Source organism: Acartia tonsa, chromosome 9 (assembly GCF_053477335.1).
Source record: "Acartia tonsa isolate MP-2025a chromosome 9, ASM5347733v1, whole genome shotgun sequence".
Lineage (NCBI taxonomy): Eukaryota > Metazoa > Arthropoda > Copepoda > Calanoida > Acartiidae > Acartia > Acartia tonsa.
In genome coordinates, this window is record NC_137268.1 from 38,526,115 (window position 1) to 38,670,293 (window position 144,179).

At 32.8% G+C, this 144,179-nt stretch overlaps 5 protein-coding genes and 2 long non-coding RNA genes across 42 annotated transcripts; 5 read left to right on the top strand and 2 right to left on the bottom strand.

The window, feature by feature from the left end:
- Positions 1-3,544: 3,544 nt before the first annotated feature.
- On the bottom strand, positions 3,545-46,659 carry LOC145328887 (uncharacterized). Of its 36 annotated transcripts, none has more exons than XR_013882690.1 (31): positions 46,383-46,659; positions 42,551-42,601; positions 42,159-42,248; positions 41,128-41,214; positions 36,863-36,937; positions 36,580-36,729; positions 36,073-36,210; positions 35,503-35,606; positions 34,964-35,047; positions 34,523-34,631; positions 32,198-32,299; positions 31,229-31,290; positions 30,544-30,604; positions 29,541-29,707; positions 28,600-28,678; positions 28,155-28,235; positions 27,741-27,809; positions 27,066-27,146; positions 26,357-26,436; positions 25,700-25,778; positions 18,071-18,199; positions 17,672-17,746; positions 17,070-17,182; positions 14,740-14,812; positions 11,110-11,238; positions 9,225-9,260; positions 8,356-8,649; positions 5,398-5,534; positions 5,080-5,211; positions 4,009-4,664; positions 3,545-3,653 (listed from the first exon to the last, which is right to left on the bottom strand). XR_013882690.1 is itself a non-coding variant. In XM_080172824.1 (29 exons), exons 1-29 carry the CDS (start codon positions 46,464-46,466, stop codon positions 5,529-5,531), a joined length of 2,727 nt encoding a protein of 908 aa, XP_080028950.1. In that variant the 5' UTR covers positions 46,467-46,659; the 3' UTR covers positions 5,398-5,528. The 36 variants fall into 36 exon arrangements, 2 of the variants coding, with proteins under 2 accessions (XP_080028950.1, XP_080028949.1); XR_013882689.1 differs by having other exon boundaries at positions 3,545-3,682; XR_013882688.1 differs by having other exon boundaries at positions 3,987-4,664.
- Positions 46,660-51,351: 4,692 nt separating this feature from the next.
- Positions 51,352-73,392, top strand: LOC145328889 (uncharacterized). Its single transcript, XM_080172826.1, has 21 exons — positions 51,352-51,518; positions 51,820-51,954; positions 52,930-53,133; positions 53,622-53,723; positions 54,387-54,628; positions 55,162-55,330; positions 55,945-56,016; positions 56,364-56,535; positions 56,720-56,979; positions 57,097-57,790; positions 58,091-58,175; positions 64,686-64,745; positions 65,179-65,244; positions 66,105-66,172; positions 66,693-66,762; positions 67,459-67,548; positions 68,261-68,323; positions 68,815-68,925; positions 69,303-69,372; positions 69,620-69,702; positions 70,500-73,392. Exons 1-21 carry the CDS (start codon positions 51,452-51,454, stop codon positions 70,548-70,550), a joined length of 2,934 nt encoding a protein of 977 aa, XP_080028952.1. The 5' UTR covers positions 51,352-51,451; the 3' UTR covers positions 70,551-73,392.
- Positions 70,782-73,392, top strand: LOC145328890 (uncharacterized). The gene is made up of 2 exons (XM_080172827.1): positions 70,782-72,328; positions 72,436-73,392. The coding sequence occupies exon 1, from the start codon at positions 70,955-70,957 to the stop codon at positions 72,122-72,124; it is 1,170 nt and encodes a 389-aa protein (XP_080028953.1). The 5' UTR covers positions 70,782-70,954; the 3' UTR covers positions 72,125-72,328; positions 72,436-73,392.
- Positions 73,380-78,912, top strand: LOC145328891 (uncharacterized). The gene is made up of 10 exons (XM_080172828.1): positions 73,380-73,464; positions 74,333-74,379; positions 75,203-75,274; positions 75,553-75,624; positions 75,908-75,939; positions 76,392-76,445; positions 76,900-76,969; positions 77,421-77,492; positions 78,254-78,333; positions 78,698-78,912. Exons 1-10 carry the CDS (start codon positions 73,455-73,457, stop codon positions 78,729-78,731), a joined length of 543 nt encoding a protein of 180 aa, XP_080028954.1. The 5' UTR covers positions 73,380-73,454; the 3' UTR covers positions 78,732-78,912.
- A 4,009-nt stretch (positions 78,913-82,921) lies between these two features.
- On the top strand, positions 82,922-83,422 carry LOC145327869 (uncharacterized). Its single transcript, XR_013882266.1, has 2 exons — positions 82,922-83,049; positions 83,387-83,422. It is a non-coding gene; the product is annotated as an uncharacterized LOC145327869 (long non-coding RNA).
- Positions 83,423-98,822: 15,400 nt separating this feature from the next.
- Positions 98,823-102,371, top strand: LOC145327870 (uncharacterized). Its single transcript, XR_013882267.1, has 4 exons — positions 98,823-98,889; positions 99,674-99,727; positions 100,323-100,374; positions 101,315-102,371. It is a non-coding gene; the product is annotated as an uncharacterized LOC145327870 (long non-coding RNA).
- A 1,197-nt stretch (positions 102,372-103,568) lies between these two features.
- Positions 103,569-120,654, bottom strand: LOC145328892 (uncharacterized). The gene is made up of 12 exons (XM_080172829.1): positions 120,590-120,654; positions 119,493-119,582; positions 118,729-118,834; positions 117,162-117,236; positions 116,744-116,823; positions 116,309-116,357; positions 115,840-115,880; positions 114,917-114,987; positions 113,493-113,530; positions 113,003-113,072; positions 112,475-112,577; positions 103,569-104,276 (listed from the first exon to the last, which is right to left on the bottom strand). The coding sequence occupies exons 3-12, from the start codon at positions 118,804-118,806 to the stop codon at positions 104,201-104,203; spliced, it is 681 nt and encodes a 226-aa protein (XP_080028955.1). The 5' UTR covers positions 118,807-118,834; positions 119,493-119,582; positions 120,590-120,654; the 3' UTR covers positions 103,569-104,200.
- Between the last annotated feature and the right edge of the window lie 23,525 nt (positions 120,655-144,179).

Below are 144,179 nucleotides of genomic sequence, written 5' to 3' on the forward strand. Positions count from 1 at the left end.
TAAGTTGATCTATAAATTTTACAATTTTTTTACCTGTCCAGAAACCACCATTTATCCTGCAGCACCTGAACCTGGAAACTTATCCAAAAAAATTATTAAATATAAGTGAACTACTACCCAAAAGTAAACTTTTATCCCAAATAACCTTTAGTCCCACATTGATACCTAGCCTAATAATCACGGAGTAAGCAAAAGTGGTAAAATTTCCCCCTCACCCTTTAGTTAATTCTATGAAAAATAACTGATATTTAAATCATAATCAGAAACAAAAATATATTTTACAGGATTTTCTTCATCTCTTTTTTACTGTACCTAGAGCTTTATGCATTTTTGTCGTATCACAGTATCTTTTGAGCCCCCCGCAGGGGCTAGAAATAGGAGAAGAACTACTGTAAAAATAAACCAAAACACTCCTTAAGAGGAGTTGTCACAAAACTGACAATATTTGTTTTTGTTTTATAAATGTAATATTATATAGTATATATAGTAAATTTTGGTCAAGTAAAGGTAATAATATATAGTATATATAGTAAATTTTGGTCATATAGTATGATATAGTATCTAAATTCATCCTATATAGTATAAATAGTATATATAGTATGCAGTGGTCGCCCTGCTTATGTTGTTTAATAAACTTACCTCTAACTGTTCAAATAAGAAATTTTGATTTTTTACCTGTCCAGAGGCCACCTGGAGGCCTGCAGCACCTGAACCTGGAGGCGGATTGTAATTTTTTCTTCAAATATATAAAATGAAGCTTATGTTGTTTTATAAACTTACCTCTAACTGTTCAAATAAGAAATTTTGATTTTATACCTGTCCAGAGGCCACCCTGAGGCCTGGAGCTCCGGAACCTGGAGGCCGATTGTAATTTTTTCTTCTAATATATGAATGATATATTAAAATACGCTTATGTTATTTTATAAACTTACCTCTAACTGTTTAAATAAGAAATTTTGATTTTTTACCTGTCCAGAGGCCACCTGGAGGCCTGCAGCACCTGAACCTGGAGGCCGAATGTAAGTTTTTCTTCAAATATATTAATAATATATATTAAGAAGCTTATGTTGTTTTATAAACTTACCTCTAACTGTTCAAATAAGAAATTTTGATTTTTTACCTGTCCAGAGGCCACCTGAAGGCCTGCAGCACCTGAACCTGGAAGCCGATTGTAATTTTTTCTTCAAATATGTAAATAATATAGTAAAAGAAGCTTATGTTGTTTTATAAACTTACCTCTAACTGTTCAAATAAGAAATTTTGATTTTATACCTGTCCAGAGGCCACCCTGAGGCCTGGAGCTCCGGAACCTGGAGGCCGATTGTAATTTTTTCTTCTAATATATGAATGATATATTAAAATACGCTTATGTTATTTTATAAACTTACCTCTAACTGTTTAAATAAGAAATTTTGATTTTTTACCTGTCCAGAGGCCACCTGGAGGCCTGCAGCACCTGAACCTGGAGGCCGAATGTAATTTTTTCTTCAAATATATGAATAATATATATAAAGAAGCTTATGTTGTTTTATAAACTTACCTCTAACTGTTCAAATAAGAAATTATGAATTTATACCTGTCCAGAGGCCACCTTGAGGCCTGCAGCACCTGAACCTGGAGGCCGATTGTAATTTTTTCTGCAATATATATAAATAATATATAAAAAGAAGCTTATGTTGTTTTATAAACTTACCTCTAACTGTTCAAATAAGAAATTTTGATTTTATACCTGTCCAGAGGCCACCTGGAGGCCTGCAGCACCTGAACCTGGAGGCCGAATGTAATTTTTTCTTCAAACATATGAATAATATATATTATATAAAGAAGCTTATGTTGTTTTTATAAACTTACCTCAAACTGTTCAAATAAGAAATTTGGATTTTACACCTGACCAGAGGCCACCTGGAGGCCTGCAGCACCTGAACCTGGAGGCCGAATGTAATTTTTTCTTCAAATATATGAATAATATATATATAAAGAAGCTTATGTTGTTTTATAAACTTACCTCTAACTGTTCAAATAAGAAATTTGGATTTTATACCTGTCCAGAGGCCACCTGGTGGCCTGCAGCACCTAAACCTGGAGACCGATTGTAATTTTTTCTTCAAATATATAAATAATATATAAAAAGAAGCTTATGTTGTTTTATAAACTTACCTCTAACTGTTCAAATAAGAAATTTGGATTTTATACCTGTCCAGAGGCCACTTGGGGGCCTGCAGTACCTGAACCTGGAGGCCGATTGTAATTTTTTCTTCAAATATATAAATAATATATAAAAAGAAGCTTATGTTGTTTTATAAACTTACCTCTAACTGTTCAAATAAGAATTTTTTTTATTTTTTTACCTGTCCAGAGACCACCTGGAGGCCTGGAGCTCCGGAACCTGGATGCCTATCCAAAAAATCTTAAATCTGGGGGAAATTCATCATATAAGAATGATTTTATCCCTAATAACCTATCCTCTCAGTCCAAAGATAAAGCCAATAATCACCGTTTACGCAAATGTGTCAGAACTTCCCCCCCCCCTTATTCGTTCGTAATTTGTAAAGAAAAAACAAGGATGACAACATCCATAAAAGCGAAGCACTGAAACGGTAGGACATTAACACTTGTATAGTGTCAGTACTGAATAATCAGAATAATAATGTATAAGAGTCGAAGCAAAAATGTAAGTAAATTGAAAAAACTGCTTAATACAGGATAATGTTTATGGACATACTTAAAAATTTTTATTGGAGGGGGGATTTTTTGTAGGGGAGTTGGGGTTGTCCCAAACCCCAAATATATAGCCAAAACCACAACAAGACCAGTAGGTATATTACCTGAATTGTAGAACCCAATCGGTTCAACAATTGCCGAGATCTTAAGCTTAAGACAGACGGATATACAGACAGACATTGTTCTACTTTGTATTATAGAAAGTAGTATCTCATTCCTATAGGTACATGAAAACACAAAAATCAACTAAAAAATATCTCGCTAACTGATGAACAAGTATAATACTCCTTTAAAGTGTAACTTCTCAAGTTCTCATTTGTCCTGGTAAGGTTTGTAATTAGAGGAATTTTTTTTTATATTTACTGAAATGTTTGATTGGAGTATAGTTACTTTATGGAAGCTGCACAATGGCGTCATAAGATCCCAGGACAAATTTGTAAAATGGCGCGCGAAGCGCGCATAATTTTTTTATAATAGCTTTTAAGAAATACAAATATATTAATGATTTCTAATACTAATCATACATTATAGAAAAACGTACAATAACGTATGCTGGAATGTTCATATTGAACACAAAAACCAATAACGTACAAAAACGTACCAAAAAAAATAAAATGGTGTTCAATATGAACATAACGTACATGGTGGTCACCCTGATGATTATAGGTTACCATTAATATTTTGGCAACCTGATTTTACCTTAAAAAGGGTGTAGAATTAGTAGCTGTGGATTAGCAAGTAAACATCAGACGAGTAATAAGTAGGCAAGAATCAAACAGACCGGTTATAGAGTAGCTCAAATATTTAAGTAAAAAATACAGGATTCAGCACACCAATTCTATTATAATAGATAATAATAAATCACAACAAAATCATCACATTTACATTTTTAGATCATTGTAAGTTCATTATTTCAACACAATATGCAGTAACTTAAGATTCATCAACAATTTTAGATCAACTTTAAAATCATGGAGTTCTTAAAAATCTTGTAGAAAATTTAAAGGTGATCAAAAATTGATATTGGGGACGTTTAGAGGGGTTTAATTTCTTATTAGAGATGTTTATATTACATCTGTTAGGACATTTTTGCATCATAAAGACATTTAAAACACAACTTCAGAAGTTTAAGTCATTTTGATCCCAATTTTACGACATTAAACACAAAACTCAGACATCCGCATGAATAAGATGATAAAAATATAGAGTATCTTAACTTCATTAAATTAAACTTTTAGATAATCATTTTAAAATCTATTTGATACCATTATAATCTAGCATAGGAACCTATTTTTATGAATAAATCATGCATACATTATATTATATTATTTTTACAAAAATAAAACTATATTGAAAATATATAAAATGCAATATTAAAATAATGTCTCCGCCTTAGATGATATGTGCTAAAATTAGGGTTTTAACTTTACAAGTAAATTCTTATTGGTTGAAAAACAAACAATAATTTCAAGCTTCCTATTGGCTAAATCAACATTTGTTTAATTTCTATTGGTCAAAACAAACCTAATAAAAAAGCACAAATTACATTTTAAAAAAATCAGGATTTCTTAATGGCAGGTGCTGTAATCAAATTGGATTTTTTTCAAACTTTTAAAAGAGGAAATATTTCTAAAAACAAGGATGATCATAATCTATAGAGGGGTGCTTTATAAGCCAGAGTATAGAGCTTTTATATTTACATTGCTGCGCATAATATATACATAACATAATATTATACATAAATTACAGTGAACTTCTTTTTTACGTTGTACAATTTGTGTTACTTCGTTTCATTGATTTTTTTTATTTCTTCACTGGCATTGATGATTATTACAACATTTACAACTCGTTACTCTTTTTTTTCTTAGCAAATTAAGAAATGTACAATCTATTAGATAACTAAAATGATAACAATATAAAACAAATAACTATTAATCGGAAAACTGTATTAGATTGGTGATCAGTTAATAAGAATTTAGAAAAGTTAAAAATGTATACAATAAAATTTTTTTCATGTATGGCTACGAAACCGATTAATATCCTGTGGATAAGAACCGGTTCTGAGCCACACTGAAACATCATGTATCGTAATATATCCAGTTTCTACGAATATAAAATGTACAATCAGAATATTAAAACCAGTTTTATTAACTCGGGCCTTCGACCGGTCAGGGTTAACAAAACTGGTTTCAATCTTATCATTTCTCATTTTAATATCTGCGGAAAGCTGTATACCTATAATATAGTAAAATAAATAACTATTCCAATATTTTTTCCATTTGAAATACTTAAAAGCTTAGATACTTGTTTCAATTTTGTTATGTATTTTTTTAAACAAAATCCTCCAAACCTGATCACCAAAACAATAATAACTGATAAACAATAATAATAATAATAATAAGATTGATAATAAATGATAAAATATAAAACATAAGAATTTATATCTCCTAAAATGTTTGTATAAATGGTGTGGAGAGAGACTTTAATTTTCTGAGACAGGTTTTCAAGTGCTCTTTTATATAGTTATGTTCGTTTATGTTTTAAGATGAGAAATGCCGCGCCAATAAACTATTTCACGGCATTTTCGCATTGGAAGTTGAAATGCTGTGAAATAGTTTATTATCGCGACATTTCTCATCTTAAAACATAAACACAAATATATGAGCTTTTGAAAACCCGACTCTGGTATATAGAAATATTGGTGTGTTAATGTATGTGTGGTAGAGGCAATGGCGGGTTTTCAATTGGTAGAAATTTTCCTGTCATTTTAACAGGACGCGGTTTCATCTTGATTGATTGATTGCTTCTTATGCCTGAAAAAAAGGAGGGGTTATTAACTAAAGAAAAACAAGATAAAACATGTGGCATACAAAATATAAAAAATAAATTAAGTTAAGGGGGAAGAGGAGGAAATTTCTTTCCTATTTAATTATTTTACAAATATCAATTTATAACACTAATAAAAGAGTTAATAGGTCATTATATTAGAATATTAGAAGAATTTTGTTTATGTAAATTAAAATTGAAGTTTACTTCAGTTGAAAATAGGAATAGGAAAGTCTTATTCTACACAATTTAACTTCAATACTAATAGTTTAAAATAATTCAAAAATTATTCCTCTAAGTCGACTAAAAAAAAGTCAATTAAGTTTAAAATATAAAAAATGTTCTGTTTAAATCTTTGAAAGTAACCCTCCGTGTTTTCTTTAAGGTAAAAATAAAAAATAATTCAAGAAAATAGAAATAACCACCACCAAGACCTGGAAACTAAATATTACATACATATGATAAATAATTGCAAATAATATAATCCCATCACCATTTGTCATGCTAACTATCAGTACAAAACTACCCAATTTCAAACTAAAATTGAAATAAAGATAGCTTAAAGAAATTAATAAGCTGGTGTATCTTTTCAAACAAAGAGCAAAAAATCATGCAGTGCGAAAATAATTGCTGAAACATGCAAAAAAAAATACAGAGAATTTATAAGGAATTTAATTAAGATGTAAAGCTTTTCTTTATCGTCCTATTGAATAAACTAAATTGTTGCTTTATAAAAAGAATTATGAAAGTACAAATATCAAGATATAATGTATGATACTTTGATAGAATCCTTAAGAGAAAGGGATTCTGATAAACTTTGAAACAGAATGCGGACCTTATATAAAGTAGTATGAAAAATATGTTTAGGAATGGATGTAAGATATATTGACAGGAGAAAATATGTAGTCAATTTAGCTTTCTAATATAGACCTCATTTACTGGTCAGTTCGTTCATCCAGCTGGAGGAGAGGAGATGGGGTAAAGCGGATAGATGGGAGGGGGAAATCGTCAACTTGGCCAGCTACAAGTTTCACTTTATTAGAGTATAAGATAATCTGGTGTAAGATCCAAGTAATAATAAATCCAATGCTGCAGGCCTAACTACGTTTTACGGCTCCAGGTGTAGCCATAGGGGCAGCGGTTTTGACACTTTTGCGTAAACAGGGTGCATAGGCTTTGTCTTAGGAGTGAGAGGATAGGTTATTTGGGGGAAAAAGTTTACTTTTGGGATGTATTTTTCTTATATTTTTATTTAAAATTTTTTTTTGATAGGTCTTCAAGTCAAATTTTAATACAAAATATGCATATTTTTGAATGTTGTTTACATATTTGAAGATAAAAGATGCATATTTTGTTTTATAAGTTGAACTCTTACCACTCAAATTTTTTTTTTCATTTTTGCCTGTCCAGAGACAACATGGAGGCCTGCAATAGCCTGAACCTGGAGGCCAAATCCAATTTTTTTTAAATATAAAAAAATATATTCCAAAAGTAAACTTTTCCCCCAAATAATCTATCCTCTCACTCCTAAGCACCCTGTTTACGCAAAAGTGTCAGATCCGACCCCCCCCCCCTTGATAGCAAAATATATATATTTTGATAGGTACCATTCTTCGTTGACAATAATTAAAACGAAATAGAGTATTAGAAAAATCAAATTAACCAAGATGATATGATTTAGAAGATGTAAAAGTCTATCATATTTTTAGAAAGACCAAAAAAAAGGTAGATTATGTTTCTGCTACTAAAACTGGTTTCAACCTCCTAACAGAAGAACATTTAATTTTAGAAGACCTACCTATCCATGAAATAACAAGGATGACAACATCCATAAAAGCGAAGCACTGAAACGGTAGGACAAACGGACATTAACACTTGTATAGTGTCAGAACTGAATAATCATAATATAAATGTATAAGAGTCAAAGCAAATTTTTTTTAAAAACGCTTGATTCAGGATAATGTTTATGGACATACTTACAGTTTTAGGACTTGATTTTAGATTTGCTTCGCTCATTACATTATACTTTGTTGTCCCAGGAATCAATATACCAAAAATCAGACCAATAGGATGATTGGATCACATAAAAATTTGTTGTTAAAAAAGTAAAAAAAATCAACATGTTTAAAATGGACGTACGGACATTTTGGTCATGATTATAGAGTTACTACGCTTTTTAAATCGTACCTAACTATTAAAGGAATCACCATGCAAAATTTGAAATCGATAGGACAATTCTAACATGCCTAAATTAACGAAAAAAGCTATCCGTTACGGACGGACGGACCGACCCTAATTATAGAAAAGCTTCGCTTTTAAAAAATAAAACTGACAAACAAATAAAAGTTAAGTTTAATGTTTCTACATATGTTCAATAGTTTGGACTAGACAAAAATAAAAATAAAACATCACAAGACCCAAATAAAATAAAAAAAAACTTTTGTTCCCATTTCAAACCTTTGATTTATCTCCTTTACTTGTCTTAAATAGACCCAGAAGCTAGATAAAATAAAAGAATGAAGATCAATAATTTCGATAAATTAAAAATTATAACATAAATGAAAGTAATACCCTAATTAAAATGTTTTAAGTTATGTATCTTAATTTAACAGAGCAAATCATGAATCAGAATACTTTTAAACAATCACTTTCTTAATTACACTAAAGTATTTTGATATTTTAAAACAAATTAGAAAATTCTCTTTTTACTACCTATGAAAACTTAAAACACCTATTTAAAATAAAGACTTTTAGCCCTTTTAAATCTTATAATTAGTAAATAAAAGTAAGAGGTAAAGCATGTTATACCTTTGTCTTTTTAGACTTTTTCTTTTTCAATTGAGTATGCTCAGACGTGGAATCATTGACAGATGAATCACCATCAACACAAATTGAAGAGTCAAGATTTTGAGATGCTAGAGAAACAGCGTCGGAAGGCGCTTCGGAGGTAGCCGTCAATGACAGCTGCTCCGCGCTGCTGTCATCACAACTGCTGCTTTTCAGCTCTGGCGAGCTGTTGTCTGAAGACGCGGCTGTCTTAGCAGCTGCTGCCGATGTTAGTTTGGTTGTTGGGTTAGTTTGTGGTGTGTTATTAGTTGAGTCCTGAGGGCAAATATAAGAACGATATTACACAAAGCAGAAAATTAGTAAAATATATATCAAGCTTGAGTTGGGTAAGTAGGTAAATGTTTCATATCAACGCAGTTTTAGGTATTTCGAAGCAACTATAATATAATCTAGATTAGAAAAAATATATTATAATTGTTTAGCATTTTAAATACTTCAAAATAGCATTCATGCAAAACATGTAATGTATAAAACTATAATAATATTAACAAGCATTTCACATTTTATTGGTTGTTTTATTGGAATATAATATTAGATAAAGTAGCAAAGCATAAGAGGTTAGGAAGCCTTTCCCCAAGTCTACATTAATAGGTACTGTAGAAATATAACTAGAATGGACATTTTTCATCAAATGAGCCAGATTTAATGACATGTTTTGATAATATTGTAGGTTTACTTAAATATTTGGTAACTGCTTAAGTATATTTATATCTAACAAAGGGTAAATGTTCTTTATTTTGAGAAAATTTATCATTTTTTTGGCACTTAGGATAAAAAATGGCCACCACCATTACTTAATTAGAATTGGTGCATGCTATTTTATTTTTTACCTCTGTTTCACCTCCTCCATTGGTCAGAACTTCCTCCTAAAAAATTAAATATAATTGAAGGGATAGTTGCACGAAATACATCTTAACTTGAATTTAGTGAACTGCATATTTTTTATGTTTAATAGTTTAAACCACATCTATTGGACATGTATTTAATTTCAATTTTGTACCAAACAGTTTTAAAAATATTAAGACAATCGTATTATTGTGATATAGGTAGGTATGCAATTAATATAGCGGTCTTGTTTTCACAAAAACAGCAGGACACTTAATTTAGTTATGTCCAATTGTTTGTTATTTATTGCAATACAAAATTATACATGTTTGAGGGAATACTTATAACTTAAATTTAAAATGATTTTTCTAAAATGCACTACATGCAACTATCCCTTTTATCAAACAAATCTTAGTTTAAATCAGAGGTGACAGAAGGGGTGTGCACTGCCCTCGAAGCCCCCCTAATACAGCCAAGGGGTATGTAAAAAGTTTTTTTGTGCTTATTTACATAGCAGACACTAACTACAGCTTCTTAAAAATAATATCTTAATGAAGAAAAAATGTTTATTTTTAATATTGTATTTTATTTCATGTCTTACAAAAGTTTATTTTGAAAATTCTTTAGTCATAAAAAAAACTTTTATATTAAACTACATAAAAAGAAAATTAATACTTCAATATGAATACATCCAACATGAAATAATAAAGTCACATTATAAAATAAATGTGTAAATTCTGAAAATCACAAGCACTGAATAGAATAATAATGTTTTAACTGTGCTTTATAAACATTAAATTAATTCTTGCATGAAAATAAACTGATTAAAATAGATTTTATAATTAAATATTCAATTGAAAATTAGACTAAAATTAACAGGGGCGTTAGGGGGGGGGGGGTAAAAATTGAAAATCCTAAAATCCCCCCCCCCCCCCTTGGACGTCTATGAAAATTAAAATTCAACATATGACAAAAAGTAAAATAAGTTAAAATAAACTATTTTCTTTTCTCTCTCATACCCGCAGGGAAATTGAGTTTTTCCTTATCTTGAATTTAAACATTAAGTGACATTGGAAAATGTACCTTTAATTGAATTATCTTATGTAATTAAACTTTAGTGACATTTTCATTTATCAAGGTATCTTTCTTGTGTAAACTACTATTATATAGAACGGTAGCCTTTAAAAAATAAACTATTTACTACAACCATTAATTTATAAAAAATAGAATCTTTTAAATTAATACTAAATGTAGGTAGGTAAACATTTAAACTCAAACAATGACCATTTTCAAAAATGGCTAAAAACCCCAAACATATCCTTTAATAGATACATGTGTAATGCATTTCAGAAAGTGTGAGGGATCCTAAGCATTTTAATACACGCTTTACTTTTTTAGAACGACTAGAAATTATTTTTTGATGGTTTAAGCCAATAACTTAAAATCTGATGAAAAATGACCAATATAATCAAAAGGGGTAGTTTCACGAAATGTATTTGAACTTAATTTAGTGAACCGCATAATTTTTGCTATTTAATGGGTCAAACTATATTTATATGGCATATTTTTGAAAGAATTCCAGTTTTCTACCACGTAGTTTTAAAAATATCAAGACTTGAAAATTAAATCGTCTTTTTGTGATATATTTTCAAGTCTTGATATTTTAAAAACTACGTGGTAGAAAATTGAAATTCTTTCAATTTTATGCCATATAAATGCAGTTTAACCAATTAACCAGGAAATAATATGCGGTTTACTAAAGTGGGTTCAAATGCATTTCGTGAAACTACCCCTTTTATATAGTCAGAACCACAAACATCCAATTTATGAATAAAACTACAGAAAATGAACTAAATATTTTTTTCTCTTAAAACACTCCTAAATATGTACCTGTGAGTTGGAAAGCTGGAGCTGTTTCTCTCCGAGGGCAAGCAGTTGCTGCAGCTCAGAACATTTTTTAGCCAGCTGGTCCTTGCTAGACTTCTCAGCGGTCAGCTGCTCAGATAGACTTGAGGTATCCTAAATATAGATTTACAATTACTTGGATCTTACACCAGATTATCATGTACTTAAATAAAGTGAAACTTGCAGCTTTCTAATCCCCATCCACCCCTTTAACCCATTCTTCCCGGCCTTCCTACTAGGTAAACGAAATGACTAATATATGATGTCCATGTTTGCAGCACAAATAGACAATTTTTGCCCCGTCATAATATCCACGTATACTCTATATCATATGCATTTGTAGAATAGCAATCTAGCAATGAGAATATATCTAAATTAACTCCATACAAAATGCAATCTAAATTCATTACTTTCAAAATTGTTTTCAGTTGTAGAAGCAATATTTTACAGCTTAAATATTTCAACGTTTTTCCTTGTTTTTATTTTAAATTTAAGTAAAACAAAACTGAATTATCTAGTAACTAGCGGCTACGCCCCTAGAGACACTTGAGTCGACCCTCAACTTTCCCTTTAGTCAAAAAAAAAGAGAAAATATTTTTTGGGGGTTAGGTAGAATATTTAGCGAGGTTGATGGTGCCCTCCCTCAAAATAGTTATACAGGGTGCGCCACATATCTAGGGACTTTTTCTAAATTGTAAACAAATGAACATAAAATCGTCAATTTTAAAGATTTTATTAAATTTTAAAAACTGGGAAGCAAACTAGGTATAGGACTATTAGATCATTGAATAAAATCGCCGGCAGCATCAATCACCGCCTCTACCCGCCTCCTCAACCGCCGGCAGGCCAAGGTCAGAATGTAACTGTCCAAGCTGGCGAAGTTCTCCTTGATAGTGGCAATGATGGAGGTCTTTATGGTATGGGTACGTCTATTGGTGCATGCTTCAAAGTAGCCCAAGGTCCAAAAGTCCATTGAATTAAGATCGGGCTGCTGGGAGGCCCCGTTTCCTTAGGAATGTGAGTAACCGCACGATCCAAATTCACCCAACTTTCAAGCTACCCTTTGACACGGAGGCTCTTATTTGGACCACAGTTGAGCTAGAACGACGTTCTATACCTTTTTGGAAATGGCAGGAAGATTCATCTAGGGTTGTCAGCGCAATTTATAGTCTAAAATGATTTTTAAGTTCCATTTGGGTCTCTGACGTCAAGAAACGAGAAATTTTCACGATTTTACACGATTTTTGACGTGTTTGACATCTCTAAATCTGCCACGTTTCACTTTGTCGGAGTACTAAAGCCAAGCCATTTTAGATAAAGAGCTGTAGTCTTTTCTAGTGTCTTACTTCTGTATCTAACAGTATCCCCAGCAAGTTGCATAACTCTAGCTCATCTACAGATGGGCTGAGGTCTGATTTAGTGGGCCCTAGTTAAGAGTCCAGATTATACCACCGGAGCACTTCGAATTTGCCTTGTTGAATATAAGCGCGGGCAGCTCGGAGTACGAGCCCATCTTCGCCCAAAGATTTTTTTGTGCTAAAAGGTCATTACCTAAGCTTTTTATAGTGGGGTCAAACGTCCTGATTGGTCAAGTAGTTTTGACGCTATGTCCGTTTTAAAAAAGTCCCTAGATATGTGGCGCACCCTGTAAATCTTCACTGGACCTATAACAATTTTCACTGTAAAGAAGATCAATGTCAGTCCCGTGGTTAGTGAAATCTTGAAATATGGACAAAAACTGGTACATGGTATAAAAACACGGATATACTTACAATACTTATTTATAATTATATTTAGATTTACTCTTATGAAACAATATTGACAAAAAATAGAAAAAGTCTGCATACACTATTGGGGCCAAATTTGTGGATATCCAACAAACCATGGAATAAAGAAAATTTAGGAGCTTAAATGAAGACAAAGCTTTCTGAAAAAATGCATAAAGAGGAACATCACTGAATTAAAATTGCAGGGATCCTAAAGAATAAGACAATGAATACCTAATTAATACTAATTTCTAATGATTAAAAAGAAAATTAATTTTATTAACATTGAAGTCATTGGTTGAAAAGTTTGGACATTATTACTTTCAGACCCACCAATAAAAATTAAATAAAGTGGTTATACACTTTCGGTAACAGTGTAAATTACATTCCAATGTTCCCTTTCATTTAAGCCTAAAAAAACTACTTCAATCAAGCTATATTTGTATTGTCTACTTTCAAAACTTTTTTTTAGTGTTTTTAGCACCTTGATTACGAGATTCATAAAAAATGTAGTCATTCCCCGCTTTCTCATAAATAGAAATAGACAATTTATTTGTGTATACTGTGCATTATTTTTTGTCTATAGGTATATACATTTAATAATTATAATGCAATGGAAAACATAATCGTCAGTTGTATCGGGAATAAATCTATAAATTCTAGATGGATCCAGTGTTTGGGACCTTTTTCGTCTGTTAGAAAATTGCTTTCTACTCTTTTGCAGCGACTTAGACGTGTCAATAATATTGTTTGATATTAAAACTTCAAAGACCAAATTGAAAGTCGGCATAGGGTCCACGGGGTTAAGACATTTAGTTATTTAACTCATTCTCCCTCTATTGTTTTGTTCAAATGTATTAGAAACGATGCCATTTTTACAACCGGCAGAAATACAACTCGAAAATTTTTTTGCCAAAATGTATTAACCTCCACCAAAAAAATCAACTATAAATACGTTTATCACTGGCATTTGTACAAGATACATCCGTTGATTTTATATCTAGTGACAATACCTAATATATCCAATAATATCCAAAATAATAAAAATATTGTCGATTTAAATGAAAAATAAGACTATTATGAAGAGAAGATAGGTAATAATTTCAAATAAATTTGAAATTTTAAAAGGGTATGTCAGGTACTGTAACCATTAAACTAATTCACAAAACAAATAAAATAAAGTAAGGACGTGAAATCAAAGGGTAGGTTGCCTGTAAAATATTTGTCAAATGATAATACACTTCATTTAGTAGGATCTGGTTATTTCCACCAAGACAAAAAAAAAAAAAAAAAAGACTATGGTGTAACTTATAAGGGGCGGGGGGGAAGTTTTGACACATTTGCGTAAACCTGGCACCTAGGCTTTATCTTTGGACTGAGAGGATAGGTTATTAATGATAAAATCATTCTTATATGATGAATTTCACGAAGTTTTAAGATTTTTTGGATAGGCCTCCAGGTTCTGGAGCTCCAGACCTCCAGGTGGTCTCTGTACAGGTAAAAATGAAAAATGAAATTTTTTTTTTAAAGTTACTGGTCAACTTATAAAACAAAATATGCATCTTTTTTAATATTATTCACATATTTGAAGAAAAAAGAGGCATATTTTGTTTTATAAGTTGATTTGTAACTTAAATTTTTTTTTTTTTCATTTTACCTGTACAGAGAAATTCATCATATAAGAATGATTTTATCATTAATAACCTATCCTCTCAGTCCAAAGATAAAGCCTAGGTGCCAGGTTTACGCAAATGTGTCAAAACTCCCCCCCCCCCCCTTACCGTTTTAGATCATAAAAACGTGTCGTAGTTATAGAATAGCTGCGCTACATGAGCGATGATTTATTTACCTTCAACTTAGCCAGAAGTTCATTATTTTTAGATTCCATCTCTCCCACCTTCTTCTTTAGATCACTGCATTCACTGAAATTTTAATTATTATTTATTTAAATATCCTGAATTGAATAGGTATAGACAAAGTTTGAAGGCTATGCAACTCAGGGACTGAAAGGGATAAGACAATGGTCGATAAATTGATGTACATCCCCAATGGTGATGCATAAATTACCCCCCCCCCCCCTATGTAGATTAAAATTAGTGGTTGAAACGTTTGGACACTCAACTTAATGAATCAACCAATCAAAATTCTCCAAAGTTGTTGAATCAACGAATTAGAAAACGTTATTATAAAAACTTTGGGACTAGTCAATAGGGATGGCAATCCGGATCCGGAATCCGCCCAATTTTTGGGCAAATTTTGGAATCCGAATCCGGAATCCGTTATTTAATAGCGGATTCCGGATTCTTAATTGGTAGACTAAAATTACAAATACAAATAACATTTTTTTTCAGACAAAACTTATTTAAAATGTGGCAGACATATACCTAAAAAGTATTTTATTGTTTCTTCTTAACTACAGGTATAATGGTTGGTAGCTAGCATCCAAAGTTGCGTTTTTTTTGTAAGTATTTATTTTCATTTCGAAGCTTTTCATGCTTCATTTTTTTTTTGAAAAGGCTTTTAAAATACTGCTAGAATCCGAAATCCGCCACTTTTTTGACGGATTCTTTTAAGAATCCGGAATCCGAATCCGGCCCAAAAATTCGACGGATTGCCATCACTACTAGTCAAATAAACAGCCTAATGTTTCCTCCCTGCATTAATGCAACTACTAGTATTCCTAAAGAAAGTACGCAAGTCTTAAAACCAATGTAGCATATTAACTTAAAGAATGTAATTTCGAAATCTAGACAACCACTGGATCATTCTTTCCACGTTTTTTTTATGTATTTTAATCAATATCTGGGGTTAGGTCAAGTACTCCTGCAAAAGGAAATATTACCCCCCCCCCCCCCCTTCACACACACACACACAAACTTTCCAACTTATATATTTATATCTTATTCTTTCAACAATTTCATGTCTTGAATATGATTTATAAAGAAAAAAGTTAAGGAATGTTTTAGTGTTCCTTTGTTTAAAAATTAATTTCGCTTTTATTTTCGCTGCGAGATTGATGCATGTTGTCATTCTTGTTACATTATACTATGGTTAATTAACAATGATGATATGAGAGGAAAATTAAGTGTACTATGTTGTGAGCTAAGATAATTAATATTCAAAATAAGATGAATTTCAAAATTTAAATATTTTTAATTATAAAAAATCATTATCTAAGTACAAATGAATAAAAACCTTAGCATAAATATGCTAATCCATATAAAGTAACATGATGTCTGTCTGTTTGTACCGAAGGATCTCGCTAGCCGCGGCACTGAACCGATATGGTTCTCATAGGTCCTGGGAAGGTTTATAGCTTTCTGTTGGGAGGGTATAACCACCATCTCAAAAAAATCGCCAAAAATAAAATGTCGCCTAGCGGATATTTTTGGTCAACACCTGGTCTTAATATATATTGAAAAGTTGAAAACATTTTAAGAGGACTCTAGGGGCGTAGCCGCTAGCAGGGGGGGGGGGGGGGTTAATGCAACCATATCGTAATCAATGTATAAATGGCACTTAGAATTCGAATTTAGATCTGAAATGTTGCATAAGTAATCCTTGGTAGGTCTATTTTCCCTAAATTGAACAAAAAGTTGGAAAAGTCGCGGCTAACGGCTCAGCCGTTTAGCCGGTTTTTTTTTTGGCTATTTTTAGGGCAAATCTGTCATCAATTACGTAGGAATCAACTTTTGAAACATATTTTTGCTTTAAATCATATGAAATGATACAAAAAAATATTTTTTAGATTTCTAGATGTCTTGAAAATACCCAAAAAATGGCTAAACGGCTGAGCCTCCAGCCGTTAGACGATACTTTTCCAACTTTTTGTTCGATTTAGGGAAAATAGACCTACTAAGGATTACTCATGCAAAATTTCAGAACGAAATTCGAGTAAGTGTCATTTATACATTGATTACGAGATGGTTGCATTACCCCCCCCCCCCTTTATATTTTGCTAAAAACTAGTGGTTTTATTCCAGAGCTTCGCACAAGATATAGAAGGGGTGGTGATCACTTATTCATCTTTATAGGAATGTAAGAGTACCTAGTGTTAGTTCTTTAAAATTTAAGTTTACCTAACGTTCTGCTAATAGACTGGTAGTTGTAAATACTAGAAATCATGGGAGTAACATATTGTATTTAGCTGCCACTGTCCTCCAACATGTTATTTTTTACCTTTGAGAAGTTTCCAATTTCTTCTTCCATTCTAGTTCAGCTCCCTCGACACTTGACTGCAGGGTGGTCAACATGTTCTCTGTTTGAGATAGGATGGTCTTGTAGCTAACACTCTGCAACAAAAAATGGACTTATTATTACTTGGATCTAACCCCAGATTATGTTGTACTCTAATAAAGTGAAAGTTGAAGCTGGTAAAACTAACGACCCCCAACCTCATTCACCTTTCCTCCCCTCCTATTGGATGAATGAACTAACCAATAAATGATGTCCATTCATCATGAGTTTTTTTTCGGAGCAAAATATTAAGGAATTAGTGGAAATATATTGTTGTGGTTTTAGGCTATTTTCTGTGCCGTCCTTCATGAATCAGGAGTACGATAGCTACTTTGAGATCAGCTTGAAATAAATTAAGTAAAATATAAAAGGTTTCGTGATTATCACCTGGATGTTTTCCTGTCCAATTTTTAAATATATTGCAAATTCCATCATAAACTTTTGTATAACAAAAGGATCAAAATAATATTTATAAACCCTACTATAGGGGTGAATTAGTCAGTATCTATCTTATATTGTGATATCTATCTATCTTATTTATCTACCTGTGTTTCTAGTTTCTGAATGTCCTCTAGAAGAGACTCAACTCTGGAAGCATCTCCAGCCTTCTTCTCAAGATCCTGAACAAGATCAAAATATCCTTTACTGTTCAGTAGTGAGTGTAAAAATGCAAGAGTTATCCTCAAATTAAAATCTATATGTAGCGAAGGATCTTACTAACCGCTATTGTTGTATTTACAGTATAGTAAAGTAACTTAAAGGTTCAGAGAAGGTTTATAACTATAATATCACGGATCTTGAGATAAGAGTGCCGATAAGGATTTAGATAGTAAATTGACTGATAACCACACCTCCTACAAACTACAACAAAATTACAAACTATTTTCCTATTAAGATTGACAGACATGACCTTGTAAATGGAAAGCGTTGCTGTCAATTAATACCTGAATGAATTGTGATGCCTTGGACTGAATGGTGGCAAGACTCTCGGATGCGGTACAATCTGCGGGGAACAAGTTTCCTAACATGCTCATACATTCAGCCTTGTACTGCTCATAGGCCGCAGATACCTCCTGCAATAATGTCAAGGTTAAATGTGTCAAAATCTACAGGGAATAAGTTTTCTAACGTACAGTAACATTCAGCCTTATACTGCTCATAGGCCGCAGATACCATCTAAAATTATCATGGTTAAATGGGTCTGCGGGGAAAAAGTTTCCTAACATGCGTGTACTGTTCATAGGCCGCAGATACCTCCTGCACAAATGTCAAGGTTAAATGGGTCTGCGGGGAACAAGTTTTCTAACATGCGTGTACTGTTCATAGGCCGCAGATACCTCCTGCAAAAATGTCAAGGTTAAATGGGTCAAAATATGCAGGGTACAAGGTTCATAACATGCATGTACTGCTCAAAGGCCGCAGACACCCTAAAAAATTTCTATGTTTAACGTTTTTGTATATCCTGATAAAATGTTTCTCCCAGCTGGCTGATATAACTATAGTCTATAACCCTCCATCCACTCCCCTAACCATGGACGAACATATTTACCAATATCTGAGGACTATATTAGCAACCAAAATTGACGATAAAAATTTCCCTGTCACAATATCTACGTATTACATATAATATATCACAGGTCTCCTTAGCAAAACCTTAGATTAAAAAAAATCTCGAAAGAAACGGACAACAGGGCCTTCAAATAGGGTACAGTGGTGGTCAGAATCCGATGAAGATTAAATCTTAGCTGCTCCTTCTTGCCAGATATTGCAATTTAAAGTTTTGTGGTAAAAATGCCTAAAATTACAAGAATTCCAAGGTTATATTCATAAGTGAACGCCCTAATTCATCAAGTAAAAAGGGTGAGTTTAACATTTGAGGAGTTTAGATATCTTTTCATATGTAAACTACAAACTTTATCCCCATTTGGAACAATTTTTACTACTATAAGTGATGTTTTTAACTTCAATAAGAGTAATAAATAAGCTTAAAGAGGTTTGTCCAATTTACAACTTTATCCTAAAGGCTGTTACCCTGGAACCAGTAGAAAAAAACTTCAGTTTAAGTTTACATATGGCCCTAGTTACTTTTATTAATTCTGCTCCACAACCCCCATACTCTCACAACCTACAAACATTAGGGTGGAGGGGGGGGGGGGAGCATAGTAATACTAATATATGTTTCTCAAAAACTAATTGACGTATAGAGGGAAAAAAATTAATGTAAGGTTTTTAGACCAAAATTTTGTAGAAATTATGTTGACCACCTTCTCTAACCCTCCCCCTTATCCTAATCTAAATGAGGGGGGGGGGGGGGGGTAGCAGAAGATCATTCCAATGTGTATTAAAAAACTATTGGAGATATATATAAGCTTTTGGATTTGTATTGTTGTAGGACCCAAAGCACTTTTACATATATTGCTGACCTCTTCCCCTCCTCTCATAAAAAAAAAACATTTTGTAAAGAGAGAAAGGGGGGGGGGGGGGTGGGTTACAGTAGAAAGGGTACTGCTATAGTGTGTTACTAAGAAACTACTAGAATTATAGCAGCAAAGCAAACCTTTAAGATATGCTTTGTTAGGTCAAAAGCAACTTTTACAAATTTAGCTGAAACTTTCCTCCAGACCCCCTTTCCCTTCCTATTGCTTTACATTCTCCCCCCCCCCCCTCCCTCAAATTAAGTAATAGAAGGGAGTATAGCAATACCCTTGTGATTTACTTTGAGAATACTCAAGATGTATAGGGCTTTTGGATTTAAACTTTAGTAGGTACATTATTACTTCATACTTAAACAAATATTGTAAATCAAAACTCAGAGCAAAGCCACTAGTTACACAAAAGCGCCATAATATGCAGAAAGAACAAATAGAATAAAGTTTTTACGTACGGACAAATTCCCCATTCTGTACTTAAAAAAACTACAGCCTGCTTTAAGAGCTTTGCTTTTAAGGATGTTGTTATTCTTGTCATCACTGAATTTTTTGATATTTAATCAATAAAGGCATTACTAAAATGCTGTAAATAGCAGCCAAAAAAGTTTTTAAAAGCTTAAATATACCTCATACCTTGGCTATAAAAGTTTATGATATCTTAAATGGCAGCTAAGTAAATACGATTTTTTTATCGAAGTTATTGGTAAAACAGCAAGTATATTGCAATTAACACTGTTCTGATTAGGTTCTCCATTTTAAATATTCTTAATATAGGTCCCGGGGTGGTTCTAGGCTATTATATTCTTACACTTAAATCTTGTGTGAAAAGATAAATTTTTATCATAAGCAGATCGAATAGCACAATCTACATGTATATTATATTGAAATTATATCAGGGAAAAGGGACCAAGATTATGATTTTTAGTGACAATTTCCCCCCAACCTATTACCTTTAATTGTATCCGGATCAACTGCAGTTCATGGTAAAATATTCATGGTAATGAATATTTCCAAAAATCTATGAATTCTAAAGGCTGCTAGCTACCACACGGCTGAACGTACAGATCATGCCCGCACTCTGTTTTAAGCGACATAAGAAGGCTTACAAATAATCTGGAATAGCCATAAATCAAAAATGCATAATTATCTCGCAGTGCCGAGAAATGCATGAATTTACGCATTTTTTCTTAAGTGAAGCTTTCCCTGTGCAACATTGGATCTTGGCTATTCCAGATTATTTGTAGGCCTTCTTATGCCGCTTAAAATGATGTGCGGGTATGATCTGTACGTTCAGCCGTTTGGCAGCTAACAGCCTTTAAAATTCTTAGATTTTTAGAAATATTCGTTCCCAGGAATATTTTACCGTAAACTGCAGTTACTCCTTTTATCCTTCTAACCAACTCCTCTTTATTTACATCACAAAATAAGTTTCCCCTAAAAATTACCCAAAAAAACATCTATTTTAAAATGGAAAGAATTTGCTAAATCACTGCCCCTTGGAAACAGTAAGATACTGACAGACAAATGGTATCATTTTTAGAATTTAGAATTAACAGGCGGACAAAAAGCATTGGTAATAGATTAGCTTGTAGTATTTATCTGTTTAGAGGCTCAAAAACTCCTCCCTATCTACGCCTATGGATTCCCCCCTCTGGCTAGAGGCGAAGACTAAAACCTGCTACTTTCTTCAACGAGGAACAAAGAAACCTAGTTGTAGTTTATATTATTAAATTAGCTTAATTTTCCTTTGAAATTTGTTTCTTCTTAAATTTAAAAAGACCAATTTATTTAAGTATCAGACTAGAAAATTGTTATTTATGTATTTGGCCACGTTAAAAATTAATTTAAGATAATTAAAGCAAAACTCCATCTTTTTCACACTGCGTGGTCAATCCTTAAATAAGGTAGATTCAATAAAAAGATTTGTTTGTTAACAATTTATATGTAAGAATCTTGTAATGTTAAATTGTAAATCCATTTGAATTTTAACAGTGAAAATGAAAGGCATATTATAATTTCAGAAGTCAAGCAAACCTATTAAAATGAAACTCCAAGTACTATGAGCTTATTGCAAGGTAAAAACATTTAATATTCTACAATTAGATGAGAGAAAGACAGCCCATAAAATAATGAAAAGAAAACGGGGATAGGTATAAATAGAAATTTGAAATTCAGATGTTAACAAATTTCCAATCTCATGTGAGCTAATTTAAGGATTGACGGGAAACGGTTCTGTTGATATTGCAACCTGGGACAGCCGGGAAGCTGGACTTGTGGACTTGGACCTTCGTGGGCCTCAACTAGCCATTGAGGAGCTGCTTTAACCCACAGAATACTAGGTAACTAATTTGTTGTTGGAACAAATAAGAAAAATTAATAATCATGAAGAAAAGAAACTTGTACAAGGCATATTTCTCCTCCATGCTAATGATACTTTTCTTTTTAAGGATTGGACCCAGTATTCAAGACAAACTGGTGTAGCTAGAAACGGCTCCTGCTACAATTAAAGAACACTCTGTGGTGAAGAAAACTTGAACGCCGGCTTTGTTTGAAGAGGCTGGTTGAGGATCTCTGGTGTAACATCTGGGCCAAGTTGAACGTGGAGATAAAAACCTTGCGAAGAAGTTATATTTAAATAAGCTCAATTCTTAAAAAGTACTTGTTGACAATTCAAAATGACTCTTATATTCAAGTGATAAATGCCTAAGAATTTCAAAGTAGAAAGCCCAAACCTTAAGAAATTAAACATATTTATTGTAACTTTTAAAAATAAAGAAACTGTTGTGTTTTTTACTTATTGGTTTATTTTTCTTTCAGGTTTGTTTTAAACCGTTGTAAACGTGTATCAACAACTTCAGACTAAATCTAAAATGGGTCTGCCAGTTTTGGGCCAACAGAACAGACCCCACTGCCTACAATAACCTGGGTAGGACATAGCTATGCTAATACGAAAAACGAATATTAGTTCAAAGAAGTAAAGTATTGCATTACAGGGTTCTAGGGATCTAAAGGGATAATAAGACGATGACTGATAAATTGATATACAACCCCAATTATGATACACAAAATTACCCATTCTTAACAATTAGTGGTCAAAACGTTTAGTCGCTCTAATAAATAAACCAACCAATCAAAATTCAGTACAAGTCCCCAAGGTTGTTGATTCAACGAATAAGAAAACTTTATTTTCAGATTTTGGGTTAAGTATATTAAACATCCCAATATCCCCTTCCTCCCCGATTTCATTAGCCTGTAAAATATTTGTTTAATATTTTTATTAGATACAATTTCGGAAATAAAAAACCATTAAATAGGAAAATATTTTATTATCACTGGACTTATATATAACTGGTTAAATAAAAAATTAATTCTTAATAAAAAAATACAAATATTTTTTACAAATACAAAAAAATACCAATATAGTAATAATATAATACAATTTCGTAATAAAATAATAAATGCAATTTAAACAGAAATACATAACATAAATTCATAAAACGAATAGTTTAAAAAATGCATATTTTATCTAAAGCATTGATATTAAAGCAATTTCTATGTATACTTCAAAAACCATAATATATAATAATCGCTTAGTATTTTAAGAATACTACCTAATACATTCGATATTTTCTGTATTTTTTTTTTGAGTAGGTAGTTATAAACAAAAAAAAGTTCCAGGCTTAAAAAACAAATTAAAAAAGATGATTTGACACAGCTTTTTTTGTGTGTAGAAGATTAGGATCATTGAAAGAACCCGAAGTAGCGGGTTTTGTCGTATTTTCACAGTAGCTTTTCTACTATCTAGCTCCTGCTGAGGCTCTTATCTACAGGGCCTTTTTCCAAACCCTGCAGGACAATCATTGATATTTACATAACCTAATCTTTAATAACCTATCATAAGATACTGTAAAAATACAACGTAACCCGATACTTCGTTTTCCTTTCATGATCCGAATTTATTTCTTTGAGGAAGATTAATTATATTTATTGAGAGGATTTGAGAAGTTTTGAATATTTAGCTTCAACGGTGTTCAGTGCTTCCATGGCTTTCCAATTTTTCTGGCGCAAATCCTAGACAGAAAAATTACAAATAATTTTTTATCCAAAATTTGCAAGCATATTTTTTGGAAAGCCATGATTTATCTGATTTACAGGGGTGTATATTTCGTGTTGGATTGACTGCTAAGACAAGGGGTTGGAGAGATGATAAAAAATGTACTGACTAATATCTACAATTTTGAATTTCTGATCAAAAACACCAAAGATATGGGAAAATATTTGAAAATCAGGAAAAAATCTACTTATTTTCTCATCTAAATCACTTAGAATGATGAAATAAAAAAAATTTTGCAGCAAGAAAAAAAAGGATCTTGTATAGAATATACACCCCTGCTGATTTATTTATTAAAAATTTAAAAGCATATTGTACATTATGCTCTGTAAAGTAAATTTATCATAGAAAATAAATCAATAGAATTATGTCAAGTTAATGAGAACTTGACTTTAAAATACATCCTTAGTATATTTAGGTAGAATAAATTTTACTCCAAGTCAGAGATAATTTTTTCTTAATGTTTTTTTGCTAAGGTTTTCTAGTACATATAAACTACCTCAAAACCTGCATATTGTAGTCTTTGGATTATTAAATTTCGTTTATACAGAAAAGCAATTTATGTTCCTTTTAGTAAGTTAATAAATGCAAATGATAAGCTATTAATTTTAAGCCCTTTCTTAATGTAGATGGTTATGGTAAATGACAGGCCCTTAACTAATGTTATTAAATGCTAAAAGTGATTAATACTTATTTAGAATATTCTAACTGCTATACAAAATATAATGTTTAAGCTTATTATTTTTTAGGATTATAACTGGGTTTTTTCCCCAAAAGTAGTTTAGGGTGAATGACACCCCCCCCCACCCCCTCTACCTTATAGTGAAATAAATTGAAAATAAGGGAGAGGGTAGATTTGTTTATTACTTTAGGTCAGGTAAGGTTATTTCAATTTAAAAGAAGGGGAGGGGGGTTTAAATGCTCAATCGGCACTTTATAGAACATCCTCCAATAACTATTACTAATAATTTCTTAAGTAATGTTGAAAAATAAGAAATAAGAAATACAGGGGTGTATATTCTACATGGGATCTCCTGCTCAAGAGGGGGGAAAAAAAATAAAAAATAAGTGGTTGGAGGGGAAAAAAATGTAAAAATTAAGAAAACTGAAAACATTTTTTCCATTTCCCCCCCTCCTTCGTGAAAAAAAACTTTAAAAAATGTGTGGTAAGAGGGATAAAATAAATAAAATATAGCGTTCTTTGAATATTTTTCCATTTTCCCCCCTACTTGGTGAGAAAAAACTAGGGGGGGAAAGAAAATAAAAAATTTTGTAGCCGGGGAAAAAAAATAAATCTTGTGCAGAATATACACCCCTGAAGAAATAAATTACGTGCTTTATAAATTAAGGTTTCATGTAAAGTTAAAAATTCTCGTCAATAACTTTTAGCATGTTAAAGTTTAGTAAATCAGAAAAAAATATAAAATACATAGGTATATTTCTAGTAATTACCATATAAATAGACTTTAATATTATATAAACATAATCAAATTATAAAATAAATATTTAGTATTTATACCTAGTACATACACAGTAAAATACATCTTAAGACACCAAAGAAAAGAATATTAATATAAATATGATATCTAATAACTTTTAGTTTTTATCTACAATTTCGATTCATATTTGTTAGCCATTTATTTCAGGGAGGAAGGGGACATTGGGCTTTTTATTGTACTAGGCCCAAAAATTTTAGAAGATCGTGTTCTTATTCGTTGACTAATCAACTTTGGAGATATTTATTGAATTTCAATTGGTTGGTGCATAAAGTTAGGTGTCCAAACATTTAAACAACTAATTGTAATCTACAGAAGGGATAATTTAATATACCAACATAAAATAATCTGTCATCTTATCCCTTTAGATCCCTGCATTTTCATACCATGATTTTTGGGAACTTCTCGTACTTATTTTGAGCCGAGCCTCGATACCATAACCTCCACGTCGAGGAGCGGATGCGCTAAGTTTTAAGCCACAGTCGCGGGTGCACAGTACATTACACAAATACATAAATATTATGAAAAATCACTTACGTCATTCTTTGACTGTAATTTTTGAAGCTCTAATTTGTTATCAGATAACTCGGTCTCCAATTCTTCACATCTAGACTCCCTAAAATTAAAATTGTGTTAAAAAATTCGAATAACCATTGAGATTGAGCATTTGTATTCAAACTTAAGATTGCGTCCGTCAAAATAGTAGTTATTTATAGCATCGTATTATATACAGCTTTCTGCGTATATTACAATGGAAGATTTTAGGATTAAAACTAGTTTTGTTAACCCCGAAGAGCCGAAGGCCCGGTTTAACAAAACTGATTATCTTGGGATTTTTATATATAAAATTCATGGAAAATAATCTATAATACGATGCTGTACATAATTTTTTAATGTAGCTGAGAATCAGTTCAAATCCAGCTGATATTAATCGGTTTCTAAGAGATGCTGAAATATCTTTTTCTCGTATTCATTCGAATCCGGTGGATAGGAACCGGTTCTCATCCATACGAAAAAACCATGTCTAGCATCGTATTATACGAATACAGAAATGTACAATCATAAGATTAAAACCTGTGCCTTCGGAAAGCCGTTTATAATACGATAAAAGAAATAACTTATTTAATTCTTTCCATCTGTAACGGCTGCCTTTTAGATGTCTCTAAATAAAAGGAATAATAAAACTACACGCACCTTTGTTTAAGTTGAATAGTAAGCTTGCTGTACTGTTCTTCTAAGTCTGAGGAGGCAGAAACCTCTTTAGCTACAACCTTCTAAATATAAAAATATATGACGGGAAAAATCGCGTCTATTTAGATAGTTAGAATGGACATCATATATTGGTCAATTCGTTCATCCAGTAGCATGGGAGGGGATAGGGTAATGGAGTGAATGGTTGAATCGTTATATTTGTCTTATACAAATTTCACTTTATTAGAGTACAGGACTTTTAAACCAAGGTAAGATAGTTCATCTTAAAGAAACTATTTTCCACCTTGTTTCCTGTGATACTGGATTTCTCCCTTTATTCGCCATTCCAAAAATCCCCCCCCCCCCCACCCTCTGGAAAAAAAACTCTGTGCACACCACAGAAATTTTAAAAATAATTCATCATTCTTTATAGAATGTGGAAACAAATTGGATTTTTAAAAATATAAAAGTACGGACCATGGATGGAAAGGAAATAAAGTACCTAGCGGGTTTCACAGTAGCTTTTACATTATTTTAAGTTAGGTTATGTAAATATGTTAATGATTGCCCTGCAGGGTAGGAAATAGGCCCCGTAAGGTTGAGGCCTAGCGACGAAAACCCGCTACTTCGTTTTCTTTCCCCAAATCCAAAAGTAATAATTAAACCTCATTAAAATTGCATCACGCAACGAATTCAGATTGATTGTTAATACCTGTTGTGTGTGGTTAACTTCAGAGTGGCCGTTGACCGCCTCCTCACCCTCAGCTGCAGGTCTCTCGACACTGCTAGCAACCTAGCCAGATAATATTAATATTAAATTCATATTTAATCATTTTTATCACAATCCTTATATTTAAAGTATCAGGATGTCTTATGAGTTTGTCTCTGTTTGTACCGAAGGATATCGCTAACTGTAGGTCCTGGGAAGCTATTAAACTATTTTGGGGGAGGGTATCACCACACACCATCCCAAGGAAAAATCACCCATAGAAAAGAAATGCCCCATTTTTTATATATATTTTCTTTAAGAGTGAAGAGGGGCGTACACGCTAGTATACTTTGAAATAGTTTTTTTTTTGTATAATTGGTTTTAATTTCTAAGGAAGCTTTATAAATGTAAGCTTATTTCTTTAACTTTCCAGCCTTCCCCTTAAAGCTAATGGCGAAGCAACTACTTTAATATAAAGCCCATAACTAAGTTTTTTCTCCTTCTTAATATGAAGTAGGATATTAAACCCAAAAACTATAAAATAAGTTTGCTTCTTAATCCTATAGGTAGGTAATTCTTGTTATAATATTTTTCGTGGATTTAAAAAAAATCAGATTCTGAGCTACACAGCGAAGTTTAATAACTAAATTCCATTATTTAATAATTTAATCAAAATACCTGTTCTGACAAACGTTCATTCTCCTCCATAAGTCTTGATGTCTCAACTTCCTTATCTGATAATTTCTCCTAAAACAAGTTTTAATAAAAATCTGGCGGATTTTTTATTGGTTTATTATCCAACCCACTGGCCCCTGGCGTCTATTAGCTTCAAACAACAACAACAAAAAACCTTACTTCTTTATATTATAGGATTATAAATGTAAAGATTTAAGGTTTATTTTTTGTCTGTTAAGATCACATTAGTCATTAAATCAATGACTCTTCAATTTTATGAAAGATTTACAAAAAACAAAAAATGCATTCAGGCGAAGGCAGGAATCTGTGCTTGACGAGGTACTCTTAGGGAGACTTTCAAAGTTTCTGCTTGTATCCTTAGAGTTCTCTATCAAACAAATTATCTTTAATTTTCACCTTTAGTGTCGTAAGCTCTGATTGAAGCTGAACCTTGGCGGCTGTGATGGCTGACAATTGACTCTCTAATTGTGAAGTAACCTGAAATTAACATTAATTTTAAAAGGTCATATTGGACTCTATAATGTAAAACCGTACCCATGAAGACGTTGTTAATTTGAACAGTTAGGCTTGAAAACCAAAGAGAGTCTTGGACTTTAGGAAAGTGATAATCGCAGCTGGTTAAAATAATCCACAATCAATTCCTACCCCATTAACTCCCCTTCTACTGGATGAACGAACTTTTCAATAAATGAGTTACATGTAAACATATATGATGACAATTTCCCCCCCATCATAATATCCACGTATATTTTACATCCATTTATGAATATCTATGATACAGGATTATAAAATGTTCCCGAGATGTTTATCCCGCCATTAATAGTATAAATTGTTTAGGTACCTGTGAGCTGGTATCTGGTGTTGATTGAGATTTAGTCTGCTCCAGCAGTCCCTGCAATTTTGTGTTCTCCTCACTCAAACTGAAGAAAATCAATCCTTATACATATAAAAGTAACAGGATCTCGCTAACCAATAATTACAATGTAACTTCTCTTAGTTCTATAGATAGTTTTTAACTTGAATTAAGGGTGCAACCACCTTCCAAAGAAAATTTGGCCCTATTCTGCTTTTTATTTAAAATTCAAAATGGACGGGGGGGGGGGGTTACTAGGGGCGTATCTGCTCAGGGAGTAAGGTAGGGGACAATGGGCAATTAATTCAATATAAGAGTTATCAAAGAAAGGGCATGAAATCCAGTTTAATCCAATAAATTTGCAGGAAATTATAAAGGGATTGTTAATTGAATAATTGATTTCCATAGCGTCATGTAAAGTGAAATCACAACTTGTTTTTGATGAGGTTTTTTGGTGTGATTTTTATATTACAAGATTATTGGACCCGGCCAGCTGCTAGCAAAAATATGACTGCCCCTTTTTATTCTGTTTATTTCCCTTGCCCCCACCTCCCTTATCCCTTCTCCCCGTCTGCTACATTCCAAACTAACACAACGAGTGTTTATTTCCCTTGCCCCCACTTCCCTTATCCCTTCTCCCCGTCTGCAATATTCAAAACATACATAACGAGTAGCTGCATTTCATGCGCAAGTACCCAAACTCAGTCAGAAACTGCTAAATTCTTGCACATTCCATTTAAGCCAGTACCCAAAGTCTGAGACTCCTAAAAATTGAATATTCGATCCATTGTCCCCTCCCTTACTCCCTGGTATCTGCTATTAAAGCATATAGACTACTGACTACCACGACAGCTGTAAAAGTTACAAAACACATATTATCCATTTTAATATGACAATCTAGCAAAAATGTGATTAACAAATAGCAATACCTGGTTTGGGATTTGTTAGCTGTCTCGAGCTGTGCCTCCAGCTGTTCGCGGGCTTTTTGTGCAACAGTCAGCTGTTCGGTCAGCTGTGATGCTTCATCAGCAGTCTTGGCTTGGAATTCTTTCATCTGTTTCAACTGTGTCTGTAGAGATACGGCCATAGTTTCAGCCTGCAATTTTAATATTAAAATCTTGCAAATCACCATGATAGACAAAATTATCCCTTCTGTAGATTACGATCAAAGTTTTAAACGTTTGGACATTCAACTTAATCAACCAACCAATTAAATTCATTAAAATACCAAAGTTGTTCATCTGACGAATAGGAAAACGGTATTATAAAACACCCCTCTCCTTGTGTCAGACTTCTACTATTAATCAAAAAGTATTCTTTGTGCAGTGGCAAACTAGTTTCTTTCACTATACTTCTATTCATAAAAAATTAAAACCATCGTTTCTTTCACCTAATTATCGTAACAGCAACAACGTGTGCAAAAACCACGTCAAATAATTAAAACATTATCTTTATCATAGAAAAAAATGACAATGAAATTGACGTCCAAGAAAAAAACGCACGTTATTGTATTTAAATGTGAAATTTCTGTAGGATTAATTTGGATTTCTCTCAAAACTAATTTGATCTTTTGTTAAAACATAAATGGTTCTTGTAACTAAACAGGAACTTAATTTACATGAGCTAGAGTCATGAAAAATTTTAAAGATTTTAAAATTATAAGAGGGTTGTTTGTATGCTTTGCTAATAAAGTTATCATATTTGTTGGCTTAGTACTTTGGAGAATATATTGAATTTTGATTGGTTGGTTCATGAAGGGGGGGGGGGGGGAGGTCCTCATTTTAACCAGGCCTAAATTGGCACATTATGAAACTCATTAAAAACCCCTGCAATGTTAAACCCAAATGCTGTAACTCTTTTTGACAGAGTAGTACCTTAATATTTTAGGTCTTTATTAGAATGTGGCACATCCGTTAAAAAAATAAAACTTACCATAGACATTTTTTCAGCGTGTGAACCACGCAGATCTGAGTTGGTCTGTGTAAGCTGGGCACTGAAAAAAACAACAAAATATTCGAAAAATTGTAAAAAAAATGTAATATTATATCATTAAATAAATGTTACAGGATGTTAATCTGTTTGTATCTGACTGTTCTTTTTAGTGTAGTCTAGCTCTATACCGCCGCGTTTTTAGAGATTCACCTTTATGGAAAAGTTAATCAAGTTAAAACTGTCTTTTTCAAAGAAAAATATAATGGGGGGGGGGGGGGGGGGTGTTTACTTTCATTCCCCCTTTTCTAAAAGAGTAAGCCACTTTTGTTAAATATGGCAACGGTTCATTTATACAGGGGTGTATCACTGTATATTCTGCACAAGATTTATTTTTTTCCCCGGCTACAAATTTTTTATTTTTTTTCCTCCCCTACCTAGTTTTTTCTCACCAAGAAGGGGGGAAAATGGAAAAATATTTAAAGAACTCTATATTTTATTTATTTTCTCCCTCCTACCACATATTTTTTTAGTTTTTTTTTCACCAAAGAGGAGGAAGGGGGAAATGGAAAAAATGTTTTCAGTTTTCTTAATTTTTACATTTTATCCCCCCCCCCCCCCCTGAGCAGGGGATCCCATGTAGAATATACACCACTGCTGATAAATACTAAATAGTTTTTAATCTTACCATTCAGATTTAACCTTCTCTAGTTCAGCAACAAGATTGGAGTCTGTGGGCGCAGCATTTTGCTAAAAAGATATATTTACATCAATTGACTATTGTAATAGATTATAATATGAACAAGGATGATAACATCTATTAAAGCGAAGCTCAGCATAATAAAACGTCAGACAAACAAATCTAGGGAGAAGACATAAAAAAATTCCTAGCAAAGCTTTGATTGACCGTTAACATATTAAGATGCAACTATAGAGAGGCTTTGCTTCTTATATTGTGTCTTACCTTCATAGAGATTTGAAAATATTAGGATGATTTTTATTAGGTTATTATTAAAAGGCAAAAACTAAAATGAAATAAAATAGAATAAGAGGCTTTCTTCTTAATGCTTCTAAAAAGCTATTAAAGCTTTCAAAATTTTACCGAACATGAATGATCCAAGTAGGTTTTAAGTCGATAGGGCGATTTTAATTTTCAGAACTAATTTTAACGGAAAAACGTATGGGCTCTAATATTATAGAAAAGCTTCGCTATTTTGGTACATCAATAGAGAACAATTATAATAGGCATTATAAAACTAAGAATACCATTTTTGCAAATTATCTTTTATTATTGAGAACAATAACACTAATTCACTGAATTAGCCTTATTTCAGGGGTGTTATATTCTGCAGAAGATTTATTTATTTTCCCCGACTACAAAATTTTTTTTTTCTCCCAAGTTTTTTCTCGCGAAGTAGGGGGGAAGATGGAAAAATATTTTAAAAACTCTATTTTTTATTTATTTTATCCCTCCTACCACACATTTTTTTAGTTTTTTTTCACCAAAGAGGGGGGAAAATAGAAAAAAAATTCAGTTTTCTTAATTTTTACATTATTTTCCCTCCAACCACTTATTTTTTATTCCCCCCCCCCCCCTGAGCAGGTGATCCCATGTAGAATATACAACCCTGCCGTATTTTCTATTTTTTTTCTTTACCTGAGAGCTGGCTAACTGTTCCTTGATGGTTCTGATCTCCTGTTGATATTTAGCCTCCATCTGGATGTGATACGTCTGTGATGTGTTCAACTCAACCTTCAACTAAACAGGAAATTTCGTTACGCCTTGAGTAAACAAGGATGACTGACAACATCCATTATTATGAGACCAATGAAACATGGATGGACAAACGGACAAAGTGAAATACATATATTTGTACCATGAACGACAGACTGACAGACCAAATATATTATTTTCTGAATGAATTTGGGTAAGGTGTATCATTACAAAAACTTTTAGTTCATCCTTCACAGTTATAGAATCTCAACGACAATGATTTTTTTATCCAATCTTGACAAGTGAGGTATTTTTGGAAAGAGGAATATATATAGAAAACGCCTATGAAAATTAGAAAATCCGCAGAAATCATATTTGCAAGTTATTTGCAAAAATCTGCAATGCTAATTTGCAAAATTAATTTCATGCCTTAAATGACTTATTTAGAAAAAATCTTTTTATGAAATGTGTTTATTTATAAGTTTAGAACATACTTAGGGCAAAAAAAATATCTTTAGTGTTACTTTTTTCACCTTATATATGAAAAAAGCAGTTTCTCACATTTTATGATAAAAAAAGGTACAGAAACAAAAAATAAGATTTTTCTTGATGTAAACACAATAATTGGCATAAAATCTATCATCCTAAATGTAAAAATCAGATATAGAATCCTTTTTAGAGCTAATATAGTGCAAAAAGTAACCAAGACATTTTTGCAAAGTATGAAAATCTGAAGAAAATAGTTCTTTTTGCTTTTGATATACATATCAGATAAATGTATATAAAATTAGTGATTAAAAACTATAAAACATGTTATAAGTTTTTTCAACACTGTCATTGATTAAATTGCACTTTTAGGTTTAAGAATTACTGAAGTAGTGCATAAAAACTCTTTTAATGATGTAATTAAACAAAATAAATGCCAAAAAACCAACTACAAAATGGTCTACTGCATTATAAAAAAACACCTAATTGTTGATTTGAATTTATTTTGTTTAATAACTTAATAAAAAGAGTTTTTATGTGCTACTTTGGTAATAAGTAAACCTAAAAGTGCATTTTAATTAATGATAGGGTTGAAAAAGTTATAACTTGTTTTATAGTTTTTGATCACTAATTTTATATACATTTATCTGATATGTATATCAAAATCAAAAAGAACTATTTTCTTCAGATTTTCATACTTTGCAAAAATGTCTTGGTTACTTTTTGCACTATATTAGCTCTAAAAAGGATTCTATATCTGATTCTTACATTTAGGATGATAGATTTTATGCCAATTATTGTGTTTACATCAAGAAAAAACATATTTTTTGTTCCTGTACCTTTTTTTTATCATAAAATGTGAGAAACTGCTTTTTTCATATATAAGGTGAAAAAAGTAACACTAAAGAAATTTTTTTTGCCTTAAGTATGTTCTAAACTTATAGATAAACACATTTCATAAAAAGATTTCTTTTTAAATGAGTCATTTAAGGCATGAAATTAATTTTGCAAACTAATATTGCAGATTTTTGCAAATAACTTGCAAATATGATTTCTGCGGATTTTCTAATTTTCATAGGCGTTTTCTATATATATTCCTCTTTCCAAAAATACCTCACTTGTCAAGATTGGATAAAAAAATCTTTGTCGTCGAGATTCCATAACTGTGCCTTATTTATAGCAGCTAAGATAGTCACTTTCCCTACAAAGCGTTATAAACAGCCAGACAACGTAAATTACAGAGTAGCTTCGTTACTTAAGGGCACATTTTATCTAAGAAATTTAAAAGTCAATATTAGATATTTCAGAACTTTAAATACTACTGAACCTAACGAAGACCTCGACGACATATTAAAGATTTTATATTCATTGCAATATTAGGACATTTAGAATTTAGATAAAAGAGATCGAAAAAAAGAAAAAGATAATTATGAAGTAGCAACTCTTCTCAGGGGTGTTTATTCTGCACAAGATTCATTTATTCCCCATGCTACAAATTTTTGTATTTTTCCCCCACTAGTTTTTTTCAACAAAGAAGGGGGGAGAAAAGGAAAATTATTTAAAGAACTCTATATTTTATTCATTTGAACCCCCTCCAACATATCTTTTTCTTATTTTTACCAAGGAGGGGAGGAAAATGGAAAACATGTTTTAATTTCTCGCAATTTTTACATTAACCCAAAACACATATTTTTTTTTTCGCCCCCCCCCCCCACCCTCCCTTTAGCAGGGTCAATTTTGCAGAATATACACCCCTGACTCTTCTCTACAAAAAAGTCATACCTGTTGTAGAGTTGTGTTGTAGTTATTGGTTTCCAGAGTCTTCTTTCTGTTAACCTCTTCCAGTTCTCTCTTGACAACAGTCAGCTGGCTCTTGTTGTCGGTCATCTCCCTGTATAGGTAGTAAGTCTTAAGATTGGTAATAAATTCGTGCTGGGGTTTTCGTGACAAGTTGAATTTCTCCACCCTCCCTCTGTCTATTAATTTCTTTATCCAATTTAGAAAATATCTTAATCTTGAATAACAACCCCTCCAGGACGGCGAGTTAAATTACCGCTTGAATTAAGTAAAACCAACAGATTTTTTTTGATACCTACCCCCAAACCATCCAAAAATTTCTCCTTGGTGGAATAAATTCTAATTCCACCAATAAAATTAAGTACTAATTGATAAGAGCAGCTCAATAGTCTAATACAAGTTTCTAAGATTTTCTTTCAAACTTACTTTCTGAGGGTAGCCATTTTCTTTTCTAGTCCTGAGGATTTGTTCTTTTCTTCCTCTAGCTGTTCGGTCAGTTCAGCAAGTTGTCTAAACGAAAAGAATGTATTATTACTTGGATTTTACAATAGATTATTATGAACTTAAAAAATTGAAACTTAAATTGTAGCTGGCTAAAATATCGAAACACCCCATCCAAACCATTTTCCCCTACACATTAAAGATCATTTTTTTAAATTTTCAGTTTTAAAGATTTTGGAAGTTTCAATATCTTGAGGTTAGATTGTTTTTAACCTATTTTCTAAACAAGTACAATATTTTTAGACTATATTTGATTCTACCAATAATTTTCAAATCATTTTATCGTGGTAGGTAACTCTTAATTTTTGTTCAAGTATGCGTTAAGTCAAACTCAGTTTAAGTAAGCAAAATAGTAGGTAAATAGTATGAGTTTTAGCTTTCAAGTGTTTTTACCCTGATTAGAAGAATTTTAAAACAATCTATGATCCATTTCCATGAGCCCAAAAAACGTCATTTTTTTTTACCTGGCACTCTTTTTAGCCTCAGTTTCCTTGCCCTGTTCTTCCCAATCACCGTCGTCCTCACCATCAGCGCCAGTCTGTTTCAACAGCAGAACATCAACAATACCCTGCAAATAAAAGGGTTATAGAAAGGTATTTTAAAGGTTTCCTATCAATTACATCATACGGGCGTGGCTGCTGTCCATGACACTCTAACGTCAGGTCTAACAACTAAGGATAACTAAGGTTAGCATCCTTTTCTGTCCAAAAAAACCGGGGTAATAGGTTAAGTATTGTTCAACAAAAAAACATTTCTTTGATTGCAAGAAGACCTTTTTCTGGAAGTCCCAACTTAAATGCTTGGTAATAAAATGCGCCTGTTTTGTGCTAAGGCATTCCCCCTGCTCTAACTTTGAATGTCGTGCACCTGACATTAACGTCTTTAGTTATGATGAGGTGATAAGCCGAGATTCGAACCAAACATCTCCCAGACGACGAGCGGGTGCGTTATTCAATGTGATCTGCTTAATGAAAAGTAGACTTTAATTTATACTTATAATGGAAGGAAATTGCGAAAACCTCAAAATATGCTACCTGAACTTCAGAGCTGGAAAGTTGAACTTTGCGAACAGTTTCCAAAACTTCATCGTAGTTGGATTTCTTTGACTGCTTGGTCGCCTTTGCGGATTTCTTGGGTTTCTTCTCCTCAACAGCAACTACTTCCTGGATCTCCTACAATTTAAATATGGTTCTAGGGCGCTTTATTACAGTTCAAGGGGTAGAGGGTTCTACTCAACCCATAGAATTTCAAACAAGTTATGGTTATAATTTGGGTTAATAAAATAGTTAATCTTATTTCTATACACTTACTTTACAATCCCCTTCCCTTTTAAATTCATATTAACCCCCTTCGATTTAATTCAACTTAACCCCCTTCCCCTCCATCAGCATTTATAAAAGTCAAAAAGTACATCTTTAAAGTAACATAACCTTTATAATCCCCCCCCCCTTTCCTTATGAGTTCAACTTAACCCCCTTCCCCATCAACGTTATTGAGGGTCAAAAAGTACATTTTTCAACAACACAGTGTAAAACACTTACAATCTTTTTCTTCTCGGGCTTGGGTTGTTCCTTGGGCACAACAGGAGCAGGTTCTTGTACAGGGGCAGCAATCACAGGTTCCACGGCAACAGGAGCAGCCTTAACAGGAACAACTTCTTCCACGATAGGCGCAGGAGGTGGGACAACAGCCTATACATAAAATATTGAATATTATCTACTTTAAAATAAAGAATTTTTTTTTCGTTATGAAACTTTGCATGAGTGCAAGATGGTTGAATTATCCCCCTTGGGGTTTTAGGCTAGGAAAGAGATTTTGTTTTACCTTTGCTACATCTTTCTCTTCCTTCTTTTCTTTCTTCTCCTCTTTCTTAGGCTTTTCAATCTTGACCTCTTCCACCTTAAAACATATAAGTTGTACATATCAAAATAATCCGCGGCTGTGACATAACACTTAGCGCATCCGCTCGTACTCGGGAAGATGATAGGTTAGAATCTCGGACCAAAACCGCGTCATAACCAAAAACTTTTAAAATTGGCTCCTACTGCTGTAATGTTAGGTGCACGACCAGATCTGGCAGTTAGCTTTATCCTTAGCTACAGACAAACAGGCATCCTAATACTTTTATACAAAGACAGAGGGGTGTTTATTTTGAAGACTATTCCTTTTTAAACGTGGTAAAAAATATATAAATTATTTTCCCCCTCCCTCTAGTTTTATCCCCAAGGAGGGGGAAAATAACAAAATGAAATAGTTAATAAATGAAATAGCCTTCCCTTCCTTATCGGCATTCAGATAAATAACTTAAAATAAAATTCTATAAAAATAAGTAAATGTAGTGACGTGTACAAACGCTGTATTTAAAGTACAACGTGTTTATTCTAAAAACAATTATGAAAGCATTTTTTTCATACATGTTATACATTAAGCTCTTTGTTCTAAAAATAAGATAAACATCAGCTTAGAGCCAAGTGAAAAAAAGATTGAGATTTTTATTCTCAATCAAACAAGAAAAATTTTCTCTAATAATGGGGGCATTAACAATAAGTTTTTGTCGAGAGAGAGAGAGAGGGGACAATGGACTGTTTATTTTACTAGTCTCCAAAGTTTTATAATAAAGTTTTCTTATTCGTTGATTTAACAACTTTGGGGACTTCAGTGAATATTGATTGGTTAATTCATTTAGTTGAGTGTTCAATCTAATTACCTATAATCTTCAGAAGAGGTAATTTTGTGTATCATTGGGGATGTACATCAATTTATCGGCCATTGTTTTATCCCTTTGATCCCCGAGTTTTAGTCTTAAGTTTTAAATAATAGTAAAATAAAAATAAGTACCTAAGAACTTTTTTCCTGAAATATTATTTCTGTCATTAAATAAAGCACATTTGAGATATTATGTCTTGTCAGCAATTTAAAAATGATAAATGAATTTCTAAAAATCACGTTTGGATTTTTTATTTTCAGAAATACAGACAATAAAGAAAAAACTGATGATGGGCGAACATTTGGTGGTTAGGTTCTATAATAAATAATTCTAATAATAAAACCCCTTTAATTGTAAATAGGTAAATTATGCTTCTCTTCGTAGCAATACAACGTAATTTTCTTTTAATATTTGAAAAATCCGCCCGTCTTAATTCATGAAGGCCTTGAGGATTTATTTTTTTATTTTTGTCATCATTTTTGTCTCTGGAATTTTTAAGGCCCAGATTAGGGGGAGATTAAAGAGGTTCTTAAAAATCCACAAATTTTATTTTTAGCTACATTACATATATAAATAAATTCCTTGAACCTTTAAAAACTAAATTTATACCTAACAAATACAAAATTCTGTGTTTTAGAGAGGTTATATTGGGTGCAAGTATTCCATTGTAATATTGGGTGTAAGGATTTCATTGTAATATTTGGTAGAAATGTCTGAACACTTCTTGTACTGTATCTACGTACTAGGAAAGAGAAAACAATCAAGATGAACAAATTCATAGAAGCCAGTTTTTGAATAGAATTTAGAGCAAAAGTGGTAGTAGGTAGTACAGTTGAGATTCTAAGTAGGGATCTTAAGGGATAAGACAATGAACATTAGCTTAACATATGCAATCATGACAAACAAAACAATTTCTTAGCTTAGGTTGAAAATTTTAGACACTAGTATTTTGGCAACAACAAATCAAAATTGAATAACAGTACCCTTAGTTTTGAGCCAAAGATTAAGTTAACGTGGTTATGTTATAATTTTCAATTACAATGTACCCCCACTCTCAGTAAAGGTATACATTCAAAATTTGTTAATATTTAATTTGAAGCTAACCAAAATAAAATACTAAAACTAGCTTCTGCTAGTTTACATATCATTCGTTTCCCTGAGGCAATACAAATAAGAAGCAGAGTACTATATCAGGGAGAGGACAATGGGCTATTTAATACACTAGTCCCCAAAGTTTTAAATAAGGTTTATTTCTAGTTAACATAACAACTTTGGTGACTGTAAATGAATTTTAATTGGCTGGTTCATTAAGTTAAGTGTTTAAACCAATAATTTCAATCTACAGAAGGGGTAAATTTGTGTATCATCATTAGGGATGTACATAAATTTATTGGCCATTGTCTTATCCCTTTTATCCCTGGTAGTCAAGGGTAGTAAACAGGTTGTAAAAAGTAATTTGATAACACTTGGGTCGTCGTGTCATGTGTTTAGCTTATTTTTGGGAGTGCATTTTAAACTTAGGTTGTACTTTTAAAGTAACTAAAGTCAAATAAAATGTTAACAAATGTAACCACGAAAATCATGTTCATGGTACCTAAATCATTAAGAAAAAAAAGTTTTGCTTTAGGCTTTTAAAAGAATCATGAAAACGTTTGCATCTGTTTTATAAAATGGGGGGAGGCAGATGTGCCACTGTGACTTTTTAAAACCAAAATTAAAAAGTGCATGATCTCAGCCCATAAAAGAGGTACAGCTCTAAACATCGGCACAGCAGATGCTTTTGTGGAGAATAATATGGAAATGTGAAGAAACGGCAGCGGAACCGCCGCTCCCACCAAAAACAAATGGGGTGGTTGTGAAGTAGTGCTTCTCCTTTAATTTTTAAGATAATTGAGTTAAACCGTTTTAAATAAATCAGTTGTGACCCCAAATAGCCCTCTTGTATAAATGCGCCCGTTGGACCGCCGCGCCGTTGACCGTTGCTTTTCACCGCCCACAAATTGTTATATCATCATTTCTCGCCGAATTAGACAGTTCCATTGTTATATTTTTCAAAAACACATTTCCTTACAAAATAAAAGAAACTGAAGTTTGTATATTCCTGATACTAAAGCGGCAAATAAAATAAATCATTGTAACTTGACACTAAGGTTGATTATAAAATAGAATATGTAATTTAATTCCGTTCTTTATTGTTCTCTACTTGCATCAAGGATATAAAATATTAAACAAAGGGGGGGGGGGGGGGGGGTTAATGCAACCATCTCGTAATCAGTGAGCAAATGGCACTTAGAATTCGAATTTCCATCTATAATTTTGCATGAGTAATCCTTGGTAGATCTATTTTCCCTAAATCGAACAAAAAGTTGGAAAAGTAACGGCTAACGGCTCATCTGTTTTGCCATTTGTTTGATATCTATATTGCAAATTAGTCACGAAACCTCTCTCAACATAATACTCTTTTCTACTCCAAAACGCTATCAAACGGTTCTAGACGGTAGCTGTTGGTACTAGAAGTTTTAAAATTGGTTATTGCTATCACAGGGGTGTATATTCTGCATGGGATCCCCTGCTCAGGGGGGGGGAAAAAAAATAAAAAATAAGTGGTTGGAGGGAAAAAAAATGTAAAAATTAAGAAAACTGAAAACATCTTTTCCATTTCGCCCCCCTCCTTGGTTAAAAAAACTAAAAAATGTGTGGTAGGAGGGATAAAATATAGAGTTCTTTAAATATTTTTCTAATTTCCCCCCTACTTTTTAAGAAAAATCTAGGGGGGAAAAAAAATAAAAAATTTTGTAGCAGGGGAAAAAAAATAAATCTTGTGCAGAATATACACCCCTGTGCTATCATTTAACATGAAATAAACCAAAAATATGTTTTAAAAAGTTGATTCCTACGTAATTGATGATGGATTTACCCTGAAAATAGGCAAAAAACGGCTGAACGGCTGAGCCGCTAGCCGTTACTTTTACAACTTTTTGTTCGATTTAGGGAAAATAGACCTACCAAGGATTACTCATGCAAAAGTTCAGATCGAAATTCGAATTCTAAGTGTCATTTGCTCACTGATTACGAGATGGTTGCATTAAACCCCCCCCCCCTTATTATCTTTGTACTTTATCTTAGTGTTAGTAATTCTTTTTAATTTCGAATCGTATAAGCTACATCTTACATGAAACAATGTGACAGGGGTATATATTCTGCACGGGATCCCCTGCTAAAGATATAATAGAATAAAATGAGAAAAGAAAAGTAAAATATTTTGCTGACGAGGAAAAAATGAATCTTGTGCAATATATACACCACTGCATGTGAAATGCTTTTTATCTTCTTATGACCAATCCCTATACCCATGTTTTGCTTCCCTATTAAAATAATCTACCTTCGGTTCCACCTTGACAGGTTCGATGAAGACAGGTTCTACAACCTCGCCAGCAGGGTCAACCAAAACAGCCTCCTCTTCGAAATCCTAACACCATTGGAATAATATGAAAGTGAAATGAGAAATTAAGGCAGATTCAGCAGAATAGGGTCAAACAGCGAATTCGAATATTAAGCTTAACAACATCTATAAGTAGCGAAGCACAAAAAATTTGCGCAAATAGGGGAATGTAATATACAATAAAAAAAAACATCCAACATAAAGCAGTCGAGAATATCAAAAATCCAACAAAACGCAGTAAAACTTATCTGACAAGACATTTTAAATTGTGAAGTAGCTTCATCAATACAAATAAAATATGTTATTTAATCAACAAGTACTTTTAAGTGAATCATAATTTTTGAAAACTATTACTCATAGATAAATCAGAAATTCCATTTTGATAACAAGGCACGTGTTAGCAGATCATCTGGATTAACAGGGTGTATGTGTGCGAAGCAGTGTTTCGGATCCGCATTGATTTTTTGCGGATCCGGATCCGGATCCTACCGGATCCGATTCCGGATCCTTGACAATAAAAATAAAAACACCAAATTTTTCAAAAATATTTATTCTTTAATTCGAAGTCAAAAATACTTTTAATTTTCAAGTCTGACCCTAAACCTTAAAGATTGGCTCTCATCAAGAGAATGTCTGAGATTTTATATAAATTTAGGTAGATTTTTCCATTTTCCGCATTTTTTTAAGTCCAAGGATCCGGATCCGCATTTTTTTGCGGATCCGGATCCTTGGACTCAAAAATATACGGATCCTTGCAGATCCGAAACCCTGGTGCGAAGGATCTCGCTATCCACTAAATCGATATGGTTTTCCTGTACAAGGTAGCTTCTCTTAGGTCCTGGGAAGGTTATCAAAAACATTACTTTTTTTACTTTTTCTATCGAATTCAACACTCCTCAAGTGCCCTTAGAGGCCTCTAGGGGGCGTAACCGATAGTCTTAAATATTACAGAATTAAAAATCAAGTATTACCGTAACATTGTTATTTTTAGCTTCTTTTCCTTTCTTGGGCTTTTTCTTCTTATCGGCGGCGGGCTTACTCTTTTTCTCTTTTTCCTTCTTCTAAATTAGAGATATATTAAATATCAACGGTTGTAGAATATACTTGCGTACGTGGATAATGGATATTATGATACGTTTGAAAAATCATATTAAATTTTGCAGGTACAGTTGAAAAATCGTTAGGTATGTAATTTTACAATTTATCTCTTATTTATGTAAAGTCTCAAATATCTAAAAATGTTTAATTTTCATGTTTATGTACTTAGGCAATAAACGAACACTTGTTTGTAAGTGTTAAAACATGTTTGTTGAACAATAAACCCTTTTAACAAAACAAAACAAGAATTTATAATAAGTTTCACCTGTTGACTTCTTTGTTTTTCTAAAGCTTCTTCGAATGTTTCAGATTGGGTCTAAAAAAAACAAATATATAAAGTTAGTACATTTATAGGTATTATTTATTATTTTAAGTTAAATTCATAAAGCAAACATAAAGAGTAGGATATTTTTATTTGCTTGTTTACCATAAGAAAACAGTCTTATCTACCATATAACAAGGGGGGGGGGAAGTTTGTACACTTATAGGAAATGAAATTCAGTATCAAATTTTGGGAGGGACGTGTGGGCTTGTGTTTATAGTTATCGACCTAATTCTTTTTGTAAAAGCTCTTGTATGACTGGATGTACACGGAAAACTTTTAAAAATGAATTTCGGGACTTTCCTTCTAGGGGCTAGTGGAGCAAAAGACCCCCCAAAACACTAAAAATATGAATTCTGAGCTTATTTTTAGAGATATCAACCTGATTTTTTAAATGAAAACTTTTTGAAAATAACTGAACTTAGTAACCATTACACATTTCATTTTGAGACTTTCCTTCTATGGGCTTGTGGAGCAAGAGACCCCCCAAAACTAAGAATAGGAGTTCTGAGCTTATTTTTGAAGATATCAACCTGATTTTTTTAAAAGAAAACTTTATTAAAATAACTGAACTAAGTAACCATTACACATTTCATTTTGGGACTTTCCTTCTAGGGGCTTGTGGAGCAAGAGACCCCCCAAAACTAAGAATAGGAGTTCTGAGCTTATTTTTGAAGATATCAACCTGATTTTTTAAAAGTAAACTTTATTAAAATAACTGAACTAAGTAACCATTACACATTTCATTTTGGGACTTTCCTTCTAGGGTCTTGTGGAGCAAGAGACCCCCCAAAACTAAGAACAGGAATTCTGAGCTTATTTTTGAAGATATCAACCTGATTTTTTTTAAAGAAATCTTTTTTAAAACAACTGAACTAAGTAACCATTACACATTTCATTTTGGGACTTTCCTTCTAGGGGCTTGTGGAGCAAGAGACCCCTCAAAACTAAAAATACGAGTTCTGAGCTTGTTTTTTAAGATATCAACCTGATTTTTTTAATGTAAACTTTTTAAAAATAACTGAACTAAGTAATCATTACACATTTCATTTTGGGACTTTCCTTCTAGGGGCTTGTGGAGCAAAAGACCCCCCAAAACTAAAAATAGAATTTCTGAGGTTATTTTTGAAGACATCAACCTGAATTTTAAAGAAATCTTTTTAAAAATAACTGAACTAAGTAACCATTACACATTTCATTTTGTAACTTTCCTTCTAGGGGCTTGTGGAGTAAAAGACCCCACAAAACTATAAAAAGGAGTTTTGAGCTTATTATTAAAGATATCAACCTGATTTTTTCAAAGAACTTTTTAAAATTAACGAACTAAGTAACCTTTACAGATTTATTTTTGGGACTTTCTTTCTAGGGGCTAGTGGGGCAAAAGACCCCCTAAACACTAAAAATATTAGTTCTGACCTTATTTTAAAAGATATTTATCAACCTGATTTTATGAGGAAAACTTTTTTCACATAACTAAACTACGTAGCCACAACAGATTTTTTTAAAAATCAGGTTGATATCTTTAAAAATAAGCTCTTACAAATATTTTAAGTGTTTAGGGAGGTCTTTTGCTCCACAAGCCGCTAGAAGGAAAGTCCCAAAATGAAATGTGTAATGGTTACTTAGTACAGTTATGTTAAATAAGTTTTCTTTAAAAAAAATCAGGTTTCATTTTGGGTCTTTCCTTCTGGGGGCTGGTTGGGCAAAAGACCTCCAAAACGCTGAAAATATGAGTTCTGAACTTATTTTTAAAGATATCAATAATGTGTAATGGTTACTTAGTTCAGTTATTTTAAAAAGTTATTTTTTTTTTAAATCAGGTTGATATCTTTAAAAATAAGCTCAGAAATAATATTTTTAGTTTTGGGGGTTATTTGCTCCACAAGCCCCTAGAAGGAAAGTTACAAAATGAAATGTGTAATGGTTACTTAGTTCGGTTATGTCAAAAAAGTTTTCTTAAAAAAATCAGGCTGATATTTTAAAAATAAGCTCATAACTTCTTTTTTTAGTTTTTGGGGGTCTTTTGCTCCACAAGCCGCTAGAAGGAAAGTCCCAAAATTAAATATTTAATGGTTACTTATATCAGTTATTTTAATAAAGTTTTCTTTAAAGAATCTAGTTGATATCTTAATAAATAAGCTCAGAACTAATATTTTTAGTTTTGGGGGTCTTTTGCTCCACATGCCCCTAAAAGTAAAGCCCAAAAATAAAATGTGTAATGGTTACTAAGTTCAATTATGTTAAAAAAGTTTTCTTTGAAAAAAATCAGGTTAATATCTTTAAAAATAAGCTCAGAACTCATATCTTTAGTGTTTTGGGGGGTCTTTTGCTCCACAAGCCCCTAAAAGGTAAGTTCCAAAATGAAATGTGTTATGGTCACTTAGATCAGTTATTTTGATAAAGTTTTCTATAAAAAATTAGGTTGATATCTTTAAAAATAAGCTCAGAACTCCTATTCTTAGTTTTGAGGGTCTTATGCTCCACAAGCCCCTACAAGGAAAGTCCCAAAATGAAATGTGTAATAATTACTTAGTTCAGTTATTTTTAAAAAGTTTTCTTTAAAAAAAATCAGGTTGATATCTTAAAAAACAAGCTCAGAACTCGTATTTTTAGTTTTGAGGGGTCTCTTGCTCCACAAGCCCCTAGAAGGAAAGTCCCAAAATGAAATGTGTAATGGTTACTTAGTTCAGTTGTTTTAAAAAAGATTTCTTTTAAAAAAATCAGGTTGATATCTTCAAAAATAAGCTCAGAATTCCTGTTCTTAGTTTTGGGGGGTCTCTTGCTCCACAAGCCCCTATAAGGAAAGTCCCAAAATGAAATGTGTAATGGTTACTGAGTTCAGTTATTTTAATAAAGTTTTCTTTAAAAAAATCAGGTTGATATCTTCAAAAATAAGCTCAGAACTCCTATTCTTAGTTTTGGGGGGTCTCTTGCTCCACAAGCCCCTATAAGGAAAGTCCCAAAATGAAATGTGTAATGGTTACTAAGTTCAGTTATTTTTAAAAAGTTTTCATTAAAAAAATTAGGTTGATATCTCTAAAAATAAGCTCAGAACTCATATTTTTAGTGTTTTGGGGGGTCTTTTGCTCCACTAGCCCCTAGAAGGAAAGTCCCGAAATTCAATTTTAAAAGTTTTCCGTGTACATCCAGTCATATAAGAGCTTTTACAAAAAGAATTAGGTCGATAACTATAAACACAAGCCCACACGTCCCTCCCAAAATTTGATACTGAATTTCATTTCCTATAAGTGTACAAACTTCCCCCCCCCTTATTTTAGTGTTTTACAAGATGTAAATTGTCAAATTCCTTATCTTATATACTTTTGTTACCAAGTAATTTAATTATCTAAATAACTTAATTGCATAAAGATAAAGGTTTTGAACTCGTAGGTTTAAATAGGCAGATAAACAGCACAATATTAAGGACACTAAATGGAATTTGAAAATTGTATTATGCCTGTAACTTTTCCATCAGATATAAATAACAATTTTAACAGAGCTTTGCTATATACTTTATTAACCAATCAGGCAGTTTTATCTCTTGCCTAACCCTTCTAGAGGAGACTAAACAGGCGAGCACCCAATTCCCAATATAAGCTAACCTTAATAGCAAGTAACAGAAAAACTAACCCCCCCCCCCCCCCAATTTCCCCGTATTTTCAAATAATTTTAAAACGATGGATGGTTAAATTTATCAGTGCTGCACAACTGGGGGAAATGGATTTAATTCATGTGCCACATCTATGTCTACAATTTAAAGGGGGATAATACTTACCCCAAAGAATGAAACCGCAAAGACAACAACTCCGCAGCCGGCAAAAACTGCCAGGAAGACGATCAAAGCTCCCAGCTCCATCATAAACTCGCTTTCTCTCCTTCCCTTATTTCAAACACAGATAAGCCTCAGGTATATGAAGCTATATATATGAGAATGAGACTAAACGATAACTCTAGCAAGATGTAGTGGAAGGGTGTATCAAAGTTATCTGTACCCCCGGAATAATTCTCACCACTGCAAAAGAGTTTTTATTCACTTCAGATCTGAAAATAAACATTAGAAATATTGATATAAAAAAACATGTATTAATAGTTTAGAAACCTAGGTAACTTTTTTACTGACTGAATGAAAGAAAAAAATGTGTACATAAAAAAGCTATGAAATAGAAATAAAGAACAGGAAGTCGGTCTTTATTATAAAGGTTTTACATCATGAAAGGAGTAGCTACACAAACTTGAATTAATGATAAAATACTTTTTTTTCTACATTATCAGGGATCTTCGGGGATAAGAGTTAAGACAAAGAAGATCACAAAAAAATTTATGTATATATAAATATATATATCCCCACTAGTAAGGATAATCAAAATTACCCAGTTAAAAGAAACAGTTGGATGAAAACTTTGGACGTATAATACAAGTCAGGAAATAACAAATACAAAAATTCAATATATAAGTAAGTACCCAACGTTTTGAGATAACCAATAGGGTTATGTGCGCGCTTATAAAACATTGGATACCAGTATTCAAATTTAAGTAATATAATTAAATATATAAATCTTTATCGAACTAATTAAACATATGTTGTGAAGAAAAAAAGGTTTATGATTAAAAAAAACTATATATTCAAGCTTCTACAAATAATTAAAAGTTATAATTAGAGACAAAAAGTGAGCATATTGACCTTTTCAACCAATAAATATTCATAAATAGAGAGGTATGCGCCGGCCGGTTAAAGAAACAAAATACATTACCCCGTTTTCATAAAATAAATTGACATCGGTTAGCAGCTTAGAGATAAGTTAAGGGTGCTGTTAAGTGTTTCATAGACCAAACTGAAGTAAATTTAACTGATCATGATAACCGATGTGTGACGTCATAACATAAGTTAAAGCTAAACCAATGTTCACATCAGTTAAGACTTAACCAAAGGTGATAAAAACAGCTTAACCAAAGCCAGCTGTCGAAATTCGTACGGGGCATTTGTACTTCAGAAGAAAAAAATAAAAACAAATACGAAATGGGGTGGCTTTAATTTCGTAAATTAGCAAACAGCTACGATGATTTTGTAGATTTAAAAATAAAAATTTTTAAGGAAGAAAATTTTTTTTCTCACATTACAAACCATACCATAACAAAGCTATCCAATAAATATAATTAATTCTAAACATTAAAAATTACTTATTAAAAGACTGCGGTCGCGCCCAGCCCCCTGCCCCCACACAAAAAAAATAAATTTTGAAAAATTCAGCATTTGCCTATTTTGAGGATCTTAATTGACAAGGGATTTTTAAAAAATTGTTTTATCATACTAATATTATAGGTATGTATTTAACCTAAATTAAAAATTTCTTCTTTGTACTTTTTCTTCATTTTCTATGCTCTTTGCATCTTTTCATTACTTATACCATTAATAAAATAAACACCAAGATGTATTAGGTTTTTTTATAAGACGACATTTGTCACAAATAGGCCTTTTATGCTAATTTAAATGAATTTTAGTACGGCAACCCTGCCTTTCATCGGTTAACTGCGACACCTTATAACCTATGTTAAAAATGACGCATTTTCCACATCAGTTTATGTATGAAACCATTGTAAAACTTTTGCGTACTTTATGATTGGTAACTGAACTGAGAACAGTAACCTAACCACACTTATTTTAGATCAGTTAGCTGCTTGTTTAAGAAAACGGGCTATTAACTAAGCTCAAAACTTTTATTTGTAATGTGTTAAATACAAAAATGTATAAACAAAATAAGTTTGAAACTGCATGAAAATTAAAATTGAAATAAGTATTTAATTATGATTAATAGGTAAATTAGGTAATAATTACAGTTAAACTAATATTACAATTAACTTTAAAAAACTAATATTTATAATCTATTTCAAAATCTAGGCAAATTTTATCATTAAATATTTAAGATTATAACAAGAAGATGATAACAACGTGGTAAAAACACATTATAATCACGTAATAAACTAGATTTAATATAAAATATGTTATCATAACCCTTTCAGATTTTGTACAGACAACTTCAAGTCAACACAAACACACACTCCCACACACACACATGCATTATTAACATGAGACAAGCAGGGATGCCAAGCTATGTGGAAAATCCCCTTTTTCCTTTTTTTAAAATTATTTCGTCTGTTAAATGTCCATCATTGTTTAGGTTTGCTTTGATATTTTTTTAGAGTTTGTAAAAGTGAAGTTTTTGTATCAAGTTCATATATTTAAGTACTAACTGAATTTTTGTTTAACACTTGCAATTACATTTAATAATTTATGAATAAATATTTGGAGTCCTAGAAAAATATTTTCAATGGCATTTCCTGTTCACTTTATTTTTGTAACTTTGATTCATACGACTATTAAGCATATTTCATAGGACATATTTTGGAATATTTTTATTAGAGAATGTTTTATATGAAATTATGTCGGGGATTTTTTAGATGGTAAAGTTGACAGCCCTGACTTTAGAATGAATTTGACAGGAGCTCTGATTGGCCAGAATACGTGTCGTATCCAAATTTTGACCAATCAGATAACAGTTCACATTCTTCTATGGCGTGAATGGCAGGCTGGGATTGGTTCGCAGGAAAATGGGCATTTTAAGATCCGGCTATTGGCAGATTAGTTTGAGATGCCACAACAGGTGTTTTAAGGGATAAATAAGTTAATTTAAACTTGAATTTTACGCCTTGAAAAGTATCCTTTTTCTTTTAAACTTGACAAAAATAAATTCTGAACGTCTTAAACACAAATTAACAAATTATTTTAATTTTAATCTACTATAAAGAGTAAAATAATGAACATTTAGAAGTCCCAACCAATATGTGTTTTTAGAGACAACACAACCTCGAAGTCTGACCACAACTATTATAATCATTTGATATGATAAATGAAAAATATAAGTTATCAATTATTAAAACATGAACTCAATACTTATTAATAACTTACCAAAACCACATTTAAAAAGCCAAAACTTAAAAAAAAATCAAATAATTTTGAATTCAAATAAAGATGAGGCGAGACGTCCAAGCAGATTTTAAAGATATTTTGAATGTAAAAATATTTATTTGGGCAAGAATTATATTTGATAGGGTGGTAGCTTTGATAAAAATCAAGAACTTACTTTTTGGGATAATACAATGAAAGCTAGCTTTTTTACTTTTCACAAAAATCTTTAATTTGCTTAGAAATTAGTATTGTTAATATTTTTAAAAGTTTTAAATAATAAGAAAATTGAAAGTCAGCTTTTAAAAAGTAAATATTTAAAAAGCGAAAAAAATCGTCAATGTTCCAATCTACCTTCCAATTATACTGTTGCCAGAACAATATATTGGGGGCTTTATATTTAAATTAATATAATTTGAAATTTTCTGTAAATAGTAAAGTAGAACTTCAATTTTAAAGTGAAGCTTACAATTTTATAATTTAAAAATGATGAAAAAGAAAATATTTTTACAGACATTTCACGGTAACGGCCGTATTTTGAGTTGTTTGTATGGCAACATGATTACCTGATGAAAACAAAAACCAGTTTGGTTGTAATTTTACACTCAACTCAACAAGCAATCAAAGCAATTGCATGGCTTCTTCTTATATTTATAAATGTTATTGTTAATAATGCCCGTTTAATTGCTTGTTTGGACATATTCATTCAATTTAAGATGAAAAATGAAGCATCATTTGAGGTTTACCTATATATTTGTTGCTATTTGTAACTGTAAAATTGTCCGTTTTCAGTGAAAACATTTAATTATGTGAAAAATATTATTAACAGTTAATTATTTTAAAACTTTAATTGTTTGATTGTCAAAATTTTATTTATTGAATTGATTTTCATTTATAGATAAGTTTGTGACATTGTCACTAATAATTAACAAAGTTTATTTCTTCTTGTAAGTTTTAAATTAATTATTTTCAAAAAAATTGCTTTTACAATGTTTAATTTGGAGCAGAATAGATCATTTTTATTGTAAATGATACAAAAAGAATTTATAATTTGGCGTCTTTTGGAGTAATCTTAGATTATTTCACGTTATAAACCTAATATCCTTCTTGGATACTATTTTAAAAAATTTAGGTAGAAATAGCTGTAAATTTATGTTTCTAATACTTAGAAACAATTTAAGTTGGTTTACGCCCTAAAATATTTGAAATATTGTCATATTTGTTATGATGTGTTGGTTTTGCAATATTAGTCCACACAAATACAAGATTAATGATGTTTTTAAGTGTATTTAATATGCGTACGTGTGACAGTAAACTTTGAATCTATTTACACAGTAGCTAGGTATATATACGGAAATTTTTATATATGTCTATATATATGCAGTTTTTTGATTTCATGTAAACACTTAAAAATAATTTAATAATATATATCTTCCTGTTTATTTTATGATTTTTAAGGAGTAGTTCTGTTTTCTTTTTCTAAATAGGGCTAGAGGATGCATGATCGATAAAAGGTAGTGCATGCTATATGAATCATATGAATGGCTTGTAATTAGATGGAAAAAATAATAGTTTAGTTAACTTAACTACTTAATTATAGTTTAAGAAAGTTTTACATGTCCGTGATAACTGCTCAAAGGCCTGAAAGAATTGTCATATGTGATTAACCGTTGATACTTTGATTTAATCTTGATTGCTTAGTTCAAACTAGCAGTGTATCATCATTAGGGTGTTCATTGATTTCTTATACCCTAAGATCCTTGGGTTGATTACAAAGCTAATACATATTTTTGTTTCAGAAACTTTCAAAATGTAATTTTCACAAAAAGATCTTCCAAATGTAAAGAGACAATAAAATCAGAAGTGTAGAAGTGAATCACAAAATGTTTGCAAAAAAGAAGAAAAAGCCAGTTATTTCTGCACCAACAAATTTTCAACACAGAGTTCATACAGGAATGTGTCATTTAAGTCTAATAGTTTTGCCTTTTCCCACTAAGGAGACAAAAAACGGTTTTGAAAATTGTATTCTTAGGCTAGGCAGGTTTTAAAAAGTTCAAAAAATTAGGAAAGCCCAGTTGGATGGATAGGTCATGGATTGGATACAAATTCAAGCAGGGACTAAAAACTAGTCGATAGTATAAAGAATGTGCATTAAAAGGTCTATTAGCAGTTACAAGGAATTCTGGTTCTGTTAAAAGTATACCTAATAATTTAAGAAAATTTATGAATTTAATGACATAAATGACACGTCCAGGTTTTGACACTTCGAGCAATAAGTTTGTTGGCTTGCCGTTACAATGGGCCAGTATTGTGAAAGACGAGGCGGGGGCCAACTCGCCTCACCGCCCCCATCCTGTGGTAGACCCAAACTCATTTACCCCGACAGGTAGGTTTAATAAATATATCTAAAATAGCCCATTATTGAAAAATCATTGAGTGTTATTTCTCTTACTTTTGTAATGAATTATATATATTACATGCAGAGTGTCGGAGCCGTTTAATTTTGATCTGGAAATACGGCTCCAGCTCCGGCTCCGGCTCCTACCTTAAAATTAATATATCAATTTTTTTTCATTATTGAATTGGATAAAATAAAATAAATAATATAAAATATTTTGCTTTTATTTGATTAAAGCTATATAAAAGTAGAAGGATGTGTGTATTTGTTAAGTAACAATAGTTTTTCAGTTTATTATATGGAAATAGACCGTTGCCAAATTATAATATTACTTTAAAAAATCATTTTTAGCTAATCCGGAGCCGAACCGTTTTTAACAAAAAATACAGCTCCGGATCCGGCTCCACCAAAAATGTTGCTGCTCCCGGCTCTGGCTCCGAAACACTGATTACATGTTAATTATTAATGTAATGCAGAATTATTTGTATAAAGAAAATGCATATTGATATCAAGTTACATACATTTATTTCAACACTTGAGATTAAGTGAAAACAATAGAAATTTGTTTATATATTCTATGTACCTATACATTTTCATTACATTTACCATTCAAATTCCTATACAAATCATTGATTTTTGTAAACAAACCCAAAACACAAATAAACTATAACATAAAAGAGTTACAGAACTAAAAGTAAGTATGACAATTGCTTAACTGAGATGATAAGTGGATCTAAGAAGAAATGGTGTTGGAACTGCTGAAAACTGCTATTATCTGACGATTTTTGTAATTTTTATCCAAATTACCTAGACACATTGAAATTTCCAAGACAAACTTAATTATATTTTTAGCAATTGCCTCAATTTTATTTTTTGTTGAGAAAATAAATATTAGGAATGTTACAATTGTCAAGTGCAAATATAAATTGTATATTCTAAATCTAGTATAAAAATTGTATTTAGATATGTTGGATATAAAACTTGGACAGAGGGATGGTGGTTCAAGAGCTGGTAGTGTTGTCAGATCAAATTCTCTCAGATCCTCGAGTCCCGGTCAACCCGTGAGACAATTACGGCGGGAGTTCAACAATCTTCCACCTGTAGATGAATATAATGGCAACGGCGAACATGAAGGACATCCGCCGCCACCACCACCTAACGGCCCAGGTAAAGAAACAAATGATTTTTGAATTCTCAATGATATTTTTTTAAGAATAAAAGTATATAGAAAATAATTTAAAACTTCTAAAAGCACGCCTGTTTAAGTACCAATGTACTTCTGATAGCTACCTTAAAGAGATAATATTATAGTCATCTCAACGATATTAATGAAACAGGTTGCGTACATACGGATCTAAGTTCTGATGTAGCTGTACTCTTAATTTTGACTTTAGTCTATGATTAAAGTAAAAGAATAGTGGGGGCACGATCTATATAAAACTCTACCCATGGGGTCTTTGAATATAAGCCAATAGCGTCAGAAATATTATTAGAGCCAAGTCGCTACAAAAGAGCAGAAAACTATTTACTAGCAGACGAAAAAGGCCCCCACCTAGTAGTTGACTGTGTTATACATCTATACTTTTTCATTTATTAGTTTATGTTTGAATAGGAAATTTGAGCTTTCCCTTAAGCTTTAACCAATATTATTGTAGGTTACCGACCAGGAAGCCAATATCCACCCAACCACCAACAACACAATAACAATAATAATGAGATGAAGACGGGACACATATACAATAGTCATGAACAAATTCAGGAATGCTTATTTATATCTCATTTGAATTTAATCTACTTTGTATTTTTACTAGGGATGGGAATCCGTCGAATTTTTGGGCCGGATTCGGATTCCGGATTCTAGCAGTATTTTAAAAGGCCGTCCGTCACAGAGGGATAGCTTTTTTCATTAATTTAACACTATGTTACTTGGTTGAAGCCTTGATTTGTTTAAAGTGTTAAACATTTACATAACATTAGTAATTATTAAAATTTGTAATGTACAAAAAAATTTTAGAGGAAGTTGTAAGAAAAAACTCAAGACGGTAATTTTAGCCTACCAATTTAGAATCCGGAATCCGCTATAAAAAACGGATTCCGGATTCGGATTCCAAAATAGGCCGAAAATTGGGCGGATTCCGGATCCGGATTCCCACCACTAATTTTTACTATAATATAAAGTTGACGAGATATAGAAGATCTCTCGCTAATGAATGATTCGATTGATCTCTATTTTAAGGAAGCTTCTCGTAAATCTTGAGATGTTAAAGAGATTTTTTTATTTTATTAAAATTCAATGTCTGCATGGCTATTTCAGTTCAAAAATAAATGATATATTATAATCCTAGAAAATCTTGGTCTTTTAAGTTTGTATTTATTCATCAATTCATTGAAAAACTAAATAAACAAGCAAATTTAAAAATAGATGGGTTACCCTGGTGGCCCCCCTCAGCAAAACAGACTTGGGCCTCCACCTCCTCACCAACAACAACTACAGCCCCCGCCCCTACACAGTCGCCCCAACTCTGTAGCCTCACAAAGGTTTCCTAACCAGCAACATCAGGGCCCGCCTTACCCACCCCACGGAGCACCTCCCACAAATAATATTTATGGGAGTGGTCCTCAACAGAATAGACATTATTCTCCTCAATATGGCAATATCCAGGTAATTCATATTTGTTTATATCTGATAACTACCTAAAGTGTTTGGACGTTCAAGATTTCAAGAACTACCATGTAACATTTACTACATAAACCATACTTAAACATTTCTGCCAATCAAAAATAATACTTGTTATCTTCTTATGTTATTACAATCACATTTAAATATTGTAGTCTAAAGATTTTTTAGAAGTCGGAATATTACCTACTTATATTTTATACAGAAAAAAAATCAAAAGCACTAGGTATGTTTTATAAAGTATTTGAATTAACAACTTGATTAGATAAGAATTTATATTAATACTATTAAATAAAAGTTACAGAATAAATATCTGTCTGTCTGTAACGAAGGATCTCTGACCCTACTTAACCGATATTGTTCTCCTTTACAGTGAAGCTTTCCATAGGTCCTGGAAAGGTTTATAACTTATATTTTGGAGAAGGATATCACCTTCACCTCTCAAGAGAAATCACCCTAGAAAAAAAATTAACGCAATTAATATTCAAATTACATACAAACTACCTAATATTTTTCAGTATAACAATTCGCATCAAATTCCTCCTGGTCCACATTCGAACCTGACAACCCCGGCAGGACCTCACTCTAACATGACAACCCCAGCTGGCCCACATTCCAACAGGTCCCACGGCTCCAGTTCTGATGGTTCTAGTCAGAGAGGCCGCAACAATATTCCCAATGGCCCAGGTAAAATAAATCCAGACATATGGATATTTAATAAAAGAAAAAAAATTTCTTCTACTTTTTTTTACCTACCTAACAACTTTTGATTTTTTACTACATAAAGATTATGTACAATTACCAGGGTGCCGGAGCCGTATAATTTTGATGCGGCTCCGGCTCCGGCTCCGGCTCCAGCTCCGGCTCCGGCTCCTACCTTAAAATTAATATATCAATTTTTTTTCATTATTGAATTTGATAAAATAAAATAAATAATATAAAATATTTTGCTTTTATTTGATTAAAGCTATATAAAAGTAGAAGGATGTGTGTCTATTTGTTAAGTAACAATAGTTTTTCAGTTTATTATATGGAAATAGACCGTTGCCAAATTATAATATTACTTTAAAAAATCATTTTTAGCTAGTCCGGAGCCGGAGCCGTTTTTAACGAAAAATACGGCTCCGGCTCCACCAAAAATGTTGCTGCTCCCGGCTCCCGGCTCCGGCTCCAGAACACTGACAATTACATACCTAGTTGTGTAATAGGATGTAAACAAACTAATGGGACAATTATCTTTCTATTTAAACAAGGAATAGACCAATAAAGGGGACAGTTATCTATTTATCTAAATATTATAGGTTCTAAACCAGGAATGGACCAATACAGGGGACAGTTATCACCTGGACAACAAGATGAACATGGTGTTCCAGGTAGTAACGTAAAAAAATAAATGTATTGTTGACTACAATTTTCTTATGTTTACTAATGAGATTAACCAATTAGTATGTAGGAACTTTTATTATTGCAGTCGTAAGTTGGATATTATAATCATCATCTTACTTTAAACCACTAATGAATGTAACTAACTCCAAAGCATAGAATGACAGAAAATCATCAAGTATTGTCTTTCATTTTTTTTATGGATAGACTCTACTCTAAGAAATTTAAGTTAAGTAGTTTACTTACTAAACCATTACCAATGAATGAAAACAGTTATTTATTTAATTTACCAAGGTAAATATTTTTAATTTTAGAAATATAATAATTTTAAATTAAGGCGGTGTTCCTGGTTATGATCCAGTCGCCGTAAGAGCCGCAAACATGGCGCGGGCAGAGGCTCTAGCTGCGCAACAAAGAGAACAACAGCGGGAAGGTGCGGGTCCCGCAGATTATGCCGCACAACAAAGGGAAGAAGCGGCGCAAAGAGAAAGGGAAGAAATGATGAATAGGTAAGAATCAAAGACTGAAATATTGCGTAATTTTGTTTAATTTGTATTTTTTTTCATGAATATTACAATTTGCAATGCTTGAAAGATTTAGTTGTTCAGTAATGAATTTGTGACTATTTCTTAAAGATTTGTTCTTTTTTATTTATTTGATATAAATCTATCAATGATTACAATATTAATTTAGGATGCACCGAATGAATATGGATCCCCGCATCCCCACCTCTTCCGCACCCCACTCCCGACCCCAGGGGCCACCACCTGGAGTAGGTCCCAACCCCCGAATGTCACGGCATCCCTCGAATATGCCACCACCTCCTCCACCCGGAGGAAACCGTTACCCACCACAACAAAATGAATTCCCGCCCTTTTCGCAGCAACAACCGTTACCGCCACATCCTGGTGTGCAACAGCCGCCCGGCGGTGGATATCAAAAACACCCTCAAGGTATTCTAGAATGATATAGTTTTTAGAATATTTTTAATTTTAGTAAGAAAATTTATTTTTCTTTTATGTTTAACAAGTATTCTTTCATGTTTAATGATATAAAATTTAATTGTCAAGGTTATATTAGTCCACATGAAGAAATGATGAACCAACATCAATTTAACAACCATCAGCAACCAGAGCCTATGACTAACGGCCCTAGATATCCTGGCGGTCAACCGCAGCATAGGCCGGACGGCATGGGTCATCCACAGCAGCACAGACTGCAGGATGGCATGACACATTCACAGCAGCTTAGGCCACAGGAAGGCATGGGACACCCACAACAACATAGACAGCAGGATGGCATGGGACACCCTCAGCACGGTATGGGTCATCCCCAGCAGCTGAGGCAGGAAGGCATGGGTCATCCACAACAGCAAAGAGAATATATGGACCACCATCAAGGAGGTCATCATAGAGAATTTGTTGACGGGCCAGGAATGGCTCCGCCCATTGCCCCAAAACCTAATCATGTCAACAACTTTCAAAACAATCATTTACCTGGTGGACAAAATCATTTGGGTGGCCACAATCAACTTGATGATGATTCAGGAGATCAAACAGGGGATGATGATGACCAACCCCTACCTTCGCCCCCAGCTCCACCCCCCAAAGTTTCCCCACCTAAATCCTCAATGAGTCCTACGTCTGAGAAGGGGATGGAGGATGATGGGCGTGGCTTAGTAAATCCTCAGCAGCAACCAACTAGTCTATCCCATGAACAGTTCAGAGCAGCTCTGCAAATGGTCGTGTCAGCGGGGGATCCTAGGTAAGGGTTTAGATGTTAGGTACCTGGGAAACATATACTTGCATAATGGGAGTGTTACCACTCCCCTTAAGATTAAAATTGGAAAGATCCCTTTTTTTACCAAATATAGACGCCCACCGAAAAAACCTTGTGCACACGTCACTGGTAGTAACATTAAAACTATTTAACCGAATGTAAAATTTATCATGGGATGTGGATTTAGACTATTAACTGAATTTACATCAGTTTAATTGCTTGTAGCATTATCCTTTTATTATGATTCTCGTTTTAAATATAGTCACTAATAAATATTTTTTATAGGAATAACCTTGAGAATTTTATAAAAATTGGAGAGGGTTCAACTGGTATAGTCTGCATAGCTAATGAACATTCTACTAGAAATCAGGTTAGAAATTGTCACGCAATTTATACATTATTTATTATGGAATAATTGATAGGTAATAAATATATAATAGATTTATTATTACCTAACCTAGATGGACAATCTACAATTCAATCCGTACATCTTTATAGAAATTCTAATCAGACGAAGAGTTTTGTTTGTATTAAGTTACATATGCACAGTGCAGCAAAGCTGGACATTTCAAAATTTTTAGCTATCGAATTTGAACTCTATCTTTTAATTAATATATAATATGAGCATAATGATGAAACTAGCAATTGAAATTTTTAGAAAATATTTAAAATTGACTGAGTACCAGCTCGTTGAAGTTGGCTACCTAAACAATAAATTATCTAAATTCAAGGAATTTGAAGATTTTGACCGTATGTCAATTGAGCAATGTTTTAACATATAAATAATTTTTCTAGTCGCCTTTTATTGTTAAAATCAGTAATGGCAATGTTAATACTAGATAAAAAACCTAAAAAAGATATATTTTTTATATCATTATGTTGAATTAAAGGCATTTTTTCTAAAATGATTGTTTTTTCATACGTTTCATTTTTACATTTATTTTATGTTGTTTAGGTTATTTCTCAAAAAAAGCCGCTTGGGTAACCTTCCCACATACATTTATAATTTAGCAAGGTTATAATAATGATAAAAAAGTGGGTCTAATATTTACCCAAGAGGCTTTTTTTCGTATATTCACATTTTTATACAGTCCCTACTTAGCAGGGTGGGCATACAAAAAACCCACCCAAAAAAACCCACCCAGGGTTTTTAAAAAAAAACCATTGAAAAAAAACCCAAGGTTTTTTGGGTTTTTGAAAAAACATTGAAATTTCACGTTAAAATTTATAAATTAAACCTCTATTTACTCAAAGACTAGGATCTAATAACATTTTAAAGCAAATTTTACCTAAAAAACGTAAAAAAAATATGAAGTAAGGGGGGGGGGGGTAATGCAACCATCTCGTAATCAATGATTAAATGGCACTTAGAATTCGAATTTTGATCTGAAATTTTGCATGAATAATCCTTGGTAAGTCTATTTTTTTCCTCACAAAACAGTCCATAAATATACATGGACATCACCTGGTGACAGAGTTAGGAACCAAATTGACCATATCTGTATTTCCAAGAAATTCAGAAGATCTCTTTTAGATGTAAGAACTAAGAGAGGTGCTGATTGTAACTCAGACCATAACCTAGTCATAGCAAAAATACAGCTAAAACTTAAATTTATGAGAAATGAAAATTCCTACAGAGAGAAGTACAATTTAAATAAACTAGTCAATCCTGAAGTCAACCATGAATTTACATTGAAACTTACAAATAAATTTGCAATTCTGACAAATAACATAGATACAGATGACGAAGATGATGAAAACTCTACCAACAACTTAGATACTGTTGAAACAACATGGGAGTACATCAAAAAATCCTACAATGAAGTATGCATAGATGTTTTGGGTAAGAAAAAAAGAGAGGAGGAAGAATGGCTTTCAGTTAATAGTCTGAATCTTATTGAACAGAGAAAAGAGTTAAAGTTAAAACTCTGCAACTCTGACAGCTTGGAGCTCAAAGAATCCTACAGAATCCTGTCAAAAAGAATCAAAAAAAGTGTCAGAAGTGATAAACGGGACTACATTGATGCACTTGCTACCAAGGCTGAAAGTGCCGCAGCAAGAAATGATTCAAAAGAAGTCTACAAGATCACTAAAAAGCTTATCAATAAGAAAGCATCCTCCACCCCTCTCATAAAGGATAAAGAAGGAAATACTCTCTCATCCTTTGAAGAACAGCAAGCCAGATGGGTTGAACATTTTAATAATGTTCTGAATCGGCCCACTCCAGTAGGTAATATCAATATCCCTGATATCGATGAAGACCTTGCTGTGAATGTGGCTGCACCTACAAAAGAAGAAATCCTTAAATCAATTAGCTCTCAAAAAAATGGTAAAGCAGCTGGTCCTGATGATATACCAGCAGAAGCCATGAAAGCCAGCCAAGAGGTTTCTGCAGATGCAATAGAAGTACTTCTCAAGAAAATTTGGGAGAAAAACGAGATCCCTCAAGACTGGAAAGATGGACATCTTACTGTCCTTCCTAAAAAAGGTGATCTATCCATCTGCGATAATCACAGAGGCATAATGCTTCTGTCAGCTCCTGGCAAAGTGCTTAGCAAAATACTGCTAGAAAGATTAAAATCTGCTATTGACCAAAAACTAAGGAAAAACCAAGCAGGATTCAGGTCAGGAAGATCTTGCTCAGACCAAATAGTAACACTAAGAGTTATTATTGAACAATGCTTAGAAATGAGAAAACCCTGTATTATTAACTTTGTTGACTACCAAAAGGCGTTTGATAGCTTGGACAGGAACACCTTATGGAAAATACTGGCCTTCTATGGTGTCCCCAGAAAGATTATTGATATAATTAAATGCATGTATGATAATCAAAATGTTAAAGTTCTCTTCAAAGGCAAGCTCTCTAACTCTTTTATTGTACTAACAGGAGTTAGACAAGGCTGTCTATTGTCACCATTTCTATTCCTCCTTGCAATAGATTTCATTCTAAAATATTGCAATACTGGAAATGGCTTTCCTTGGGCTGGAGATGAAGAACTGGATGACCTAGATTTTGCCGATGATCTAGCAGTAATCTCTGACTCAGTTAACAAGATTCAAGACAAAACCAACGAAATCAAAGATAGATCAGAAGCAGTAGGATTACTAATCAATGCAGCTAAAACTAAGATTTTAAGAATTAACATTGACGACAACACACCTGTTCTGTTGGATAATGAGGAAATTGAAGCTGTAAACAGCTTCACATATCTAGGAAGCATTGTCAACAAAGAAGGTGGAACTGAAGAAGATGTAAACAGCAGACTAAAGAAAGCCAGAAATGCATTTGGAATGCTTACTAAAATATGGAGATCAACACACATCAGAACAAATACAAAAATCAAAATATTTAACTCAAATGTTAAGTCTATTCTATTATATGGATCCGAAAGCTGGAGTCTTACTAAGAAACTAGAATCAAAAATACAAGTTTTTATAAATACCTGTCTCAGAAGAATATTAAAGATATTTTATCCACAAATTATTTCTAATACTGACCTCTGGAACCTTACCAAACAACCCCCCGTACATATGCAAATTAAGAAAAGAAAATATAGATGGATAGGACATACTCTGCGGCGACCTATAACCGAGGTACAAAGAGAAGCTTTGACCTGGGAACTAGAAGGCTCCAGGCGGCGTGGTGCACCAAAGCTTACCTGGAGACGCAAGCTCACATCTGAACTCAGAGAGCTAGACAAAACCTGGGAGGAGATTGAAGCCTTGGCACAAGTCAGAACATCTTGGCGAAGATTCGTGAACAGCCTAAGTCCCCCTGTTGGATAATATGGCTGTAAGTAAGTAAGTAAGTAAGTCTATTTTTCCTAAATCGAACAAAAAGTTGGAAAAGTAATGGCTAACGGCTGGCAGCTCAGATGTTTTGCAATTTTTCGACTATCTTAAGAGCAAATTAGTCACAAAACATATCTCCACATAATACTTTTTGTCGCTCAAAAACGGTTCTAGCTAGTTGCTGTAGGTACTAGAAATTTTAAAAATGGTTATTGCTATCATTTAACATGAATTAAACCAAAATATGTTTTAAAAAGTTCCTACGTAATTAATGATGAATTTGCCCTCAAAATAGGCAAAAAACGGCTAAACGGCTGAGCCACCAGCCGTTACTTTTTCCAACTTTATGTTCGATTTAGGGAAAATAGACCTACCAAGGATTACTCATGAAAAATTTCAGATCGAAATTCGAATTCTAAGTGCTATTTAATCATTGATTACGAGATGGTTGCATTAACCCCCCCCCCCCCCTTATAAAAATGATGCTCTACTTATTGTTCAAATGTTTATGAAATTACTTTCTCTCAAAACTTAATTTCAGAAAATGCTTTGCTACTAAATTGATGATATATAAATTGTGTAAATTACATAATCATAATTGATTTTTAAACTAAAACATAACAATTTATGAAAGGAAATAGTTACAGTGGCGTGCAGAGGGTTTTATTAAGGGGATGTAAAAAGGGGAATACCTTAATAATTTCTGGGAGGGGAAGGGGGGTGTTGACAGCTTAGGAATAGAGGAGGAGGTTCCATGTTTTGAAGCTTTTAACCTCCCTTCCCCCTTAATAGAATGTTTATAATTGATCGAAATGCCAGTTTTTATCATTATCTATCTTGTTTATTGTGAAATCTTGCTTACCTTTTACCTACAACAACATAAACATTAATATTTCATCAATATATCAAATGTATTTGACTCCTAAATGAAAAAAACCAATAAAACCCGAAAAAACCCAATAAAACCCAGGGTTTTAAGGGTTTTTACGGGTTGGGTTGGGCTTTTTTAAAAAACCCTGGGTTTTTCCCCACCCTGCTACTTAGTGAGAAAGTGTGTAATATTTGACCTTTTCAAAGCATTCGTTAATTTATATTAACTGTTATATATAGCGTAGCAAAGAAAAACAAACATATATAACCATATTTCTTTATACAAGAACAATGAAAATACAAAAGGAAATTTTTTAGGCCCCTCTATTGAAGGGGAAGGGTGATTATCCCCGCAAAGATTTGAAGAAAAAGTTTTGTTTTCAATATACCTAATATACTTATTAACATTCGTAGTAGCGAAGATAATCTTATAATTTCAAATGTCAAATATTTTTCTTAGGTGCTATTTAAGATAGAAAATTGATCTTTGTTTGAACATTTCCCATAACAATTATATAAGCATCATTTATATAACTCACTTTGTTCGTCAAGAATGCTAAGAGAGTCATGGAAATTCTCTGTAAAAAATACTATTTCTTTGCTTCTTTAGATTTAATGTTATATCATGGACATAATGGTAAAATTAATCTCTTTAGTTGTGTATGTGTATAGATCGTAGATTTTTAAGGCTCATCTACACTGTAACTCACTTGTTCGTCTGTTTGTCCAATTCTTTAATATTTTTATTGCTTTCTACATATGGATATTCTCAGTTATGTTTTATCATTCAAGTCACGACTTCTCCTTAGATTTTGTTTTAAATTTAAAACTTGCATTGGGGTAAAAGGTTTTTTTTTCAAGGGGGTTTATCTTGGTAGGGTGAAGCAGTATACATAAATTATTTTAAAACTTTCGCCTGACATTAAGAAGCTGCATGAGCATTTGGCAATATATCTTTATACAGCCAGGCAAACAATTTCTTGGCTTATTTATAAAGGGTTGTTAACATTTAATTTTAGGTTTATAAATATATTTAATGTATTGCATATTAATTAGCAAGAATGATAAAGTCTATAAGTACCAGACAGTAAAAGAAATTCATTCCCTGGGAAGTTTATTAATAAATCCCTTTTATTAATAAACTTTGACACTTCTATATAGAGACTCATAAGATAATTTTAAGTTAATAAGCTTAAGCATTTAAAGTTTTAAAATCTGTCATCAAACAACGAAGTATAATTGTTTTACTGCTAATATTTTAGGGATAGATAGACCTACTGACAATCCCCTGTTGAAGAACAGTTGTGGTTCAAACCACTAGACTAGACTACAATGTTTCTTAGACAACCATTCTGTTATATTTATAACTAGTATAGCGGCTACGCCCCATGGAGGCCTCTAGTGGCACTTAAGATAGTGGGGGGGGGGGGGGAATGAATTAAACCAATCCCATTTTTATTTTAGTTTTTAAAAATAAAATCTGAAGAAAAAAAATTCGTTTGGGTTGATGAGTATTTTTTTTCTAGGGGCGATTTCTCTTGTGAGGGTGTTTCCTCCCCCCCCCCCCCCCCCCCCAAATAGTTATAAACCTTCCCAGGATCTATGAGAAGCTACATTGTAAAGGATGATAATATCAGTTCAGTGATTAGAGAGATCAGACAGTACACACTGACGTACACAGATCCTGTTATTTTATTAAAAGGGTAACCTTAAACAAAAGTTTATTATTAATTTAAGGCTATGTTTTGACGTTGAAAAAATAATAAAATTCATAATTAACTAAGCCAAAAAAGGGATCTACTGTTTTCTCAATGCGTTGGCGAATCTAAATTGGTATTATGCATTGATTTATCCCAAGAATTGATCGATTTATAAAGCTTTTAGTAAACATAGTTAAAATGTCCAAAAAAACATACATTTGCTGCACTGTGATATGATTCATTACCATAATACAAGGGACGGAATGTTTGGATAATATAATTTCCCCATCAAAGTTTTTTCTTTGAAATTCTGCTCAATAGAGCTGACTTTATGAATGTAATGATTTTAAAAATTTCCCCTTTTTACCAAGATATGAACACTATAATAATTTGGTAAGATTGTTTCTTTACTGTGTTACTATTGATCCAATCAAGGGATTGTTCATAAAAATCTTTAAATCATTCTTAAAGTACATTTTAAATTCTTGAAAAAGATTAAAATAAAAATTATTTTTAAGGTTGCTGTAAAAAGAATGGATCTAAGAAAACAGCAGAGACGAGAATTGTTATTTAATGAGGTAAAAATTATTTACTACTGCTAGGAAAATTTTTATATAAAAAATGTAACAGAATACCTAACATTATATGCATGCTTTTAAAAACCTCTTTCCCTTTTCAAGCTTGTCATATCTAAAATAATTCTTGTACTCTTTAGACGTCATCTTCCCAGTTAAATTAAAAAGGAGTTTGTTTTAAACATTGGATGTAGAATATACGTGGATATTATGACAGGGGAAAAATTGTCAATTCAGGTTGCTAAGCAATGCGGAGATGGAACTTATTTATTGGTCAGTTTGGTCATCCAATAGGAGGGGATGGGATTTGGAAAATTAGTCGATAGGGGGTTATCGTTATTTTAGCCTGTTGTGTGAGTTTCACTTTGTTAGAGAGAACATGGAAATCTGATGTAAGATCCAAATAATATTTTTATTTAAGATTAATCTTGTTTAGGTTGTGATTATGAGAGATTACCATCATCCGAATATTGTAGAAATGTACGACAGCTATTTAGTTGAGGTCAGTGCATTCTTTTTTTTTATAAAGTAGTAGCAAAGAAGACATTAAAAAGATATAATAACTGGGCTATTAGTGTTTTTTTTACCGTGTCTGCTTCAATACAATATTTCGGCATTTCTAAAAGTAACACACAGAAATCTTAAGGATGAAACATTTCTATTGACTATTAGGTTATCCATGCTTTAGATTAATATTATTGGTTGAAAAGTTTGCAAATTGCTACTTTACACCAACTAATCAAAATCTTATTAAACTACCTACCGAAAGTTTTAAAACCAATAAAGGAAATAATGTTTTTATAAAAAAAACTTTACCTAAGTAGCAGTAATATTTACATTCCTATTTTCTTTCGCTTTTAAAAATATGTCTTAACAGACTATTTTTGTTAATTATTAATGGCTATATGTAAATTGATTTTTAACATAAAAGGGGTAGTTTCACGAAATGCATTTGAACTTAATTTAGTGAACCACATATTTTATCCTGGTTAAATGGTTAATCTACATTTTTATGGCATATATTTGAAAAAATTTCAATTTTCTACCACATAGTTTTTGAAATATCAAGACTTGAAAATCGTCTTTTTAAATTGCATATATCACAAAAAGACAATTTTCAGGTCTTGATATTTTAAAAGCTACGTGGTAGAAAATTGAATTTATTTCAAATATATGCTATTTAAATGTAGTTTACCCCATTAACTAAGAAAAAATATGCGGTTCACTAAATTAAGTTCAAATGCATTTCGTGAAACTACCCCTTTCATTTTTTAAATTGTTAGGTAGGTATTCTAAATAAATATCCCAGTTTAAAACTGAAAAATTTCAGAATCTTTTGGTGTAAGTTAATATTTGATTTAGGATGAACTGTGGGTTGTAATGGAATACTTGGAAGGAGGAGCACTCACAGATATTGTCACTAATGTTAGGTATGTATTAGTCCTCTGTGGGTAACAACATTCATAAGTAGCATTATTTCTGTACAAAATTTTTTGTTATTGACTTGCTTTAAAAAGTTACTCGAAAATTGCAAGGTTAGTTTTATAAAAAAAAATCTGCATAAGATTATTTTTTTCCCTGCTACATAAAATGTTTCTTCCCCCTCCCCCCTAGTTTAAATTAAATTTTCAATCATTCTAAAGGATTTTAGGATCTGTATATTTTTGCGGATTTTTCAAATATTTTCCCATGCATATCTTTGGTGTTTTTGGTACAATTTTGCAAAATTTTCTGGATTATAATATCAGCTGATGTTTTCAGCACAACTTTTTTTTTCTGTGCAGTAAATTCAAAGTTGTAAAGTTAGACAAAATAAAAAATTTACGTTGCAATACCCAGAGTCTAAAACAACCAAAGAAATAAATTTTAGTTAGATATATCCCTGGAAATTACTTAGTTCATTTATTTATAATTCAATTATCTATCTTGCTGTAGCAGTATTTGTTCTAGGATGTCCGAGGAACAAATTGCCACAGTGAGTAAAATGTGTCTCAGAGCACTAGCTTATCTTCATTCACAGGTTAGAATTCTTATTTATCGCATCGTATTAAAGACAGTTTTCTGCCGATATTAAAAAAAATTATAAGATCTAAGCCAGTTTTGGTAGCCCGTAGGAGCCGAATGCACGGGCTACTATTATTTGCCTATTATACAATGCTATTCATGATTATTCAGTATGGCTGAGATTAGGTCCTAATTCAGCGCATATTAATCGGTTTCCAGGCAATACTGCGAATTTTACTATTTGATTACTGTCTATTTGGAGATTTAGACATAGAATCATAATCATATTATGAAGTAAAAGCTAAAAGCTATTCAAATAAAAGTAACTGGATGTTTTTCTGTCTGTCTGTAGATCTCGCTTATCGCTGGACCGACATGGTTCTTCTTTATAGTAAATCTTCTTCTAGGTGCAAAGAAGGTTTATAACTGTGTTGAAGTAAATTACCTATATCGCCTCTCCAAGGAAAATCACCCACAGAAAGAAATACTTATCGCTTATGAAATTGAATAAAAATACAGGGTCGAATTATATCTTTCCCGCCCCCCCCCCCCCCTCAACCTCACTTTTATTTGTCCCTAGAGGCCTCTACCGCGGTGACGCTAGTATATAAAGAAGGAAATATTATTATTTTCTCACACACATACAAATAAAAGTATCCTAATATTTAGAAAATATAAATTCTTATATATTGAATAATTTTTTGTATTTCAGGGTGTTATTCATCGAGACATAAAGTCGGATTCAATCCTTTTATCAGCGGATGGAAATGTTAAACTTTCAGATTTTGGTTTCTGTGCCCAGGTAAAGACAGATGAATAGATAGATAAACATAAAGACAGATAAATTGATAGAAAGATTTAAAAAGTTAAAAAATTTTAAGTTATTTTTTAAGCCAAAATATTTTGTGTTTTTTGTCAAAATATGTTAATTGTTTTATTTTTTTGTAGGTTTTTTTCCGGATTTAAGTCTTGGCGGTTTTAGGCTATTTTTTTACCTTTTCCTAGCTCTTCAAATTCAGAGTCCCTAAATGCCAGGAGCGAAGCAGCTAGTATAGTGGCACATTTTATTTGCGTTTGATACAATATTAACATCTTTTTAAATGCTGCAAAATGCAAATAAATTCAATGACCAATCTACTTAACATTTAGAAGAATTCTTGTAAAGATTACAAAATAAAATTGCGATTGTATTTTCCACATTCTAGTGGGGCTTCCAACTTTCTTATTGCTAGGATTATGCTTATATGAATTTTATATGATATTGTGCAAAATATATAAGACATTAACAAGTTCAAATATAATAACTATTCGACGTTCTGATTTTTAAAGAAATTGTATCTATCTAAAAAACGACGAATACTGGCTATATGGAAAAAGTTAAAGAATTTAAGCCCTATACCATAACAAAATATGGACCCTAGGTACAAAATCCGACCTCTCTGTTATGACTATCGTGGTCCTAATTGATTTTTATAAATTAAGTTTCTCCTTATTTGTCAACCCTGATATTTTAGGTGTCAGCAGAGTTGCCAAAACGTAAATCTTTGGTTGGTACTCCTTATTGGATGAGTCCAGAGGTGAGTTTTTAAGTTTTTAGTAGCAAAGCTATCCTATAGTTCACTTTGTCTGTCCGTCCATCAGTTAGTAAGTCCGTAACTCTAAAGGGGAAATTTTTCACTTTTTCAAGATAGATAGCTGTGATTTTTCATAAAGATTTCTTAAAGCATCCATAAGTCTGTCAGTCATGCTACGAAACATAAATATACGTAAAGATACGTGAGAAAGGTTTCGTGATAAAAGGTTCCTTGATTTTTCTTTAATACAAATCTATACTTGATTTTTAAAATATCATTGTTCAATTGTTTCTATTTTTGAATTTATAAAATGTAGAATAGTTATTTATTTCAACGTATTATAAACCGCTTTCTGCGGATATATTCGTAGAAAGCTGGATATAATACGATGCTAGACATAGTTTTTTCGTATGGATGAGAACCGGTTCCTATCCACCGGATTCGAATTAATACGAGAAAATGTACTAAATATACCTAATACTGCTATTGTTTAGGTTATTTCTCGGCTGCCGTACGGTCCCGAGGTAGATATTTGGTCCCTGGGAATTATGGTCATTGAAATGGTGGATGGAGAACCCCCTTTCTTTAATGAACCTCCATTACAGGTAAATATAAAATGTTATGCTCCATTTCAATAATAGTGCGCACCGCAGCTACTCTTAAATTATGTTAATGCAGTCCGTAAACTAAAAGATCTCCAATAGAAAAAATGACACTCAATATAACCAATAATCGTTTTAACATTTCTTTTACTTAATATGCAATAAGACTCATAGAATATTAGCGCATTACGGACAACTTTTTTTTGTTCTAATCTATTATTAACTGATCATTGCTGCGCTACGTATTGTCAGTGTACGGAATTTTTATTAGCTGCTATATCCGTCGATTCTTTTACGCTGAATAAAAACCAATTTTGAACCTTATGAAAATACACTTTCTTTTTTTATTGTCTTTAAGATAAATAAATATTTAATTTCAGGCAATGCGAAGGATACGTGACATGCCTCCCCCTAGGCTCAAGAATCAAAAGGTTTCCCCTCAACTTCAAGGTAATTAACTTTTAAATACTTAAAAATAATAGGTAAGCTTAAACTAATTTTTATATCTTAAAATAGGAAAAAAATAGTCAATAGGAATGCATTAAAATTAGAAATAGGGGATAGGGGAGAATATTTAGAAATATATTAGATCCCCCTCCCCTCCACACTCTAAAAGAAAGTTAAACCTTTAATTTTACCACCGTCACAACATTTCAGATTGAGTGCAAGCCCAATTTTTTATATATGAACAATTTAGGTTTCCTTTACAAAATGTTGGTGAGAGATCCAGCCCAAAGGACAAGTGCGGCAGAATTATTACACCATCCTTTCTTAAGACAGGTATAGATATTTATCGCATCGTTTTATAGACAGCTTTCCGTGGATATTTAAAATTAAAATTATAATGTTAAAACGAGTTTTTTTTAACCTCTAGGGATCGAAGGGTCAGGGTAACACAACTGTTATTACTATTATAGTTAGATTTTTCATTTTACTATTTGTTGAAAATTGTTTACGATACGATACATTATTTTTCAGTACGGCTGAGAACCGGTTCTAACCCAGTGGATACTAATCGGTTTCAAAGCCATACTGTAAAAGCGTTTTTCCAACTACTCATTTTGTGTCTTAAAAGTTTGAATTGTATTAATAAATGTTACAAAGATATTTTGGCCATTCTTAGCTTTATAAACATTACAGTGTACCGTCCTAGAAAAATTTTGTTAAAATTTTATGGTTGATTTATGCAAAAAAAAAATGACCCATGCAAAATATTTTTTCTGTAATGCAAAAATTGCTATGGTACAAGCACTGCAAAGTTTTTAAAGTTTAAAAGGCCTGTTTTTAAAGCTTTTGTACCAAGTCAATTTTAAAGATTTTTACAAAATTTTGAATTCTAGTGTGTCGATATTAACCTGAAATGTACCATAAAAAATGGGGGCCGTCTCAATTATAACATATGAAGGTGTAGCAAGTAATCTTATAAAAGTCAAAATTATCAAATTGCATACGTAAATAATAGGGTTGGGCCCGGATACTTTGTTTGATACCTCTGATCATACATGCTCCAACCTGATAGCAACCAAACTATCTATCTATCCTAACTATCTATCATACTAACTATCCTATGCATCTAGGCTGGCCCACCCTCCTCTCTGATACCTCTGATCAGACATGCTCCAACCTGATGGCAACCAAACCTGGCTAGGATTCAACCCAAGGAAAATATAATTAAGTGATATTTTTTTTACTTGATTAAGATCGTAGAACAAGTTCAACAAAATATTGGAATTTTGTTTATCATAATTGGGGATATATATTGATTTATCTGTCATTGTTTTATCCCTGCTATAGAAAGAAACTCTGTACTTGTTAAAAAAAACAATAATCACTTATTTATATATTAACCTCACAGATAAACGGCCCCTCCCTCCAGCCAGGTTCAACTCTTTCTGCCAGCACTAGCTCTCCAGCACCTAGACTACCTGCACCCTCACATAATCAACATGCACCTGTTCATTCTTCAGATACAATAAATGAGCACCACTTCTATTCTTGCAACAATTCACGGGCTAACACGCCTAATCATCTGATGTACAATACTTCAAATAATCCAACACCGCAAATAACAAAATCTCGAAGTCAAGAATATATTTACAATAACAATCCACAAGGACATCATTATGCACGGCTTACCAACAGCATTCCTTCGCAACAAAGCAGCAGTTCCTCAACAACGGCCAGAAGTGGGCTATATTCACCTAACGGGAATGATAATGGTGAATGGCAGGTGCACTATGCATCCGGCCCTATTCCCGTTATTCAGCTAAGCGAACACGACGAGGATTATGCTGAACCGTTGCCCCCGCTAATGCGCCCTGAGGAACGCCGCAACTCTGTTTCTATCATTCCAACTTTATCTTCCTATCCGAAACCTATTAAAAATCAAAGATTAAATTCAGATGCTATATATCAAAATATCTGTCAATCTACTCCGTTAACAAAAACGGTGACAAAAACTAATAGCTTTTACAGCAATAATAACCATAAAATTGAACAAAATGAAGACTGTTACAAAGCCTTGATGTTGTCGCCTATATTTCCATCCGGCAATGACCGCAGTTCAGTTTGTCGGTCCCCATCACATTCCCCCGATAACTTGGGCAATATTTGGCATGAAATTGAAATTTGTATGCGCGATAATACCAACTCCCCGGCCGTGATAGAAGCTGAAAATTCAGATATCTATGTGACAAACAACAATGTTCTCAGCAATACTATGATAGCTTTTGATGAGAATGAATTTGCTGTTGAAAACAACAACCATAATGACCCAAATGTGGAACAATGGCGAATTGAACGAAGCAGCAGCATTAAAACGGCAAGACTAATATCAAACACAAAAAGCATTCGACAATTAAAACATGATTACTGGCACGATACTAAAGGAGTTCACACTGAATTAGAATTGGGAGGAAAATTATACAAGAAAAATCCACAAACACAACGGATAAAAAATCCACGAAATAACTGGGATAGAATTTCGGATAATGAATTATCCGACGCAGTTTGTCAGACGCCAGAAACGTGTGTGGATACAGGCATACAGACTGACCAATACTTGAAAAGATACACTCCAAGTTCTGATGTTGGATGTAATACTATTGGAGAAAATGATGAAGTGAATGAAACTACTGCCACACAAACAATCAATAATAATAATAACGGTATGATTATGTTTAATCATTTAGGAGTTATATGAGCTTCTTCTAGACCTTCTTTCAATTATTAAAAAGTAATTGACATCCAAATTCTTAATTTAGATATTTGTTTTATTAAATCGCTATCTTTTGAAATCTAGTGTCTTCAAAATCTATCAATATATTTCCTATATTTGTTGGTTATTATACAATATACTTATTATACATACTAGTGATGCACTTATAAATAATTAGCCATTCCTAATGTATTTTAAAATCATAATTGCAGTAAAATTAATCATTTTATGACTTCAGTCTACTGTAATTTTAATGATTTTAAGACATTAGGAATTGCTTTTCCACTGAAATGCAGTACAAAAAATCAAACCAAAATTAATTTTAAGGTTGAAATTGCTATCATACATGTGAATACTATTCTTTTCTTATACATAAATATTATATAAATACTGAGTCTTAAATATTTTAAGGTTGTTATAATGTAAATAAATTAGGTTGTACTATTATAAATATTTTTAATTAAAGAAACTATAACAGTGCTTGTTTTTACAGTAATACTCTCCATGTCTCAAATCAAATTAATTTACTTTTGTTTATTTAAAAGTAACAGCATTTAGTCAAGATAACTTTTTATAAAATATTTTAACTTCAATAATTTAAAGCTTTCATACTCCACATAATGCATTTTAAAAGTATTTCTCTATTTTTTACAAATAAAAACTACATCAATTTTCCTAATATACAATAATGGAAAGCAGCTTATTAACATGACATAAACATTGTCAGCTTAAACTCATTTGTTATCCCATTTAATCTTAAATCATTCCATCCAGTGATTTATATATTATCCGTTGGCAATCTATTTTTAATTATATTCCAATATAGAACTCAAAACATCAGTATTTTAAGCCCCTTTGTAAAAGTTTTTAGTTCTTAAACTAATCTTTGCCATTAAAATGTAATGAATACTCAGATGTGACAAATCTGTGAAAATTACCGTCCTTGTTAAAAACTAAAAGCCTTATATGTGTTTAAAAAATCCATCCATTTTTAAATATCTGTTAAATAATCTCAAACTTAAACTATTTTTATAGAATCTTCAAAAAGATCTGAAGTTGTTGTTAGTATGTAACTTGTTCTAAAAAAGAATCTATTTATATATCAAAATATTGTAATTATATTAAACTGATACCTTATTGTTTACATTATACAAATAAAAATGACATGTTATGAAACTGAAATTATAATGTGTTCAGTTATTATTATTATTGTTATATCTTAATGGTGTAAATATTATTTAGATTATTTCAGATTTGAAAATTTCCAGAATGAATTGTTGAGAAGTAAAAGAAATATTTTAGAAATATATAAAAAATGTCGACAGGTAAGAGTATTAAAGTTAATGGCATACGAGAACAATCCAGAAACAATGATAGTTATTTATCTCATTTAATTAGACAGCATTTAACGGATATTGAAATGAATAATTTTAAGATTAATATCAGTTATGTTAGTCCGAGTTGCCGAAAGCCCAGGCTAACAAAACTGTTAAAAGATTTTTAAAAATATTCTTGCAAAATTGTAATACGATGTTATACATGAGTTATCAGAAATGATAAGAACCGTTTCTAATCCTGCGGATATTAATCGGCTTCAAGCTAAACTGGAAACATTTTTGAAAGTCTAAGCAATTAAGTTTTGAATGAAAAGGGTTTTCATAATGCACAAAGTTCATGTGAAACAAAATGTATTTACCAGTGTGGCTTCGAATCCGATCGATATCTGCTGGATTAGAACCAGTTCTCAGCTATACCTAAAAATCATGTATACCATCGTAATACAGTATTTTCCACTAGGAAAATTGAAGATAAAATGGGAATAGTCCCTTTCGTGACATCACCATTTAAAGGGGGTGTCGTCGTATTTTCACAGTAGCTTTTATCCTAATAAGAGCCCCTGCGGAGGGCTCTAATCCTGCGGGCCCCCGGGCATTCACCCAAACTAAAATAACCTAACAAAGGCTACTGTGAAAATATGTTAAAAAGCCCCTTAAGAGGCGATGTATCGAAAGGGACTACCTGTACCCGAAAAAAAACACTTAAAAATATAAAATTACGAAACCTTATTTCTCAGCAAACGTTCTCACGTATGGAAACACCCTATATATATATAGAGTAGCTGCGCTACTAATTTAGTTTATACTGAAATCTACAATTAATTCAAACCTTTCTAAGTTAAAATCCATTGTTTAGACGAAGCATTTACAGTAACCAACCAACTTTCTATGGAACGGCCTCAGGTATAGTTGAAAAAACGTACTCCAAAGCAAGAACGTCCATGCTTTTTTATGGGGGGTAAACACTTCTTTAAACTCCCCACTTTGGACGTCTATGCCTTAAGGGTACCGCACAACATTTGTTTGCTTCACTTTGTTCATATGCCAATCCATGTTTTTTATGCTTCTCTATACTACTTATGGATGTTGTCATCTTTATTTCCTTTTTATTAGAATTTATAGCTACATTTTAGTTCGTATGGTAACTACTGATAAGTAGTTTATTATATTATTAGCGGCTACGCCCCTAGCCTCTAGGGTAGGGTGGTTAAGGCCCGGTAGGAAAATAGGCTTAATCCATCCAAAGACAATTATAAAGCTTAATTGAAAGGTATATTGTTATCGGACCAGTAGCATCCGAAATCTTTAGCTTCAAACAAAAAAAAATTTCTGCTTTATATTATATGATATGTATTTGTATCAGTAATATTTGACATAAAATCATTTAACCTACAGTATCATTAGAAATAAAGGACACTTCACATAAAAACGTTTCACATAAAGTAATTTCAAATAAAGGTACACTTTGTATAAAGTTACATTTGACATAAAGGTACATTCAACATAAAAGTACACTTTACATAATACATTTGACATAAAGGTACACTTCACATAAAGGTACATTTGACATAAAGATACATTTTACATAAAGGTACACTTGACATAAAGGTACACTTCACATAAAGGTACACTTCACATAAAGGTACACTTGAAATAAAGGTACACTTGACATAAAGGTACATTTGACATAATTGAATTTGAGTATACTAGTAATTTACAATTTCAGGTTGTTGCCAAAGATCTGGTCCAGCCATCTCAACCATTGTCAGCCTTTGCTATGTTCTTCAAGGAAACTCAGGTAAATATTTTTCAGTGTGGCTTTCAAACCGATTAATAACCGCTGGATTAAACCGGTTCTCAGCAATACTTAAAAATCATGTAACGTATCGTTTTATTGCAAGTTTTCTTCGAATATTGAAATAAAATCCTGAAATAATTCGGCCCCTTGGGGCTAACAACGACTGTTGCTATGTCAAGTGGGCGACAGAAATGGTTAGAGTATGCGCAGCTTTACTTATTATCACAAGCAGGCATCATACATAGATTTCGTGGTGTATTTAAATGTTTTATATTTAGGCGAGTATAAAAGCAGAAAATCCAAGCGCAACCTTTGCAGAACTTAAAACCATCGTAGATGCTATGTGGCAGGTTTACATGTTTTTTTTAGTAGTTGCTCTTACAATTTGATATGTCCGTCCGTCCGTCTGAAACAAACGAAATATGAATTTTTCGGCTGCCATTTAAAATAGATGTCTGAATATTTGGTGAAGATTACATTTACCAATAAGCATCCAGCATATTATTCAGTGTTACTGTTAAGATTTACATGATTAAACAACATATACTACTCTTTATTGGTATTGTCATCCTTGTTTTTTTTCTAACAAATTAGATTAAAAAATATAATTTGAAAATAGAAATATTTATTTAGGTTCTTGGAGAAGAACAAAAGAAGAAATATGAGTAAGTTTCATTTTAATTATAACAGGTTTATTTATAATGATTACTAGGCCAACTAATCAGCTGTTTTGAAAATTTTTGGATAAAGGAACATTACAATATAAACATAAAATTTAGGCAGAAGATATTATTCGAAAAAATGCACCAGAAGATCATAATTGTTATGTTTTACGTACCATTTTATTTTAAAATATATCTTAACATTGATCTTGGGGGAGGGGGAGGGTAGGTAGCTTGTTTGACAACCATCCTTGCTATCTTGGAAACATTAGAGCTATCAAAACTAACTTAAAAGCAAAGTTGTTCGAAATAATAAAATATTTAAGATTAAAATTAATTTTTTTCCGCGTTGCCACCGTTAATAACGGTTGAAAACTTTCAGAATTTTAAGTTAATGTTTCATTATCCAAAGATTAAATAACAAATAAACTTTAATATGTAACTATTTAATTTAGAGAAAGAAGTGATCAGGACAAAGAGAGATACAACAGAGAATTAATGGAATATCAGTAAGTACCTACCTACATATCTTAAGGGAGGTCATTAAGTTCTAATATCGGATTAACTAATGACGTAAAAAACAGTTGCAATGTAAGGTTTCACTAAACCGAAAAACACCCGGGTGTTTAGCCAGAAAAGTTGAGATTTTGCCAATAACAATTTTTCAATTTCTAGTACCAGCTGCTTACTAGCTAGAACTGGCCGAAAACGGCTGGTAGCAGCCAAGAGTATAATGTGTAGATAGGGCTTGTGACGTTTCTGTGGGGAAATGGCCAAAAAAACGGCCAAACTGCTCTGAGCCATTACCCGTTACCTTTCCAACTTTTTGTTCGATTTAGGGAAAATAGACCTAACAAGGTTTACTCATACCAAGTTTCATAACAAAATTCGGACTCAGAGTGCCATTTGTGCACTGATTACGAGATGGTTGCATTTAAATACCCAATCATTTGTCTTATTTAGATCAGCTAAAGAGAAAGAGCACAGATTAATATCATCCGCTCCTGTTTCAGTTATAACACCAGTAACACAGGCAAATTATAGAATGGAAAAGATATTAAAGTAAAAGAATAGAGGGGAAATGAGCTATATAAAACTCTACCCACGGAGAAACTTTCAATTGGATCTTTGAATGTCAATCAAAAGTGACGGAAATATGAACACAGCCAAGTCGCTACAAAAGAGCATTAAGCAATTAGCTAGCAGAAGTAAAAGGTCCCTATTTGTAGGTATACTTATTACTTATAGTTGTACATGTTTTAAAAATATTAGAGAAATCATTCATTTTTCCACTGAAACGAAATGTACCTTAATGTACGATAAAAACAAAAAATATACCTACAAGTTTAATCACTTTTAACTTACTTAGGTACACTTGGTAATGTAAAGAAATTATTATTTCATGAAAATGTTCAATCTTTCAAAGGGTTTAGAACTCGCTGAGGTACTCTTTTCTACTTGTTCTTATTCTATGACTGATGAAGGCTGTGACCCAACAAACCATATTACCCAACAATGGTGGCATGCAAACCTGTATACGCCTCGGATGTAACAAGGCAGGGATTAGTAAATGGAGAAAAATATCTACATACATTCTGTTCATTATATACCTAGGTCAATGGTCGTGTGAAACACATTTGCATATGAGTAAATAAGGAGCGCAGTAATGCAAAAACTATAATTCATTAAAAATGGAGACAATTTAAATAATCTTGAGATATTAAAAAAAATATTTCATTTATAGCTTTAATATTAATTTGTTCTTTGTCTTATTGTTAGATCTACATGTTTGTGTAATATTATTTTGTCATAGTTTTAAAAGCTATTGATCCATCTCAACCCAAGACTACTTTATCAAACTAACATCGTTGTACAGGCCAAATATATAGGTATTTCAAAAACAAAAGTTTTCATTCTCAATCGTCCTATAAACTTTTTTGACATTTTAAACATTTAAACACTCGCGCTACATACCTATTAAAGGGGAGTTTTTTCCTAGTTAATTGGTTAAACTACATTTATATGGCATATATTTGAAAGAATTTTAATTTCTACCACGTAGTTTTTAAAATATCAAGACTTGAAAATCATCTTTTCAAATTGCATATATCACAAAAAGACGATTTTCAAGTGTTAATATTTTAGAAATTGGTAGAAAATTAAAATTCTTTTAGATATATGCCATATAAATGTAGTTTAGTCCATTAACTAGGAAAGAATATGCGGTTCACCAAATTAAGTTCAAATGCATTTCGTGCAACTACCCCTTTGTAAGTTGAAGGATGAAAGCATGTACTGATCCTTTGAACCTGAACAGGCAAGTGTCAGGAATGTGGAATGGGAGGATGAATATTGTAGTCCCCAGTGTGTCGTTCTTCACTGTGATTTTGTTTTCAGGTTCACTTAATTGATTTTATAGAAGCGAAGCTTTTCTATAGTAAAGGTTGGTCCGTACGTAAGTAACGGATAGGTCTTATTGTTAATTTAACCTGTTAAAATGGTCTTATTGATTTAAAACTTTAGTGTGTGATTCTTTACTGTGATTTTGTTTTCAGGTTCACTCAATAGTTTTATAGAAGCGAAGCTTTTATATGATTAGGGTCATTCCACACGTCTGTACGTACGTATTAACGGATAGGTTGTCAATTATTAATTTAGGCATGTTAGAATAGTCTTCGCGATTTCAAATTTGACATGATGATTCCTGTAACAGTTAGGTACATTTTTCAATTAAAATTTGAATTATTTTTTTCTTATTTAGAGAATGGGTGAGAGAGCAACAAAGCAAAGCCTAACAGCAAAGAATGGGACAAAGACCTTAGGTTCTAGTCCCATTCTATAACAAGAATATGTTAAGAAACATTTAAACATTTAAACAAAGATGACAACAATTTAAAAAAATATTGTTTAGAAGAACATACAGGCAAAACAATTTGCTATTTAACAGGGATCCTAAGGGAAAAGGGCAATATACAGGGGTGTATATTTTACATGGGATCCCCTGCTCAGGGGGGGGGGGGGGGGATAAAAAATAAGTGGTTGGAGGAAAAAAATGTAAAAATTAAGAAAACTGAAAACATTTTTTTCAATTCTCCCCCCCCCCCCTCTTTGATGAAAAAAAACTAAAAAAATGTGTGGTAGGAGGAATAAAATATAGAGTTCTTTAAATATAAAAATTTTGTAGCCGGGGAAAAAATGGATCTTGTGCAGAATATACACCCCTGGCAATAGACGAAAAAAATATTCTCTCATTTTTTATTTAAAAGAAAAAAGTGAGAAAGTTTAGACACTAAAATTTGTACAACAAAATTAAAATTCAATATTACCCGAAAGGAATCAAAGCATTGATAGCTAACGAATGACTAAACGTGTTTTTTAGCATTTGGGTAGTATTACAAATGTATAGTCAATTTTCCTATTCCTCTGAAAGTTTTTTAATTAAAATTAATTGTAAGTAAGTCAATTTTGTATGTTCCTACCTTTAATCATTTCTTGATTAATATGAATAGAATTATAATAAATTACCAATACTTGTTCAAAATCATGTTGGCCAATTTACTAAATTTTCAATTTTAATAGTTTTTTAATATATGTTTTCACTTTGAATAAAATTCTGCGCTATCTTATCTTGTATGAATCAATTTAAAAATTATTTGTAATGAAATATGAATTTGTTAATAAAATTAAAATTATATTTTGTTAAATAAACTGATAAACCCGGGACGCACTGCCGTATGCATTTTGGCAACCCATAGGGAAGGTGATTGGTTTGAATCTTACTAAATGATTTACTCATAATATAAATTATCAGAAAGATTTAATGGCACGAAAAAAGTTAAATATAGCTTTTGATTTGTATCAAGCAATAGATGTTGATTTTCTGTTAATACTTATATAAAAGTAACATGTTCTGTCTGTGTGTGTGTGTCTGTTTGTACCGAAGGATCTTGCTAACCGCTGGACCGAGTAGGTTCTCGAGGTAACACCACCCTCCCTAGAGAAATCACCTCTAGAAAAGAAATACTAAAAATACAATGCTAAACATGATTTTTCAGTATGGCTGAGAACCGGTTCTAATCCAGCGGATGTTAACTGGTTCCAAAGCCATACTGGTACATTTATTACTTTTCCCTTGATTCCTGCGGCTATTACGACGAATTCTTTGTTGCTTGATTTGATAATGTAATAAGGTTTTTTTTCATAGAGAATAATAGAGGTTGTCTATAATACAAAGTAGAACGATGTCTGTCTGTTTGTTTGTACCGAAGGATCCCGCTAACCGCTGAACCGATCGGGTTCTCCTTGACAGGGTAGCTCCGGGAAGGTTTACAACTATTTTCTTAGGGGATGGGACACCTTTACCCCCCCCCCCCCAAAAAAAAAATGAAAAATACCCCCCCCCCCTGAAAAAAATTCTTTTTAAAACTAAAATTAAAATAGTGTAGTCGACTAACACTCCCCCCCCCCCCCCAAAAAAAAACAATCTCCCCCCAAATTAAAAAGATTTTTTTAAAATTTTTCTTTTACATCTAAAATACGAAAAATTAGGTTGATCAAACCTCTTGGGGGCAAGCCGCTAGAGGCGAAGCCGCTAATGTCTTTGATACAGAATTTTTTATAAAGAAAAGCAGGATCTTTATTGCAGATAATATAAAGTAAACTTTTAAAAGTTTACTGTTTACTTTATACACTAGCTAACTATTAGTCTTCATGTTTTAGCTTTGAGAGGTGGTGGGTGGTTCTCCTTCCACATTTTTTTTTTACAAAGTTTACCGGAATAGTGTAACGATCGGTCTAGCTGTTTAAGAGATTTGATAAGTAAACTCTAGAATCCCTACGTCTAAGTAAAAAGCTAATTAGGTCTCAAAAGTTTTTTTTGCGTTGTACACAAAGGTCTTTTCCAGTCATACTCAATTCATATTATATTCCCCTACTTAATAGAAACACAGGGATGTAAGAATGGATATATATTGTTACTTGGATGTTGCACCAGATTTGCAAGTTCTCTGATGAAACTCGTAGCGGGCTTAAATAACGATAATGTCCATCCCCTCCCCTTCTAGCTTAAACAATTTTATTTTCTGTGGTATAGTGAAGAGCAAATAAAAAGTAGTGTCTAGTGTACTGTAAAGAAAGAGCTTTGTTTATTACTGTATGTAAAGTATATTATGACAAAATTTACTTCATTTTTATTTGTAAAATAAACAATTGTAAAGCTATTTATGGAGCTCACAAAGTAAAAAACTACCTTAAACTAAACTTTTTATATTGTTTGGTTGTGGAGAATCGGTAAAACAAATAATTTAAGATACTTAAGAAATTACGTTATTATGAGTAGCATAAAAATTGAAGCAAACAATGGCGTGCATAAAAGGGGTGTATTATTAATATTCATGTACTTGGCAAAATTAAAAGGGGCGGATACAGCAATCTTATGTATGTCAAAACACCCTAAGCCCCCCAACCCCCTGACGATAAAATAACATATCCATTATACACCCCTGCCCCTTGATTTTGGTTTAAGGGGGGTGTAAAAGTTTTTAGGAATTTATTTGGACTTTCAAGAGATAGGTTTTTGTTTTTACTTGCTTTCTTGTGACATAGCCTATTTGGTTGCTGGGATCTAAAGGGATAAGACAAATACCGAAACATTAATGTACATCCCCAATGATGATAAAAAAATCACCCATTCTGTAGATTACAATTTGTGGTTGAAACGTGTATACACTCAACTTAATTACCTCTCAATCAAAATTTGATAAAAGTACCGAAAGTTGTCAAGCCTACAAATATGAAAAATATTAAACATTTGGGAATTGTCTAATAAACAGCCCAGTGTCCCCTCCCTCCCTCCCTGATGTGTTTGTGCACTGTCATTACTTTATTATGGTGCAGAGTTTTAATTAATTATGTTGTTACTTAATTTTCATGGAGCTTTATTGTCCAATTCCCTCAAGTTGACATTGTATGGAGAGTGATCAAAGTTTTTATGTTCAAACCTTGGTTACGTATTTACAGGCAAAGATTTTTCTATATTTAGCCATTTGTCCAATGCATTGCATTAGAAAGATGGTGATTCGCATTAGCCATGATCATTTATTTAGGCATTTTATGAAGATTACTTTAGTAATAAGGTATAATCTAAGCGCATAAGAACTCTAATCACTATGAAAAAAATTCTGCCTTTATAATTAAAATAAAACATTAAACTCTTATAACATATGCAGTTTATCTGATACTTAAAGCAGTGATTAATATGACGACTAAACACAATACTGTGATTTTCTCTATCATAATCTATCTTTAACAACTCAAAAGCAAATTTTAATAGCTATTTTTTCTTAAATTTTTGTTTCTATGATATTGAAAATGATGCCAGGTTTATAGCAGCGCCCGGCAGCTAAAGTCACCATCAGCCACCCGGCTCCGCAATAGGCCATACTGTCGGCCATACGACTTACTAAGCCAACCAGTAAGACACAACCATAATATTCTACATCAGCCTTTCTAAGTTTAAGTAAGCCTCAGACACCATTACAAATTGAATTTTCTGCAGCCTGTGTATTACTGTAACACTCTTTCAAACAGTTAAAAGAAAAAAAATGTAGCAGCTGCAACAAACCGCTCAGATGCAAGAAAGCTTTGCGGGTTAGAGAAAAAAATCTGCCTCCGCTGCCAAAAAAAAAAGCAACTGTAACCGTGTATTTAGACGGGTGGGAGGATGATATTGCACATAAGCGGATGCGCCCCTAGCATTTAAGGGCTCTGTATTAAATGGGTTAGTAAAAATGGGGTGTTAAAATAGCCTAAAACTATATGGTTTGTAATTAGAATAGTATGTTTCCCGTGTGGATTCGAACCCTTATCTTTCTTTTCCTTATCATAATAGGGTTGTTAGAAGAACGCCAAAATTTGAATTTCATATGTGCGTGCGGCATTCCAAACAATGAACGCGCACCAAGCGTAAACAAAGGCCACGTGGCCATTTTGATTTATTCCTTTGAGAAGTGCGGAGCTTGTGTGAATGAAAAACTATGTTTTGCAATGAAATGTGGTGTTCTCTGTGCTGAATATTCCTTGAGTGCTTCCCTGCTTGTCATGATCAACGATTTGGTAAATATTTAATTCTTTTTAAGCCTTTAAATTAGAATGGAGAGATATTTTCAAGGAAGCAAATTAATTTTCTTATTTTCACTAAAATAGACCAAGTAATTGATTTATTTTTGTACCAGAACATTTTTATAGTAATTTAAAATGATTCTATCTAAAAATAATTAATTCGTATTATGTTTTGATTTAATTTTGAAGAGAAAAAGCTTATTTTTTTCATACGCTTTTAAAATAATATATTGCAAATCACGCAACCTCTTCGAAGCGAAGCAAATAAAGATTTTTTTATTTTGACAACATTTTAATATATCTTTATTAAGTTTGTTATTTTTTGTTTCAGTGCCCACCGTTTCATACAATAAACTTGTATTTGTAACTGCACTAGTTTTGATTCATGCGGGAAGTAGCGAGGTTTAGTGCGTCTGCACTTTAAGATCTTGTATACGGCCGTAGGTCAGGCATCAGCCGTCTATGTCAGCCGTGTACCGAAACACTATACCCAGGCTTAAATCCAAAAAAGAAATAGCCTGTGAATTAAGCTTTCCTAAATCGGAGAACTCGTTACGTTAAGTGTTTATTAAAATCTTAAGCCAAAAAACCTTAAGTCTTTATTATAGGATAATTATTATAAATTCCATGACAATAAAATGTTATTGTGTAACTTATACTTAACATCTTTGACAAAAAAATGTTGTAAATCTAAAAATAGAACCCAAAGTCAAAGTTTGATCAATAAGTGTCGAGCGTTTACCTTTCTCATTTTTTATACTTTTTTCTTTCTCTCTCTCTCATTTTCTTCCTTTCTCTCTCTTTTTCTTCCTCTCTCTCTCTCATTTCTATCATGTTTTTTTTCCAACAACTTTTTTCCCATGTTTAAAAATAAGTCGTATCAATCAGATGTTTTACTTTGAATAATTAACCGCTCCTCTGGATCCAGGGATATAGGCATAAACAAAGATAGCTGAGCTGCATCTTTAAAACATTTTAGTGGTGAGCCAGATCGGGGTGAGTCCACTTACCACCAATGAGAGCACAGTATTTTATGAAATGCCACGCTGTGATTGGCTGAAATTCGGCTCACCCCGATCTGGCTCACCACTAAAATGATTTAAAGATCCAGCTCAGGGCTTGGCAGCCGGCTGTAAGCCTCAGTGAAATCTCCTAACGATCAGGGATATAGACATAAAAAAAGCAGGGCTCGGCAGCCGCCTCTAAGTCTACGGGAAATCAACCTTTTATAATTTTTGAAGTAAGCTGGAAGTCTAAACCTGACCCAAATATTGCAATCCCACTTTGAAATAAGAGAATTTCAAAGTATCCAAAAATAGTTAAATTTGAGGCTACAAGGACAATCTTATTCATAAGATGTACAGAATTCAGCTTAATACCTTAGTAAACTGTTGAAACTATTTTTAGATATTTGATTATTTGCACACTGGATATGGAATACGTGCATATTGTGAGAGGATCTCGCATACTCTGAAAAAAAAATGAATTTCCCAGCTGGCTAATGCTGGACACAACTCCTCCCCTTTATGACTACCTGTCCTCTGACCATGGAGGAACATATTGACCAATTTATATCTGAGGACTGTATATGAGCAACCTAATGATTACCCCGTCACAATATCCACGTATTCAATCTCCAAGCATTAAAATGGTCAATACTGCTAACATGTGACTGATAGAGAGGGGGGGGGGTATAATACAACCATCTTATACCAATAACGAAATTAATTCGGAAAAATTCACGAAACCTATACGTGTTTTTCAGCTGTCATTGGGGGGCAACACATTGTAAAATTGACGACCTCTCCATTTGCCCCCCAAAAATTATTTTATATTTATTTTGCTTGTTGGTTGGTTATTCCTGTAATACAACTAACAGACACAACTCATTAACATCCCCTATTGAAACTTTCAAGTAACCTACAACAACCAACTTTTAAATCTAAGGACCTTGGATTAAGTTCAATCTTAATTGGTTGTGTAATCTTTAAAGTTATTTTCCAGTATGACATAAAAATAGATTAATATCCCTCTGGATTAGAACCGGTTCGCAGCCATTCTGATAAAATATGTATAGCATTGAAGTACAGACAATTTTCCTCGAATATTAAAATAAAATTTTTGTTAGCCCAAGGCTTTGGCTAGCAAAAATGGTTTTTATCCAATAATTCTTCATTTTAATATCCGCATAATTCTGTCTATAATACGATGCGGGAAATAACCATTCCCCTTTCTCCCTGATTTAACCAAAACGTCTTGTATAATTGATTGACACGACACTATTACGTAGATGTTAGAAAACTTTTGTATTTATTGTTGATTTAATTAGAATAATCAACCATTAAAGTTTTTACATAGTATATTTTCGTTCATCATCCTATGGTACTCAGATACCTATATACACAGCCCCCCAAAGCAAAAAAATATTTCATGATTTTAATTTCCATACTCGTGGAAAATTGTCTAAAATACGATGCTATACATGATTTTTTTAGTATGGCTGATAACCAGTTCCAATCCAATTGATATTAATCGGCTTATAGAAGCCACACTGGAAGTATTATTAAAGATTTTTGAAACAATTAGACATAATAAAACATTAATAATACCGGGATAATTTTGTGTTACATCAGGACATACAGACACAAGTTCTTAAAGAGTTGCTTTGCTCTTTTAAAAAAAAAGTTTTTCATTAATTTCTTTGTCTTGTAAAAAAAATTATAATTTTGATTTAAGAATGAGAAAATATTTAAATAAAAAAGTGCAAAAAAATGTATTTACTCTAAAATAAAGTTCAAAATATACAAACTGTAAAAGAAAAGAATCGTAGTATCGGATGACATCATTTTATTTCAATAATCCTTTAAACGTCTTTTGTATTGTTTTAGTTGACAGGGATATCGTGGCAATATAATTGTGACATTTCTACAGACTATTCTCAATCTTAATATTTAAAGTATTTTGGCTGATGCTTAAGTTTTCAATAACTTATGCCGAATCTATTGAGTTTTCAGGGAAGGTTCACTTAAGTCCAAGATTGATTGATGCTATTTTATGTCTTAATAATAGTTTATTAATCTATAATACAAAGTAGAATGATGTCTACCTGTCCGTCCGTCCGTCTGTCCCTTAAGATCTCAGTAACCACTGAACCGATTGGATTCTACTCTTAATTCAGGGATTATACCTACTGGACCTGTGGTGGATTTAGGCTATTTTCTTGGAGGGTGGGACACCTCCAACCCCCCAAAAAATAAAAAATATTCCTTAAATTTTTTTTAATGATGCAGATGATACCAACTATTTGGTGCTGCACCACATGTAATACATTTTTTTTAATTACCTCTTGGGGCAAAGCCCCTAGAGGCTAGGGGCGAAGCCGCTAGTAAATACAAAGCATCTTGGTTACTTTTACCAAGGCTCGCCAGCTGCATATAAGCCTCAGCTGTCTAAATTTCTTCCTAGACTATCCATCTTTTCGGAATTTACTTTTTTGCACACATAAATTGAAGAAATTTTTTTTACATGCTTCTAAAGGCCTCTAGGGAGCGTAGGCGCGAGTAGCTTTAAAAGCAACAAAGAAAGAATTATATTCTGGCAACCTTGTCTATATAGGAATTATAGATAGGTCTATCATTTTCCAAGAATTATTGCACACCATCAACAATTTTACAACGCCAAAACTATCTGTCTATCTTTCCATTAGTAGATATACCTTTTTTATTTTTATTTATGAAGATGTAAAGATCAAATAAATCTGATATATTAGACAACAAATAGACAACTTATTTTTACATCTATAACGAAAATATGAAAACTAAGTAAATCTCAGATTGACATGCTTTAGATAGAAATATACGCTCTTCGATGGATGTATTATTGTCACACCAGATGTTCATGTCCTCTAATAAAGTGCTTTTGCATTCACCCTCTACCCTTCTACTGGATGAGCGAATTGACCAATAAATGAGTTCCAAGTTAGCAACTAAAATTGACGACAACTTTCCCCCTGTCATAATATCCATATTGTATAATATATTCTAAATATATCCATAGCTCTTGCTATCTTTATATATCTCTCTAACCTATTTACCAATCTATCTATCTATACCTTTCTATTTTATCATCTTCTAGGAACTATTGCCACAGCCACCAACAATTCAACCTCGCGAGCAATTTAGTGGTGTTATAGCACAATATCAGTTTTTCTTTAAAATCAGTGGTGTCGCTCAAAATGCTTAGAGCGATCAACAAAAACTCCGCCCATCTAATTTGTTTTCTAGATTGATATTAAGCGGAGGATAGTTTTTTTTTCCTATGCAGGACCTATACCTATAGGGCTAACCAGTACCAAATATTACCTAACCTAACCTGACCTAAAGTAATAAACAAACAAACAATAAACCATTGCATTGTTTTAGATTCATTGCAAAACAAGGAGGGGAGGGGTTCAGTGTTCGACAAAGCACTTTGCGGGAAGTTGCCAGCAACTATATATTGCGAACCTATATATGATAGAGCTGCAGTGTTTTTATTTTGAGCCTTAGCCTTTTTTGCAGAGCTTGGCAGGCGTGCCTTAGCACCCTATAAGCCTAAAAAGTAAAGCTGCTTGTGTGCAAAATAAATTCAGTAAAGATGGATTGTCTGTTCAGGAATAGGAATATACATTATACATCCAGCTAAATTTAAAAGTTATAATTGGCCGGCCGATTTCACTAATGTTTTCACTCGGCGGCCAAGCCCTGTTTTTTTTGGTTTAAAGTTGTGGGACATTTAGCAGATTTCTGAAAGATAAGGTATAATCTCGGAAGTGTGCATTATCACAAGTAACTTGCAAATAAAAATTTTGATTTAATATTATTTTCATTAATCTGTAATGTAAAAACAGCCAATTTATCTAGCATAGTGCAAAAAGTCAGGTTTTACTCCTCGTGGTTACACAGCCATGGCATAGTTCATACATAACTAGAAATATGACAACTTAAAGGAATATTTTCAAGCAATATTTTTACTGAAAAATTCCATAATGCTACAATATTTTTTTATATTTGTGCAATTTATTTATAAGTTTAAATTTTGTTCATTTAGAAATTTAGAGATCATCACATTTATATAAAAATAACTAGGGTGTGTTTAAGATCTCGCTACCGCTGAGCCGATATGTTTCTTCAGTGCGGGTTTTAGATATTTGAAGGGAGGTAATCCCACTCAAATAATATAGGAAATATTCCCAAAAAAACCGGATATCTATCTTATATAGGAGCCGTTAAAATTTGCTATTAGAAATGTAAACAATAAGTACCTTCTTAAAAAGGCTAAAACATGCACTGAACTTATACTAAACCTCACTGAAAATTGTAAAACTGTCAGAAAAAGAGAAATTAATTCTTTATTTTTGTTACTTTATAACATAGAAAAATAAGTTAATTAATTGATATTTATTTTTACAAGAAAAAACTACGAAGTTACAAAATACGTAGATTTTTTTCTATAAATAACAAACAATAAACCAACGGCATAATTTGGTCTTTGGGTGTTTTTTAATTCCAGCAATTATTAATTTTAGCGATACAAACTTTTTTTTGACATTGTACGTAAATTTGTATTCTTATAAACAAAAAATGTACAAGTATATGTTATATGAAATGATATAATGAAATGAAATATATTTGCAAAAAATGAAAAGGCTGCTTTAAAATTAACATGATGTCTGTTTATGTGTAGCATACGATATTGATAACATCTGAACTGAAGCTTACTCTAGGTCCTGGGATGGTTTAAAACAATTTTCAGAAAAAGCGCTCCTTGACCCCCCCCCCCCCCAACGGTTGCAGTTTGGGTAAGTTCAATTTTTCAGAAAAGTTTAATGTTCCATTAATATTTTTTGGTGTTTTGAATGAAATTTTGTATTCTTTTGTCTCGTGCAAAGTCTAACTTTATCAAGCAAGAAATAGAATTAGGTGCAAATACAGTAAAGTAAAAAGAAATAATATTAGCTAAAAGTAATATTCAAATGATCAAAGCATGTCAAGATGTTTCCAAATTTGATATACCAAAACATAATAACAATGTAATCAGAGGCGTGCAGGAGGAGGGGGGGGGGGTATTTCTCCCTCCTAGCGAAATTATGGGGGTTGATACACCTCCTAGGTGTCCACCCCTCTACAATCACATTGACAATTGGTCTTCAACCTTCCAATACAGCCAAAAGAGGTGTCAAGGTATAAAAGCCACACCCTCTCAAATTTAAGAAAGTGTTAAAAAAGTTGTACCTATTCAGGGACAATAGCTTGAGTTGTAAGTGGATGGACATGTAGGGGGGTGAGACTTTAACCACCCTCTAACACTAAAAATGCACCGCCCTTATTCTCTTCAATACAACCTCCCTCGATTTTGAGTCTAAGAGGGATTTCAAAATTTTCAAAATCTGGATGCATCTTAAGGATTTAAATTTGAGATTAATTTTAATAAAAAAAAATGATCTAGCTCTTTTAAATAACATTAAAAACAACGGCTCGACAGCCGCTCGGCTCTAGATGTATTAAGAATTTATCAGATTGAGGTGTATTTTTAAAAGCGAAGCTTTTCTATAATTAGGGTCGGTCCGTCCGTACGTCCGTAACGGATAGCTTTTTCCGTTAATTTAGGCATGTTAGAATTGTCCTATCGATTTCAAATTTTGTATGGTGATTCCTTTAGTAGTTAGGTACGATTTAGAAAGCGTAGCAACTCTATAATCATTACCAAAATGTCCGTACGTCCATTTTAAACATATTGATTTTTTTACTTTTTTAACAACAAATTTTTATGTGATCATATCATCGGATTGGTCTGATTTTTGATATATTGATTCCTGGGACAACAAAGTATAATGTAATAAGCGAAGCAACTCTATAATCAAGCCCTAAAAATGTAAGTATGTCCATAAAAATTATCCTGTATCAAGCAGTTTTACAACAAATTTACTTACAATTTTGCTTTGACTCTTATAAATTTATATTATGATAATTAAGTTCTAACACTATACAAGTGTTAATGTCCGTTTGTCCTCCCGTTTCAGTGCTTCGCTTTTATGGATGTTGTCATCCTTGTTTTCTCTGCGGCTACAACAAAAAACATTCAGAAGGCTAAAATTTGCTGTGGTCAATCAGCATGGAAAATTAAAAGGATAAGTATTCAAAATAATTTAACTTATAACTCTCAATAAACCATAAATGATACAAGATTGATTTTATCCGCTAAATGAAATTATTTAAAAAAAAAAACAGTTTTAGCTAGGGTTGTGCCGGATACCGGACATTGAAACTATCCAGATACCGGATATCCAGCTGATTTTTAATGCCGGTTATCCGGCCGGATATCCAGTAATTTGCCGGATATCGAACGTCTTCCAGATATTTGGCAGGAACCGGATATCCAACATTAGGAATCAGCCGGATATCCGGTATCCGGCCAAAAAAGTATCCGGCCTAACCCTAATTTTAGCTGTTTTATAAACCTTGATTAAGTGGATAGTATTGGCGTGTAAAATAGCTGGGGGAGCATAGAGTTGACTCTACAAAGGGAAAATTCATTTGTCTTTTTATGAGACCATGTCATAGTAGACCAAAATATTTTTAATCTGATTGAATTGTAAAAATAGATTTTATTAGTCCTATGAATCATGGAACAAAAGGAAGAGTTGTTTCTTTTTATATTATTCAAAGTACTCTGCATGCGAAGAAAAAAAGCAAACAACAATCCCAAGACTTAAATATAAATTATAAAATAGCCTAAAACCATCACTAAACTCATGTAAAGCTTCCCTTAAATAAAGAACTCAATCTTATGGACTTCCTGACATTGATTTAAGTAATGTTGTACTGTAAAGATTATACCTTATTGTTTCAGGAATCCTAAAACGGGCAATTCCAACATAAAAAATAAGAATTTTGTCGGGAATAATAATCCTCAAATATAGAATAGCTTTGCTTTCCACATTTGATGACAACATCCATAGGTTGCAAATGGTGAGTTGAAGAGCAGACATTGAAATCAATAATAGATTAATTTGAGGGAAAAGCACGTGTTTTATATATATATTTTTTTAGCATGACTGAAGTACCGACTGACCCATAAAAATAATAGTGGATTATGTTAGGTATAGGGAATCTTTTTTTAAAAATTGAATAGGCTTGAATAACGCAGAGAAAATAACATTTCTTTCATTGCGTTACACACTGTTGGACAGACAAATGGAAAGAAAGAGTAACTTCGCTACTAAAAACTTATTTAAGAGAAGCAAATTAAGAGGCAGAAATTCTAAGTTTTATTTATGGTGTGATTCCTTTTTACCAGGCAGCCACGTATTTACTCCCCAACTCCTTCCTACCCTCCCTCCTCCCTGCTGTAGCCTGCTGGAGTACCTGGCGCTATAATGATGTGGTGCCAGTGTAGAAGCTAGTTCTAACCTGACCTCCTCCGTAAATATTCCATAATATTCTCATACTATAACAACGGAGTAACTTTTACATAGTATTTTTGGGGGTGTTGCAATGAAATAACAGAAAAAACTATTTTAGGATTAGTACAATATCACCCCCAACCTGTCTTGTTATAATGGAATTATTTAAAGGATAAATTTATAAAGGTTTTGGTATAAACTTAGTATTTCTTAGCGAAACTACTCTATAATTCCAGCGCCTGAATCACTTACCTACAACTCATTTGGTCTGTTAGCCTGCCTGTAATACTTTAGAGGACATCAATCTTTCATATGTTTAAATGTGTGTTTTCCCTTTTGCTATTTAAAAATATGTTTTCTTATCTAGTTAGACTGCTGAAATTATTTGTGGATATTCTTTTGATCAAAGAGCATCTACTCTACAACCCTATATACCCGCCAGTCTGTCTGTTATTCTCATTTTTTTTACTTGGCTGTTATTATTTTCACATTTGTGAAATCACTATGATGGATGTTCTTATTAAAGTAATTTAAAATGTTAGTTTTCAATAATTTTTTTTTGCATAAGTAGGTTCCTGTTAAAATTGTCTTTAAATATTAGGACAAAAATCTTGTGTTTGTAAAGTTTTTTTTGGCTTATTTGATATTTTAACAATAATGTATGATTATTATATTACGCTTTAGTAGTAGCTTTTATTATTAGAAAGAGAATTATATTTATAGCATTGGAGTATATTAATAGGAATAGCAGTATTGTTGCATTTTTAGAGGGAGGGGCAAAAAACAAGTATAAATAGTTTAATTTGCATTTTCTAATTTTTATTAATGTTTTGTTTATCAAAGAAAAGTTTATATAACAAGAACAATTATGTAATTAATAAGTAGTGCAATAATAACAATCTTTAAATTTACATGTATAATGAACAAGTTTAAACTAATAATCTTAAAAGATTAAATTAACCATTTTTGAAAGTTGAAATATAATAAAATGCTTATTATAAAGTTACTTCGCTTTTAAATTGTGCCTAACTAATACAGGTTTTTTTTTTAATAATTACAATAATTCTAATATTTCTAAATTATTGACAAGAGTTTTGCTTACGAACTGACAGACAGACAGATATAACATAAATGTAGAAATCACAGATTATTTTGAAACTATTAAATGCATCCTTAAAGTCAAACTGTGTTCAAATAATTATTTTGTTTGTAGTATTCAATTTTATACATAGTTTTACTCGGGAATTTGACAATGCTTTTGATACATTAGGTTAGGTTAAGTAAAGGCTAGGAGAGCACCACGAGGTTAGCACCTAGCACAGTAGGGTTAGAAGCCTCTGCAGGGAATAAAACATATGCCATGTTTAGTTTGACATAATAGGTATTTGTTTTATACTTGAGATTTATATAACATTATTTTTTTATCAGAAAACTGGAATCAAAAATTGTATCCTGATTTTCAAAATATTCAATAGTTATTTATTGCATAGTATTTTTGACAGCTTTAAGCTTTCGTAAGCCAATTGGTGCCGAAGGCTCGGGTTAACAAAACTAGTATTGATTTAATTATTTTTATTTTAATATTTTTGGAAAATCCATGATTTTTCCGCAAGGCTGAGAACCGGTTCTATTCCAGCAAATATTAATCGGTTTCGATACCATACTGGAAAATTATTTGAAATGAGCTTGATTGATTTCAATTAACCCAGTTAAATCTTCAGCATATTCCGCAAACAAAATTATAAGACAATAAATTTATAAGTATAGATGTATAATCCACACAACTACCTAGTCCAAGTGATGGAGACCCTTTTCTTTTGCTAGCAAATTCTTCTATTTTGTAGGGTATCGATAGTGTTTATATTTCTGACGCTTTTGACTGAGTTCAAACGCCCAGTATAAAATCGGGACAGTGTCCTGTCCCCGTGGGCAGTGTCCTGTCCCTGTGGGCAGTGTTATATTATATAGCTTATGTCCCCTCTATTATTTTACTTTAATTATTAGACATCGAGCTGTATAATTCCGTCTATCTAATTATCGATAATTGAAAAATATTTTCTTAAATATGAAAATGTTGAAAATATTATTAAATTGAATTGAAAAAGTTTGGAGTAAAGTTTGAATTGACGCAAGTATAAACACAGCTTTAGAAACACGACGTCATTAAATACAATTAAGACATTTCAACATGTCACCATAAAAAACATATAGACATTAGACCCTTTTGTTAACATAGACGTTTATCCCCTTAAAACTTTGAAACCCCTCATTTTACCAATATAGAAATTTTGTACAGATACATTAGATTACCCCTCTCAAAATCCTTTGAAAACCACCTTAAAATAAAAAGATAGAGCGTCCCTGTTTGTTAAATATTTTATCTGATAGCCTCTAGGGGCACTTAAGGTAGTAGGGGGAAAAGTCGACCCCATCCCATTTTAAATTTGAGTATCAAAAGAGTAAAAAAAAAATTTTTTTGAGGGGGGGAGGGGGTGAAGACGCCATCCCCAAAAATAGTTTAAAACCTTCCCAGGAGCCATAAGAAGCTTCACTGTAATGGAAAACAATATTGGTTTAGAGGTTAGCGAGATCCTTTGGGACAAACAAAAAACGGTTACTACTTTATATTATAGGATATAAAATTTGTCTCTCATTATTTTAGATTCTATGGAGAAGACAATGGATGATAAATTGATAAAAAACTTTGGACATCTCAAGATTGTACGAACCCAGGAATAAGGTATAACCAACAAGGGTATTAAATCTAAAATAATATTTGAGGGGCAAATGGAGAGGTCGTCAATTTTACGATGTGTTGCCCCCCAACGACAGCTGAAAAACACGTATAGGTTTCGTGATTTTTTTCCGAATAAATTTTGTATTGGTATGAGCTGGTACGAACCAAGTAACATTTGATAAAAGTACCCACAGATTTTATGACAACGAATAACTTTTGGTGCCAGTAAATTTATTCTCCAATGTCCTGTTTCTCCCCAATAGAATCGACAATATTTTTATATTTAAAAAAGGGAGGTACGGAAAGTGTCATAAAAATATGTATAAAAAGGAAGAGAGGAGAAGTGGAAAAGAAAACCCTAAAAAATAGATAGATTTAGACGTATTTTTATAACGTCGCACATGACACTTTCCGTATCTTCGTAAAATAGTCTTGATTGAACTAACGGTCTGTGTGTAAAAGTTTGTCTACTATAATTGTAGATTGTTATTATTTTATAGTCAAAACTTTAGTTTGAAGGCTGTTTATTATCTTCTGTGAACTTTAGATAGTTTGTACACAAAAAGTAATTATATAAAATTAAACTTTTATTTGATAAATTGGTTTAAAACATATTATTTTTCTGCAACTGAATAAAACCATTGGAACTGCCCTATCGATGCAAAACTTTCTATTATGATTCAAATTATAATCTTAATGGTAGTATAAATAACTACAAAAATAATACATATTTTTTGTACAAATAAACAAAATTTTGGGAGGTTTTACACAAATACCTAGTTGAGCGCATAAACCCAACCCTTCTTATTTTAAAACAAACTAAAATTGTACATGGATTTTTTTGTATCTTTGTTTTTATTTTAGGTCAAGTAAGGTTAGGTTATATTGTGTAATAGGTAGATACCATAGTGTAGGGGCACTGTGCAGTTATAGGCCCCGCAGTGTTAGATTCCCCACACTGCACTGGTAAGTAAATTTTGTCTTAAAGTCTTGATTGTGAATTCTAAGCAATTCTTACTCTTTATTACGCAATTAAAGGACGTATTATACTTTACAAATAAGCAGTAGGATATATTTTACTTTTGTTGTTTAGCTTCGATTCTAAACCATTAATGTAAAAATGGATATATCATTACTTGGATCTTGCACCAGATTTATTTGTTCATAAATAAAGTGAAACTTGCAGCAGGCTAAAATAACGATTCTCCCCTTCCACCTCCTTTACCTCATATCCTTCCCTCCTACTGGAGGAACAAACTGACCAATAAATGAGTTCCTTGTTAGCAAGCTAAATAGACGAAATATCCACGTATATTATAAATCCATTTTTGTAAACTGTATTGTTTGAGTAAAACCAATATTTCTACTTGGCGGAATATTCCACTAAAACTTTTCCCAGAACCTATCTTTTCTTTGCTTTACGCAGGGAGGGAGGGGACATTGGACTTTTAATTACACTGGTACCCAAAGTTTTATAACAATCTTATTCGTTGGCTCACAAAATGTATGTCTTTTATAGAACAAACTAGTTATGTACAAACTTTTCAACCAATAATTTTCAGCCTCAAAATGGTAAATTTGTTGTCCTTAGAAAAGTAAACTAATTTATCGGCCAATGTCTTATCCCTTTAGATCCCTGACTTAACGGTTGTTCATCAGCTGTTTATACATTTTAGCAAAAAATATTTCTGTTTATTTTATCAGGTATTTTCTTTCGTAAAACAAGGATGACTTTATACACAATTAGCTAAGGGGACATGAGCTATGTATAACTCTACCCACAAGGTGGGGAATCGTCCTGATTTTCTATTGGGTCAATAAAGTCAGTTAATAGCGTTGAAAATATTAACACAGCTGAGTCCCTACAAGAGAACATAAAGCAATTTACTAGCAGACATATAGGATCTACACAAATTGGGGCAGGTAATTGTCTATTATATGTACATCTATACTTTTATACATTTATCGGTACAGCTACTATTGTAAAAAAATTACTTTATCACATTTTTATACATACTTTATTTTGAAAACTCCAAATGTTGAATGCATTTTAGGGCAGGTTAAATATAAATATAACAAAGACTATAAATGTTCAGACGTTCTAGGGAAAAAAATATGATCAAATTAAATGAAAAGTCCCATATCTTAATTTGTATCAATGTGATTCATTTTGTGATATAAAATCAAAGGAAAAAATGAAAAACTAAAATATTTTTTAAGAATGAAATTTTTTTTGATGTTTTATTTAACACTTACCTGATAATTGTTGAAATAACAGCCTAGCAGCCGACAATGTTCAGGGGGGGGGGGGCTCGCTGCGGCGGCAAATCGTGCAGCATGAGCGGATCAGATGACCAGTAGCAGCTGATTTTTTATATTTATTATTGGCGTGTTGCAAATTTTTAATAAACAAGGATGACAACATCCATAAAAGCGAAGCACTGAAACGGTAGGACAAACGGACATGAACACTTATATAATGTCAGAACTAAATAATCAGAATATAAATGTATAAGAGTTGAAGCGAAATTGTAAGTAAATTTGTTGAAAAATTGCTTTATACAGGATAATATTTATGGACATACTTACATATCTAGGACTTGATTATAGAGTTGCTTTGCTTATAACATTATACTTTGTTGTCCCAGGAATCAATATACCAAAAATCAGATCAATCGGATGATTAGATCATATAAAATTTTTTTGTTAAAAAAGTAAAAAAATCAACATGTTTAAAATGGACGTAAGGACATTTTGGTAATGATTATAAAGTTGCTACGCTTTCTAAATCGTACCTAACTACTAAAGGAATCACCACGCAAAATTTGAAATCAATAGGACAATTCTAACATGCCTAAATTAACGAAAAAAGCTATCCGTTACGTACGGACCGACCCTAATTATAGAAAAGCTTCGCTTTTAAAAAGCTTTGCTTTTAATAAGGCAGTAAGTTCCTAAAAAAGACATAGCCCAAATTGTGTCAAAAATGATCCATGTGACGTAATAAAAATGAAGAATTATCCATCTATTTTAAGGGGGTTTCTTTCCCACTTCTCCTCTCATCTCCCTCATTTTATTACGTCACTTGGATCATTTTTGACACAATTTAAACACAATTTTGGCTTTGTCCCTAAAAGTGTCTGATTTTAAAATCTCAGGTAAAAACTTATTATACTGCAATGGATAAAAGGCATGGCATCAACAACTGAAATAATTCGATAAAAAAAATATTTCTTTATTTCAGCTGATTTTTCGGAGCAGGCTCAGTTAATACTAGGGTAACCCCCCCCCCCCCTGTAACAGCTAATTAATCCAGTTGTTGGATACCCCTTTACCTGGATATAAGGGCTTTATTTACCGTTTGGCCCCTCTTATAAAAAAAACAACAGCTACAATTGGACATGATAGTTTTCCTTTTCAATTTCTGTCTGAAATGAATGCAAAGACAATAATATGAAACTAGGCTCTTGGGAATAAAGTCAGGCACGATATCACGTGCTAACAACATTCTAATAAATATATTATTACTTGGATGTTACACCAGTTTTTCATGTTTTCTAATAAAATGAAACTTGTAGCTGGCTAAAATAACAATCTCCCCCTTCCATCATATTTCCCCCTCCCCTTCTACTGGATGAACGAATTGACCAATAAATGAGTTATATGTTAGCAAACTAAATTGACGACAATTTTCCCTTTACCATAATATCCACGTATATTCTAAATAACTTTAATATTCTAGACAAACCATAGTCGGAGATTTATTGAATATTTTGAATAGCAGAACAATGTAGAATATATACGTAGATGTTATGAAAGGAATTTTTTTGTCAATTTAGGTTTCTATAGACCTTGTAATTTATTGGTCAGTCTGTTCATTCAGTAGAAGGGGAGGGGATTGTTATTTCAGCCCTCTACAAGTTTCACTTTATGAGAGAACATGAAAATCTGGTGTAATATCCAAGTAATAATATATCCATAAGCAGAACACTAAAATATTTTTTATCAATCTCATTTTTTTATCAGTTTAAGATGAAAATTTAAATCTATGAGGAACTGACTTTTTGTATAGAATTTAACACAACTGGGAATTATTGACAGCCTTTAGGCCACAGGATGCCGGTAAACCTTGCTTGGTCATTCATGCGAAGCGGATATTTCTTTTAAAGTTTAATGTTATTTTAAAACTTTATTTTTATTGCTGAAGCCAAGTGCATGTTCCAGGTATGATCCTGCAGTTCCTGACCTCCTATTAAGAGCTACTGTGACCACATTCTTTTTACTATTATTATCTATAACTGAAGCTTTTATCGGCTTATGTCCATTTAATGACTAATTAGTTAAATAAATTTAACACACAATTTTTAACTAGTAGCTGCGCCCCTAGCATCTAGTGACTATTGTCTTTGCAGGGATACGTTGTTAGCCTAAAACTATTCCAAGGCACAAATTTAACAATGAAATAACCCAGAAAAATCTTAGAACCTATGCAAAGCTAAAAATTAGAACTTAACAAGTATCGAAATAAAAAGTTTTAGACCAAACATTTATTTCTACTTATAGGATTAATATGATAAAATTTTCTATTGCAGAAAAAAATCCACGTAACAAAATGAGCAAGTTAAACAGCAAGATCTTCAAGAAGCAAATGCAGGTTACTATATTATTTTTTCTCGTATTCATTCGAAACCGATTATTATACAGTGGATTAGAAACGGTTCTAATCTATACGAAAAATTTATGTCTAGCATCGTATTATATCCAGAGGTGAATTCTTAAAAACCTTTTTTGGCTCACTGCCTCACTAACATAGTAAGGCAAAATTATCCCCTCTAAATTTTTTCATGTAGTATGGCAAAGAAGTTTTAGTCAGGCACAAGTTTTTTAAGATTCCATCTCAGTTTTCTACAAATATAAAAAATAGGTTTAATCTTATAATTGTACATTTTATTTCTGCGGAAAGCTGTCTTTTTTTAATAAACCGCAACACATGAGCCGCAATGGGAAATCTGTAGCCGCATCTAAAATATTATTGAGCTAAAAATAAACGTACATGTATATATATATAATGTAGACAATTACCGGTTTGAAAAGGTATAGACCCCTATCGTCTGCTAGCAAATTGCTTTTCGCCGCTATTAGCTGATATCACGACTCAATACGAAATTGCCATATTGACAAAATTACATATAGCTCATACCACCCTATATTCTTTTACTCTAATGAGCCAAAATATACAATAAGTAAATATTCTGCAATAAATTTCGCTGTTTTTCCGCAAAAATCCGCAGCCGTAGCATACCAAGAAATTAAGTTACGTTTAAAAAGTTTAGATGATTTGTACAAAACATTTTTTTATGATTTGTATTTCCTATTTATCATGTCATTATCCTGTATTTAAGTAACATACTGCAATAAATTTACAATTGATTATTTAGGAGGCCAGTGAAAATCAACAGACAGCCCCTGTAAATGCCCCAATGTTTGCAACGGTACAATTATATATATTTTGTTTGTATAAAAGTATCGAATTATCTCGCTAATTACTGAACTAATATGATTCTCATATGCTCAGGAAGGTTTATAACTAAATATACGTGGAAAGTTGGTACCAAAAACTTCCCAAAAAAATCGCCCTTGCAAAAATATCAACCACCCCCCCCCCCACCAAAAAAAAAAAATCCATTTATTTTTAAAACTAAAATAGAAATTAAAAGGTCGACAGCCCAGCTCCGTCTCTAAAGTGTTCCTGAAGGCCTCCAGGGGCTTATTCAAAATTCGAAAAATAAAGTGGTTATTTCGCTCAAAGTGCCTTGCAATAACAAAATAAATCAATTGAAAAAAAGAAGAATAGTTTTTTTCTTTTCATTTGGGGGATGACAAAGCCCAAATTGTGTCAAAATTGTGTCAAAAATAATCTATGTGACGTCATAAAAATAAGGGATTATCCATCTCTTTTTTAGAGGTTTTCTTTCCCACTACTTCTTTCACCTCCCTCATTTTATGACGTCACATAGATCATTTTTGACACAATTTTGGCTTTGTCTAGTGACTTTTCTTTACTAATAAACTTTTAATTAAATTTAGATTGGCCAGGCTCCTATGGAAGAGCTGAATCCTGACACACTAGGAACACAAGGTAGAATTATATTTATTTATTAGTATGGTTTTATAGACAGTTTTCCGCCGATAAAAAATATATAAGAATTCGGAATGATGCCTTCCTCAATGTCATTGTTTACAAAAATAGATTTTGCCTTTGATTTTATTTTTTTACTCTCATGGAAAATATCTATCTAACTATACAACACATGCTTTTTCATCACGATTCAGAAGTGGTTTTTATCCAGCGGATATGAACAAAATTCGGAAAAAAAGATTAATTTATAAAAGACTTTGCAAAGACTAAAACGTATAAAAAGTGAAACAAGGAAGAATATCTTGTGCTGTACTTAAAGTTAAAAAGTACCTTATGTATTTATCATATAAAAGTTTAGTATCGTTAAAACATATTGAAAAATTCATATTGAAAAATTCACTTATCAATGTAAAAACAGATATACCATTCTATCGAAAGGGATGAGACAATGGCCGATAAATTGATGATGATATACAAAATTAACCCTACTGTAGAATAAAATTAGTGGTTTAAACACTCAACTTAATAAATCAATCCATCAAAATTTACTCAAGTCCTCAAAGTTGTTAACCCAACTAACAACAAAACGTTATTATAAAACTTTGGGGACTAGTGTAATAAAAAGCTTATTGGTCCCCCCCTATCTCTGTTTATAATTTGTTCCTTAGAGTTGTAGAAAATATGAAAATAGTTCTATTTTTTCTGTAGCTTGATGTATAAAATGTTGACTATGGACAGAGTAGCTTCGTTACTAAAATAAAGTGTTTAATCTAAGAATCGATTTATAATTACTTGGATGTTGCATCAGATTTATGTACTCTTTACCTTATCCCCTCCCCTCTTACCAGATTAACGAACTGACCAATAAATGATGTCCATATTAGCAACCTAAAAATTTCTCAAGTCAAATTATCCACCTATTGTATATCCATTAATTTAGGTGATGCAAACTATCAAATCAAGAAGAAACGTTCAACGCTTGGCTTCCTAAAGGGAAATAAGGCGTAACAACAACGCATATAAATTTCATAGAAATTTCGTACAAACACATAATGTATATTAAAATATTAATATATCATAAATGTAAGTTGTAAGTTATAAATTGTAATAAGTGTGTGTAATTGTAAATGTAACCTAAGAGATAGGTAGAGCCAAAAATAAAACCAAAAACTGCTATTTAAAATTTTGAATTCCAAAAAATCCTTTTTTGTTTTCCCCCCAAAGACTAATTTATACTGTTTTAGAAAATTTATGTATTTATAGAAGAAAAAAATATTTAAATAGATTAAGACTTCTGCTATTTTATTTCTATTAAATTAGCAAGTAAGGCACACATTTTATAATCAATTTTAAAAAGTTTTAAAAATGAGAAAATATTTTATCCATAAACTGTATAAATAACATATCAATTAATTGTTATGTTATTTATACAATATGAAATATTTTTAGAACATTTTAGTTGAATGAATTTTTCTCCAACACTTTTCTGAAATTTTGAAAAGACTGATTTTGTCTCCAAAAACTATTTCCCAAAAGATTAGAATGCAATTTTCCAGTATAGCATCGAAACCGATTAATATCCGCTGGATTATTACCCGGTTCTCAACCACACTGAAAGATTATGTATAGTTTTACAGAAATTTTTACAAATATTAAAATAAAAATTATAAGACTAAAACCAATTTTGTTTGTCCGGGCCTGCGGCCCTGGGGCTGACAAAAGTGGTCTAAATCTTATCATTTTTCATTTTAATATCTACGGAAATCTGTCCACAATAAGACGCGATAAAACTTACAATTCAACTTTTCAAGTAAAAATTGACAATATTCTATTTGTATCAAATGTTTTACTAATGTCAATATGAACTAAATATCAATTAAATCTAAATTCTACAACCAAGAAAAACTCAAAATAAAATATAATGGAAATTCTAAATAGGCGTATTTAATAATTAATTTAATATATGCAATGATTTTTTAATAAAATTTGAAAATAAATTATCTTTATTATTTATTTGTTTAATTTCTAACGTCATCTAGTGAAGTAAGTGTATTACCAAGAATGACAACATCCATAAAACTGAAGCTTTACAGAGCCTTCCTTCGACTAATAAACAAGGATGACAACATCCATAAAAGCGATGCCCTGAAACGGTAGGACAAACGGACTTTAACACTTGTATAGTGTCAAAACTGAAAACTTACATTTCTAGGACTTGATTATAGAGTTGCTTTGCGTATAATGTTGTACTTTGTTTTCCTAGGAATCAGTATACCAAAAATCAGAACAATCGGATAATTAGATCACATAAAAATTAGTTATTAAAAATGTAAAAAATCAACATGTTTAGAATGAACGTACGGAAATTCTGGTAATGATTATAGAGTTGTTACGCTTTCTAAATCGTACCTAACTACTACAGGAATCATCATGCAAAATTTGAAATCGATAGGATAATTCTAACATGCCTAAATTAATGAAAAAAGCTATCCATCTCAGACGTACGGACGGACGGACGGACCGACCCTAATTATAGAAAAGCTTCGCCTTAAAAAATCTGCTTGATATAGATTTAAGACTTGGTTAAAGAAATATTTTGAAAAAGGAATTGTACCTAATCGTCCTAGGAATCAACAATTCAGCCATAAAAAAAATTTTGTGAGGAAATTTCTTTTTTTCTCTCTTCTGGATTTTTCCATATAACTTTCTCTATTTCTCTCAATGTACAGTAATGTACAGTTTTGATTATAATTTTAATTTTCATACAGCTCTGCACTTTTATTGGTCGCTCCCGGACCCTAAGGTTCATTAATGTTCCCTTGTGATGCTTTAATGGATACTAGCGGCTACGCCCCTAGAGGCCTCTAGGGGCACTTGAGGAGGGGGGAGTCAAATTTAATAACCCACCCCTCAAGAAAATAGTTATAAACCTTCCCGGGACCTATGAGAAGCTACCCTGTTAAGGAGAACCCGATCGGTTCAGCGGTTAGCGAGATCCTTCGGTACAAACAAACACACAGACACACAAACATCCTGTTACTTTAGTATAAGGATTGTTATCCTTGTTTTAAACAATTATTTCGATCGCTAATAATCAAAACAAACTTTACAACAATAGTTTATTTAAAACATACAAATAAAAACATAAATACAAACATTTATGAAAGTCTTTGGTTTACAGAACACCTAGCTATATTATTCCTATTTTGTACTTTTTAATAGCGAAGCTATATCATAATTAGAAATATCCGTCAATCCGTCTAAAAAGTTTGGATGGAAACGTGTTTTTTCTTATTCAAGATATATGGCTGAAATGTCATGTATATATTTATTTACATTATTATGGAACATAATTAAATATTAAACACCCATGGCGGTCAGACTGCTTCAAAACATCATTTTAGCCACTTTAGTATCTTATGCTGGAGGTTAAAATAAAGTTTCTTTCGTTCTCATGAATTTTTCATGTCTATAGATAAAAAACAATTAGCACTTTTATTTTATTCTCCAGTGTTTGGTCCGATTTATGCAATTTTTGTGGGTAATAGAAATAAAATTTCCAGTTTAATGAACATATATTCTTGTTGTTTGATACGCGGAAAGTGTCATGTGTGACGTCATAAAATTACCTCTGTTATCCATCTCTTTTTAGGGATTTCTTTTCTTACTTCTCTCATCCTTCCTCTTTAGACGTATTTTTATGACGTCACACATGGCACTTTCCGCATATCCATTGTTGTTTCTTTCGTGATATCTTTAAGTTTTAATATTCTTATTCTTTGCTACTTATGGATTTTGTTATCCTTGTTTTATTTTCAAGTACATTTCAAAGCATTTCATCAACAATTTTAGCTGCAGTGTACTGAATTTCTTGAATGTTGTGTTCTAACTCTAAATTTCTCCTAAAAAATATAAATATACTATAGCATTTTTAATAATTCATATGTAAATTTCTAAATTTATTTAAGACAAAGTTTTAATATCTTGTGATTCTTGATTTAGCAAAGAACCCAACCGTCTCCCCCCATTATTTTGAATTAAATTGAAAATAAGGGCGTGTAGTAGTTTTGTAGTTTTTACTTTATCATAGTACAGGAAAATCGGGAATAGACCCTTTCGTAACATCGCCCCATAAGGGGCGATTCGTCGAGTTTTTAAAATAGCTTTTTATAGGTTATTTTAGGTTATATTGGGTTAGGTGATTGCCCTACAGGGTTAGGTAATTTGGCCCCTGTGAAAAATGCGATGAATCACCCCGTAAGGTGTGATGTTACGAAAGGGACTATACCCGGAAAATCTTGTCCAACATCCAAGTTGGAATTATTTATCGATTGTTATACTTATATAATGAACAAGGTCTACAGCTTACTAAATATGTATTTCAAGTAATGGGCATATAAACAAGTAAACTGGTCAAGTTTTAGCTTTCTACAAATGCTACTATACTACTAATAATCCACATATGTTACATATACTCTCCTTAAATTTAAGCAAATTTAACAATGTGCTTTGTAAAGAATAAAGTTGAATTCTAAAAGAAAACTTAATTTGTGGATTTTATATACTAAAATTTCAATGTAGGTTAATGTAGGTTCAAATTGTACAGTTCTTCTTGTTCTGCTGGTTTCATTCTTGCCTTTGTTAGTTTTCGGATCTTGGAGTACTGGCGGCTGGAATTACAGCACAGTTTATATGCTAGGGCTAGCATTGCCCTAGGTCCCGCGTTTGCTAAAGTCAAACAGACACTTAACACAGTGACCACTAAGTTAGTCAGATTTATGGCTAATGCCAACAAGCAGATATACGTGGCATATTCTTTGATGATTTCCTGAATTTCTTGCCACAGATTGAGCTTAATTCTGTTCTCCAGATTTGTGAGGCTGTAGGTGGTTCGGGTTGGTTGGTTATGGCTGGAGCATTGTTCAGAGCCTAAGCATAGGCCTATCATTATTCTGTTTAAGGTGCTCTTCTTGTAGTTTGGGAAGGATTGGAGGGATTCCCAACTTTGGAGTTGAGTGGTTGTAAATATCGCTGATTCAGTGAGGTCCTCCATCTGGTAATTGTCTTCATTAACAAGGTGGTACGTTGGTGGTATTGGTGCCGGCCTGATATGTGGTTCTAAGCTAACAAATTTTCCCTCTCTGGTCTTGATTTTCATTGGATGATGGCTGGAACATAGGGTTGGTGTGCTGACATTTTGACTTAGTTTGGTTATAGGGTTTACAAACTGTCCATTGGTTAAAGGAATCTCCTCAAAACATGTGGTTTCCTCAGCAATGACTCCGTTTTTTAGTTGGCATTTGGTTAGATAGATTATGTCTCCATGTCGATGGATAAATTGATTGTCCTTTAGGTGTATCATCTTAGGTGTTTGGAGCTGTTGGTCACATATTTCCCTGAGTTGATTTTTGTTTGATTCAGTTATCCTGTTGTGCAGCATGTGGAGCTCATACTGCACCTTTGCAAGTATGTTGGCGGTGATATCCACATCTTCAGGATGGACAGCATTCAGGTAGGCTGCACCAGGGTCCAATGTTAAGAAAATATTATTCATGTTGGTTGACTGTATTCTTAGGCCACAACTTGTTGTAATATCTTCTGATTCATTTATTAGTAATTGGTGTTGATGATTTATATAGTGAGTACCCAGAATCGAATTCATTGGAAGGCTTTGTATGATTTCGAACTCGCAATGATTCTCTTCTATGGTCCAGATATAGGTGCCTTGAGTAGTAAAACATTCTCTGGAAGGAGCGTCACAGGATAAGGTGATGTGTTCCGAGGTAGATTCTATTTTGTTACCTTTCATCAAATATTCCTCATCCTCTACAGTGATGGTTACTTGTTGGATTTGAAGAGAGTCCTTTAGAATTCTACCTTCGTATCTATAATCTTCGCCTTCACAGGCAATGTTGCTGGAGGAGGTTTTCATATTGCCTTTGGAAACATAGTTAAAGAAGTTGATGGTGTTGATATCAATTTGTCTTTTGATTCCAAACAGAGACTCTGGGGTTTGATGACCATGGTACATATAGCGGCACTGGGCTGGTGTGATCTGGACTGGTATTTGAATTTCAGGGGGTATAGCTACTTTTAAGTGGGACCATGCCCCACAAAAGTATGTAAAGGTGCTAACAGAAGCAGCACATTTGTAGCCTTTCAGCCGTTGTACAGTTTGTTTTTCAAGTAGATACACCTGTTGGGGAGCTGTGTCTGGTTGTAGCTTGGCATTGTCACAAGCAACTGTTGCATCATACTCTTGTATGTTGGTGGGCTGGTGACAGTCCCAGTAACTTATTGTGTAGGCACTGGCCTTTGTCACCAATAAGAATATGAATATACTTTTCATCATTTAGTCTTGTCCATGCTGGAGATAGTTGATAGACTGATTTAAAACTTATGTGCAACACTGGGCTAGTTGCTTTCTAAAACTTTGAAAACAGGCCAGTTGTTGTGATGGAAAGCAGATTAGGTGAAATTATCTGGTCAAATATGATGTACAGCATATCAGGTAGCATCTTCTGGTCAAATGTGATGGAAAGCAGGTAGAGTTTAGAAGGCAGGTCATTCCAGAATTTTCTGGGCAACATAGGCACAATTTCTGGTCAGCAATCTTATTAGGATTGTATTTAACAGCATGTTTCAAGATGTTCTGTAAACTAATATGAACCTAATTTGATTAGCATAAATTATATATATAGGAACATGAAGCAGCAATTTTTTTTTCTAAAGTTCTTTTGCTAATCGCTGTCCTCCTCTAAAGCTTCTGTGTAGTCATCGAATGTAAGTGCTGCTTTTTTCCTAGGAGCAAGTGGTTCCTGAACTTTTTCTTCTTCCCTGAGTCTTATTAGACCCCTGGTATGAGGTCTTTTTCTTTCCTCACTAGCTGCAGGCCTATCTTCCATTACCTTTCTCTTGGTTTGTTCACTAGGTAGAAGGATTGGTTTACTGGCCACTTGCTGGCCTCTTGAGGGTGCAGCTGTAGAAGGGATAGATGCAGGGACAGTAGGAACAGAAGGTGCAGGAACAGTTGTCACTATGTCAACAATTTCAGGTATAGTTTCATCAGTAGGGTATTCAGTTGTTATGTTATCTTGTGGTATATTGTAGACTGCTGGACCTTGTATTTCTTCTACTAGAGGGTCCAGATCATCCTCATCCTCCCACTGGGCTGGAATGTTACCTTTAGGAACATGGCCTTGTACTGGTTTAAGCCTTGATATATGTACTGTGTTAGCTTTGTTGTTGCGATCAACAATGGTTACCAGTACCTTGTTGACTAGTTTTGTAACTTTGAAAGGACCAATCCACATTCTTGTAAGTTTGGGAGATTTGTCTTTAACGTTCCTACTGGTGAAAAACCAAACCTTATCACCTTCTTTAAACTTGTGGTCTTCATTACCATAGAGTTCGCCATTTCTTCGTATGGTTTGTTTTTGCTTGTCCAAAACAAATTTGTAAATATGATTGTACCTCCTTTCCATGTTCTGTACTTCTTCCAAAGGACTGGTAGGAGTTTGTTCTGGGGATTTGATTATCAGATCTATGGGTAGTGATAATTCTCTTGACAAAAATGAGGCAGCAGGTGTCACTCCTGTTGCTGCGCATAATCTCGTGTTATATGCAAACATAAGCAATGTTATATATTTGTCCCATTGTCTCTCTTCCCTGGGGAGAATTGTTCTGATGAGACCATTGAGGGTACGATGCATACGTTCGATTGGGTTTGAGTGTGGATTGTATGCAGGACCTTGTAGTGTTTTGATTCCAAGTCTTTGTAACAGTGCTTGAGTAATCTTACTGGTAAATTCTAAGCCTTGATCAGAGTGTATGCGGGCTGGTGGTCCAAAATAGTTGATCCAGGAGGTGATAATTCCTTCTACTACTGTTGCTGCTGTTTTATTAACCAATGGTACTATTGCTGCATAGCGACTGAAGCCATCCATAAGGGTTAGACAGTATTTATGCTGCCTTTCAGTCACTGGCATAAGCCCAATAAGATCCACAAACAGCATCTGGTTAGGGTAACCATATTGATGGGGGTAGTGTGTCCCCTGCTTAACATTTATCTTGTTGGTTTTCTGTAAACATGTGTTGCAGGTGTTCACCCTATTACGGACATCTTGCAAGATTCCTGGATAAAAAAATCTTAGTGAGATTCTTGATGCGGTAGGTATTATACCCCAATGGCCCACTACATCATTGTGGCAACTGAGGAAGACATCTTGTCTCAATGCTTCTGGCACTAGGATCTTTTGGAGGTCTCCTTTCCAATGTTTCACCTGCTGAATTAATACCCCGTCAGTCCTTTTTTGTAGTGTGTTCAATATATTGTAGTACACCTGAAGATCCTTTCTTGCCTTTGTTACATCCTTCTTGTCTGGCTGGCTCTCTAAACAGAGACTGACAGTGATTAGGACAGGATCTCTTTCTTGCTGTTCTCTTATGTAGGTAGGACTTAATGGTGTATTAATAGGCTCTTCTGCATTGGGTGCTTCTAAGGCAAAGATAGCTCGGTTGAATTCGTCTTGCTCTGTTTTTTCCACTGCATCAGGAGGAGCATGATTAAGTGTCCTACATAAGGCATCAGCTGCCTGATTTGCAGCACCTTTTATGTGTTCCACAGTAAAGTTAAAACCTTGGAGGTATTCGAGCCACCGCACCATGAGAGCATTGGTAGGCTTAATGGTTTTTAGGTGACATAGATAAGAACTATCTGTTCTGGCTACAAATTCTGAATATCCAAGAATTTGGCTAAATTTGCGCACAGCAAACACTAATGCTGCAAGTTCTCCTTTGATGGAAGAATAGTTTTTTTCTGCAGTAGTGGTAGTTCTACTGCTAGCTGCAAGGAACACTTCTTTTCCATTTTGCTTTTGGCTCAGTGTGGCTCCAAAACCAATACGGCTATAATCAGTGGTGATTATAAATTTACTAGCTGCTGGCCCATAATCAGGGGGGTGTCTAATTGGTTTTTCAGCGAATAGTTGCTTTAACTGGGTGAATTCTGCCTCCAGCTCATCATTCCATTCCAAATCTTCAGTGTTTCTTTGTTGATTTAGAAGGTTGGTTCGTTGGGAGTAGTTTGGGATGAATCTGGAATAGTAACATGTAAATCCTAGGAACCTTTGGACATCTTTTCCCTTCATTGGTCTTGGCCACTGGAGGATGGAGGACACATACTGATCATCCATCATTATGCCCTTCTTGGAGATAATGAACCCCAGGTATTTACACTGTTCCTGAAAGAGATTTGTTTTCTCTGGATTCAGGCGTATACCTGCTTTGGTATAGGCAGAAAATGTCTCATCCAGACATTTTAAATGTTCTTGCAGTGTTATACTGTGAATTAGTGTATCATCCAGGTAGCTGCTCACTTGATCCGGGGGTAAGCCTTGTGCAACCAATGCAACCAAGCGACTATAGATACCGGGCGCAGCCTGCAAGCCAAATGGCATTCTGCAAAAATTAAACAAACCTTTTGGACTGATAAAGGCTGTGAGAGGTTTGCTGTCCTCGGCCATCTTTACACTATAATAAGCTGATATTGCATCAAGACAGCTGTAAATCTTCTTTCCAGCTGCATTTTCTAACATCTGGGTTATGTTGGGCAGAGGATGGGCATTTTTCTCGCACAAATCATTTAACAACCTGTAATCTACACACCAGCGCAGTTGACCATTTTTCTTCCTGACGCATACAAGGGGACTTGCCCAAGGGGATTCACTGGGTTCAATTATTTCATCTTTAATCATCTGCTTAATTTGAGTATCTAGATCTTTAGCCAAGGCGGGGTGAAGAAATCTGGCTTTGCACCGGACAGGTTCTACAGATTTATCTTTGAGTTTGAGTTTGCATTCTATAAGATCTGTGCAACCAGGTGTTCTGGAATTGTTGAAAACTTGAATATGCTTTTTCAGTAACTGCAGCAACTTCTTCTTGATTTTAGGATTGTCCCTTAGCACTTGATTTTCCTCAATCCTCAATAGCTTAGCTAGTTCCTTGACTGTTAACTCTTTATAATCAGCTGCTTCTTCAGACTTCTCATCCATACCCATGTTGTTGATCCCTGGCAATTCTATTGGTTCAACTGTAGATTCAGTGAACCTGTGGGAGGGACTCAGTTGTATGGTTTTATCACTAGGATTTATGAAGTACATTTCCAGTTTATTGTTATGAACAGGAAAAATACCTTCAGGTTTATGTTTTTAATAAATCTAGCCTGAGTAGCTAAAGCTTCAATCTTGTTTCCCCTCTGACCAGGATCTACTGTACAATGAACAAGTTTAACCGAGTTAGGAGGAATAGATGTTGTGGCAGGAGTCATCTTGATAAGTTGGACTTCATCCATTCCCTGGATACAAGGTTCTGTGTTCATAAGCAATTGTGATATTAAGAAGGTTTTGTTCTTGAGTGTAAGATGATATGCATTCTTGTCAAATGCTAGTTTCACATCATTCTGCTGAAGGAAGCACTTACCAATGTTTAATGGAGTTGACAGGTTATCCACTACCAATAATTTGGGTATAACCAGTTCCACAGTGTTCTTGCCCTCAGCCAACTTCATTGTTACCGGGCCAGTTTCTCCTACAATCTCTATTATCTTCTTATTTGCAGTGTGGACAGCTGGTAGTTTGGTTGGTTTAATTGGCAGTTTCAACTTCTTGCACCAGCTGTCTGAAATAGCTGCTTCAAAATGTGCAATAGTATTACCCGAATCAATGAGGAATGGGGTTGGAACATTGTTGAGAAATAGTGTGCAGGGAGGTTTTGGGTGTATTGCAGAGATCTGGGCTCCTGTTTGTGAGGGGTTTGTGGCAGGAGCCTGACCTAGAACCCCCAGGAGTTTTCCGCATCAAATTCATCTACTTCACCATTTTCTTCTATACAGGAGATATTCTTCTTTTCTTTGTTGTCCTTGTAGCAGTCTTTTGTATTATGAGTCTTGGTCTTACACTTTTTGCAGAATTTCTTGTCCTTTACTTGGTCAGTAGGTTTGGCTCTGGGCTGGAAACCCTTGGTATTTGCAGGTTTGTAGGGTTGAGAACCAGTTGTAGTATTTAGAGCATTTTTCCGTTTCTTGGAATAACAATCCACGGCTCTGTGGCCGTTCTTTTTGCAATAAAAGCATTTCACATCCATCTGGCTGATTTCCATAGCATCTTTGTCTACGTAGTCATGTTGTGGAACATCCACCCCTAGGCCCTGGGACTCTTGGTGAAGGCCCAGTCGTACAGCTTCAAGTTCTATGGCAACAGCTTCTTGCATGGCCTTGAGGTAGGCTGCAAAATCAGCAAAAGTACGTCCTAGGAGGCGGTATTTTAGTTTTGGATTTTGAAGGCTTCTAAGATTTGTATCAATAAATATACTGAGACTTGAATTTGTACCTTCAACACTCCTCAGGTAGAGTTGATAATGTCTCGTAGAATATGTTATTGGGTCCTCATTGGCATCTTGCTGGAGAGCCCGAAATCGCTCTAAAAACACATTCAATGAGGTGGTTGGTAGGAACAGGCCCTTTAAATCAGTTTCATATTCACTGAATGTGTATCCAGGAGTAGCTAATTTGCCTTCCAGATAGGCAGCACTTGAACTGGCCTTCCCCTTTAGGGAGTGAAACAACAGAAGGAGTTTTTTCCTATCATCATTTATTTCATTAAACAAGAAATAAGTTGATAGCTTCAACAGGTGAGTCCTAAATTCTGTATCATCCACATCTGTGCAAGTTCCAGCAAACGTAGGAAAAGGCAGAGAAATTCTGGAAGATGCAGAAATTGCAGGATCTGGCATTTTGTTGCAGGAAGTTTACACAATATCCCAGGAGGCAATGTGCATAAGATCAGTGTCACTCAATATCTTGCTTTTGTAGCAAGCAAAGAGAATAAAAGGAAAGCTCTCAATATCCTGCCTAGCAAGCAAAGAGAATAAAAGGAAAGCACACTGAAAAGAGTGTATTTCTGACACCACTTATAATGAACAAGGTCTACAGCTTACTAAATATGTATTTCAAGTAATGGGCATATAAACAAGTAAACTGGTCAAGTTTTAGCTTTCTACAAATACTACTATACTACTAATAATCCACATATGTTACACTTACCTTCGTTGGAAAACATAGACAATAGTAATTCCAATAATTATGACGACAATGAAGCCAAATAGAAAAGCCAGGGTTAACCATCCCACCATCCACTCGTGCTCTCCTGAAAAGTTTAATTATTTTATATTTTTAGAATAATGATTCCTATGACAACAAGGTACAATGCTATTAGTGATGCATCTCTATTATCAAGTTTTAAAAATATTTTCTGCTTATTAAGGGCTAACAAGTAAGTCCCTTAATTTCATGTAGGGAGGGAACATTGAACTGTAAATCATTTTGGTACTCTAAAGTTTTAAAATCGCGATTTTCATTCATTGCATTGGCTTAAAAAATTTGAGGACTTAAGCTAAATCTTGCTTGGTTGATAAAAAATAAAAGCATCCAAACTTTTTTCACAAATAATATTAAAATACAGTAGGTATTATTTTATTTAGCATAATTGGAAATGTACAACGATTTATAGTCCCTGATTTCCCTGCTTAATAGGAAGATTCCCCCCCTGGGACTACTGGCGCAGTATACTACCTGGTTGTTCAATAACGTCAGATGGAAATCTTTCATTTTTCTTTATCTTTTGGTACTTTTGAGAATCTCCCTGCAAGGAAAAAAGAATTACATTCTTAAAACATAAACTTGTTTTTTAAATACCTAAATTTTATATTACAACTATGACAACATCCATAAGTAGCGAAGCACAAAATATTATAGATTAACTAATGGTCAAAGTACGAAAGGGAGAAAATTTGAAAATAAAGACAAAAATATGATAGTTAATTAAAAATCTCGAAACCTTTGTATATGTCATTATACAAAAATGTCTTTCTTTCGTAGCATGACCAATAGACAGACCGAAAAAGTAAATTACACACTGGATAGTCATTGGTACAGGAATCTTCATAAAAATTTCAGCTGTATATCTTGAATCGCAGCTGAGATACCCTATTTCGATTTTCTTAGGGGGAAGAATGAATATTTCAGATTATAGAGTAGTCCCAATATTAAAAAGTGTACTTACAGAAATATCTCTTGAAAAGGGAATCACATGAACAATTCCTTAAAAATATTTTCCTATTATTTCACATTATCTAATTTAAACCATTAAAGGGGGAGGGGGGGGGGGGTGAGATAGTAAAGCAGCAATCTAAAATTACATATGTTTTTTTTAAAAGAAGTTGTATCAACTTTTTTTTTATAGCTAGCCGGTCCTTTTAGTAAGTAGTAGATGTAAAATTTTTCATAGAATTCAGATATGCAATCGGTTTTTTGTAGACCTCTTATTTTTTAAGTAATTTAAGTTTAAAAAAAAAAAATTAAGTCGATTTTAAGGTACTAAAATGCAACAAAAAAAAAGAAAGAAAATGGCCATTATGAACAAAAATAGTAAGATCTTTAATTTGACACCTTACTTTTTCAATTCTGTCAGGTAATTATTGAAAAAATCGATTTTTTTAAACCCACGAGAATAAAAACTTTGAACTCAATTTTATCATTTCACAAGTAAAAAAATATGGGTTCATATATACCTTTAGAATCAGAAAAATATTACGAATCCATTGTAAGCAAAATTGGAAAAAAATGTTTACAATATAGTATATAAACTACAATAAAAGGAATTATATGAAAATATCATATTATATTGTACAGGCAACGTCTTAACTTTTGAATTGGGTATAAAAATGGGAAGGGGGTATAGAGGGGGTAAAGAGGGGGTAAAAAAGGGAAGACGATAGTGTTGCCAGAACAAAAAATACAATTGGCCATTTTTATATTTTTTTATTTTTTTCCTTTTTTTCAATTTTGCTTACAATGGATTCGTAATATTTTTCTGATTCTAAAGGTATATATGAACCCATGTTTTTTATGTCTGTTTGAGAAAATATTTAGGTCTAAAGTTTTTATTAAACCGAGGTTAAAAAAATAGATTTTTTCAATAATTACTCAACAGAATTTTAAAAGTAAGGTGTCAAATTAAAGATCTTACTATTTTTGTTCTTACTGGCCATTTTCTTCTTTTATTTTGTTGCGTTTTAGTACCTTAAAACCGACTTAATTATTTTTTAAAAAAACTTAAATTACTTAAAAAATAAGAGGTCTACAAAAAAAACCGATTGCATATCTGAATTCTATGAAAAATTTTACATCTACTACTTACTAAAAGAACCGGCTAGCCATAAAAAAAAAGTTGATACACCTTCTTTTAGGCGAGTGTGTATTCTCTTAGGAGATTGAAATAAGTTCCCCAAAATTAGACATAATAAGCTTATCTGTATCTGTAAAGGGGAAGTATATCAGCCCATCAGTAAGCGAGATCTTTTGATACAAACATTTCAGAAAAACATCCTGCCTCTTTTATATAAGAATTTACACCATACTTTATGATTTAAAAAATATATTCAAACCATCACTTTTTCTTATAAATTTGAAATAAAAGCACATTACCTCTATGGTGAACAATTAGCTTTACTTGTGATATCATATCATGATTTGTCATGTTCAAATAATATTTGCTTCTAAAAAAAGTTAAGGTAAACTCAATGGATTATTATTTGGATCTTACAACAGGTTACGTAACAATCCCTCCATCCACCACATCTACCCAATTCCACCCTCCCCTTCTACTGGATGAACGAACTGGCCAATGTTAGCAACCTAAATGGACGACAATTTTTACCCTTTCATAATTCTCCTAAAAAAACGTAAGAGATTGCAACATGGATGCACAAAAAAATCAGTGATGGACAAACAGACACAGTAAGTTGTATAACAGATGTTCAGTTGTATTAAAAAATAAAAAAGAGAATATCGAGACATCATAAAAAACAATCACAAAAACTGTAGAAAGCCTATTTTCTTAAAGCACCAAAAATAAGAAGAAGCAGCCGAAAGAATCACGGACAGACTTTTAGACGGACGAACAGACAATGAGAATTATACATCATAACCATTGAAAGTATTAAAAGAAACATTTAAGTAATATAGCTGAAGTGTGTATTGTGAATGTCTTCTTACTTGTACTTAGTTTGGAAATAATTGCTGAAACCAAGTGAACAAAAACTGTATACCTATTTTTCATTTAGTTTAGTCATAAATTAGCCTATTTGGTGGTTTCTTTAAAAGTGCATAGTTGAGCACAATAAACCCCCTTCTCCTTTATTTTGAAATCAATTGAAAACAAGGGGATGAGGTTTCGTTTTTTAATTTTTCTTTTTAGGTTAGGTTATATTGGGTATTGATTTGCCCTGCATGGATACGACCCACAAGGGATGGGTGTAGGGAAATACTACCCATTCCCTTATTTTCTATCTATTTTTAAAATATGGAGAGGGTCAGTGCTTAATAGGCACCTCAGCTATATGATTTACCTAAATAATCCAAGATCTGTAAAATTTGAGTCCACAGCTTCCTACAATTATATTAGAACATTTATATTGAATTTTGTAAAATTAAGAATCTATTTGATGAGAGAAGAAATGGGAAAGAAAACCCCTAAAAAAGAGACGGATAATTCCTCATTTCTATTACGTCACATGGCTGATTTTAAAGACAATTTGTCTGCTACTTAAAAAATTTTTTCATTGTGTAAAATAAATAATAATTCGAAAGAAGGCTGTACAATCTTTTTTAATAATATTTTATTCTGTAGCTTATGGCTGAGAAATGTGGTGGAGGTAACCTTTCCCAAATTAGTTATAAACCTTTCCTGGACCTATACGAATCTTTACAGTAAATGAGACCCATATTAATCCAGCGGTTAGCGAGATCCATTGCTACAGACAGACAGACATCCTGATACTTTTTATTCTCTTTAAAAAAATTTTATGAACTGTTTACCTCCCAAGCTTCTATTGACATATTATAATCTGATTCGCCAGGAAATAAACTAAAAAACAAAAATATATATGTGTAATGTTTTGTAAACTTCTAATCCTTTATAACAAAAAAAAATTATTAAGAATCCCCAAAAATATGTTGCAGTTAAACAAAATTTAAATTTGATTTTTTACTTTTTTTGTTATAGTTATAGAAATTCTTTTCTAGTATGGCTTCGGAACCGCTTAATGTCCACTGAATTAGAACCGGCTCTCAGCCATACTGAAAGATCATTTGAACCATTGTACTAGAGACGAACATTAAAATAAAAATCAGAGAATTATTGTTTTTATTTTTTTAGTTTTAAAATCCGCTGAAAACTGTCTCTAATACGATACTATTCTACTAATCTGATAAATTCAAATTGATGTAAAATATCTTATCATAATGTGTTACCTTACAGTATTGTTATAGGAATCAGTAATATTCCAGTAAATATCTTCACTTCCAGGGGCGGGGTATAGTTCTACCCCCGTCTGAAATACATTAAAGGTTAATTTCTAGCTCTTATATTTTATTATCACCTAAAATCTATTTGAATTTGATAAAAATCTGCTATGGCAAAGGTGTTCCGAAGGGTGTAGTATATCCTCATTAAAGGAAAATTTATTATTCATATTTTCTTGTCAAAGGCTTGACTAAAGTCAAACATACTCTAAATCCAAGTTATAAAGGTGTGTTCATTTATGTAGAGATCCCGTAAAACACGTTTTTTTTGTGTACATTTAGAAATATTTATTTATATTGTTTGTGAATTTTTACAGTTTATTTTTTCTATCAATATTTAAGTTTTTTAAAATTATTTTGTTCTTACCACTACAGGATTTTTGTTTGCTCTGTTAGTGGGTCTTGGAAGATCTGTGAGAAATCCAGATAATTGTATTCTGTCCTAAAAATATGATCAACCTTATAATGTCAATATTTGACATGTGAGGCTCGGCAGTAGCCTGTAAGCTTCAATTTTTACAATTTTACTAAATCAGCCCGAAGTCTAAACATGACCCAAATATGGCAATTCCTTATTTCAAAAAAAATTGTAAGGCATCAAAACGTGATTAAATTTAAGGCTTTGTCACGGCTGACGCGCGGCTGACGAGCCTTGGTTTTAGAGCTCTGGAGAACTTACAAGGGGGTCTTTCTAACATAGATAGATAGAATATCTAGGATTGCATTAATCAATAACAAATGGATTTATTATTGCTTGGATCTTACTACAAATTTTCATACCCTTTCCTAAAGTGAACCTTGTAGCGTGCTAAAATCTCACCCATCCCAAACCTTTACACCATCCAAACCTACGGACCAATCAATGACAGTGGAACTAGCAAGCTAAATTGACGACAATTTTACTCCTGTCATAATATCCACATATATTCTACATCCATTCTATAACCAGTCATTTGAAAGATTCAGAAAACTTTATCTCACCCAAAATAAGACTTTTCCATTTTTTTCTCATGTCATAGTTCAGTTTTATCTTGATATTATTGAAATAATGTAAATTCTATTTTAAAATATTCATATTTCAAGTATATCATAAGTACTCAATACCAAAAATTAAATTTAGATTTTTTATTATTAGTAGCGTAACTATTAACAATTCAATATGTATCTCCGTCATGCTATGGATAAATGTGATTTTCTCGCCTGCTATTTAAGATACTCGGCTTGTTTTCATTGTAATGATTTCCTATACCAATGGGCATCTCGTAAATAATTTACTTGTTCCGTCTTTCATGTCAGAAAAATATAAATATTAGGGTTGGGCCGGATATCCGGTCTGGCCGGTTATCGGGCCGGATATCCGGTCATTTTCAATATTCGGCCGGATACCGGATATTTCAACTATCAAGGTACATGATATCCGGCTGACTTTTGACGCCGGATATCCGGTAATTTGCCGGATATCGAACGTTGGCCAGATGTCCGGTAGGAAACGGATATCCGGCATTATAAACCAGCTGGATATCCGATATCCGGCCAAAAAAGTATCCAGTCCAACCCTAATAAATATTAAACATTTTAAACATTATTCTTGTATAGTCACCACCACTCTTTAAATAACTTTGTCTGTATTTCCTTCACTGATTTTTTTGTGGTACGCTTATTATGGATGTTTTCATCCCGGCTAAATTCTTACCAATAAAACTTAAAGTATAAATGAATAACCTAAATAACTATCTGGATCCAGTGTTAAAGACCCTTTTCGTCTGCTAGCCAATTGCTTTGTGCTCTTTTGTAGCGACTAGGCTGTGTTAATATTCCCGACGTTAATGGCTAAAATTCAAAGACCCAATTGAAAGTTGGTACAAGGTCCACGGGGCGGGGACATACATTTATTTAACCCCTTCCCTATCTATTGCCTTACTTTAATTTCTTACCGAATTCGAGCTGCTGGCACAAGAAAAGATATCATCTTTTTGTGGGAAAGTGATTCTTAAGAAGATAGAACCAGTCATTTGTCTTAGTGTGGAATTGTATTCATACCTATAATTAAATAATACATTTTATAATTATTTTCTAAGTAGGAAGCTAATCTACAATATACTTTCTGTCTGTTTCTAGGGATTACATAGCAACTCTGCAAGTATTAAAGCTTTGAGTTTTGTGATGCTTTAAAAAAAGATTGTCAAGTTCAGGTACCCTTTTATATAAGTAACGGGTTGACCGTCTGTCTGTGGGTACCTAAAGACATCTCTCACCGATATGTTACTTGTTTACAGTATAACTTCCATTGATGGTTTATAACTAATTTGGGGAGAGTTACGCCACACTTCTTAGGGAAATCATTACCCCAATTTGTTTTCTTTCCTTGGAGAGTTGACTTACTCCTCCCCTAACCCTCAAGTGCCCCTTCAGGACTCTAGGGTCGTAACTGATAGTGTTCTAGGAAGAGATGAAGAATCTCCATAAAGACTTATAAACGAAAAAAAAGTAACATGGTTTGAAAGATATAGAAAACATCCAATACATTGCTTTCAAAACATTGAAAATTTTTAACATTTTAGTTTTAAAAAGAACAAAAAAAAAACGTTGGGAGGGTCGAGGTACCCTCCTTAAAAATAGTTAAAAATCTTATAAGGTAGAGACACACAGACAGACATGCTGTTACTATCATATGAGAATATCTAAATATATCATTTACCTAACTTCTTGTGTTAAAGTTTCATTATCTAACGTCCAAATAATTTTATCGTTTTCATCTGCGTTTTCTATGGTACAACTGAACAAGGAACCTTCAAGTGCAAATTTTTTAGAATAATCTCATTTATCATAGATGACTACATCCATGTGTAGCAAAACAAAAAAAGAAATAATAGACTGACAAACCGACAAAAAAGTTACAATGCAGATGTTCAGTAGTAACGAAAATATACTTGTACATAAAGTGCATGATGAGTACTAATAATCCCCCCCCCCCCACTCCAACTTATTTTCAATATAAATTTTATAAAAGGTGGGAGGTAATTTTTTTCTTTTTCTATGCCATGCGGGGTCTTGTTTACATGCAGCTCCCTAGGGGCAACCAAGTACCCAGTATGATCTCACCTATCTGACCCAATAGAAAAACACGAAACATAATTAATTAAAAATCAATAGACCTTAAAATAAAATCTAATGCAATTTTACCAAGCTAATCGCATCGTTTTATAAACAGCTTTCCGCAAATGTTAAAATAAAAGATTATAAGATTCAAACCAGTTAGCCACGAGGGGCTGAAGGCCCCCGGGTAACAAAACTGGTATTAATTTAATGATTTTTATTTTAATATTCCTGGAAAATTGTCTGTAATAGGATGCTGTACATGATTTTTTAGTATGGCTGAGGACTGGCTTTAACCCAGCGGATATTATTCGGCTTCAAAGCTATACTGAAAATGAAAAACAAATACAACTTTACAACTTGTAAATTGATGTACTTTGAAACTATTGATGTTAAACTTTTTGTGATGAAAGAAAATATAAACATAAACAAAATTTCCAGTATTGCTTCGAAACTAATTAACAACCGCTGGATTAGAACCGGTTCTCAAAAAATTAAGTTTCGTATCTTTTTACAGACAATTTTCATGAGTAATGAAATAAAAAAATATAAAAAGAATACTAATTATTAAGCCTGGGCCTTAGGTCTTTTGGGGCCAACTAAACGGGAATTAATCCTATATTTTTTTACTTCACTATCCGCGGAAAGCTGTCTATAATGCGTTTCGATAAATAACTGAGTATTCTTAATTCTAAAATTCCTTTATTAATCTCTATTTCTCCGGATTTGTTTCTTGGATCAAATTGTATACTTGAATCACCTAAAATAATGGATATATTATTACTTAGATGTTACGAAGTGAAACTCGCAGCGGGCTAAAATACCAGTACCCCCTTTATCATATCCTCTCTCCTCCTACTGGATGAACGAACTGACCAATAATTGAGTTTTATTTTAGCAACCTAAATTGACGATAAATATCACTTCCTAAAATATATTATTTAAAGCGAAGTATTTCTATATTAATGATCTGCCAGTTAAAGTGTAACGGATCAGTTATGTCGCAGCTGTGGTGGAGTGTGGACCCTACAGAACTTCTCCTGTGATGGGCTGAATTTTTTCAGCTTGTCTTATGCAGTCAGCTCAAAATTGAAATGGGTTAAAAAAATGTATAAGAGCCCAGTGAAGCATAGAGTTGTGAGAATATTAAAACCATCAAGAAGAAATTTCCACATACCAAAACCATTCAATGAACGTCAGCTTTTGTTCTAATTCATCATTTTCAAAAAAAAAAAATCCTAGTTTCCCGCCTGAGAAAGTAGGGATTTAAAATCCCCCTACCCTTTCTGCAGAAGTAACCCCCTTCCATCACATTCTTCTTCTCCAGCTTGACCGACGACGCACAATAGTTGGCGTGTAATTTGAATCCCAGCATCTCTATAATACATATCACACTATGGGTATATCTTGGAATTTAAAACAAATTAGGTTAGAGATTACTAATTTGTTCTTGACATAACTCCTGATCTTTCAGTATTAATCTCTTGGTTACATTCATGCCAGGCACTAGCCATTTTTTATGGATAAAGGGTTTCTTAATTGAAGCTTTGGCGTCTTGCTGTCGACGACTTGCAGTTTCCTGACACTTTCCTCTTCAAATTCAAAGTCATGGTAATACTGCAGAAGAATTCAGCACTGAGAGAAGCATTGATATTTCTTTGTGGATCATGTATATAGTGTAAAAATTGACAATAGTAAACTTCATTTACATCAAAGCAGACGGTTTTCCTCCATCTTTATTTCTGTGGAATCTTGACTACATCAATTTAAAGAACATATCTACTTGAAGAATAACATAAATGTATTTAACTACAAATCTATTATCCCATTGATAATCATAATTATTATCTCTATTATATATGTCCACCACCCATGCAAAGTAACATGGGGACATTATTATTTGTTTTGGTATATGTTTACCATTAACATTATTTTCCAGTATTTAATGAAGAAATACTGATGAATGCTATATGTATGTGCACACTATAGCCCACTGTGAGTTTGCGTAGCTCATTCCTGACCCCCCCCCCCCCCTCCGGGTCCTATGTTGATGTGACAATTTACTAATTATTAACAAATGTTTAACATTAATGTGTAGTTAGTTTAATGTTTTTATTATTCTTTAAAATATTCATTTTTTTTATTTAAATGTATGATTTATTCCTTTAATGAAAATTGTTCTTATGTATAATTATTTTATAATATATGATTTGTTCCCTAAGATGAATAAATCTTTAAACAACAAAAAAAAAAAAAAAAAAAAAAAAAAAAGAAAGTGTAACGGATATAGCCCTTGTAGTAAATTTAGACATCTCAGAGTTTTAAAACCTTGTAAGAAGAGCCCTGTACTGATCATTTACAGTAAGGCAGGAATTTGCCGACAAATGTCATGCAATGAAAGGGCAGAATGTTACTTTAAACGACCGGGTTAAATCTCACATAGCGCATCTGCTTGTCGTCGGAGAGGTGATGAGTTCGAATCTCGGCTCAACACAGCATTATATCGCAAGATGTTAAACATGGTTTCTACTGCTGCTATCTCAGTTGCGCAAAATTAATAAACAGAGTTGAAGGAAAGCTCAAAACAGGCGCAATGCATTGCTATGCACAGATAGGAGTTCCAGACAAAGGTCATGCAATGATACAGTTGATTGTCTGTTAGGTGTTACTTAACCTACTACTTGGGGTGTTTGGACAAAAAAAGATTTGGCTCCTATTAGTTATCCTTGGTTGTTCAGCAGCCTCGCCTTTACGAGGTCTACATATATAGGTCAGGGCATAATTTTATTTTGTAATTAACAGCAAAACATTTTGTAAAATCATATAGCCAAAAATAATATAATGCACAAAACCTATTGTTTGTTTTATTAGCATTAATCCCATAATTGCATAAAAAGATAACAAAAAAGTATTGATTTGTATATGTAAAAGCAAAGCATTTTTACAAAATTAGATTTGCATGTTTGTCACTTTAGCAAGTGTCACGCTAACCTTTGTGTCATGTGTACCTTTATGTCAAGTTAACCTTTGTGTCATGTGTACCTTTATGTCAAGTTAACCTTTGTGTCATGTGTACCTTTTTGTCAAGTTAACCTTTGTGTCATGTGTACCTTTATTTCAAGTTAACCTTTGTGTCATGTCTACCTTTATGTCAAGTTAACCTTTGTGTCATGTGTACCTTTATTTCAAGTTAACCTTTGTGTCATGTCTACCTTTATGTCAAGTTAACCTTTGTGTCATGTGTACCTTTATGTCATTTGTACCTTTATGTCAAGTGTACTTTTTTGATATGTACCTTATGTCTAGTGTACCTTTATGTCAAGTGTATCTTTATGTCAAGAGAACTTTATGTCAAGTTTACCTTAATGTCACGTTATACATATGTGAAGTGTAACTTATTCAAATGAGTTCATGTCAAATAATACTTTATGTGAAATGTTTTATGTAAAATGAGTTTATGTAACATTATTTTATTTAAAATATTACTGATCCCTAGCAAGCGTAGATCCCCCTTCCAGTATTGGCAAAACTCAAAGTAAAACAACAACACACGAAACACTTCCAGTATGGCTTTGAAACCGAATACTTTTCGTTGTATTAGAACCGGTTCTCAGTCATACTGAAAAATCATGTTTAGCATCCAATACAGCCAATTAAAATCCACGGAAAACTGTCTAATACGATGCGATAGTAAACTTTAATACTTTCCTAATATTGTTTCTACTATGATAAACATCAAAATTAATAAAACCATCATATGCTAATCTGAAAAAAAAACTATATAGATATATTAATTTATTGTTATAAAATCCGCTAAAAATGGATATAATATACGTCCAGTAGGAGGGAAAGGGATAGGGCAAAAGGGGCGAATCCCCCATGTCGTTATATAAGCCAGCTGGAAGGAACATTTTATTAGAGTAGGCAAAAATATGGTGCAACATCCAAGTTATCGACTTCGCTATGATATCGCTAACCCGTACCACTGACATGCACAGATTGGGTTCGTAATTTTAGAGAAGCTTCACAAAGATCCTATAATGGTTTTAGGCTATTTTCTTTCTGAATTAAAGCATTGGGATGGCTTTAAGATAACCTATATTGAAAGCTTCACTGTAAAGGACAACATTATTGGTTCATTGGGTAAAGCGAGATCCTTTACTACAAACAAACACCCATCCTATTACTTATATTGAATTAATTACGAATCTATGATTACACCAATGCAATGAGCATAAAACTAAACTAAGAGTAGTATAGTATAGTAATGTATATATTTTGTAAGTATATATAAGAGCTAAGATAACATTAGTATTACACTCGACTCTTGTATACTTAGATACAAACTATTCTGTCCAACAAATACTAAGAGAACAGTGTCCATACAAATTAGTAAAATATCATTAAATATATCTTTGTTTATATATATCCCTCCGAGTTTCTTTAAAATCGAGCCTCTATTTTACAATATATTTTATCTAAGATTGGCCAAAAGATTCTCACTTCCAGTCTCCTTGTGCATCTGAATCCTAGCTTCAGAGAATCAGGGCTACAAACAACAACATCAATAAATGTACTACCTATGTATTTTTTAAAATAAGAAACCTTTATTTTTGGGAGAGGGAATTGGAGGAATATTTCTTTTCCTGGGTTGATTTTACTTAAGAGGCACCCTCCCCCAAAAATGGTTATGAACCTTACCAGGACCTATGAAAAGCTTCACTTTCAAGCATAACCATATCAGTCTAGCGGTTAGCGAGATCCTTTGGTACACACAAACAGATATACTCAGGATCATACTTTTACTTTAAAAGTCTATATTTAGTCTTTTTGCTATTATATTACATTGACTCTTTTGTATGCATAACTAGCAGAAGGGAAGTGCTCTTATAAACTAGCTTGCCTTTTGGGAATACTACGCTGTTTTTTACTGCATGGATAACATATAATTAGTTTTGATCATTATTCATAATTATCATATTAAATTCATTATTAAATTAGCAAAACAAACAGACTTACAGACAGACAAAGATCCTGTTACTTTTATTTAAGGATGAATTGCGAACAATTTAAAATCAGCATGTTTTAAATGGACGTTCATTCTTTCTGGTAACTATTAAAGAGTTGCTACGCTTTCTAAATCATACTTATCTGATACGGGAATCATCATGTAAAGTTAATAATCGATAGAACAATTATAAAATACTTAAATTAACGATAAGAGCTATCCGTTATTGACGGACATACGGACGGATCGTACTTAATTATAGACAAACTACGATTTTGTACAAAACTAAATAATAGAGTGATATTGTCCTATTTTGACTCTCTTTCAAAATATGGTTTTTAGTATCGTTTCTACTCTAAAAGTGGTATTGTTCCGGAACGCATTCCTTGCCGTTCACGAATTCTTAATCTCCAAGCCCTCCGAATGACCAACATGTGAATGTTTACAAATGTGTATTTATTACCATGAAAACGGTGAATCTAAAACAAAAATATAAAAATTAATTACATAATATTAATGGTTTATTATTTTTGTAGATCGAGGTTGCGTGATTTCAATTTAATTAAAAATATAAAATTTCTAAAAAACTTTAAATTGGCACGAAACATATTAAATAGCATCAGAAACTGATAATTTTAGATTCAAATGATCAATAAAATTAAGGAAAATATTCGTATGTCAAAAGTTAGCAGTTAAATGGTCTATTTGTTGAAAAATTAATGTTTTAAATTTCTTCGTAAAAATATACCATACTACACTTATTATTAAGAATTAAAGATAAATTCTTACCACATTATGATGTCAAACTAAGCAGAAGGCTTATTTGAGATATTCCACACATCAGAGCACATGTATATTCAAGCAATACATTATTTTCAATCACGTAGCTCTTCACGTGGGACTAATCAAAGGATAAGTGCGCGTTTCTTTTGTCTGTTTACAAGCCACGCGCCGCGCGGAGATAGTTAGGAATGCCGCGTAACACACTCATTCTCTAGGAAATTTGGTGTAAGGAAACAGGGATTAATGGGTTCGAACTTGCCAGGGAATACAAGAAAACATACCGAAACACACCCGTCTATTCACTGGGAATCGAACACAATACCTCATCTTTGCAATATGCGTGCAGACAGTGTCCACTAAATCACAATCTCACAACACATAAACCACAAGAGTTTAAAATGTTATGGCCATCAGGCCTAAAATTAATTATGGTAACTTACGAACACCACAATAACTCAAACCGAGTCCACTACCACATAAGGATAGGAATAAGGAATGGGAAAAGCATTCAACATTCATGAAATGCACATTTACCACTCACACATCTCATTATATCATGGCCTCATAATCTCAATAAAATTAGAATTACAGACCATGTAATTGCGAATACATGAATTAATAATCAATAGTACCTAAACTTCAATTAGGTACCTACATAATAAAATAGGTAAATGATTTTTATACTAAAAATCGCATCGATAATTAAATAATCAACTCAAACTTTTTTCATCAAAAGAAAGAAAGATTAAATAATGACATTTTTCTACTAAATCTTTTAGCTAAAAAAGAAAAGTAAAATTTTCATAAAAAACTTCTCAAAATTAAGCATTTTCTCCAGCGGAAAAATACTCGGGCTTACATCTAGACATTCTTAGATAAGATAGGTAAATCCTTAAATCTAACATGTTTAATAAAATAGATACTTAAATCTAAATAAAATATGACTGTAAAAATCATCAAACATCGGAAAATTAAAATTTCATAATTTTAAATCTTCGTGAATCAAAATTGCGTAAAATTAAAATTGCAATTGAAATATGCAAATTAAATTTACCAAAATAAAACAAAAGCTCAATTATAAGAAAAGAACTTCTCTAAATGCTGAGTTTGCAATTTCTCTCTGTTTTAAGAAGAAAGCAACTTGTACATATTCATACAGTCAAAATTAAGGCAATTTGGGGCCTCAGTTAGAATGAACCCTTCAAGATACAAACTAACCAATCTTTAAAATATTAATAATGCCATGTTCCAGCTATCCTGACGGACGTTATGTCTTTCCATCACAATTTTTTGATACTGCATAATTTCCGACAGGATTTCTGGCGCAGGGCTCCATCAACTGAAAATAAACATAATTAGTGATGTTTAAATCAAATCAAAAATTAAAAGAATCATGAATAATTCAAGAAACTTTAAAATCATCAATCAAAGCAATCGAAATAAAATTATCTTATGCTTTAGTTTTGCCGTTCTGTAGTATGTCTGGCCGAGGTAACAGAGCTAAGATACACTATAGAGCGGTCTTATTAAGCTTAAATCTTCGAACTCAAGAATCTACTCAATTCAAGGCGAAAAAAATCTACATTCTTTTTCTTTAGATACATCAGTTCAAAGGTAAACAGTAATAATTTTAATATGCATGTAATATAAAATTATTTATGTGATTATAATAAATCTTAAAGAAATATTTGTATGATGTAAAAAAATCTCATTGTGTTAATTTTTTATCATATCGAATTTCAATCAAACAAGGATAAAAATCTTTGTATCTGGGCAGGTACCTAGGAAATTTTCCGCGAAAAGAATCCCTGGTCCCGGAAAGACTTAAATCATTGAAAAAAACTTACGTAAACATATAAAAAACTTAAGTTTGCATTTCAAATGAAAAATCTTGCATCGATTTGAAAGTTTAAACGAAATTGTATCAAATTTTGCGTTACTTAAATCTTAAGAAATGTTACCCATTTCTTTTTAAAAATACTGCTTCAATTTTAATATATGCGATAAAAATGAAGGTAGAGTTAATTTAAAATATGCATAGTTTATCTTAAATTAATTCTGTGATATTCAAATAAAATATTAATCAATATTTTAATAATATTACACATCGTGTTCATTATTATAAATGCTAAACATGAACGAAAAATATATATACCTAGGAAAATAATTGCTATAAAATACTTTCTCAAGGTTTAAAATTGTCCGAAATCGCTAGGTACGTATATTACTACGAATCTCTGGTCTCGGAATAAAAAAAATCTTTATGCATGGATTAATGGAATCCCAGCTTCCGGAGTGAACAAAAAAAAACTTTGTACATGAATTGTTAAGAATCTCTGCCTCCGGAATGAAAGAAAATCTTTGATTTGCTTACAAATTTAAACAAATATCTTGATTTTTTGTGATAATCTTTTAAAATAATAATAAGGAATATTTTAAACATTATCATAATAATATTACATGTTGTGTTCTTTACTTTAATGCATTGTTTCATATGAGAATCTGAGAAATAACATTTTTTAAGTAAACGTGAACCATAAAAAAAACTAGAAAAATAATTTGTAAAAAATCTATTTTTCTCAATTTAAAATCTGCAAAAATCATTTCACGAACTTTTGCTTTTCAAAATCATACTTAAAGAAACAAATCTTTTTAAAATCTGCTTTAAAAGTCTAAACAGTTTTGTAGAATTTTTGTGCTTAGGTATGAACAATAAAATTAGTTGAATAATGAATACTTATTCTTTACAGAACCCATTTGGTTCCCTTCACAAGCCTAATATATAACTTGTGATATATTTTTTTCTCTTTAAAGATCATTTTCACATAATAGTTCATGTTGTAGATTAGATATGTGTGGTTTGAAAAATTTCAATGACTTTCTGGCGGCAACACCCGCCATATTTCCACCCGCCATTGGCAGGCCTCTTACCCTGCGTCGGGCGGCCAGCTTGGCAGCAACCAAGTCGATTCTTGATTCATAACACCACCAGGGCACGTAATAAAAGTGTGGCTGTCATAAAACTTAGAATCATCTACTGGCTTTTGTCCGGCCGGAACCGAAACTCCCGTCGGCTCTTGTCCGGCCGAGACCGAATTTCTTATCGGCTCTTGCCCAGCTGGAACCGAAACTCCCGTCGGCTCTTGTCCAGCCGGAACCGAAACTCCCGTCGGCTCTTGTCCGGCTGGAACCGAATCATTCAGCGGCTCAACACCCGCCGTAACAAAATTATCAACGACTACAGTATCGTTACCAATATCATCAGGAATAACTGCAGCACAACTAACATCATTATCAATATTAGCCACGGCAACACCCGCCGTAGCCATGTTGTCAACGGCTGCGGCACTAGCAGAACCAAAAGGTTCATCAGCCGCGTTACAAGCAGAACCAACAGGTTCAATAATAGCATCACAAGCAGCACCAACAGTCGGCTGCGGCTGAACATCTGAGCAGACAACATACCTACTCTTTGCTAAACCATTAGCACTAACAGCAAAATATCCAGATCCAAACAGGCTGGAGTAAAGCATGGTTTCTCCTACTGAACGTTCAGAGTAGGGATACATCGATGGGTGCAGGTGCCCTACGAGCAAATCAACCTGCCCATCAACCAAAGTAAAATCTTCAGGTTTCATATCAAACAAAACAGCTGCCTCCATAGGATTTATGGAGCAGATCGCCTCTTTTGGACCAATGAGAGGCACTACCACAGGTTCTAATATGTGATAATTTTTGTGTCGATCAACTAAACATAACTTGACCGTCGGGAGACGTTTAACTTCACCGTCAGCTAGAGAAATTCTTGCTGAACGTCCAGTAAAAGGTAACTGAAGTTTATTAACAAGTGACTGGGTTACCATTGTGGTAGTTAAACCAGTGTCCCACATGGCGTTCACTGGGACCTTCTGGCGATTAATGTCAACGACGTCTAATTGTTGTAACATTAACATTAGGTTCGCCTCAGGGGAAGTATGTACTTCATAGACGGCGGCGGCCATATCAACACTTTCATGCAAAAGGTTGTTATGGGCCTGACCACAGTTGTCCACTTTGCAGCCGCCTATTACATCTGCCTTCGGGCAATCCACAGATTTATGCCCTTTTTGCAAACAAATCCAACAGCATCCAGCACTCTCCACAATACTCTTCCTGTCTGACACTGACAGGTCATGAAATTTTGGGCACTTGTAAAGTAAGTGCATATCATTACAGCCATTTACAAAACATGACTGCTTCATCTTAGATTTACCAGGTTTACCTACGGCGGTAGCGGCTGTCGCAGGGTTACCTTTCTTCTTAGAGGGGGTGTCCATATCAGTCGAACACCTCATTAGAATGGCGCCACGCTGTTCTTCAATAATCTTTAACAGCTTTGGGACGTTTGGGACATCCATCGAGCCCAATGATAAATTGAGCTTATCTTGAAAATCACGTGGCAACTTCTTGGATAACATCTCAAGAAGTATCACAGTCAACCACTGGCTAGTGGTAACTTCATCATCTTCATCATCTTTAGTCAGCTGCTCCAGCTGGCTAACTGCTCCGCCAAACTCTGCTAACACAGTCACAATCTGGTTGGAGTCCGACGGTTTAGACTTCTTCTCCCATTGGTTGAAAAGGCAGAGCATCTGACGTGTTTTGGACTTAAAACGTGCGTCAAGGTAGGCCCACTGAGATTCATGCGAATGAATCTGAATTAACTGGAGTCTCAGCTCTTTATTTTTACAGACCTTTTCACTGCTTAACAATAACTGTAAATACGACGGGTCTTGTCCTACAGTAAGCTTTTTAAAAGTGTCTTTAAAACTTACGTAGGATGCTTCCAGGCCGTCAAAGCTGGGAAGAAGACGTTCGTCGACACGATTCATATATCCTGGCGTGAATATAGAACCGGCGGCGAACTGTGGTGTGCCAAACGGTGACACAAATGGCGATGCTGTCGAGGCACCCGCCGACGTTGTAGGTGGCTTCACAGGTTCAAGCTTAACCTCAGCCAAACGTTTCATCAAAGCAGACAAAGTGTTTATAATTGCATCAGGTAAGGGAAAATATGGCCCTTTAATAACTTTCACAATCTTCAAACATCGATCATAAAGTTCAGCCTGATGGTTAGGCAAATTATCACCAACGACATCAACAACACTTTGAATGTCACTAAGCTCTTCTATAGCATCAAGAGCATCTTTCAAGGCACTATAGTCTTTTTGTACAGTAACTATATCAGAATAAATGTCACTAAACTCATCAAGCTCTTGGATTCTCAAACCAAGCTTGCTAAAACCGACCATGATGCTGTCAAATGTCTCGAACTTGTCATGGACAAGGATTGATTCCTTAGTGAGATGTCTAACATTAAGTTCTGAAGTATCACTGACCAACTTCATCACTCTATTTAGCTCACTGGTTAGGGCATCAACGGCTGGACGCAGCCGCTTACTCAATTGTTCACCTTTATTCTTTTTAGGACCCATAATTGTCACTAAAGTTAACTGTACTGATTATGACTATAATAATAATGTGTGGTAAGGTATCACAACCAACACATTCACAAAACTTCACAGAATGTTCTTAGCTGCATCTGTTCTGTCTCGTTTTCATTGTTCCGGAACGCATTCCTTGCCGTTCACGAATTCTTAATCTCCAAGCCCTCCGAATGACCAACATGTGAATGTTTACAAATGTGTATTTATTACCATGAAAACGGTGAATCTAAAACAAAAATATAAAAATTAATTACATAATATTAATGGTTTATTATTTTTGTAGATCGAGGTTGCGTGATTTCAATTTAATTAAAAATATAAAATTTCTAAAAAACTTTAAATTGGCACGAAACATATTAAATAGCATCAGAAACTGATAATTTTAGATTCAAATGATCAATAAAATTAAGGAAAATATTCGTATGTCAAAAGTTAGCAGTTAAATGGTCTATTTGTTGAAAAATTAATGTTTTAAATTTCTTCGTAAAAATATACCATACTACACTTATTATTAAGAATTAAAGATAAATTCTTACCACATTATGATGTCAAACTAAGCAGAAGGCTTATTTGAGATATTCCACACATCAGAGCACATGTATATTCAAGCAATACATTATTTTCAATCACGTAGCTCTTCACGTGGGACTAATCAAAGGATAAGTGCGCGTTTCTTTTGTCTGTTTACAAGCCACGCGCCGCGCGGAGATAGTTAGGAATGCCGCGTAACACACTCATTCTCTAGGAAATTTGGTGTAAGGAAACAGGGATTAATGGGTTCGAACTTGCCAGGGAATACAAGAAAACATACCGAAACAGGTATCTTTAGTCTGTTTGTCTACCACTACCTAAAATATTAAATACACATTTTCACTGTATTATATTCGTCTTAAGAATATGCTATAATATCTTTTCTATAAATATGCTTTCCGTTCAGCTGTTTTACAAGCTTGATGATTATGGAATTGACGGTCAGTTTCTTATACACTTTATAGGAGCGAATCTATTATGTAACTCGTCTATTACTTGTCTGTTTGCAAAAAAAGAAATTGTGAGACGTTAATTTCTTAGCTGCCATCAAGATGAAATTAAAACAAGGATGACAACATCCATAAAAGCGAAACACCGAAACGGTAGGACAAACATTAACACTTGTATAGTGTCAGAACTGAATAATCAGAATATAAAAGTATAAGAGTCGAAGCAAAATTGTAAGTAAATTTGTTGAAAAACGGCTTAATATAGGATAATGTTTATGGACATACTTACATTTTTAGGACTTGATTATAGAGTTGCTTCGCTTATAACACTGTACTTTCTTGTCCCAGGAATCTATATACCAAAAATCAGATCAAACGGATAATTAGATCACATAAAAATTTGATGTTACAAAAGTAAAAAATCAACATGTTTGAAATAAACGTACGGACATTCTGTTAATAATTATAGAGTTGCTACGCTTTTTAAATCGTACCTAACTACTACAGGAATCACCATGCAAAGTTAGAAATCGATATGCCTAAATTAACGGAAAAAAACTATCTATCACGGTCGAACGTACGTTAAAAATGGAGCAAAATAAACTTAAACCTCCCATTAAATAAAGCTTCCATGAAAAGTACAATCAATGCTGACTAGTATTTTTTGAGATTAAGATTTCAGAGACTGAAAAAATGCATCTTGAAAATTTATTATTGTTTTATCCATTTTATGCATCCATTGGTTGGTTATGTGAGCAAATGTCTCTATTTATTCAACTCTTTGTGTGTTGCAGGGAGGGAGTGGACATTTGAATGTAAATTAAAATGGTATCCAAAGTATTATAACCACGTTATCTTATACGTTGGGTTACAAAATTGTGATTGTTTTGTTTCAAACTAATAGTGTCAACACTTTTCAACCAATAATTCTGATCTACAGAAGAGGTAATTTGTCTATCATCATTGAGGGGGGTTGAATGCCAAATTTTCGTCCATTGTCTTATCTCTTGGATCAACATTTCACCCTCTTAGTCATTTTACAACATACAGAAAATTGTAGAGTAGCCTTGCAAGGGAGAAAAGTAGATCCTAATTTAACTTCTATATTATTTTCCAAAGAAACATCAAATAAATAGATAATCCAGATAAATCTAGTTATGTTTAAAATGATTAATAATTATGTGCCTATAACTTTTCCACCAATAGTATATGCTTATTATTTTGCCTTCTTATTTATGATGAAATTATATTTAGAACAAAAAATAATTCTTTTTAAAATAAAGATTTATAAAAACATCTGGTTAAGTTTGAATTCAATAAGCTGAAAGGCACCATAAGAGTTTTCCACGAGTTAACACATGAAAAAATAAGCCTTCCCCCATGTCATAATTTTACCCACATATGTGCAAATTAATACTTCCCTTTAAAGATCTCTCTTTATGCATTTAGTCGTTGAATCAAAACTTAATCCTTTTTATGGTAATTCCTACAAAACCACGAAAATAGTTAAATCAATAGTCAAATATTTTCTAGTATAACAATAACAATGGTGTGGATTTTCTGGTTTCAGAGAGTTTCTGCTTGTGATCTCATATAAGTTTAATAGTTCTTTAAGACCACGAGAACAGTTATTGACTTAAATCTCTCAAGCATAGGACTCGTTGAAATCACTGATTCCATATCTTCATTTTTAACATGTGCAGAAATACAATGTGATCACTTTACAATTTTTAATTTGTTATCTTATCACTTTGTAAAAACACCCGATGATTTTTCAAATGTCTCAAAGAGAAGTTAAAAGAGAAGCATTTGGTGATACTCTGCTTGGATAGTAGGCTCTGCCCAGTTAGCTGGGGAGTCAGGCCTATAAAATGCAGCCTATTCGGGCTCTACAGTTAGTTGTGATATAGCACGTCAAATCACCAGTCGAATTTCTTAAGGGATAAGTCGGGTTAAATCTTTGACTAGAACTTAGCTTGAGTAAAACTTCTCTCTGAGATTTTTGGCCATAACATACCTAAAATAAAATAGATTTTGTTAAATAAAATTATTCAATTTCCTTAAAAATAAAAATCTGAGATATTAAAAAACTTTGTTTATATTTTAGGTATAGGGGGGAAATAATAGGGTTTAAGCCCCTATGGGCTAATATTAATAGGTAGTTATTAAGATTAAGTACAAAGAATAATATTTGTTCGGACCTTAAGATATCACAATAGAATCCATATTCCGGAATCGCCTGATGGATCTGAGGCTCTGACAGGTCTTATTTCTTTAGCAGTATAATTCCCATACCATAAGATAACACCAAAGACGACATAAAAGTTGTCTAAAGGCTGGTTAGTGAACCTACACGGGGATCTTATTCTGAGGTTGGACGGAATTTTATTTCTCAATAATTTTGTACTAAGTTTCTGACATAACACCAGAGACGACCTAACGTTGTCTCACGGTTGGTCAGCCGGGTCTGCACGCCCAGATCTAGCTTATTCGACGAACCTTAGTATAAAATATTAGGGAATTTTGTATATTTGACGCCAAGACTTTAAGATAACACCATAGGCTACCTAATCGTGGTCGAAGGTTGGTTAGTGAATCCGCTACATTACGTGTAAGTCGGTGAGATCTTACTCTATAGATCTTGGCCTAAAATATTTAATTAAAATTTTATAGGGCATCAATAACTTAAAAGTTTGATTTCCAATAGACGTATGATCGTTGATATACATTCCTGAAACCGTTGATAACACGCTATTTTCGGAATAGGGTTTTTAGGCAAATTATATATCTACTGCTTAGTAATCTATTATCTAGTGATTTGGTTTTTGAGTATAAATAGTCATTTCATTGGATGGTATTTCTAATCAGACAGATATTAGTGTTTCACTGAATCGAGCTTGGACCGGGAGAGGAGGTGAGAGCGCTGCGCCTTGGCCATAGTAGTGTGACTGAAGGACGCGACTGTTCCGGGAACCGGGTAGTGAAGCACTCTTAAAATCCTTGGTGTTGTGTGTATTTGTAGAGGCAAACCTCAAGTTTAATGAGAATTCTTATAATAATACTTATCTTTGCCAGGGATCTAAAGGGATAAGACAATGGTCAATAAATTGATGTACATCCAAATGATACAGAAAATTACCCCTTGTCTAGATTAATTTAGTGGTTGAAACGTTTGAACACTCAAATTAATGAACCAACCAATAAAAATTTACTAACGTCCTCTAAGTTGTTATACCAACGTTGTTATAATACTTTGGGGACTAGTGTAATAAACAGTCTAATCTCCTATATAGATTACTTTTTACATTCAATTCTTTGTAATATGTAATATGTAAAAATCTTCCTATTAAACTTTTAAGTAAAATAGAGGGTGAAGGGGTTAAATAATTGTGTGTTCCCATCCCGTGGACCCTGTGCCGACTTTCAATTGGGTCTTTGAATATCAGCCAATATCTTCGGAAATATTAACACGGCTACAAAAGAGCAGAAAGCAATATGTTAGCAGATGAAAATGTCACCAATACTGGATCCAGGTAGTTATCTGGATTATATATCTATATTTTTATTCATTAAACCAAAATTAAAAAAAAATAATCTTAAAATAATAAAACTAATGATATAAAGAGGCTAATTTTAAAATCTATATGAAATTCAATTCAAAATAAGGAAAACGTGTTCTTCAAAGCTTAGAATCCCAGACTCTATTTGTATTTCTGTATTTATAGCCTGTACATCTTTCATTGTAAATTTATTTTTAATAGTCGGAATACTAAGAATTTGATATCTTATTGTCAGCTATTTATTAATTCAACACAAGACACTTCAGTCTATACAATCAAGGTTCGAAAGCAAGCAAAACTTGAGGTAATATCCTCCTAGAATTTTTTTTTCAATTTTGAAAATTTTAGTACTGAAACCCCCCCCCGACAGTGAACAACTAAGATTTCTGGCCTCAGCGCTCGGCTCCCTAGCCTACCTAGCCGCAGCGCCCGGCTACCTTGCCTGCCTAGCCGCAGCGCTCGGCCCTCTTGCCTGCCTAGCCGCAGTGCTCGGCCCCCTTGCCTGCCTAGCCGCAGCGCTCGGCTCCCTAGCCTATAACCTAACATAACCTAAAATAATTGTTCGCTGGGAGGGGGGGGGGGTGTATTCAAATTTTCAAAGAGGATAACGCCAAACATGAATGACTTTAATGGCTAAGAGTTGCACGTCCTTTCTTTCTAATAATTACTGATTATTGGAAATTTTATTCCTTGTTTTCAATGGTATCCTATTTTAAAAAGATAAGGTTTTTTGTCAGAATCTTAAGCTCTTGATAACTTTTGAACCGATTGGGTTCTCTATTTTAGGTAAGATTCACATAGATCCTCTGATGTTTTATTTTTAAAATTCAAGCCTTGGGCTGGTTTTAAGCTCTTTTCTAACTCCTCTCTAGCCCTTCAAATGCAGAGCCCCTAGATGGTAGGTGCGTATTCGCTAGTAAACTATAACAAGGATGACATCATCCATAGGTAGCGAAGCACAAAAATTATGGATGTATATCTAACGAAAATAAACTATGTTGCAGTTTCAAAAAAAAAAAAAATCACGAAACCTAGTAAGATTTATAACTTGAAAATCTAAGAATCGATCTAGCACCTCAACCAATAAGTAAATCTTAATGAAACTTTGTGAGGATATGTAAATTGTTAACTTATATAATCCCTATAAATATCAGCCGCCATGAAAACTTAAAAATCTAGGAATCGAACTAGCACCACAACCAATAATCAAATCTTGATAAAACTTGAAAAAAGCATGCATAATGTAAAAGTATTCAATCCCTGAAAATTTCAGCTGTCTATCTTGAATAGGAGTTGAGAAAATCATGAAAACGTAAAAATGTATGATTCGATCTAGCACTTCAACCAATTGACGAATCTTAATGAAACCTAGTGAAAATATGAAGAATGGTAACAAATTTGATCCCTGAAAATTTTAGCTCTCTATCTTTTATAGGAGCCGAGAAAATCACGTTTCCCCCATTTTGTCTCAGACGGACGGACAGACGAACATTTCGAATTATAGAATAGCTTCACTACTAAAAAGTGGGCAATTTCAGCAAATGTTTATTTGATAGATGGTTAGAAATATAATACAGACAATTTTCGGGGGGAAAATATAAATATTTTTAAAAACTTATTCTTAATATTATTTACTAAGTATATTTGCGATTACTTTTATTTAATGAAATCTTCCAATTTTTAACATTTACAAAACAGCCTGCTTTATTGCATCAAGATCCATGTCAGATCTATATAGGAAATAAACGTCTATAAATGAGCTCGAGTCTTCCAATGGTAAAGTGTTTAAAACTCATAGTGCTCCAATAATCCTCATTAAACTCTCATTGACCAAAGCGATGAAACCTTTATCCTATTTGTTTATGGAATGAATTAAGTTTTTCACTTCATGTAGATATTTGAATTACATTGAATTATTTAATCCTTATTTCATAAATAAAAAATATACGTTCATAATAGAGTAAATCTAAGAAAACTGTAATTTAAAAGAATTCGATTGTGGCGACACTTCCTTTGTGTTAAAATATTAAAACTAAAATTTTAATCATATTAACCCTTTGGTGATGGTAATGTGAAAAAAATAGAATTGAAAAAATCTTTTTAAAATCATTTAAATTAATAAATATTTACTTCTTTCTTTTAGATAGTAATGGCGGGGGAGGAAAATTGATTTATTGAGAAATAGATAAATAGATATGTACTTATAGAAAACTAGCTAATAGCGATATAGTTATATTGAGCCAACTCTAGTATAATAATATAGCCGAATTATCACTCCACTGTTTACCAATTGACTTTTTTAGACAGCATGTATCTTCTATATCTATTTTTAATGAACTATGTGTACTGAGAATAAGACTGAAATATACTAAAGTGAAAGATTCTAATTTATCATAATAAATTGGTGTTCCCACAAACCAGGGATAAGGGATAGGACACTAACAAAAAAATAATTCCCATAGTTTTTGGATGGGAAATTCTAAAATTTATAGATGAAAAATATTTTGTATATGTGTGGTATTCGGCAGCCGTGAGCCATGTTCTATGGCAACCCTGACTTTGGTTCGGAGAAGGGCCGAGGGCCCTCCCCCGAGTACTGGGGAAGGGGTCAGCCGACCCCTCCCTATGCTTTAAAATTAATGATAGATTTTGACAGCCTTATTATGGTTAAGCTGTATTGTTTGGTTCCCCCACCCTTTCCAGGGATGGGGGATCATTATTGCCCAATCTGATTATTGTATATGTATTTATATTGATTCTGCTTTATGATTACTTATTCCAATCTGTGTATTTATTGTTTGTTGTTTATAACTTCAGTAAACCTTAGATCCTGAATAAAGGAACATCTGAATAGACTCTGTTTATTATTTAGTGATTGCTAGAGAAGCGTAGCTTCTCTATAATATATGTATCCACGTCTGTTCGCACTGCCGTAGTCATTTGAACTCGGGTGTCTGCCATTTAACCTAGGCGGATACCACATATGAAATGTTTAATTATATATCAATTTAGTTGCTATTTGCCTCTCCCTCGCGGTGTTAAAGCAATTTAACCAAGTTTTTATATCAGTACGTAGTCGCAGTGGCTTTCAGCGGATATAGAAATTAAAAATTATTAAATTAAATCAGTTTTTTGTCCCTTTGGGCTGCATGCATGGGCTAACAAAACTGTTTTTACTTTTACTATTTTCTTTAATGTGAAAAATTGTCTGTAATACAATGCTATACATGTTTTTTTTTCAGAATGATTGAGAACAACCTGTTTCGTAGCCATACTGAAAAACTATTTGTTAACACGTACACACGAATGAAGGTATGATTATGGTTTTGAGCAGTTTTGCAGAGAGGGAGGGCATATTTAGCTGTAAATTATACCTTCATTCGTCAGATTACAAACTTTGGGTGCTTGAATCCGTATTGGTTGGTTCAAACTAACAAATCATGTTTTCAACCATATGTTCTAATCAAAAGAATGGTTAACTTCATTCATCATAATTGTAGTTTTGGGACTTTCAAAAATGAAAAGTTCAAATTAATATAATCTCAGTTTTTTAGCGAATTTGATTGAACATTAATAAATTGAACTCTAAACTGAAATAGAGCTGAAATGTATCCTCACAGGGTAAATTGATAAAAGCGAAGCTTCCCTAAATATCTAGATCTGTAAGTCGCGTCAAATTATGAAAACAGCCTTTAGTTACATTATATTTAACTTGCGCTGCGCTTCTAGTTCGTTTATATGAATTAAATAGAAAATTTCTGGAAAATTTTTTTTCTCAACAATTTTAAGATCAAAATAAGATAATTTAAAAAAACTCTTATATTATGACGCAAATATTCAATACGCTTGTTTTTAAAATGTGTACATGCCAAGATCAAGATTTTCAGAGGCGAAGTTTAATATAAGTATAGCATGAATGTTTTCATGTTGTTGTTCAGCATTAAATAGCTATCTATCTACAATTCAAAGTAGTATCTCTATAGTTTAATGACGATTCATCACATTACCTATTGTCTAGAGGTTAGGGGCATCGCTGCTAGTAATTGAAAAAGTACTTCCTGATAGAAGTTAATTGAAACCGAATAATATCCACTTGATTAGAACCTGTTCCCAGTCATACTGAAAATATATGTATAGCATCATATCACAGAAATTTTACACGAAAATCTTAAGATAACACCCTCGGGGCTAACAAACTGGTTTAATATTATATTTTTTCATTTTAAACCCCGCGGTGAGCTGTCTATAATACGATGCGATAAATTTCAAGCATAAACCATCCTTACATTACAATATGAAAGCAAAAGAGTTCTAAAAAAAGAAAGTAACTTTTAATGATATTAAACTCTTAGTCTCAGCAATAAGATAGAAATCATGAATGTATTTTCATATCTAATGATCTTAAAAGTGTTTCTACAGCATTTATTTGGGAAGCCAAGCTACTATACAATTTAATAAATTTTTGATCCATAGGTCAATGGAAGACAATTTTTTCTCCCCACCAATTCCCCCAATATACAATATTTTTAAAATCGAGAACAAAATCTGGCAATTTGTCGAAAAAAGGGAAAAAATGGTCCAAACTTTTCCACCAATGGTCTTAAATTTAAATGGATCTGTACTTCTATTTAATATTATTTTTGTCAAAATTGTCATTGCGTCAGTTTTCTGCGGAAACTAAAATAAAAAGTAATTAACCTTTTGACCTACAATTATAAACTTAGTTAAAGTTTTCGGTTTTTTCCCTAATAGTGCCTACTGAGCACTTAAACCCCTCCATTTATTTGAAGATAGATTGAAAATAAGGTTATAATATTTATTTCTCGCATCGTATTATAAACGGCTTTCCGCGGATATAAAATGTACAATTTTAATATTAAAACCAGTTTTTTTAGCCCCGAGAAGCCGAAGGCACGGGCTAAAAAAATGATTTTAATCTTATGATTGTACATTTTTATATTCGTAGAAAACTGGATATAATACGATGCTAGAAATAGTTTTTTCGTATGGATGAGAACCGGTTCTAATCCACCGGTTTCGAATGAATACGAGAAAATATTTTTTTCCCACTATGCCTAACCCCTTTGGTGGGCCATAACCTTATGGGGTTACCCAGTGGCAGTACCTAATAAAACCTAACCTGACAAATATGAACAAACAAACGAAAGACTTTGCAAAGTTTTCATCCTTGTTACTCTGATTGTTTTGATATCAACTGATCTTAAAAGGACCCCACAGACCCCTAAAGGCTTTTCTATGAGGTCTAATTACCATTTTTTTAAAACAAGGATGGAAGGTACAAAGCAGGGTTGAAATTCACGATTCCCTAAAGGGTTTTACTATGAGGTCTATTTAACATTTATTTAAACAAGAATGAGATGTTCAAAGCAGGGTACATTTAAAAGGCTCTAAAGAGTTACTAATTAACATTTATTTAAACAAGGATGGAAGGTACAAAGTAGGGTACCCTTGTGATTCAAACTTGCGATGCTTTTTTAGATATTCAAAAAATTAACACACAGTGCATTTCCAACCTTCATCAAACTTTTCAACGTAGCTAGGTTCTAAAATATAAACAACACAAACTTGGTTTTTATATTTGTGAAATGTATTGCTAAATGTATGCGTATATTTTTTTACTGTTTACACAAGCCGAGCAATTTTAGTTTTAAAACTGGGTGCATTTTATTGCACACACTTTATATATAACTAGCTGCTGCGCCCCTAGCATCTATGGGCTCTCTATTATAGGGCACAAAAATAGCCTAAAACCATGTCACCTAGACTTATTTGAAAAAAAATAGCCTAAAACCATCTCAGAGCCTATAAGAGGCTTCACTGTAAAGAAGAACCATATCGGTTCAGTAGTTAGCGAGATCCTTCGCTACAGACAAAAAAAGCTTATTACTTTATATTATAGGATAAGATTAATGGAAATGTTGACATTATTTAAAAATTTTCCAACAACAGTGTAAGAAAGACGACAAATTTGGTTGTGTCCTTATAATATATATGAACATACTTTGTATATTTTTTCTTGGAAACATTTACATACAGGGTGTCCCTCGTAAACTGGTTTTTTTGAAACGCTTATTACTCCCTTAATATTTGAGCTATCTTAGTAAAATAAAAAGTATTTGACAGCCTGCTACTGACCATTTTATGGGGTAACGATGAAAAATCCACAAAATAAACAGGAAAAAATCTACGAGGTATTACATAAGAGGCTAATTTTATTGAATTTAGACTAACCCACAAGAAAATATTTGCTTTGTGAACTTTAAGATTAGCTAGGGTTCAAACGGCTGGTCGCTCAGACTTTCTAAGCACAAAAATGGAATAGGCTTGACATGGCATACCAGAAATTCTCAATATTCAAGAATCTGAAGTGTAATATAAGTGAACAATACGTAAAAATAGGCATAATATTGATCTTTTTTGTTAATTTTTCATGTGAGCTCGCTTCAAATGCACACAAGAACCTGAAATATACCAGACTTTTTAATTATAATACAATGCCAGTTCTTATAATGTCTGAAGTAAGTCTTTGTGATCCACCGTTTGACCACCAGCTGCTTTAAAAGTTAACTAAGGCATATTTTTCTTGTGGATTAGTCTTATATTCACTAAAATCAGCCTGTTATGTATTACCTTGTAGATTTTTTTCTGTTAACTTTGCGGATTTTTCATCACTATATCATTAAATGGTCAGTAGTAGGCTGTCAAATACTTTTTATTTTACTAAGATAGCTCAAATAGTAAGGGAGTAATAAGCGTTTCAAAAAACCCAGTTTACGAGGGACACCCTGTATATATAATTATATAAAGCTACGCTTTCACCATTTTATAAAGCGTAAACAAACAGATAAATAGTAGGATGTAGTAGAGTAGCTGCGCTCCAACCATTTTATGAAGCGCTGACGTAGGCTAATTTGGCGACTAGATTGGAGAAATTAAATGTGATATAAAGTTTTGATAAGCCGCAAGGGACTCTTAACTTTGGAGGTGCTTCAAAAAATAATAAAAAACTTGCCTCGTCGAGTCCCACGGAGAAGGGTTGGTTGGTATAATACGACTACATGCAATCCTATTTCTTTAATTTATTTCTAAAATAAGCAGGCATGTTTCAATGCTTGACAGGAACTTTATGGGATAGCACTAGATATTGTAAGATACAACAATGGATATAGATAATACGTGGATATTATGACAGGGGTAAAATTGTCGCCAATTGAGGTATCTAATATTGAACTCATTTATTTTTCAGTGCGAACATCCAGCAGGATGTTAAAGAATAGGGTAAGGGGGTGGATGAGGCTGAGGATTATCGTTATTGTAGCCTGATGCGAGTTTCACTTAATTAGAGTCCATGAAAATATGGCGTATTATTAAAGTACTAATATCCATTGATATATATATATTTTTTTGTGTCACCATTTGTGTTGACAAGTGATTGATGCAACGTATTACGGATCCATTACTGACAAATTCCGAACTGTAAAGTTTTTTTTCTTGTAAGCGAAGCTACTCTACGCATTAAGCATTAATATGATTTTTTTTAGGGAGAGAGGGAACATTTGGCTGTTTATAACACAAGTCCCCAAAGATGTATGATAACGTTTTCTTTTTTAAAAACTTTGGGGACTCTTACAGAGTTTTGATTGGTTGTTTCGTTAAGTTAAGTGTTCAAACGTTTCAACCACAATTGTAATCTACAAAAGAGGAAATCATGGGGGATATATACGCCATTGTATTATCCTTTTAGATCCAAGTTTTTTTTTATTTTAATAAAGTTCTTGTTATAAAATCTAGCAGCGAAGTTCTTTCAATATTTTGATACTTAATTTAAAAACTTGATCAATTCCTTTAAAGCTGCGCCTCTAGATTCTAAATGGATACTTCTGTTTTATGATTGTGGTAGGGAAAGTGACCTAAATGTATCAAAGGCAATTGTAAAGCTTTCCCATAGAGCACAGTAATAACATTTCCAAGATAGTTTGTATCTTTTTAATTCATATCCAAGTAGAATGATGGTTGTACCTCCATTTTTTTGAAGTAAAAAATCTCGCACACTGCAAGACTGTAGTCCTTCCTTGGTTTTAAGCTATTTCTAAAGAGACTAGTTGAGAAGTCTCTAGTTAATGATAACAATTCAATAATTTAAACTAGCATATTGTAGAATTAAAAAAAAATCATTTTAAAGAAAGTTATTATACTTAAAATAAACTAAAAGTGATTTTTATGGGGTTTTAAAAAAGAAGAGGGTGTTAAAAAGAATTCATTAGGTCAAATCACTATGAGGCCATTCTTCAATTCAGGAATCTAAAGGACTAAGGCAATAAAAAAATGTCAGATAAATTTATATACATCCTTAAGGATGATACACAAAATTACCCCCTTCTGTAGATTAAAATTAGTGGTTAAAACATTTGAACACTTAACTAAATGAATCAACCATTCCAAATTCACTCA

Bases quoted from the DNA above. Each gene is read 5' to 3' on its own strand.
- LOC145328887 (XM_080172823.1), bottom strand. From the start codon at position 46,466: ATGATGGAGCTGGGAGCTTTGATCGTCTTCCTGGCAGTTTTTGCCGGC. The intron at 30,605-31,228 runs GTAAGATTAAAA...TGTTTTTTTCAG, and splicing joins GAGAAGGTTAAATCTGAATG to TGCCCAGCTTACACAGACCA. The intron at 27,147-27,740 runs GTATTTTGATTA...TTATCTGGCTAG, and splicing joins ATGAACGTTTGTCAGAACAG to GTTGCTAGCAGTGTCGAGAG.
- LOC145328889 (XM_080172826.1), top strand. From the start codon at position 51,452: ATGTTTGCAAAAAAGAAGAAAAAGCCAGTTATTTCTGCACCAACAAAT. The intron at 57,791-58,090 runs GTAAGGGTTTAG...TATTTTTTATAG, and splicing joins GTGTCAGCGGGGGATCCTAG to GAATAACCTTGAGAATTTTA. The intron at 65,245-66,104 runs GTCAGTGCATTC...TATTTGATTTAG, and splicing joins ACGACAGCTATTTAGTTGAG to GATGAACTGTGGGTTGTAAT.
- LOC145328890 (XM_080172827.1), top strand. From the start codon at position 70,955: ATGTACAATACTTCAAATAATCCAACACCGCAAATAACAAAATCTCGA.
- LOC145328891 (XM_080172828.1), top strand. The intron at 76,970-77,420 runs GCAAATTATAGA...TGACTGATGAAG, and splicing joins TTATAACACCAGTAACACAG to GCTGTGACCCAACAAACCAT. The intron at 77,493-78,253 runs GCAGGGATTAGT...GAACCTGAACAG, and splicing joins TACGCCTCGGATGTAACAAG to GCAAGTGTCAGGAATGTGGA.
- LOC145328892 (XM_080172829.1), bottom strand. From the start codon at position 118,806: ATGACTGGTTCTATCTTCTTAAGAATCACTTTCCCACAAAAAGATGAT. The intron at 117,237-118,728 runs GTAAGAAATTAA...TCATATTTTTAG, and splicing joins GTGCCAGCAGCTCGAATTCG to GACAGAATACAATTATCTGG. The intron at 104,277-112,474 runs GTAAGTGTAACA...TATATTTTTTAG, and splicing joins GTCTATGTTTTCCAACGAAG to GAGAAATTTAGAGTTAGAAC.